A 121,876-nucleotide genomic window follows, 5' to 3' on the forward strand; every position below is an offset into this window, starting at 1 on the left:
CGAGTTAAAGGTACATAGTAATACTGTAATATCTGTATCATTTTCAGAAGCTTTGTAAAACAAAAATGCAGAATGGATGCCAAAATTTCCAGCCAACTATTCGGTTTATTACATAGACAATCATAAATTAGATGCCTATACCAAGGCTACGGTGGAGGGAACAATGGGGTCCCTTTTCAATTATTACCCACCACGATCAATCTCAGGATTTCCTTCTTCCTTAAAGACTCTGGCCGTATCCAAGCAAGTCACTGCAACTGCAGGATAGACAAAAGCCAGCAATTTACAAGGAAGCATGATGAATTTCTTTGCATGGTACAGTGCATTTACACTGCTGCTTGGATAGCAATGGAGGTGGTTGTAAATGTCTAGGCATCTCATCATGGCACCGAAAAAGAATGCTGAGAATTTATTGTAAAAGGGAAAGATCTGCCTCTCAACTTCAACCACCCACCATAGCTATAATTTCCTTTGCTGGGATCCCTTTTCTTTATCAATCTCTCTTTTAAGCGCTCTAATCAACAGGGAGACAGTTGGAGAGCACATATCCTCATTTAAGGCCCCATCTAAATTTGAGTCCAATTAATTAAAGGCTCGGAATTCTTAACCCTGAACATCCAATTCACAGTTTCACACCATTGACACTTCTTATTTGTATGGAACAAGGTTCTTATGATAGAAATAAATAACAGAGCCCCATTCCTTCTGCAGGTGTCTTCTGGCTTCTTGTAATTAAAGGGCACACCACATTTTTGGTATCCATAGAGGCGAAAGGCAATTAATATGTCCACTATTAGGTAGGTAAAGCAAAAGACTACAGAAATCACATGATCCATCTTTAGAGCTTTAAGTGGGTTTAATTTGAAAAATGATAGCATGAGTTGAAAGACACAACTGCCATTCACAAAAAGATCACAAATATATAAGCTGAATCATATACTCGGTCGGTAGAAGCTGCTAAGTGCTAAGTGCTAAGTGCTAAGTGCTAAGGCTGTGAACCTTTGAGAAAATGGTTGCTCCTTCCACATATTTCTGTTTTGTAGTTTTCTTTTTCTGCTCTTCGAATTTTGCTTTGAACTCTGCAGTTCAGACCACTAGTCCCTTCAAGAAAATCTATGCCTTCGGTGATTCCTTTACAGACACCGGCAACACCAGGTCTGCGTCAGGTCCTTCTGGTTTTGGCCATGTCTCAAGCCGTCCATATGGCAGCACCTTCTTTCACCACCCCACCAACCGATACTCTGATGGGCGGCTTGTGATTGACTTTGTGACTGAAACATTGTCCTTACCATACTTGCCACCCTACCAAGGCCACAAGGGCAATGCACCTTATGGGATCAACTTCGCTGTTGCTGGCTCCACAGCAATAAATCATGCTTTCTTTGTGAAGAACAACCTTACCCTTGACATGACTCCTCAATCTATTCAAACTCAAATGATTTGGTTTAACAAGTTCTTGGAGAGTCAGGGCTGTAAAGGGGCCGTGTCATCAAGCCCTGAGTGCAAGGCAGTATTTGATGATGCATTGATCTGGGTTGGTGAAATCGGAGTCAATGACTATGCATATACTGTTGGATCTTCCGTATCGAGTGACACAATTAGGAAGCTTGCGATCAGCAGCGTCACCGGATTCCTACAGGTAATAACTGAATTCTCATTCTTCTACATGGCAACAACTACTCCATTTTAATTACTAACGAGCAAGATCAATTCAGTGATGGTGATATCATTTCTGCAACTCAACTTGATTTATGAAATTGCAGACATTGCTGAAGAAAGGTGTGAAACATGTTGTTGTTCAAGGTTTGCCTCCAACAGGATGCTTGCCATTGGCCATGGTCCTGGCTTCTGAAGACGACAGAGATGATTTAGGCTGCGTGAAGAGCGCAAACAATCAATCCTACACCCATAATGTTGTTTACCAAAAGACAGTGCAGGATCTCAGGAAACAGTTCCCTGATGCTGTAATTGCTTATCTCGACTACTGGAATGCCTACGCCACGGTTATGAAGAATCCGAAGAAGTACGGATTCGAAGAGCCATTCATGGCATGCTGTGGATCAGGAGGTCCACCCTACAATTTTAAAGTGTTTTCAACATGTGGCACATCTCATGCAAGTGCTTGCTCAAACCCTTCTCAGTACATTAACTGGGATGGAGTTCATCTCACCGAAGCCATGTATAAGACGCTCAGTCACATGTTTCTGAGTGGAACATTCAGTCATCCTCCATTTGGTTCCTTGATGGACAGGAAACAGCATGTGTGAATTGTTCTCCTTCTAACCAGCCTCAGTAATGGTGTTTATGAATAATGAGATACTTTTCTGAGTCCTTGATGTTTATTTCAATAATTTTAGACATATATGAACTTGAGTTGCATATGTTATTGTGCAAGTTTTCTTCGAGATTCACAGGGGTAGCCAGACTCTTGACTGGATGGAGATAAAAGAAATAAATGATGATAATTTACGATATTTGAAACTCTTGGGATTGAATTTTCGTGTTTGAAATCCTTTTAAGATATTAATTGGAATTCCAAATATAATTCAGTTCATAAAAAAAAAAAGTAATACTCCAAGAATCTTCTTGATGCATTCAATTTCCCTATTCTATGCGAGCTGTTCAGGCGTGGCTTCTCGCACGTTGAGCAATTTACCTCTCGAAGAAAATACACCGTAAAAATTCCGTTCAGTCCGGGCCAGCCCAACCCCACCAGCTATCGGCATTAATTCACTGCTATAAAAGAAAGTTGAATTGATGTTTGCCACAGAGAACGTTATTGATCATGGAACTTATTGCCAGAGCTTTTGCTGAATCTCCTTCAGTAAATATCAATGTACATTCTTCATAGTACCTCCCTCCAGCCTCGTTAGCATCCTTGAACTTTGGAACATTAACCCTTTGTTGTCTTTATTCTATCAGTTTTCTTAAGTCGCCGCTGATAGACACAGCTAGAATAAATCCAAAAAAAATTCTTAATGGGTTCAAAAAAAAAAAAAAACCCTCATGGCCCATGTCGATTTAATTTATGGATACGGAGACTTTAATTATTTCGGACAAAATAGTTAAGATTATCGATTTCATTTATTATCATATATATTTCAAATAATATAATTAAACATAATTATATGATTTAATATTTTATCACAAACATAAAAATTATAATAAGTTATTGATTCAATTTGGTTTTAAAAATTATTCATCCAAATGCCAACTTGAACGAAGTTGGTTATAGGCTTATAGCATCAGAATACTACTCAATGAAGGCACAGTTGCTACACTATGAATTGGCAACTGATTAAGAAGTAATACTTCCATATTTCATCGGCAGTGAAAATTTGTTTTCTTTTTTTAATTTTAAATTATTTTTTTTTAATAATTTTGGATTGTTTTGATAGGTAGATATTAAAAATGATTTTTAAAAAATATATTATTTTAATATATTTTTAAATAAAAAATATTTTATAAAATAATGTAACGACAATCTCAAACGCAGTATAAAGAAAAGGAGGAACCACTCATTTACTACAAGATTCAGAATAAAACGTGGTAATACGATTAGTTGCTTTCATTAGTCTTAATTTTACCTCCCAACTGATTTTTTAATCTTTAAATTTGAGACTCACATCTCCATGATTTGCCAGTAGATTGTGACCTACAACTTCCCAACTACTTCCTCGATGGGTTGACTTCTGGGCTTAAAGATCATAAAGGATGCACAGCAGCACTGGCTCAACAATTTTTCACATTTTTACCTTTAAACACAACAAAATGAGTCATCTCGACAACAGAGTAAAATATCAGCCAGAATCAGAGTTTTTAAACCAGCTGGTGGCCGGCTCGGTCCAAGGCCCGAGTTCCGGGTTTTGACCGGATAGCCCGGGTCAATTCTGATTTTTTTTAAAAATTAAAATAACGTCGTTTTAGTTAAAAAAAAAAGTCAACAGGTTATAATCGGATCACCAGGTCACCTGGATTTTGATTTTCTTTATTTTTTTTAAACCCGATCCAATTCCAGCTCCAGATCGACCCGTCGGGCCGGACCGGGTTTCAAAACTATGACCAAAATACTACCCTTCTCTATACCTTGCACCGTTTTGCCCTCTCCTCTAGTCCTTGTATCTTCATAGCTTTCCTCTCAGAACATGCTAAGGCAGCACATACACACTTTCTATCTTAACATTGGGTATCTCTGGCATGAATAAAATATCACAAGACACTTCTCCTTATCAACTTCTATGACTTGGAAATTAACGTGGATAACCTGAGGGGTTGACTGTGCAGGACTAAACATTTTCAGCTTTCATCTACAGCTAAACCTTCAGCAATATGCTGCTAAGGAGAAACTCAATGGCTTTAACATTTCGACTAAGAAAAACTCATAAATGGTATTTACAGATAGAGTTCTGGAACTCTGTATGTAAAACAGGTGGAAAAGGAAGAAAAACAAAGCGTGCCTTTCGGTATCTGAAACCGGCATCAGCGCAAGAGTTCTGCTCATATATACCTACCAGATCATAACCATGTTTCCTCTGTTCCAGTGAATAGAGCAGGAAATCATACCATGTGTGAGAATGCCACTAAGCTGTCTGACATTTTCCACACACTATGACCTTCTCTTCCTATAGATTATCTACTAACATAAACTGAAACTTCAAATATCAAGTTGACTTCTAGGAAAGCAATCAATACAAGGCTGATAACAGAGTGGAGATTTTTTTTGGCATACATCTACTGAGAAGATGTAGACTAGCAGCTCCAAAAAACTTGCTCATGATTGCTATTATGCGTGCGATACCAGGAAACCATGGTATTATATTGTTTAACTTGTGCTGGCATCATTTGCATGGAGAAATTTATAAATTCAAGCCTGGCATGGACAACATGAGAGAATGCTACACAATCATCAACTCGATAAGGAAGCACAGAAACAAGTTTCTTCATTTATCTAATGATTCACCTGTCAACTTAACTGTAATAAAGGAATTCTATTTAAATGCAGGTAAAAGAAAACAGTGAACAAGCATGGAATTTACTCCTAACAATTATATTAAAAATTAAAACGTCTATATCGTTTGAAAGATAAAGATCTAAAGATTTCTTGTGGCACAACAAAATGCTGGACTGGCTTTTATTCTTCAGCATATCAATCCCATAAATCAGTCCAAAAATCAAAGTCAACTCATGATCATGATACTGTAAGAAATCTCCCAAGAAATAAGCTCCTCAGAAAAATGGAAGAGGCTGATTTCACAGTTCAAACTATCCCCATGTTCCTTTTGCTTTCCTTCCACATTCTCAACAAGAAAAAAATTGTGCTGGAAAAATTCTAGATTCGATACAATAACTGGGCTTTCTTCCATTGAGCATATTCATTATTCTGAACAATCAATCAGTTAATTTTCAATGCGGAAACCTCACCATAATTTATGTCCATGTGATCGCATGATATTTTTTCTCCAAATTTGACGTCATTCTTCTTGTCTACCATATTAGACTAGGTACTCATAATACATCAGGAACAGATCATCCGGGATATCCTTCGGCAAGTTCTTTATATAAAGATAGAACCCAAATATATTTTCCTTTGACACGGTGTTAGTGTCAACAACATCAATACTGCAAGTGAGAACCCACAAGTCTTCTGAATTCACTCTCTTCAGACTTCCTCGGCAAAATGGGCAAGATGCTGACCTTGTGTTCCTACAAGGAATGGGCGTAAAATGTTAAACCTACGCCCCTTTTCCACTATTACATGTAAATGATGGAAAATATTATAAATTAAGAGATAAAAGTGAAGCTTTAAAAATCACGTACCAGTCACGGTAGCAGTTGATGCACATTGCATGGCAGCAGCTGGGCACAACCATTTTAGTGCAAGGTTCCAAGCAGATCCCACATTCGTCTTCCCTCAGCAATTCCACATCTGAAAGCTTCCTCCTATCTTCCAGTCTATTCTTCACGATCATTTCCAAACAGTGACCTTCTTCCCGAGTCATATCTGGTTCCATTGTATCACCATGAAGACGCTGAAGTGATGGTAATATAACAGCTGCAATTTGAGCGAGCCAGGACTTGAAATTGTTAACTAAGCACAAGAACCAAAATATTCCGCCAACAATAGGATACCATGATACTATATCCTATTCATGATTTGGCATGAAATCTTGGAAGCACAATTCATTACTTAAAAACAGACAATGGTGTTCAAGAATGGATGCCGATACAGTTGTTAACATCCTTAATCATTATAGGAAAAACAAAGAAGAAATACGCTGAATGTTGTGTAAAGCAATATCTGCAAGAAACTCCATCTTTACCATGTCTGTGCATGTTATTGACAGTCATTATATAGATACGAAAACTATAGAGGAATTTTTTTACACACCATAGAATTGCCGGATGGTTGCTATCCGTCTGCATGAAGAAATCTTCTGCTTCCTGTCTGAACATACCTAAAAATGGAATTAATTACTTAGCACACCAAATTTTAAGAACTGTGGTTTGATTCTTCAAAAGAAAACGAAAGAGTTAAACCATCTAATTTGAAAGAGTAAAGCATAACAAGCAGGAAAACAGCCAACCAACCTTGTATACAACAACGTCAAAAAGGTTCAAATAAGTTGAAAGTAGACATGTACATGAGCAATCCATCCATTGAAGTAAAAACAGAAAAATGGGTGTTAAGTGGTTATAAACCAGTTTCATTTGAAGACAGGAACCACATTTGGCTCTTGGAATAGAAGCTGCCCTGCAAATATCAACCCTCAAGTAAATTCACAAACGAATGAACCTCAAAGAAGTAGTATTATAGACTTAGCAGTTCAGAATTCACTTATGCCCTACAATGCTCCAAACTCCATACAAAATATAGCAACTAAACTAAACTGTTTGCATAAACAAGGCTAACTCTGCGAACTGCACCCACAACACAGCAGAAACTCGGGATTTTCTAAAATGAATGAATGCCCTTCAAAATGCAAAATACAGAAAAACAGAGGAGATTGCATCTGTCTGGTATGCAAGCTGGATAAACTTCAAGCACAAACCAGAACTAAGAATGGACTGCGAACAAGCCATAATTGCCCAAATGAGTATTTAGTCAAAAGAAAACCTTAAAATGAATGACTTGCTTATGTGAAGATGAAAATCAAAATGAAAATTAAGCCATGAGAACTAGAGATTAAATTGTTGACCATAAACCAAGGGACTTCCACAAAATCCACATTAGTCATGCAATTTTTCTGGTTCTCCTTCAACAACAAAAGGATAGAGTTATAACACACAGACCAAATTTCGAAACTTTTCACAAAACTTCAACAGCAGCAAAACATAAACAGCAAAGAAAAACAAGAACCCAAAAAAACTAGAAACACAGAGAGAAGACTCACAGCACATTGGCATGCTGAATATCAGCCTCAAGAACCTTAAGGGTGTCTTGGTAAGATGACATAGCAGCAAGCTCATGATAGTCCATCATCTCTCTTACTTGCTTATGGTCTAAATTTACTTAAATAAACTTTTCTAAATTAGAAAAAAAAATATTACAAGAAAGAAATGATCAAAGAAAGGAAAATACAAAAAGTTTTTCTTGCTTGTTGAACAATAATCAATGAAACAAAAGGAAAAGTTCTTTGAAGTCTAAAGTCTAGAAGAAGGGGTGAGAAGGAAAGCGTATTGAGGCAACTCGGTCATGAAAATTACCACATGCCATGCCACCTACTTAACATGAGAGATTTTTTAAATTGTTTTCAAGATTTTCAGTTGATTATTTTATTTTGGTGAACAGTTAAGATTCATGGTTTGACTTTAGTTCTTGGAGTTAGATTGTCTTTTGGGGGTACAGCTATGACCAGGTGATTGCTTCCTCCATTCAAGAACCATCTTTTTTGGTCAAGGATTTGAGATAAAAAATTATGAATCTAATCTTAATTAATTCTTCAGGATCATTGAGCTGGATGGAGCTTAAGCATTTTTGCCAATTTTAAGTTTTGACCCTCGACGGGCTGTGCCATTGCCAAGGCTAATAGCCTGTGTACAGGAATATTTTTATTTTGCTTCTTGGAGGGGAAATATGGATTAGTACTAGTCAAAATTGTTGAACAGAAGAGAAAGAAACAAAAGTCAATCTTCAAATGCACCCAAAACAGAGGGAGGGAGGCGGAGACCTTTTGACTTGTAAACGGATTAACAAAACATAACTACCTTATTTATTAAGGCAGGACTGCAGTCATGGCGTGTTTGGAATACCGATAACAATTGTTTTTATTTAAAAATATATTAAAATAATATTTTTTAAAATTATTTTTAATATAAAAAATAATAATTTTAATCAAAATAAAATTTAGTTCTTGTGAAACTTTGTTTGGGTTGGCCTTAACGTTATAGAACTCGACTTTTCCAAGGTAAAGCAAAAAAAGAAAAGAAAAGTATTTCCTCGTCTCATAAATATAAAATCTGAGAAAACATCAATTAATCCATTAATTAACGTGTGTTTTTCCTTTATTAACTTATTAATTAATATTTTTCCTTTTAAATTTAAATAATCAATATTCATTAAACATTAAAGAATATAATAGGAAATCCAATCCTTATAAAATATCGATTTTCAAATGGCCTGAAAATTAGCAAAAGTTTCATTTTCATATCTTTATGCTCCAAGACAAGATTTATCTATTTGATCATAAATGTTTAAGAAAAGAAAACTGGTGGAAAGTTGGGCCTCCTTTGCCAGCAGCAAGCAAATGAGCTATTGGCTCTCTAGGCCTGTAAACTGCTACCATCCATCATCGGACAGAGTCATTCAAAACTAGAAGATCCATCTTCTAAATAGACATTGACTGGAAACCCACTTCTAGTTCTGATCCCCTTCTTCCTCAATGCAAAAGCTTCTGTACTGTATGGCCATTAGGCTAAACTAAATGGTTCATTTTGTCTGTTACAACTCATGGGTACTGAGTAATAAATATACTAAATAATTCTCCTACTAGGATATGAATAGGATGGCAGGAGGCAGCAGAGCACGTAAAGGGAAGTCCATATCTATGATAAGAGTGCATGTGAAAGGCTGGATTTTTCTGTGAGAAGAAATCAGAAGGAAAGGGCTGAAAATAACACCAAAATTTCACCACTGAAGATGGTCTATTCCTCATAGAAGATAAGGGTTCAACGAGCCAGAATAGTGTCAAGTACCTCTATCTTTGACTGCTGGTGTATATGTTGAAGAATGATGTGGGAAAGCCAAGATGGGCGAAAAAAGTACTTCAACTAACAAAAACGGGAATAGAACAGAGAAGTTTGTTTCTAAAGCAGAATGCATTGAAGAATCAAAGGACATGATCAATGGAGATTTAGTGAAGAAACAGGAAGAATATTGAGGAACTGTAGTTGACTTGTCTAACTTGGAATTGTCAAAAAATAACCAGGGAAATCAAGGAAGCAACAACATTTCATTTCAGCTGCTAACAAGAAGTGTTCTCATCATGCCTGCTAGAGAATTATATAAATGCCTCGCCTAAGAGCTTAAGCTTTACCTCCGTTAAATCCCAAAAAGAAGCTGGCTTCGGTAATAAAGAGTCACTATATGAAAGGTTACAAAGTACACGAGTGCTTTCAGTTGCATCCGATTTTGAAAAGAGCAGGGGGAATAATGATTTTGATAAGAGGATCAAGTTGGTAGCTGTTTCTGATAAAACAATTCTGGTGAGAACCGCTTCATTGGGCTTATATTCTGCTTGGTTAGATCCTTACGAGTAGCCTTTTCATTCTATTTTGCCAGTTTATGGCCATAAAGTAACTACGGGTGGCATCCTGGAGAAAAAAGGAAAAAGAAAACCTATCTCATGAAAATGTCTTTTACAAGACAAGTACAAGAGCAGATATGCAATGTACTTACTTAACTTTTGCTCAAGTGCATGATGACCAGTGATGAAATGCAGGGGATAAGCGAAAGGTAATCAAAATGAAGCAACGTGAGAGTCCTAACTCGCCAACAGGCGGCCGTGATGAAACTTACGGAGTGCTGAAACTTGAAAATCCTGATGTAGATACTCATCCTTGAACAACTGCTGCCAATATCCCCTGCTTGATGGCGGCCAACAGTGAACTTTATCTTGTATGTTATTCATTAGCCTCACGAGTTTGGGTATTGTTTCCCTCATCACAGCTATTTCTTTCTCCAAATCTGATTGTGCACCATAAATTTATTCTCTTTCAGTATTATGATTACATCATATGTTTTGCCTTCTGTATTTTTTCTGAACCCTGCTTGAGTTCCCCACAATTTTTTCTTGGTATTTAGATTCTTGTAGTTGTTGGATTTCAGTTTCTACATGCATGATGTAAAGGGTACTGTCCGATGACAAAGGTTGGATCAATCTAACATTTTCGTCTTCTGAAAGGCGAAGGTGCTAATATTCCTTCGACATCTGTGCAGGGGTTGCCATCATCTCCCGTTGGCACAAGAAGGAAAGGAAGATCGTTGTTCTCAGGTATCCTGATATGAGAGACTGACCAGTAAGAGACCAAGAAACATCTGGATCAAAAACTTTGATGTGTGGATAGGAAGCTTTCAGCAAGTTCAACAACATTCAGCCAGGAGATGAATGTATCTTTGGAGTTGAGGATGTAGAAGAGGCTATATTTGTTTGGAAATTAAATGGAAGTAATTAGGAAAATTAAATGCAATCACGATTTTTTCATTATTAAATCTGCAATTAAAAGCAATAATTAAAAATAAAAATAAATATGAGAAATAGTAAGGTTTTAGAAGAAACATGTAATTTAACACACATTAATGCTATCTTTACAGAGAAAATGCTTTTTATGCACAAAAATAATTTTAAATATAAAACACTATTCTTCTAAAATTTAACAATCCATTAGAATTCTTGAATGCAACAAAAATTCTCCAAACCTTTTAATCATTCTTTTTACTTTTTTTAGTTAATAAAATATAAGAAATGAAGTATAGTGAAACTTGAGATAAATATATAATAATGAAGATCTAGATATAAGGTAGGCTAAGTAAAATGGGAAAATGTTTATTTTTTTTAAAGAATTTCTGATGATGAGATTTACATATTTTCCATCGCACATGCCACGAACATTTATCGATTACCAAATATATTTTAAACAAATAAATATAGTAAATTAATTTAATCATAGATGTTAGCCTACTAAACAATTAAATATTAATTATATTAATATTAACCATTTAAAAATTGTACAACACTGTTAAAATTTTAAATGGATGCATTCAACGATAGAGTTAATAATTATGATTGATAGTGTGAAGTTGGATAATAAAAAATCTTACTCTAAAATTTAAATTTTATCTTACTTGAATCGTATCTTATAATAAATTAATTTGATCATGGACCTTAAATCACTAAAATAATTAAATATTAATTATATTACCGTTAACCATTTAGATTTTATGCAATACCTTAAAATTCTAAACAATTAAATTAAGAAAGCTTATTAAAACTGCTATCATTAATTATAATTTTAAATTAAGATTCTAACAATATTTATTTATTGTATGTTTGGAATCAAATTACATCTGTAATTGAAATTAATTTCACATATAATTTGAATTTAATTGACGACCTATTATAATGTTTATATTTGAAATAAAATATTAAATCATATAATTAAATTCAATTACACTACTTCGAATACATATGAAATTGAATTGCAATCTTAACTGTTTTGTTTTTAATTCAGAAATCATTTTTTTTGTTAAACAAAAAACATTTCTCTTTGTTAATTTGAAAATAGAATCTATAAATTATTTTATGATAAATCATGACACATAATATAATAAAGATAACAGGCAACATTAACATGCATGACATTGAAAACATTAGGAACAAATGATTATTATTATTGACAACATCTTATTTTTTTTTTAGTGATAAAGATATTCTCATTCTAATTTTTACATAATAAAACTATTTCATTTACTCTTAAATAAGCTATTCACCATTAAAAATATATATTTATAAAAAATTATTATATTTCAATACCACTCAAGAAACACATACTTGTAAATCCAAAATTAGTTCTTATCACTATGTATACCTTGATATGTTCACACCGCAACAACATCAATTAAGAAACTATTTTAACTCTGAGGGGTATAGCTTAACTCGTTATGTCCTAAATTTACTTTCTAGAGGTCACCAAATCGAGTCTCACAAACCTTAAGGTCATTAGAGGCTTATATGGTTGTTAACTTCAGGGCTCGTGAGATTAATCGAGGTACGCGCAAGCTGGATTGGACACTCACGTTAATAAAAAAAAAATTGTTTTTTATTTACATGGTTTCTTTCTCTCTTTCTATTTCTTCTTTTTTTCTTTGTTTTTTTCCACCACCTTCACTCTCACTTCGAGACAAATCAGGGAATACCCAACAAAACAATAATGTAATGAAATAATATGATGAAGGCAATTTTATTGAGAAAAAAAACCAAAGCTTTTGTTGAAGAAAAGAAATAGATAGTAAAAAGAAGTTGTAGGGTTTTGAGAGAAAACAAAAAAAGAATATTTTTGGAAGAGTATTTTTTTATTTAGAATTCAAATTAGATATCTCCTCTCTAATTTGTTTTTGCCCATTGTAATTAAATTTAATTCTGAGAGCTACAAATAATATCTTAGGGTATACGTTGTTCGTGGCTAATATGTATAACATTCTCGAAGTTTTTTTTTTTTAGTTTAACGTTAGTATCCAGGCCAGCTTGCGTGTACCTCAACTAATCCCATAAGCTCTGAAGTTAACAACCATATAAGCCTCTGGTGGTCATCATATGAGCAACCACATGCAAGACTTGAATCTAAAACCACATAAAAAGTAAATTTTTTAATTTCAAACTTTTATTATTGGGCTACTATCTAAATGGTTTTCTCAAAGTTTGTTGTTGGATGTAGGTGCCATTTTAGAAATTACAGAACTAAAATGCCCATAATTTATTTATTTATTTTTGTTATGAACTGATTTTCCATGTTTCGAGGCACTAGAGACGTGCATCACGTTTAGCATAGTACTTGATGTTTGGACAAGGGGCCTTGTTCCTCTCTCTTTCTTTGGATGGATTATGATGATTTGTTTGTTCTTCCTTCGAGGCATGATATGTACTGCAAAAGATTAAAAAAAAAAAGAAAAAAGAATTGTTGTCTTTAAACTCTGCTTGTCTACATGCCAAAAAACATTATGCTTGGTTAACACTCTTGAAACTGAAAATCATCGTCAATGTGTCGAGAAGTGGATGAAACATACACACTTAAGAAAACTGGAGACACCATTGCTATAACCTTAAATAACCTCAATTTCAAGATCTGCACCAGCTGTGGCAGACACTTGATTTCGCTCTTTCACTACCATTCCCCTCATCTTGATCAACCACGCCATCAACCCCACAATATAATCATACAAGCTAAGAGCAATGTACATCCCAATGCCACCAACAATCCCATTTGCTATAGAGTAAGTTAGTGGCATCAGAAGCATGGTAATAAAAGCAGGCACTGCTTCCTTAATGTTCTCCCAGTCGATATCCTTCACCACCTTCATCATCATAACTCCGACCATCACCAGTGATGGTCCGATAGCCCAAGGAGGTACGCTAGTTAACAGAGGAGTAAAACACAGTGATACAAGAAAATAAAAGCCAACAGTCACGGCAGTTAGTCCTGTTCTACCCCCTTCTCTGATCCCGGCAGATGACTCGACATATGTTGCAGTTGTTGTGACTCCCAGTGTAGATCCCACAATTGTAGACCCTGCATCTACAAGGAATGCCATGTACTGCCCTTCAAAACTTCCCTTTTCGTTCACAAACCCTCCAATCTCAGCCATTGTGTACAATATGCCAGTGGTGCCTAGCATGTCTACATAGAATAAGGTTAGAAAAGCCAACCAGGCACCACTTGTGTTGAAACTAGTGAAACTTATAGCCCCAGCTGTGGATTGGATTTTGTGAAAATCCACCACTTTCTTGAAGTACTTGTAATTGTTGTCACCAAGTAGGGTTTGTGGAAAGTATGTCACAGCAGTTCCTCTAATCCATGATGTTAATGTGACAAAAAGAATGCCATAAATCATGCTGCCTTTGATTTCCTTCATTAACCCATAACATGTAATTAATAACCCAACTGAACCAAGCCAAAATGTTGGGCTCCGCATTTTGCCGGAAATGCATTCCCCAGTCACCGGATTTGTGCTCGAACATGCTGTCACCGTCACCAACGTGGACTGATCAGGCCCGACAAGGCCCACGCCTTGATGGATTTGCAAGCCGACGAAAGCTATGAAAAGCCCGATACCAGCTGCGCAGGCGAGCCGGATCGGTTTTGGTATGATCCTAGCGAACTTTTCTCTAAGCCCAAGAGCAGAAACTATGAAGAAGGCACAACCCTCAACCAGGACAATTGCCATTGCAGTCTTGTATGAAATAGGCCCGGAACCGTGAAACCCTACCATATTATAAGCCACAAAAGCATTAGGACCCATACCCGGGGCCAAGCCGAAAGGCAAATTTGCTAAAATTCCCATGGCAAATGACCCTATCATGGCTGATAAAACAGTAGCTACAATAAGGTCACTCTTGGTTTTATCAAGACAGCTTTGATACCCTTCATTGGGTTTAAGCATGCAGTCTGGACCAGCCGTTTGGTTCACCGGAGCAGAGCAGTCAGCAACGGAGCAGGTACCACCGGAGTCGGCAAGAATGGTAGCGTTAACAGTGATGATATAAGCCATGGTGAGGAAAGTGGCAGTGCCAGCACGTAGTTCTTTAGTGAAAGTGCTCTTTCTTGCATCTAGCTTGAAGTATTTGCCAACCTTTGTCTTTGAGACTGCATCATTCAGACCTTTCTCCATATTTTTCCATGAACATGGCAGTCGTGGACATAGCCCCTCTCCCATTTTTCTCTCTCCCTCTCTCTAGCGCTCTAGCTAGTGATGTATATGACGAGTACTATATGCGATGTAGGGATGGTGTGTGCTGGTAGTGTGTGTGTGATGGGGTTATATGGAGAACTCAAGGGAATCCGTGTAAGATATTAGAGGACTGATCAGTACTGTGGGTGATGAAAGGGATGATGATTTGCCTGATTCAGGGGATATGCGTTACAAGAAAGAAGTAATAGTTTTAGCCTTTAGGTCTCGCCTAATTAAAGAAATTGTGTAGTTTGGATTAATAATATTAAAGTAGCTTATATATATATATATATATATATATATATATATATATATATATATTTGGGATATGCATGGGGACTACTTTGTCTTGTCATATTATATAGTTGGGATTTGGTTGTAGGAGAACCATATATAGAAATCACAAGCAATATGCAAGCAAGATTCCTTTTTTGACTGATTAATTTTCCTTTTTCTCCCTTAAATATTACATAACAATATACTAAATCCTTTGAATATATATGCATTTCTCGAACATTAAATATCTAGCTATATTTGTTGATTAATAATGTCCAATTATATCTATAATTAAAAAGTAACCTATAGATAGGACAGGTAGATGGATAAGCACTGCTATATATATGCATGCTTTTTTCGCGGAAATAAATATTTTTTTTTTTAATTTTTATCTTTAGAATTTCTTTTGAATTTTTTTATTTAGAATAATTAATGTTTCTAGGGAATAATTTTTCATTTTTCATATATATATATATATATATATATATATATATATATATATATATATATATAAAGGATTGTAATAGCTTTTTAGTAATTGATATTTTGATAAATAAAAATTAAATATTTTAGGTGTTTCTTTATGGTTATAATATTCTTGGTCTTTCAAGGTTTTAACTTGTAACATACTATGTTATAGTTTGCTCCTTTATCTTGGTTGATATCAAAGTTTAACGATTTTGGTGGTTTTTATTTTGTGCTATTGAATTATCATGTTTGGAGATCGTAGAGAACATGCATCAGAGCTCAACAAAAAATTCTGATTGTTTATTATTATTGAAAATATTAGTGGTTGGATCCACAATAGAATAAAAATCTTATAGATTTATGATAGGGTGGTTCATGTATAAAAAGATCATCACGTTAAACGTTTCACAGTGAAAAAAAATTTCTGACTAAGAAGTATCTATCCCATGAATAATTTGAACTCGAAGATAATTTCCTTCTAATCCAAGAAGATTGATGCAAGAGCTTTTTAAGAAAATATTTTTTTTAAATATTTTTATTTTTTTATTTTATTTTTTGAGTTTAAAAATTTTATTTTATTTTTGCATCCAGTATTATTAGGCTTTTCTAATTTACCTATTTGAATATTTTTATTATTAATAATAGAGTTAGTTTTTTAAATATAAAAAATTGTAATTACTATTTGGCATGTAAAACTTGGAAAAACAAAAATTAAATATTTTAATGCCTCTCGATGGATTGATGAGATAAGTCCGAGTATATATTTGGTATGGGTGCAAGCCAGGACTCCACTGCTGACTGCTGCACGCATTCAAGCTTTAATTTAGAGTCGTTCTTAAGATAGTCAAATTATTTTCGGTATCCAATGTTTTAAGACAAAATTTAATGAATTAGACCCACTAGATTCGACAACCACACTATATATATATATATATATATATATATATATATATATATATATATATATATATATATATATATATATATATATATAGAATTCTGGGAAATTAATTATTATTTCTGTAGTTCCAACTTTGAAATCTTTGGAAGATCTATTATAATTTTATAGTCATAGCTGATAGAGATCGGTCTTCCTAAGTTTTTTTAAAAAAATAAATAAATAAAAATAAGACGAAATTCCACCAAAATGGTATCTGGAAACGCTTGGCATCCATGCGTGGTGATCGTTGCTGTGTATTTGGTAATAATATACTTGAGTTTAAAAATACTAAATTGATACCTTTTGTACTTCCGATCGTATTTTACTACAAACACCAAATTAATGAGTCTTTAATCTATTTATAACAATAAGCGTGGGTCCTAAAATATTAATATGTTTTTTTTTTTAAATTATCTTTAATTAGTAGCTACTAGATAGTTGTCCTGTTCTACCACATGGTCAAGCAAAATCTTTTTCTAAAATCAAAAAACAATATTCAAATATGGTTAAAGTGTTTTCAAACCGTAATTATTAATAGAACATTTGATACATAATAAAGTAGATTGAGGATTATATGAGTCAATAACCACTAAAAAAAGATATTAATAATAATTAAAAATTAAATTGTATTGAACTTATATTTTTTATAAGAAGAAAAATAATTTTTGTATATATATTGGCTGCTAGGATGTCAAGGAACCAATTCAATTCAATAATTTAAATTGTTAGATGATATTCTAATATATGATACTTTATTTTTAATTTTTATAAAATAAATAGGAATGGTAAGATTCGAACTCATGATCGCTTGATCTTTAAGACTATGATATTATATTAAATAATTGATTCAATTTAATAGTTTAAACTGTTAGAGTAAGATTTCAAGATATAATTTATATTATTTTTTTCTACAAAAATTAATAAATAAACCATAAGATACCGTGGTCGTCCTCTGATTGATCTGAAGCCTTGCTTAACTATAAAAGAAAAGGAAAGAATAATTCAATTGCTAGGTGCTTGCTCTGCTCGTGTCCCTTTTGCAACCCTAGCTACCGCATAGAAATATGCACGCATGCACAGCTTTGATTTGATCAAAAACTTTGGTTCTTCTTGTTACTTGCAAGATTCCACCTAAACATATTAAATCTCAAGAAATTAGCGAACTAGGGCCTTAAATCTTATTAATTTATACTAAAAGAAGAAGTTGATTAATCTAGCCATGGTGGCCGGTACTTCTTATCAGAATGTTGTAGAGTGACAGGCTCGCCGTCATGAGGGCATTAATTTTCCTTAAAGCAGATTACACTTTAGGTTTAAAAAATCCCATGCTCCTGCTTTCAACCGTGAATCTTGATCACTGTGCTTGTATTATAATATTTTCAGATCAGTAACCTTCAAACCCTAGAGGTGATGTAGAGTTTTTTTGTTCTTTGGAGTTTCAAGCGTGAAGATATTGCAGATTCTTTAATGGAACCTCAAGGGCTGCAGTGGGTTCTTCTTTTTAGAGACGAGCGGGTACTAAAAGTAAGTATATTAAAAGAGGAAATTAACAAAAACAAAAGAAAACTGAATGTTAGTGTTAAATTTTGTCAGTACTTAGAGAGAGTTAAAAAGACGAACTATGACGCAGCAGCAGTGACACCACTGTTTTGTTAATTTTTTTATTTTGAATTAATTTTATTGAATTTTTAGATTATTTTAATGTATTAACATTAATAATAAATTTAAAAATATTATTTTAATATATTTTTAAACAAATTATATTAGACACCGAAAGGGGACGAACGTGGCATTGCCAGCACTGGGAGGCAAAAGCGGTAGAAGAGAGGCTCTTCTTTTAAGGGCTGTAATTGTAGTTTTCCCATCCATCATTTCACCCACTGCTGTGATTGTGGTGGTGCACATGCTATAGCTAATAGCCTCCCGTATTTTCCAGTCAAAAGAGCAAATGAGGAATTGCTACTGCTAGGAAGCCCTTTGGCTTGACGCCGGTTTTGTGCCCGAGTAGACTATCTAAATATTCACCTCTAGGCTCGCGGCACAGAAGTTAATGCTAGGAAATGAGTTCCATTCCATCGTAGCCTCGTTCAAAATGCACGCATTCCTCATAATTAGGTCATTGTTGGCCGTTTCTGACTTGAAAAAGAGAGGCTTTGGTGTCAGGAAGGAGCAGGGAGGTTGCAGTTTTCGTTTGATTCAAGTGGCAATTGATATATCATGATTAAAGATTTGGAGTAGATTCTATGATGCATCACATGATTGGATTCTAGCCTAGGAGAATACCCAAGCTCCATAATTCGCGTAATTCCAGACTGACGCAAATTTAATCAATTCATTAGGTGAGTGTCCTTGACTGATAAAGACAAACCATTCAAGTTTCCTCATGGTTTCCAAGCATTGCCGGTGTTCTGCTACATGACAAGGCAGAATCCGATCTACAACAACACTGGAATTGCTGTGAAGTGGCCAGCTCAGAGCATCCAGATAGGTTTGAGTTTCGCGAACTCCTCCCCCAAGAACACAGGAGAAAAAATGGCAGCTTCTTTCAAGTTGATTTTTTTTTATGCAAGAGAATAAACTAAAATAAATCAGAAGCAGGTGGCGGTAAAAATCATAACTGAAATTTGAGTTCTCGTAGAATGTAGAATTATACAATATACTAAATAGCAGTACCTCTTCATTTACCTAGACAAAATTACTATAGATTAGAGCAGAGTTGTTCTTATTAAAAAACACTTGTTAAACATGCGGTGGGGAAAAGATTATTTTTTTTATTAGATATATTTGATATTAAAAAAATAATTAAAGATAAAATTATCAGTTCAGATTTTACTGAGACATAAGAAGGTTGTTTGTCCTAGGAGTTGGGGCATGACATAGTTGTTAGATATCTGACACTGGGATCAGACATGATTATCATACCCTAGGCGCCTGGGTCAGGCAGAGCAGCCAGATCCAAAGCTCTGAGATCCGACATCCAGACCTTGGGCTCTTGGGTTCGGCCCGAACCCAAAGCTGTAGGGTTCGGCGTCCAGACCTAAAGCTTTTAGATCGGGCGTCTCATGAGCCTTAAAATATTATTATTTTTAATAATAATAATAATAATAATATTTGTATTATAAATATTATAATTTTATTATTAATATATTAATTAAAAAATTTTAAAAATATATTATTAGTATTAAAAAGAACCATATATTTGATTTTAAAGGATAAAATTAAAAATTATTATTATTATCATTAATTAATTTGAAAAAAAAATATTATTGCTATTAAAGAAAAATCATAAATTTAATTTGAAGAAACTATAAGAACTTGAATAATGTGAGTTTATTATTATTATTAAATTTTAAAAAAATATTATTATTATCAAAGAAAAACCATAAATTTTATATTTGAAAAGATTAAAAACTATATAAACATAAATCAAATAAGTTTAATATTATTATTAAATTTTAAAAAAATATTATTACAAAAATAATATTGATTTAAATAGTAAAATCAATTGTTATTATTATTTTTATTATTAAGATCAGGTCCAAGTCATTTGAATTTTGCAACCCAGTCAGATCCAAAGCTTTTGTATTCGGTGGTGCAATCAAACCGAAATCTGAAGCTTTTGGATCTGATATTACATTCAAAACTCTTGAATTTTATTTTTTTTTAATATTTTTTATGTTAAAAAATAATTAACAGGTGACATGGCGCAACCACCTAACTAGTAACTCACTAATCATCACACAACAGAGCCTGCATGCAAAGAAATTCAATATCACTGCGGTTTGTTTGAATTCGAGCACAAGCGCGGTGCAAGTAGGAATGATGAATGCATTCTTAAGTGCAATTTAATCACTGTGACAGCATTTTACAAAAAAAAATTATAGCTGAAATTCATCTACTGAAAAGCTGTATATTATTTATTTTTCTTCTTGCCTCTCTTTCTTGAACTAGTTTCAGCCTCTTCTGCTTCTTCAGCTTTCTGCTCCGCCTCTAATATAGCCAACTGAGCGCACACAAAAGAAAAATACAACATCATGTAGGCCGTAAATGTGAATAGATCTTATATCTTTTGGCAGACTCCAATGTAAACCCTGGGATATAAAGGTGGAAGGATTACCTCATCAAGAATTGGTTTAAGTTCCTTGTATCGTGCTTCAGCAAGATCAAAACCATCCTTGCGAAGCTCCTGCAACGCAAATGACAATTTATGTTGCACATACTTAAGAACCTCCAGATGTCACATATGTGAATGCAAGTGTATACGAGCATGGAAGAGTCTAAAGAAGCATGGTTCATGGTTTGCAGGAGAGGAATCCTCTTCTAATTTTGGTAGCAGGACTCGATCACTATTTGTCTTTTTCCATCTTTGTTTTTCATTTTAATGAAACTATTTTCCCTCCAGCCACTTCATTCGAGATCTTAACAAATTCCATTCTTTTAACAGAAAAGGCCCGGTATTTGTTATGAGAAGACATGGAGCCAGAGACATACCTACGTGCTCACACTCCACGGTTCTCAGGAACTAGAAACAAATAAAAACTAATCGGCACCTACTTGAACAAGTGGATCAAAGTGTCTAATATGCCTCCCTGTTTCAATCCTAACCAACCAAAGACAACATAAACTATTATATCTATATTATTTACAAGTGAACAAGAGTATGGTTTGGTCACTGAAACTTGGTACTTGTCTTTAAAGAACCAAGCAAGCCAACTATGGATTATCGAATCACAGAACAAGTCATTGATGGGTAGAAGAACCAGCAAATCCAACATCAACAGATTAAACAAAAATCCACCTAAACTGGCTAGAAATTTATAAGGTAAGGGAACAGACCTTTCCAGTGTGTTGGGTATGTTCATGTGCTGCCATTTGCCAGTAAAGGTTTGTACGTTTATAGAAATCCTTCAAAGATTCTCCAGGCTTCAAAAACAAATGACAGTTATTAAAAAAAAAAAGGAGCGGACAAAAAAAAAAAGAAAAACAGCAAGTACCGTTGGTGTTCTTTGTGCATCTGAAAGACCAAGATTGGCTCTGATCTGCTCTATCCTGGCCCGTTTCTCCTTCCTCCGTAGATTTTTCTTTTCACCTTTTATTATAGCAACAGCATCTCCCACTTGAAGTGATCCAGAACCATTATTTCTAGCCTTTTTGACAGTGAAGGAGAGTTGAACGAGTGAGCAACAACATAAAATTAAATTCAAAAGGATATTTTCATAGCAAATATCTTCAGCTCTCTTCTTCACTTGCACAACACACACACATGCATATGCACACATTTACATGTTATTGCATGGATGTCTCAAACAAAGGCAAACACCTGCATACACACAAGCATGATACGTAGAACCAAATTTTTTAATGAAAACATATTAGATTGCAATAGATTTTGTATCTCTTTAGATATAGTTTACAGCATACAGGGAAAAAAGGGGGAAGATATTAACTTAAATTCGAAGATGAAGTATAATTTTAGGATAGTTTGCAGTTCATGTCAAATGTCAAATTCATCATTAAATCAGCGTCTTCTAATTTAAGTTGGATGGAAGCGAACAGAGGAGAGGCAATAGGGAGTGTAGAGACAAAATAGGACAAAAAATTGCACAGGCTGAACAAGGTTAGAATTCAATCCTCCTGTCATTCATAAAACGAGGTGAAGAAGGATGGAAGGAAGAGCAGTTGCTCATTTGATTTTGCTGCATGAGAAAGCTAAGTACCTCTACATCATTATCATCGTCATCATCCTCGCCATCATCAGTCTCATCATTGCTATCGCTCCCACCCTCGCCATCACTTGCATCTTCATCTTCGTCATCATCTTCATCCTCTGATGCTTCAACCCATTCTGATTCAGATGCCTGTAAAAAGAAACAATAGCTTAGTAGAGCCAAATTCAACCAAGGTGAGGTGCTCACTACAAGGATCAATAACTAATCCAGCATGCAAATGGCATGAAACACTGAATTCCAGAAAGCAAAAGGATATCATCTGAAGTCTGAACAAATTGAACTAGGGGAAGAAATTTCACAAACCGGTATAATGCACTTCCACTCATCAAGTTTGCTGAGATTGAGAGAATACAAATCATCGAGTGTAATTTCCTGGTCTCTAATCTCCATCATGCCACCATATATGTACAACATATCTCTCCCCACAACCATACAAGAATTTATACGTCCGCATGGCTTCACTGTCTAAAAGTTCAAACTAGATTAATAAATCAACAATTGGACATGAATAGGTGCATAAGTGGACCAACTCTATCCATGACAAACCTCTGATAAAACAGAATTTTGCAGAATTTGTTTAGCTTCAGATGTTCCAGGTTTCCCATCTAATTTGGCAGCCGACAAACTGCCATCAATTACGGTAATTTTTCTGGTCAAATTGTGAGATATTTCATCAATGCTGCTTTCTATATTTTCTGCTTCTTCATGGTACTCTAGGTTCTCATCTGGATCATTTGGGGTAGGCTCCTCCCCTATATCATTTGAATATTTCTTATTATCAAAACTAGTAGTCCTTTGTTCGGAACTCTTTTTTGACTGCAAAGAACCAATGCAAAGCAGATTACAACAGAAGTCATCTAAAATTGACAAATTATAAGTTATTAATTCACAGGTAACATAAAAACATGATTATAATAAGCAGAAATAAGGAGGATCACTTCAGCAAATAGGAAGCAGCAAAAATTGAATAGATTCATGGATTTTTGCAGTGTGATATTAGCTGACAAGTATTTTGGATTAGAGTTGAAGGACAGCGAACAACCAATACTTGAAGAGTTCAAACATTTTGGCAGTTGAGGATATACTTGTGGCGAATCAGAGTATTGTGAATTAGTTGGTGAGTACAATGCCCAGAGCAATAGTTGTGATATTAGCTAACAAATATTTTGGAAATTAGAATTGAAGGACAGGGAACAACCAATACCTGAAGAGTTCAAAATTTTGGCAGTTGAGGATATACTTGTTGCAAATCAGAGTATTGTGAATTAGTAGGTGAGCACAATGCCCAGAGCAATAGTGACTGCTAGCTAAGTGTATTATTGATGTTGTGGATGGCTTGAGAGTTCGGGGGGCTGTAAGAAAAGTATAGCGAGAAAAAGACTGGAATGAGCCAAAAGCCCATCATAGAGAAGCAAGGGATTATTTGTAGCGGAAAGGATTTAGCCATCAATAAGGAAGATTGGTGGTTGTCCAACAATTAAGTGACAAGTGGCATTGGTTTGTGATTGCAGAGAAAAGGACAAGTGTCAAGATTTGAGCATCCTATGTAAAGGTCAAAAAAGGGCTATTTATTCACTAAGCCTGATCCAAGCCACCAAACAAATTCCCTCTAAGATATCACATAAAGCTTTCATTAATTTCACGATCCTACTGCAAATCCTTGATTAATCTTATTCATTTATGACAACAAAAATAATATCACCAACAGTTATTTGAGAACAAGCATGAACATAATGATTTTTATATGCAGTTATGTTGTCAACAGCATCATTTACAGTTATGAGTGTGAACGTACCCTATCTTTTGTAGACTTCTCCTTCCGCAGCTCCAATGGATACCTATATGCAAATGCAGCATCTGATTATAAGAAAATACACTGCACTACATGATGTATTTGTTTCCATATGCCACACAAGCTAATTTTGTTTCCTAATTTTATTTCAGAATAATCAAATATACATATATACAGAGTAGGGAGGACAGTCTCATGGCAAGAGGTGGGGGGATGGATCTTGCAACCCTCCACGTTATTATGATATTATGATGTGAGCACATAATTTGTTATTCTGATTGAGCCTGTGCATTGTGGTGACTGAGTTCTTGTCAAATAAGCAAGATATATCCTGCAAAAAATTTCAAGTGCATATGTCCAAAAGGACATTGCAAACAACTAATACAACCAATTGAAAATAACTTAAGATGGAGATTACCAGCGACGGTTGTCTAATTGGAAGCCATAAAGTTCATTTAAGAATAAGCTCATCATTACATCACCTGCAATGATAAAAAAAAAAATTACAAGAAAACAATGACTAATATGGGAAAAGCAAAAGTATGAAGAGGGGCTAGCGAGTATAGATTGAAATCTAAATGTTTTAAAACAGGATAACTGCAGATGCTGAACAAGCAGATTTCATTCATTTCATTGTAAGTGGTTGTTTCAATTAAGCAAGAAATATCGAATGACATTTACTTAAACAGCATATCAATAGCTTGTATCTAGGTATACTGCTAGATGGCCCCTTGCCTCTCTTCAAGCATAAATAGGGGTGGAGGTCATCACCCTGCTTAGTTAACTCAGCTTCACAAAAGGGAATGAGAATGGCAAAGAAAGAACATTCCAGAAAAAGGTGTCAAATTAATGACAGAAAAGATAGTATTTGTTTTCCAGGATACATGCATTTTTGCTGCCCGAAAACATTCACAACATGTTTGGAGGTTGGACCGTGTCTATGACAAAAAAATCATGGAAAAACATAAAAGTTTGGATTTAGAGTTACTCAAATTGTAGACAAACGTTGCACGGATGATTCAAAGATGGTGAAGAATTTCAGAAAAATAAATAATGGAAAGGAAGAAGATAGACCAAACTGAGCTTGATAAAAAGGTAGAAGGAGTGCCAATTCAAATAGTAGCTTACTTACAAGCACGTGCACAAAGAAAGAAATTTACCTTCCATTTCCATATCCACTACACCTCCAAATAACATTGCACGCTTTTTATGAACACACATGGAAAATCCAGCACGAGGACCAGGAGGCATCCCACTTTTCTTTACCTATCACCAGGAAAAAAAAAGGTATAAAAGGACAACAATATACATTCACCATAAAGGGAAACTTTGATCTATTGGAGAAAAGGAAAAGGAAAAAAAATCAACCTTGTTCCATTCCCAGGTCCTAGGATCAAGGGACCACATATCTGAATGAACAATTCCTTTCTCTGAGATGCTCTTATCAGATGAAACTTCTTTGGAATAACCACCATATAAAAAAACCTGCAATGAAAAGTATTCAGCAAAATGTATTCAGCTCTACCCCTCAACCTTGTAACTGGGAAAGTAACAATAGCCCCAAATTCATACAAGGACAAATATCAAGGAAAAAGCACCCAATATAACACATCGTGCATGATGTGTTAATAGAAAATCCATGATAACATAACAAGGATATATGAAATCAAGCAGTCAATAGATTCTTGTTTTCAAGGCTATCAGTCTTCAGTGCTAGCAAAACACATTATAAGTATCAACAGATCAACAACCAATTAACAACAGTTAAACAAAGAAACTATATGAGAAATTTTTAATCATTTCCAGCAATTATAGATATGGAAGGGGGTGAATGGGAAAAAATCTATACTAAAAGAACCTGGCATTGATCTTTATACTCATCTCAACTTGTATTTAAAATCCTACTCATGAAAATGAGGTAGCAAACATCTTTAATTTACTTTCTTAGGACTTACATACATTAATTGTCTTTATTCTGCAATTTAAATCTTTTTCTTTCTGCATATTTTCTCAACATTAGTTTCAGAATTATGCACTGTACTTCATTTTTTTCTCAAATGCCAGTAGGTGCTACTCAATACAACCAACTATTGCATCTTTATCCCAACACATTCACACAAAGCACATTTTCTTCCAAATTTCTTCATTTATATAATAAATCAAGAAACTTTTTCAATATTTTCATTTTATGTAAAGCTCAAGACATTTCACATTATGCTTGTCTTCTAAGATAAATATCACCTTGAAAGCAAATTAAATATGATGAAAAGCATGTCCCAGTAGCATTTGGAATTACCTCATCTTGATAAACAAAAAACTGGAAACCACTCCGTGCACTTGGCCACATGGCTCCAAGCTTTGGTTTTATTTCTTGCCACTACAATGCACCAATACACATTACTTTTAGCATAAAAACAAAAGAATATAAACAAAAAAATCAAAAGCATGATATGAACAATTTTTTTAATTATATTTTAGATACAATAGGTGTCCAGCAAATGAGGAGCCAAATATATTCACCTTGAATTGATCCAAGTCAAAGATGTGTAGATCATTATAATACCTGCAGATATGGAAAGAAAAGCTCCATCAACCATCAAATTATGGATCAATTGACAGATTTGAAGAAATTGTTATTACATTTCAGATGGAAAATTAAACCCGACCAAAGAACATGAAACTGATCAGTTTTCAATTTCATATTAACGTCATCGATAGCGCACTGCAAACAACAATCAGAACCACAATAATTTTATAATAATAAAAAAAAAAAGACTACAAAGAGCCTGGGGATCTTGATCTGGCCACTTTCTGTCAAAATCTTGAGGTCAAGTGAAACATGCACGATCCTCTACAGTTGGAATTATGAAATTTTCATGGGGAAAAAAAGATGAGCACTTAACAGTGTGGCCAATAAGATAGATGATAGTAACAGGACTTTAAATGGGAGTCACCTATCATATTGAGATCTATAAGTTACAAACAATCAAGTTATCTTGCGAATTGTTTATAATTAGAGCATGTGCCATATCAAATTATGATAGATACATATAGAATCCTGTACAGTGAGTTGTTATATAGAATACTTCATTCTCATAAATGAAGAATCTGCAATATATGGCTTAATTGTTAATGGTATCAACAAGATGCCCCTTCAACTAAAGAAGATTTCTAGATAACTTCTGTTGAAACTTTTTCAACGACCATTGAAACTCCAAACACGCCAACCTATTTCTCTTCAACCCAACTTAAGCAGCATGTAGAACAAAAGCCACTTTTCTAACTTAATTCAGCTATCACGTACTTGATTCTTTATAGATTCTGCAGTTACATTGACCCTGCCTGCACGCATCCTTTAAAATAATCGCAATGGAGGCTAGCAGCATGACGGCAGATCATGCAATGTAAGTTGCTAAAAGTTTATGAAGCTATTTCGCTTATTTCCGTTGCAAGGTAACCATGCAAAATAATCATAAACAGACTAAACAATAAACAGGTTACAAGCACTTAAAGGAACAGAAATATGTCAAAAGAAACCAGGCCTCTGCAGAGAATTCCTCACAATGATGTGCAGAAGAGTGTATTAATTCAAGCTGACAGATAGCACAGATAGCATGAGCTAATAATTAACTGACAAGAAAATTGTTCAATGAAGCAAAAACAAATCACAACCTCACTTCTCTGAGAGTGTCATAGAAGCCACCAAAAAGAATAATTTTGTGCTTGTGTAAAACCTGCAGCAGAACCCCAAAGTGGGAAAACACACATGAGATGCAGACTATACTAAGATTTGTTTATTAAGATAATCCGGTAGCAACAAGATGAATAGTGAGATAGTTCTTAAAAGAAGAGAGGGCTTTTGTATCAGCACAGTGACAACCATATTTAGCACCTGATGTCATTTCAAGATCTTTAGCTATCATAAATAATGCATGATCCAAAATCAAAACCTCATTAATATGTTCAATCAGCATTGCTCTAGATACAAATAACATTACATTAATAACAGACAAAGTAAATGTATGATAAGAAATTAACCAAAACTCAATTTCATACCCAGTTTCTGGCCAAGTCAAAATCCAAGGAGTTTCATACATCCTTGATTATAAGGAAAATGAAAAGGACAAAAAAAAGAGCTAACCTACAAATAAAAGTTAAAGATGATGCCCCTACTACTGAAATAAGTAGTGCACGAATTTAAGTAGAGCTGAACCAACCATTCGATGACCTGAACGTGGACTTGGAGAGCCTTTGAAATTTAGCTGTTCCCATTGATTTGTTTTCAAGTCCAACATCCAGAAGTCCTACAACAATAAATATAACCAAATCAGAATTCAAGGTGAGCTATTAACAAAACAGATTTGCCAATATATATAATGGAAAACAGATGACCAAAGCTTCACCTTGTAGTGATGAAAGCGCTCCTGGTTCGGGGAAGTGAATTCACCACCTAACAACAAATAAATTCAGTTAAACATGCATAATGAACAAAAGCAATCAAGCTTAAATATTTTCATATAAATAAAATCAAGCTTTCAGACTTCATCACTTACCAAATATGTAAAGATAATTCTTCCAAGCAACCGCCTGGTGAGCACTCCGTGGAGGCGGACTATTAGGGCTCGATACCAACTTCCATTCTTGCTTCTCCACGTCATAACGATAAAGATCACCATACACAAATGTCTACATCAATCCACAATCACATCATGTTATCCTTGCCGAAATTTTAAAAAAAGAAAAAGAAAGGAAAAAAAAAGTTAAGTTAAAAGATCTAACCTTGCTACCATTGTAGAATTCACCTCCATAGAGTATCAATTCCGTGTCTTTCAAGGGATTAATGTTTAACTACGCACACCAATCAATAAACACAAAATATAAACATTTCAACATAGAAAGGCAAGATTGATTGCTGAAGAAAAGAGTCACTACCGTGCAATTGGATCGAGGAGACGGTGCTGCTACATTCTCCTCCACATGGACTTCCTTCTTCTTAGCTTCTTCTTTTTGTATACTCAACTGTCAAAACACGAAAGATATCATCTCTTCTAATAATAATTGACGCTTGAGCTATAAATAAAATCATCAATATTTTTTTAGCGAAATAAGATAAATTTGATGATGATGGTTATTAAAATAAAATAATTGAAGGAGAATGAACTACCAAAATGGCGTCGATGTCATCTTCAGGAGAGAGTTTTTTGGTTTCTCTGCGAGCTTTTTTTTCTTCGGCTTTTGCTGTTTTTTTCTCTGTTTTCTCTTTACCTTTGCCTACTTTCTTCGTTTTCTTTCCCATTCCTTTCTTATTAAATCTTCGCTCCTCTTTGCTGTAGCCTTGAAGGCTTTGCTTCGATGGCTGCTGCGGCTGCTTCTTTTCGGTGCTCACTGATGTTATTGTGCTGAAGCAGGCATGAGTTGTAAACTGTTGAGAGAGAGGAGATTATTTGTTTCAACTTTTAAATCAATTATAACGGTGTCGTTTTACTTGGAATAAACAAAACAAGTGAGAGACATCACAAGAAGAGAGACTTTCCCAACGACTTGTCGTTTACTTTGCACCTGCCAAAGAGTGTGTGTGGTTGTGGTTTGAAAAAAGTTATTTTATAAAAAGTACTTTTAGTTGTGGTTGGTTTGAAAAAATAGGTGTTTGGTTAAAACTGTGGTTGAAATTGAGGTTGAAGAAAAAGTAGTTTAATGTGTTTGGTTAAGAATGTTTTTGAAATTGAGGTTATAAAATAATTTTTAAAAATATATATTAATATTGATGGTTTTTAATTTAAATACTGTGGATTTAACTATTGCGGTAACATCATGAAATAAATCATACTTTATATATAAAAAAATTTATTGTTCTATTAAACTATCTACAATTCCATTACGTACAAAATTCATCCGACAAGAACTACAGTTTTCATAATTTTTTAGCGTGTAATAAAATTAGATAAAATATTATCATGTATAAAATTCACTCCAAACTAGTTTTTTTTAAATGTTAAAAAAAAACTTAACACACTAATAATAAAAAAAGAAAAAAGAAAAAAGAAAGTGTCCACGCAGTGCAAGTGAACAGTGCAAGAGAATTGCATTGTTCACTATTTTAAGTGAACAGTGCAATTCTCTTGCACTGTTCACATGAACAGTGCATCACTGCACTGTTCACGTTAATTGCACTGTTCAATGAACAGTGCAATTAACGTGAACAGCGGAAAAAAAAGTAAGAAATGGCTGCTTCTCCTTTCGTGCGTTGCTAACGCAGAAATTCAGTGGGGCCCAGTGAACAATAAACCAATTTTTTCCTTAATCAAACAGCTGCGAACTGCGTTTTAAATAAAACGCAGCCTCAGCCACAGAGCCAAACGGGCTCAAAAGCAGAACGCAGACTGCAGAATGCGAGCCAGCTCTCGTGGTTTTTGGACGACATGTCTTGATGGATTTGCGACTTGTCATTAATGAACTAGGCAACTTGTCGGTACAAATTCAATGTCACATGGTCCCCCCCCCCTTTTTTTTTCCGGCGAAGCCCCTTTTTTTTCCGGCGAAGGAAGACCATAAATTAATTGGACATATTAGAAGTTATGGGTTTACATATTAGCACCCTAAAAGAACACACCAATCCTAATTCTGCCACATCATACAAACAATAAACGACACCCAATCTATTTTGCCAAACGTCTCTGCATGAATGAATTTTTAATTTTCCCCGAAACAACATTGAAGTTATATTAGTATCGTTTTATATGTTGATTTTTTTTTTTACTTTACATGCTCTCGTATATATGAAGTGTCCAATGATTTGATGTTAAATTAAAGTTTAATGTTGTAAAATAAAATTTTTGGATGTAATTAAAAAACAACCTTTTTTCACTTTCATTGTAAAAAAAAAGTGTAGAAAACTATTTTTTAGTCTTTGAGTTTTCATTTTATGTATATTTTTTCCCTGCTATTTTAGATTTTTATATTTTGATCATAAATTTTATTTTTTCATGTTTAAGTCCATAGATGTCAAGAGATAAAAAAGAAGGTAGTGGAAAAAATATTAAGAAGATAAAAAGCATTCAACTATTGACATTCCAACAATAAAAAGATCAATGTTGATATCAATGAGTTCTTTTTAAATAAAAGAGTTCAGGAAAGTTAGTATGCTAGGAAAAATAGATCAAAATTCATGAATTTTATTTTGATTCAATTTAAATTATGACTTTTAAGCGGAATAAATAGTGTTTTAATTTTGAAAATGGCTTTATAGATATTTCTACGGTATTTTAGATTAAAATAAGTTAAATTTTAGATTTTTTGAATATGAAAATTCAAATTCCGACTTCTAATGCACTAGAAGCGGCACGTCATCCTTTCTATAAAAACATTAGTTTGGATAATGTGTCCTCTACCCATTAAAAAAGTAAAGTGTGTTAGCCCAAACTCTTTCTTTTATGTCATATGTGCAAATCGATCCTTCTAGACCTAAGTGTGTTTGCCATATTTATCTTTATCTTTAACTTTTTTATTTTAATTTTAGAATAAAATTAGATTTGTGAGGCCTCGCTACGCTGAAGATCAAAATATTTTTTATTGCTAAAAATAAAAAGGCTCAGGCGACTCAAGTTTTTTTTATATATAAAAAAAAGAATCATGGAAACTTATAAAAAAAGAAAGGTTAAAACAATAAGAAAGGTGATGAAGCTAAGATTCCAATCAATCAAATATGAAAGAACAAAAGTAAAAACTAAAAAAACCTGAGATAACCCGAGTTATTTTGAAAATAAATAAAAAATCCAACATAAAAAAAAAACAATAGAGCTTGGTCTTCAAATGAATAGATTTTGAATGGTGAAACTTAAAACACATGAGCTAAAAGAAAGAAAGAAAATCAAACAAGCCCAAAGGAACATCCTAAATTTAGGTTAATTTCTAAAACCCGCAACCTGTAAAATCCAAGATCTGGACTCGGTTAAAAAACTCAATTTCAAATCAATCTAATGTTGAAAGATGTAATTGAAAAGAACATTAATCTAAAAACTTTTTCAAAGTAAAAACAAAACACCAATAAAAAAAATAAGGATCAAATCTAACGTAAAAAAATTAAAGAAAGTTGAAATTGTATAAAAAATATATATGAAATAAAAAATAGCAAAAAAAAACAACAGGGACTAAATCTGGAAAATTAAAAAAATTAAAGGGGGTGAAATTGAAAAGGAATTTTAATTATATGAATTGTAAAAAACAATTCCAAAGGTTGGAATTAGGAAAAAAAATTAATAATTTAGTCAAAGAAAACTCAACATAGAATGAAAAATAAAAAGATCTGTGATAGCCAGGGTCATTTTAAAAATCAATAAAAAATTATATAGAAAGCAAGTAAATAAAAATAAAATAAACTCAGGCGAACCTTTTAAACTTAGGTTAACCTTTAAAACTTACAACTCGTGAAATCTTAGACCCGAGCGCAACCAAGCAGATCAATTCCTAATCAATTTAATGTTAAATGATGAAACCGAAAAATAACATAATGTGAAAAAAAATTCAAAGTAAAAAAAATAACAATTAAGAGAAAAGGGATAAAATCTGAAAAAAAAAATGGTGAAATCATAAAAACAATCAATTTAAAAAATGATCTCAAACAAAACAAACAGCAATAAAAAAATAAGGATCAAACCTTAAAGATAAAAAGAATAAAAGGGGAAGAAATGGAAAAATAATTCCAATTTTATAAATTACTCAAGATAAAATAATTATAATCAAAAGAAAATGAATCAAATACAAATGATTAACAAATTAAAGGGTCTTAGGATTTTTAAGGGGTAGATACAAAAACTTAGAAGGAGAGAGAGAAAAAATAATTGTTGACATTAAACCTATTCTTGAAATACGCGTTGCTCCATCATAGAAGGGACATTGAGAATATTCAAACACTGACATGAAAGATAATTTTTTATGATCAATAATATATTTTAAAATACAATATGCTAAAGATAATTTTATTAAGATAAAAAAAACACATTGTCCCAATGTCTAGTCCAAAAATTTTACGATTCAATGGTAATCTTCTACATACACTGTAATAATGAATAGTTTTTAGTGTTTTATATCTTATTACATGCTTGGTAATTTCTCTTTTCTCTTTAGGTTTTTGTTAATTATCTTTAAATAAATTTATTTAAATAATTTTTTTTATTATGCCATAGTTTTTTACGATAATATTATCAATTATTTTATAATTAATTTTATTTCTTATTTTCTTATAAACAAGTTGCAAGTTGTAACGGGCCTGATAATTCAGCTCAAATTTTGTTTCTGAAAAAATAAAGAAATGAAGGGAGGCACTTTATCCCTGTCAATATTTACAAAGCAGCGACATGTCATTCAGAATCTAAGCCCAAGCCTGCCTCCGACACTTGGAAAAACGAGAGGAGAGAAGCAAGAGGGCAAGGGTTTAAGCAGCGACATGTCATCCAAAATCTAAGCCCGAGCCTGCTTCCAACACTTAGAAAAACGAGAGGAGAGAAGCAAGCAAGGGTTTGTTTGCCTATCCCTCCCTCTAAGCAACATTTTCTTTTCCAGTAGCTTCGATTCCTAAATTGATTCATCCAGTAGAACAAAATCGAAATAGCAGAAGCATTAATCTGAAAGCAACAGGGAAAGGAGAAGAGCAGTAATTTAATCAGGTTTTTAAAGAGAAGACAGGTGAAGAAGATGAAGACGACAAAAGGAGGCAAAGTTATGAACCCTACGGATGCTTACCGTAAGGAGCTTCGTAAGAAGGAATTAAAACGGGTAATTTATTATTTTCACTTCAAATTCTATTATTATTATTATTATTTAAATTTAGGCTTCTATTTGTTTTCTATCGGTACGGTTATTTGTAAAATTTTCAAAAATCCACACAGTTTTTGAAATTTTTTATTCCATGAGAGTGTCAAATAAGGCTGATTTTTCCTGTTTGATGTAATAATTTTTCTGTTAATGGATTTGATATATTATTTTATTTGCTTATTATGTTATGGAAATTTAATAAAAAATATATTACAGAATTGCTGCCATTTTAGGTTGTGATTTAGTGATTTTTAAAATTTTCTGCCCTTGTGTTTGATTAACAGAACAAGAAGGAAAGAAAGAAGGTGAGAGAGGTGGGGATTTTGAAGAAGGATCCTGATGTGATCAAGGAGCAAATAGAGAAGTTGGATTTGATGAGTAAGTTTTTGTCTACTAATTATTTGAAAATCTATCTCATTTGATTACCTGCTGTAGCGCAATTTATTAGCCGTGTTGAATGAAACTTTGTTTCCTTTATTTTTTTGGGGTGAAATTGACTATAGTAGAGTGTATACATGTTATGCTGTATTTAGCTAATATGAATGTTTAAATATAGGTCTTATTTATAAATTGTATAGGCCATAAAATATTAAGATACAACAGCATAGAGAGAAGATGCTACCTTCAGTTTGATCTTGAATGCTAGACTCCTCCAAAGCTATGCTTTGATCTTATCTTATGCTAAATGCACATCATTGCTGCGTAGCCAATTTAATATTTCCCCTTCCTGCTGTTCTCTCTGACATTCCATAAACTCAAGTGCTGTTTTGGGCTGTTTAGCATCAGCTGCATGACCCTTGCAATGATAAGCATTGTGTAGTTTGTGAGAGTTTTGTACAATCATTTCTGCCTGTGTGTTCTTCTGTGTATAATCAAATGCACTGAACATAGAAAATCTATCTGTTATGGTTTATAATCAAATGCACTGAACGTAGAACATCTATCTGTTATGGTGTATAATCGACTCTAAATGTAGAACATTGATCTGTTATGGATTCTCTTTTTTCATGAAAGACAGTTTTTGGTTATTATGAAACATTGAAGCTTCTAGTTTGTCATTTTCTAAAAGTGAGCATGAAAGAAGATTTTCTTACAGTATATAGTTCTGAGCCACTCTGGTTGTTGTGGTAGCTTCCCTTTGGTATGCATCAGTTTCAACAACTGCTCTTCTTTTTGCTGCCTAGATGGTGTGCTCTAGACTATGCCTTTTCTACATCTAATTTGAAAATAAAGCTTGGTTTGGCAGCCTTTTCGATCTAAACTTGTTTGTATGCTGTTGATTGTTGCAGAGGCTGATGGTGCTTTAGACAAAGCAAGAAAACACAAAAAGAGACAACTTGAGGATACTCTTAGCCTTGTTATAAAGAAGAGAAGGGTAATGGTTATAATGCCATTTTTTCTGCTCCTCCTCCATTTGTTTTAGCTGTTCAAAAAATTAAAAGAGCAGTCAAGTAATTCAAGTTTGAAATGTTCAAGAATCTGGGAAATAACCTGCATTTCATGCATGGTATGCATATGCAATCATTGCACCTTTCATAATAGGTCAATGAATAGTTGAGAGCTTTAACATTTCTATATATATATGCATTTTTCAAATAACATCAGTTGTACTGCTGTGATAACCAGTTTTCTGTACTCTCTTGGACAGGAATATGAAGATAAAATGAAGGAGAAGGGTGAAACCCCTGTGATGTTCAGGTGAAGTAGCTTCTCTTATCCTATCCATTTCTGTTCTTGTCCATTAATCATTAGGGTTTACACGTCTTCCACCCATTGACAAACTGCATTTTTGTCCTCTGCTGCAGTCATTTGGGCCCTCTTCGAAGAAGGACATCTGCAGAAGAAGAAGAAAGAGCCAGGCATCCAAAGCCTGAAGTATGTCTGGCTGCCTTTAGTTTTACTTTTGTGAATTAGTTCTATTTGGTCTCTTATAATCACTCACCAAAAATTTATTATTGCAGGACTCTGTGTACTATCACCCTACTATGAATCCTACTGGAGCCCCACCACCTGGAAAGCCTCCCATGTATAAATCATCCATAGGTCCACCTCCTCTCATTTTTCAGCTTTATGATGTGTTGTTGGAATTATGTGGAATGTGCCTTTTCTAACTTGACTGTTGACTTTGGCCTGCAGGACCCCGGATTCCTTTATCTGGTGCTTCATCCTCCACAGCTGAACCAGAGGATGCTGCTTTAGTGGTACCTCCTCCCTTGCCAGAGAGCGGGGAATTAGGCCCTGGTGATGGCTCTGCTATACCTGCTTTGTTGCCCCTACCTCCTCCACCTCCATTGCCACCAATGCCTGCAGCTCCAAGTTTGGGCATGTCATTACCCCCACCCCCTTTACCCCCACCTCCTCCAGGTCCTCCTCCAAAGGATCAAGTTTCAAGTCACATCTCTCTTCCCCCACCTCCACCCCTCCAACAGTCTGCTCAACCGCCACCGCCACCTGGCACAAATGAAAGTGGGAGTGAGACCAATATATCTGCATTGTTAGATGAATCATCCTCCAAGGATAATGCTCAGGTGGGTTCTTTTACTTTCTTTATGCATGCTGTTAGAAGCGGCATAAACCTGTTAGAGACTTTACACTGCATGGATCTCCTGAAGCACAAGTTTTCAGAAGTTAATGGACAAAAAAGAAATGATTTGTACTTGGTGGACGGAAAAAACATTTGCATGTACTTGGTTGGCTAGCACCAACAAAAGGTGTATATACCCGGTTCAAATCTCAAACCAATCTAAAGATATGAAATGGATCTTCTTGTACTAATTTTAGTGTGGAATCAACTGTTTGTTTAATTGCAAACTAGTTACAATCAGAGAACTTCTAAAATTCCTTAACTGTTCAGAACTGCCAGTGCTCTGATTTCTCAAATGCTTTTCTAGAAGCCTTTTTTTTTTTAATCTTTTGCATAGGAAAAATTGTTCTAGGATTTTATTATGAAAGATCATTCTGGCTAATAGGACATCTTATTTCTCTCATATAGGTACCTGCTTCACTCCCTCCACCTCCTCCAATTGCAATGCAGCTGAAGTCTGCTAATAGTCTTTCTGAAGGCACTTCATCCGAAGCTGATGCCAATACTGCAGCAACTATGGATAACCCTAAAATGGTTCCTCCCCCACCTCCTCCTAGACAACAACCTCTAGCACCCGGACAAGCCTTGACTCCAAATTTACAGCCTGAAGTTTTACCCCCAGGCATATCACGTTTCCCCCCACCTCCACCTCCGCCAAATGTGCGGCCACCATTATCTTCTCCTGGAATTCCTGGACAAGTGGCTCCTCCAGGGGTGATGCTCCCATTAATTCCCAGACCTCCATATGGTCCTCCACCTGGACCTCCTCCAATGATGAGACCACCTCTACCACCTGGTCCTCCTCCATTCTTTCAAGAAGATGCTGCAAATAGGCCACATGTTCCTCAGAAACCATCTTATGTAAAATCTGCTGCATCCACTGTTGTTAAACGGCCGCTAGCGCAGCACACTCCAGAACTTACTGCTATGGTGAGTTTGATTTTTCCTTGTCAGTTCTCTTTTCCTTGTTCAAATTAAAAATTATGCTGCTCTGCCTGATCAGTGTACACTATAGAAGGAAAACATGTGTAGTTGCAATTTCTTTTCCTGCAAAAGTGCAACCACAATGCAGCACACTCCAGAATATATGGCTATAGTGAGTTTGATTCTCCCATCAGTTGTCTACTGTTAGAGTATCAATTGTTATTAATTTTCAATCCTTGGACAACTTCCTGATGTGACTGCTGACTAGTAACTATGATACGTGGACCCTGTCCTCGATTACACAAGGACAATTTTCATACTCCTTGTCCGTATAATCTTGTAGCACCAAGTTAGAATTAGCTAGAATATTGCCACATCCCTCACTTGTCTTTCTGCTTTGAAGCAACTTTATATTTCTCTGGAAGGGTAAACCTCGTTGTCTGTTCTAATCTAATTTCACCAAATTTCTTAAAAACTCAAGCCTAACTTTTGGTCTGCATTCAGGTTCCTGCCTCAGTTCGAGTGAGGAGAGAGGCTGCTATCCCTAAACCAAAACCAAAGGCTGTAACCTCGACAACAGCAGTAGCCACCAGGCCAGCAGCTCCAACCACTGTGAAGCCAGATTCAACCAACTCATCATCAGCTCCAAAGTCTAAGAGCATTGATGACTCATATACGGCCTTTTTAGAGGACATGAAAGCACTAGGTGCACTTGATAGTTAAGATCATTATATCCGGTGAGAGCATCAAAGGCAGGGGGCAGGGAACAAACGTGTACAGGCTACTGTGGTTGATCTGGGGCTTGAGCAGAAATATTTGGTGTTGCCATTGGCCTTGGTTCCGACACAACTGTTCTGTTCCGGAACATCTCATTGTATCATCAATGCTTCATTTTACTATTTCTGAAAATATTAAAACATCTTGATTACTGAGGTGGGTAACTCAGGCCAATTTTTCTTGAGCGACAATGGATATGTTAGCTTGGAGGATGGTGGAAGCTGTACTAGTTTTAAGATTAGTATTTGCTTAATCATTTCATTTGCTGTTCCTTTTCTAGTTTGGTCTCCGTTTACTCTTCATTTTCAACATTTGACAGAGGTGTATTTAAATTGTATGATGCCTCATTGATAAATCAGTTGCAGCAAGGACCTTGGTAACTGCCTGTTCTGCTCCTTTGTTGTTCTTTTGTCCCATTTCGCAAAGAAATCGCCTATATTTTGACTTCTAGTTTTGTCTCTCTTTTTTAAATTAAAATAATATTTATTTTATTTTATTTTTAACATTAATATATTAAAAAAATAAAAATAAAACATTAAAAAAATTAATTAAAAAAAAATCTCAAAATTTCATGAAACTCTGGTTACCCCCATAAAGGGTGAATAATTTTGGTCAAGAATAGAGATTAATTTTCATGTCGGCATATCTAACTACATGTTTTGAGTCGATTATCAATTATCTTTTAAAGAAGGCTAGTTCCTTATAGGTTCATCTTTCTTAGGCATATGTTCGCCTTTAGCTGAAATGAAGACACACACACATATATATATAGATGCACCCGGCATAATCACTGCCTGGGCCTTGATTACGTATTGGTTTCAAAAGAGAGGTCCTTCGCATGGGCTGGCCTGTAAAACAAACACACCACTATCTACTATTGGTGCTAGGGATAGTTATAATCACAACCTGTGGCATGCTTCCTCCACTAGCCAAACAGACGGGGCAGAAATTTTTGCAGAGATTGCCTTTTCTGCGTATAGAAAAGAGAGGGAAAAAAAGAAGGAATTAGGGAGCGATGGGGAAAGCTACAAGAATTACTCAGATTCTTTTCTTGATTTCACTTTTATCTAAGCAAATACTATCCCAGGTATACTAATCCTTAATTAATCTCATAGTACTTGTGTCTCTTCTGTGTCGTTTTGGCTGTGGAAAAAGTGATTTGATGACTTATTGAGATGTGATTGTTTCTGTATATTTGACAGCAGAGTTGTATTAGATATGATCTTGTAATGGGTTTTTGCTTCTTTTGATTTTAACCAGGTTTAGTCTTGAATTATTATCGAGTCAATTTTTTTCAGGCAATGTTTTTTTTAACTTATTTGATGGGAAATTGAAATTTTCGAGTTATGGATAGGCCCATTTGGACTATGAAATGATTGAGTTAAGTTAATTGTTTTTTGATTCTGTGTATGGTCTGTGGAGATCGTTTGTGTTAGTTGGTACTGTTTTTTAATGCACTGATTAAAAGTTGTGTTAATGATTTTAAAAATTGTTTGCTCGTGTTGGGTTTGTTTTTATCTCTGGCAGGATGTTGGAGAACATGTGGCTGCGAGGTTAGTGGATTGTTATTATTTATATAAGAGACATTGCTGTGATTTTGTTTTGAAGTTGCACGTCTAATGTTTGTTATTATGCTTGTGTTTAGAACTGTTAAGCAAGAAGAAGGGCATGCACACAAAGTACATTGCTCTAGAGAAAGAAGTAGGGCTGCCTGGCAAGCTATAGAGGAGGTAACAGGGATTATTTTGGTCTTGTGCGTGCTTTTTGAGATCAACACCTTGTGGAGATATCATTTGCGTAGCATATGTGATGTTGTTTATCCCTCCTTGTGGTGTAGTATCTGATGCCATTTGTGGAACGCGAGCAGTATCAGATTTTGAGTAAGTGTAGGCTTCATCCGAGCAATGATCTATTTAGGGACCAAGAGGAACACAAAATTCATGTGGACATAAATGAATGGAAGTGTGGATACTGTAAAAAACATTTCCGTGCTGAGAAGTATCTCGATCAACATTTTGACAACAGGCATTACAATCTCCTTAATATTGTATGTGGATTCTGGTCCCTTGTCTTCTTAAAGTGACTTTGATGCTTATTTTGCATGATGCTTCTTGTCTTCCTCTTTTTATTGTAAAGAATATTATATTGTGGATGATATTTGTTGGGGTGGGGGGTTGTAGAGGAAGGGTCATGGTGAAAGAAACGCTACAGATCTTAACAGAACTTTTAATGAACTCAGAGTGATGGCAAGTGCTTGGCTGATTTATGTGGAGCTTTGCATTGTGATTTCATGATGGATTCCAAGTCAACTAAGACCAAGTGCAATCCTGCTGCTGTTGCAAAGAATCGCCATCTTTGTGAGGTTGCTTCTGACTGCTGTCGTTTTCATCATGGACTCTGATTCTTTGCACTAATATCCATTGTACTTTGTACAGAGTCTTGCAGATAGCTGCTTTCCTCTCAATCAGGGCCCTTCAGCAAGTCGCCTGCATGGTAATGAAGATGCTATATAGTCTTTGTGCTTAATTTTTGTGACATCTTTTGTTATTGCGGACTGAATTCTTTTGTTCGTTCAAGAACCATGTCAGATGTCTAATACATGCACTTACGTTATTGCGGACTGAATTCTTTTATTTGTTCAAGAACCATGTCTGATGTCTAATACATGCACTGATTTCTCTTACTTTACAATGTTGTTCTCACTTGCAGAATTATTTTTGCACCAATTTTGTGATGCTCACACTTGCTCAGGGAACAAAAAACTTTTTCCTAAGGGTGGCAAGGTAATGCTTTTTTCTGCACAATAAGTTTAAACTAGACGGGCCACCTCAAAACTTAAAATTTTTTTGAAATGCATCCATGTTTCTAGCTGTTTTGTTCTTTCAGGCTTTATAAAAACTCTGAACCTACAAGTGAAGAGACCTAACCATAATTTGTGAGTCCTCTTTTGGATGCCAGAAGATTATAAACTATTGTACAATTGGTTTATGTTATATATCCACCAGAAAATTAATGTATCCTACATTCATGCTAGCCTGTCTTGTATTTTCTCCAGAAAAATAACCTGTAAATTATCTTTTGGATGTCAGAGGTAGAAGTTTTTTATGCTGAGCTTTTTGCTTACTTTCCTCCTCTTCTTATTTGTGCAGAAGAAAACAAGCGTATTCTACCTGGCTATTTCAATTCTGACTATGATGATGATCCCCCTATTCTATCTCATTGTTTATTTGCATCAAAGGTACCATTCTTAATTTGAGTATTTTTTTTTTCACTATTTTCTGACTTTAAGAAACAATTTCATAAACTTTTTATTCCTCTGCAGTGAAATGAGGAAAGGAACCCAAGAGCTAAGGAGAATCTCAAAAAGGAAGACAAAGCCGTCGTAGTTAGTGGTAATGTCTTTTTTGTCTTTTAGAGCTTTGCTGAGTAGAATTTAAGGTTTATCTTTGATAGTTAAATCATCATTAAGGTAATGACATTATTGATTGTCAATCAGTGGATCAAGCAGCTACTACGGAGTTTTTTTATTCATAGGAGTTATATTTGAAAACTCCCTACAGTTGACTACATAGTTACATTTGTGCTGATGTTTTGCCTTTTTGTTTTGGTCATGACACCGGTCATTGTTTTTGTTACATTGCTGCCATTAAGTTTAGCAGCCTGTTTTAACAACAGGTGGTGACTGTACTGTCTAACCTCTCTCCTCTTTGCCTCCCAATAGCAGGTTAGGCTCCTGGAATCACTATCTGATGAAGAAATGGAAGATGAGGATACGAAGATGAATGATTGTAAACAATTGTTGACTCTCCCCTTGAAGGGCCCTGTCCCCTGTGTAAATTTACAAGTCCTCTGAAGGTCTAAACCGATGGAGAAATGAATTGCATAAGAATATCTGCAGAGAGCTAAAACTCGGATGAATTTCCATCAAAATTATTGATGGCACCCATTACTCATGATAGGGGCATCAGTTGACAAAAACATGAATTGTATACAACTTGCTATTCAAATTGATCAACCATACTTTCAGTACTTTCGAATTGCATCCAATACAGAATGCCAGAAATTTGGACATGCTTGTATCATAAACCACCCCGCCCAAAAAAAAAAATTTATGTTTCTACGGTTTAAAATAATCGTTAGATGGGGGATCAGATATATTATTTTGCATATCAACTAAAAAGTTAGAAACTGTAGCTTGAAGCAAGCACAAAACTTGATTGCAAAACTCTTTAAGCTCCTGTGTAAACAGCTGCTTTTGTGCAACTATTAGCAGCAAGTGCTAAATTAGAGTTTTAGCTTATCTCGGGCAGTTTTCTTCTAAAGCTTCTATCCCTAACAACCTCCATGTTTCTTTCTTGCTTTTTCTGGCGTGGTAAGGAAATGTCAAATCATGAATATCCTTGATGGTCTAATTGCCCCTTTCTCCCATATAACTCGAAACAGTATTCTCTGCTTCTATCTCACCACCGTGTTTTATCTACTTCTGCCATATACAGAAGTCGAAACGTCATTCTCGATGCCATGTGTGCCCGAGACTCAAAGCAACATGGCATATCCCACAAGGGTTTTGCACCTCATTTACCTTTTGCCCACCACACAAGATTGCCAGAGAGAATGATGAACTGTTTTTGGTTTAAAAAAAAAATGCCATCCAGCCTCTGAGATCATCTGCAATGGATTCACTGTCAACAAGTTCCATGTTCTGCATAGGACTGCAGTTCCAGGGATCTATGACCCTAAATGCAAGTGATATCAATTCATTTTATAAAAGAAAACCGTCTGGATCCCTGAGCCGGATAAGCTAACCCCTTTGCAATCTCATCTTCATTCAGAACCAAGGTGTTGAATTCATCTGCAGTCATGGCTCTTCGCTCCTCATCCAACATGCTCTATGTAAGGTTGATAGACCTTGCAGAGAGAGTAAACAAGTGAGCCACCAAATACTTCTGCAAAAGACATCAAATCGAGGCCTCTTGCAGTTCTACGCTCCAATTCTCAAATCCACATGATCCCAAAATCTCAATTCCATCATAAACCTCCTTAACCCCATGCGCTTTCCCACAAGCTTTTAGCTACTCACAAGCCTGAACTCCTAAAGACACTCTATTCACACCCAACCCCATCAAATCCTCAACTTTCCTATCATCAAAAGTCCCAGGATCCATTTCCATAGATATCTCAGCACCCTCACAAGCCCCAAACTTCACTCTTAACGTATCCAAAATCGATGAAACCATCCTTGGAGACACCAGAGGAGTCCCACCACCAAAAAATACACAGTTTCAAGAGGCGGGCTGGTATCAAAACTCGACCTCGTCGAGCCTATTTCACGTTGAAGTAATTCAATATAGTTAGAAATTCGCAGGTCGGTTTCAGTTGGGTTTGTGGAGCCCAGAGCAACAATTGGGAAGTCACAGTAGTGGCAACGTTTGCGGCGGAAAGGGATTGTTGGGCTTGTCTGCATGTGTTGGAGGAGGGTAATATTGGTGAAATGTTGGTGGTGTGGTCAATGAGGCATTTTTGTAAACAGATTGTTGGGCTTGTCTGCATGTGTTGGTGATGATTGTCAGCCATGGAAGTTTTTTGGGCATGGTGGGAGCATTGGAGTAGTTTGATTGGGTTTCGATCAGTGGTGCTTGCTGACCAGCGCAAGAAAATCAGAGTTGAGAAATAGATTATCAATATTGGTAAAACTATTAAAAAGCAAATTATAAATCCTTCAAAAATTATTTGAAAATCAAACATGTTTGTTTAAGAATTCAATTTAATTTTTTGGGTTAAAAACCGAAGGGCTAAGACTTGGGAACTATCATAATTTTGATTGAGCATTTACTATAACTATTAAAATTGAATACAATAGCTGCATGCCAAAACTCAAAAGTAGTGTCAATGTATCCGATTCAGATCACCCGGTTTGTTTTATAATCCGGTGACCAAATATCTAATTCATTCGAGTTGATTTCAAAAACTGAATAGACAAGGATCCCGCTAACATTTTGAAATAACCAACAAGCACGCACACTTCTTTCCTGCAACTTTTGAAAACCATCTTCTTCCGTTTAAAGAATTTGGGCTTTTCTCAGGATATGTAACAAACTCAACTTAAGATCAAGGGAAGCAAGAAATTCTACGCCAGTACCTAGAATAACGTTACAAAATTTTAATGCATCACACGTTTAGGTTAAGAAAGGGATTTCACCATGTATGGCCCTTCAAGCTCGTAGCCCAATTTTCTATAGTAATGGCGGGTTCCTACTCCTGAAATAACAGCTATTTTGGTCGATCTATGCTCCTTGCGAGCAATCTGTTCTGCCTCTTCCATCAAAAGTGTACCATAACCCTGCCGGAGATACAAGTCAAAGTGGAAAATAATCCTGTAAGCAACTATTTTCCATGCTGAAGCATTTACACTACAGATTTAAGTAGTAACCCGGCAAATTGTTCCAAGAATCCTTGTTTCACCAATTGTTAATATAACGGCATTATTATGTTACCTGGTGTTGCAGCTTCTCTGCATCACGCCCATGAACAGGAACTGCAGTTCCATAAACATGAAGTTCACGAACAATAGAGCAATTCCCCGTAAGCTCAGGGCAAGTAACGTTGCGGCCACATTTTCGTAAGCGCAGTAACCCAACAAGAATATCCTGTGAGAAAAGGAGTTTCAGGAAAGTTCATACCAAGCAAAACTTCACCAATAAATTAAATTAACAATTAATCAGAACAAACTCTCTCGATTATTATCAACAAAAACTCCTTCAAGACATTCCAACAGATACTGCAAAATCCTATAAAGACTTCACTTCCCTCTCAATTACAGACAACAAAAACCCCTTTCAACATGCCAATCAATATTGCAGTCCTCAAGGGATTAAAGACCAATGATATATATAATAGAAAAAGAAAAAGGACCATTTTGGCAACAAACCATCCAATTCTCATCTACGCATAGATATGAGGATTTGCAGATAATAAAATATGCGGAGCGCTACACACGCAAGCCTGCCAACCGACCTGAACAGGCATGCACTCATGTATGCATAACATGTCCCAAAATACCTGGCGTGTATCCTCGTAGGAAAGAAATGTTTCCCAGCCTTCATTGGCAGTATAATCACGGCGAACGAGTTGAACTTCTTCTGGCTTAATCTTGTGATGAATATCCTATGGGCATAAAGAGGCGCTTGTTAGAATCTCAAAGTATCACAGCCAGTAGTAACAAACCTGACTTGATGGTAAATAACCTCTTCATTTACCTGGATTCCAGCCTCACGTGTACGGACATCACGGCATTTCAGGCCCAAGTCATCCATCCGAGCTAAGGCTAACTCCCTAAGATTTCCTTTCTCAACTCCAGATGTAACCAAAGGCATAGGAATATCCCTTTGAACTCTATAAACTCGCGTCCAAGGGGGTACCATGGCTAGGATCCTTGCTACAATATCTACAAGTTGCTCAGGTGGATAATTTCTGTACCTGCAAAATTGAATCAATTATAATCAGTCACTCTGCTTGAATCACATGCGAGCGCACAAAGAACAACAATGCTCTACCTGCCAGTTTTCCATAGCTCATAAAGCCCAGTTCCACGAATTACAAGTGTAGGATAAATTTTGAGCCCGTCAGCTCTAAAACAAGGACTCTCAAAGAACTCTCGAAAACTTTCCAAGTCCCTCTCAACCCCTACATTTGGAAGATCAGGCATCATATGAGCAACAACCTACAGTGGAGAAATATAGTGGAGACAAATAAGCAGAGGAAAAACATAACTAGATCACTAAGCAAAATACATAAAAGACACAAACATTTGTTGCATTGAGCATAAGCTTAAGGAAACAACCTGATATAAAAACAAATCCATGTTACAGTTAAAAAATGGCAGGTTTTTGAGTGAGAGCATGATGCATTTTCAAAACTGTTCACTGTTATCCAACTCAAAGAGAAACTAATCATGGAGGTAAAAGATGAGCATCATGTTACATGCCGTCTCAAATTCATTAAGATTACTTGCATTATATTACAGGGCACTGCACAGTCCACACCTTAAAACCAGCATCCTTTGCCAAGCAAAAACAATCAGCCACAGCAGCTACCGTGTGTCCTCTATTAGTGTCTCGAGCAACATCCTCATATGTACTTTGAACTCCAATCTCCAATCGTGTGCACCCATATGAAAGCATTTGGCGTAGATGAGGACCAAGACAATAATCTGGCCTCCTGATATATTAACAAGATAAACAACTTATTCTAGGAAAAACAAAATATAATGTTATTTGTGCACATTAAACCATCAGTACCAAGTAGAGTTTCCAAACACATTCTGACAATTGCTACTTGGAACCAGTTAGATTAAAGTGTAGGTTCAACTGTATAACATCGCAATTAATCACCTAAAACCATCACCCTTTTAATGTTCTCACATGTTCAGTACAACAGAGTAACGAAGACACCAGATGATATCTTCCAAACCAGGCAACACCCTAAGCCCTCGCACACCCCAAGAATCAGCATGTAGTTATTGAAACATTCTAGCTTCAGAACTTGAAGAAACAAGAAAACAATTTGGACAGTCATAATCATCTTAGATTTTTTTTGGGATTTAGTATATCAGTAAGAAAACTTATGCAAAGTCCAATTCACATCCAGCAATGTTCACATGGGAATGGGATTTTCCATTTTTTAAAAAAATCAGATGATGACTCACGTTTCAATCGTCATGCCAATGCACTTGGTTGCACCATGCTCAGAGTAGGCAACTGCCTCTTCAACATTGGCAGAAGTGTGCCCTGATAAAGCATCGTGAAGGTTCCTTATAAAGTAATCACGGTAATCTGCTGGCAATGACATGAAAGTACCACCCATTAATATGAACTCAACCTGAAAACATATAACACATTAATCAGAAGTTGGCTGTGGGTGCTTATGAACAAATCCGACCACTTAAAACAACAAAACCAAACACTTAATATAAAAGCAGAGAGCACTCAAACCTTATCCACGCTATGACCCAGTCTCTTAAGCTGATCAATCCTGCTTCTAGCCTGGACATATGGGTTATATCTGAAACCAAAAATAAAGCATGTAAATAAATGCTTTAATTATCATAAGAAAAGTTAAGTGTCAGATATCATGAAAAACATTAACCCCTTTATGATTGGCGAAAACAGAAATCAGTTAGTTAATGGCCCAGGCAATCTGCGAAGCTAATACTTCTAACCAGTCAACCTCACATGTATAACACAGAAATATACAACTACTCGTGTTCAAGTATCAAATTTTAAAAATCAAAATGGTCATATAGTAATTTCTTGATTTTGAAACTCAATGAAGACTGTATAAGAAATGACAAGGAAACATTTCCTTTTGCCTTTCATATTCACGGTTTTGGATAGATTGAAAAACATGTTGGTTGAAACCAGACGGTTGAACCTAAAGCGAGGCATCAGACATCGACATGTTAACCATCAAATCCAATTTCAATGCACTCTACCAAGCTACCTTCGTTCTTTATCACCAAGCACAGATAATTAAGCTATAATCTAGTTGCTTTGTGCAAAAACTGCACTTATGTGGAAAACAAAATAAAAAGGCACCATTTTAATCAATATGGTCGACTAAAACCCCAGAGAAGCTTCGAAGAACAAGCACATAAAATATGATACTTGTGCGAAAATCTCAATTCGAATCAAGCTCAGTGCAGTCTATTTATTGCACTATCTCGCATCAAGTTCTAAAATCAACAGAGAGACATTTACTGCACACAGCAAAAATTAAAGGCATTAAAAATTTAACCATACAGAAACTAATAAAAGATTAACTTCCTAATACTATATTTGCACCAGTTAATCAAAATAAGCTACAGAATAAATAAACTATCTTCTTCGACTAATCTACTATAATGACACTAAAAGTAATACAACTTCTCGAAAAGTCGAAGCATAGATAAATTACAATTCTGCTGCTGAAACCCTACCTAGCTCGAATCGCACGCATACTGGTAGGTTCATAACCAGTATACGACTGCGTACTGTACTCAAAATCTGAGTCCGGTCCACCAGGACAATACACACAAATATTCCCCGTCGTCGCGATATGCGGGCACCGGTGAGGCTTCGACATGACAGCAACAACTGCAATTCCTGATGCCGTGCGTACCGGTTTGGCTCGGAGTTTCGGTAGCAGTGACTCGCGGTCAGAATCCGGCAACGCTGCGATCATCTCGACGAGTTTTGGAGCACGTGCGAGGCCGTATTTGCGACATGCGGCAGATTTTAGTGCGTTAAGATCGACGGTTTGGTTTTTTCGTGAAAGGTCTACCATGGAATTGACGATTTCGGCTATGGCTCGGACTCTAGCTTCTTCTTCGGTTAGTCCGTGAGGTTGGTAACCGCCGCGACCAGGTCGCGGGAGTTTTCTGGTCTCGGTAATTACTGCAGTTGCCATTGGAGAGAAGGGGAGGAAGGGGAGAGGTGGGATGCGCGCTGAGAGGAAAGGGAAAAGAAGCACTCGATTCTGTTTAAGCCCGTTTGGTTGTGAGGAATAAGCTCCCCGTGTTTGGTAACCAGTAATTAAAATGGGAATGATAGGTTAGGCTCTGGTGTTGTTTCAGGAGGTGTTCGGCTTCCGCTGGAGTTTTTAAAAATTTTAAATTTTTTTATTTTAAATTAATTCTATTATTATTTTTATATGTTAATGTTAAAAATTAAAAAAAAATATTTGATGTATTTTTAAATAAAAAATATTTTTTTAAAAAAAATATATCACTGTTTTAGACACCTTTTACTGGCAATATTTTCATGTGGAGTAAATTAAATTGCTTTTTATGTATCATCAATATTAATTATATCTTTTTTAAAAAATGGTGATCCTAAGTGTTGAAATAAATTATGATGTTTTTCAAAACTTGATATGGAAGGCGGGCAAAACACAAGCTACACAACATGGAGCCGGGTGTTTTATTGAGCATGTATTGTGCACCCAGAGTCCCGAACTCATTTGACCGTTCACAACCTTCTTTTTCATTCCAGATTCCTGAAGGTTTTTTTTATTACTAAGTTGACATGATTTTATGTATTGATTTTTATACTTTTGATTATCCAGCATGTCATAAAAATATTATGATAATAAATTAAAAATCAGAATTTTAGGTTACTATTCGAGAATTGAAAGATGAATGACGAAGATTGACGTAAAAATTAATATATTTTTATTTAAAGCATAGGTTTAAAACCTTCAATTTGCTCCCTCGAGTTTTATTTTTGTGTATTTTATCCCTATTCTTCTAGTTTTTTTACATTTTGGATATAGATTTTATTTTTTGTTGTGTTTTGTCCCTGAAAGTTTAGAAATACAAGAGAAAGTTGCTGGAGAGTAAAGAGAAGATATAAAATGTTCAATCAGCCACGTCCTAGATATAAAAGTATTGATTTTGGTGATAATTGTTATAGGAGTGATCATTTTCGGTTCGGTTCGGTTTTTATCAAAAAAAAGTAACCAAACCGAAATTATTGTTTTTGAAAAAAAAACCGAAACCGGGTCAAACCGACCTGTTTCAGTTCGGTTCAGTTTTTTAAGGCAAAAACCGGTTCAAACCCGGTTTGGCTCAGTTTTTCCGGTTTTGGCTCAGTTTTTTTGTTTTGGCTCGGTTTTTTTGTTTTGGCTTGGTTTTTCTGATTTGGCTCGGTTTTTTTCTCATTTTTTCGGTTTCGGTTAGGTTTTTTGCTTATAAAACCGAACCGGCTGGTTTTTTCAAAATTTTAATTGGTTTTTTTCGGTTCGGTTATTTTTTTCCGGTTTTTTTGGTTTAATCAGTTTTTCAGTTTTTTTACTCACCCCTAATTGTTTCATTTTTAAAGAAGACTTCAATGAAAATTATGCTGAGAAAAGTAAGTTGGGACTCGTAAAGTTTTTTTTTATTCAGTTTAATTTTAGATTTTTAAAACGTTTAGATGACATTTTGAGGTCGAAAATAGATTTATTACGAGTCTTGCAGGGTTTTTTAAGAGGTTTTAATGCGAAAACAAATTAAAATTTAGGTTTTTATAGGTTTAAAAACTTGAACCCTGATTTTCTAATTATTAAATATAACTATAAATTAAAATAATAAACAAAACATCGTTTACTCATACAAACAACATGTAGTCTACTTTATTATATATAAAAAAAAACAATTTTTGATTTGTTTTGGATTTTTTAATTTAATTTTGAATTAATATTCTCCTCTTATTTTTTTTAATTATCTTGTTTAACTATTGTTTTCATAGTAATTAGTCTTTCAAAGGTTTCTAGAGTTTCACAATACCTTAAAAAGGTTACTGAGATTTACCTTGAAGTTTTTTTTTTAAAAAAAATTAAATAGATCAATGGTGTTTGTATAATGCATTTATAAGATCGAGAATTATATATTCTTAGCAACCAGACTAAACCTCAAAGATAAATACATGGTATATAAAATGAAAAGGATAGCGTATTTTTTTATTTTTTTTATGAAGATCAACTTCATGCTATAATTTTTAATTAACTTCTACAGATTTTTTAAATTATTATTTAATATATTTTAATTAATTGTATTAGACGCATACATTATCTTCCATTTTTTAATTAATAAATTTTATAATGCTAGAAAACGGATTCACAAAACCAGCACTTTATTCTCTTACATTATAGATTAGCCTGAATATTACCCACGACGTAGCACGTATACACAGGCTAGTTACTATAGAGAAAAAAAAGAAAGAATAATGTCTAGAAACCATTCACTTGATTTTGAAAAATTCAATTTCAAAAGAAATTTACATGTTATCACTTTTGCATAAGTTTTTTGGCGACGTAGATGAAAGAGTTTCTTTTCCTGAAAATGAGGCAGTAAATATTTTTAGTAGGGATGAGAAAAAAATTAAAAAATTGATCAAATTAAGAAAACTAAAAAAATTAAACTGTGAAAAAAATTAATTAAATCGATTAGAATTTTAAAAAAACCAACCGATTCGATTCGGTTTTAGTTTTATAAACCTGGAACCAAAAAAACTTGAAAAAAAACCAAATCAAACCGGAAAAAACCGAACCTAATTGGAAAAAACCGAACAACACTTAACAAAACTGAGCAAAACAAAAATAACTGAGGAAAATCGGAAAAACTAAGCCAAATCGGTTTGAATCAGTTTTTTCCTAAAATAACTGAACTGAAACCGGTCGGTTTGAACTAATTTCAATTTTTTTTCAAAAAAACTGATTTTAATTATTATTTTTTTATAAAAATCAAACCATAAATAGTTACTTCTAATTTTTAATCACCTTCTAGTGGAGCCTACTACTCTATAATCACCATCCTCGTCGGGGAGTGGCCCAAAAAAGAATTTGATTTATAAGATTGCTCGCTCAACTCATAGACTATTACATCAATTTTGATCAATTATTTTGTTTTATTAAAATAATATTATTTTATTTTAAAAAAACTTTCAATGTTGACCAAATATTATTCAACTCAAGTTTTATTAAGTCAACAGAGTCTTTAATTAACAAAATCATAATTTTTTAAAAAAAGATTAATTGAAACCATACTTAAATTAGACTCTGTATCACAAATAAACTAAATCAATTTGTTAGGTTAAAAGCTTGATTGGTATTATAGCAACAGTTGCTTTTTAAATTTTTTTGTTTTGTTTAGAAAGACATAAAAATTATGTTTTTATTTTTATTTTTAATATCAGTATATTAAAACAATCTAAATATATATATATAAATAATTTAAGATAAAGAAAATAATAAATTTTAATTTATTTTAAATTATTTTTAAAATATACAAATAAACAACTTCAAATGAAGGACAATAATTATATTTTATCGGTACTAAATATTATTTAAGAGGTGGAGTATCGCGTAAATGTTAATAATGATATATCATTATACTCCATGAGTGAATGGTAGTTTGAGAATATTGTAATAATTAGTTTTTAAAGTGTTTTTTATTTAAAAATATATTTAAATAATTTTTTTATTTTTTAAAAATTATTTTTGATCTTAGTATGTCAAAAATATAAAAAAATTTTAAAAAAATTAATTTAAAACAAATAAAAAAAATAAAAAAATAAATTTTATTTCAATTTTTTTAAAAAAAATACAAAAGCAAATATTAATTTTAAATGTCTGGTAAAGGCAAGGTGATGGCCGAATAACAGATATGTCGGGTCCTGCGAGAATTGTGGAAGTTAATAAGGATTCTCTCATGACATCTCTTGTCTTGATGAGTTGACGTTAACACGGATTCTTTGAGTGCCTTGGAAGTTGGAAGTTGATAAAATACATGCAATGGAGTCGGTGAATACTAGTCACGTATAATAAACTTTTTTAAAGCAAAAAAATAATATACATGCATATTTAACGTCTTTTCTTTTACATCAAAAATTAGCTATGAGTTAAAAAATATGTATATATTTAATTAAAAAATAAATAATTATATGTGGTAACAAGTGCAAAAAAAATATTGATACTAAATTAAAAAATAAATGTAAATTAAGATATATGATCTCACACCAAATTTTATTGAATTTAATAATTTTATTTCTATAAAATTAATTATATATTTAATTAAAAGATAAGGAAAATAAACAATCACATGGAAGTGATTGAATAAAAATCAAGGAAAAACACACTATACATGACTGCACAAAAATAACAAGAGCTAGTATTAAAAAATATTATAATTTTATTTGAAAATTAAATAAAACCAAATGATATTTTATTAAAAAAGTACACCTAATTTTTTTAATTAATCTCGGTTAAAATTAAAAACTTATCAGGCCAAGCATTTTGTGCATATATTTAACTAATCTATTTTAATTAATATAAATTTAAACCAAAAGAGTAAAAAATACCTAAGTCCAGGTGGCCAAGTAAACCTGACCCAAAAAAGAAATTGCCACGCTCGTGGACCTACAAGGTTAGGCTCTTGCACCTGGTTTTGTAATATTTTTTTTGTTATGATAAGGAGTGGATAAAAAAAAAAGCAACAAAGTGTCGCCTACTTGCCCAACTTTTTATCACCGAGAAAGGGTTAGAAAATTGAGCATGTGTGTTTTTTTTTGCTGAAAATTTATTTATTTGAATTTAATTTTACATAAAAATATATAATAAACACCTTTATAACATTAAATAAATCAATATATCAATTCAAAACACTTATAAACTTGTCAAGAAGCAAAACATTAAACCAATAAATAAAATTCACTTGACCTTAATCTAGTTTATCTAGTAGGATAAAATAAAGAAATATCTCGATGAAACTTTTCTCACTAAATAATATATGTTGAAATCAAAAACCAATATTTTTCATAGTTCGAATGTGACTAGTGACTTTTTTTATTATTTTTAAATGATTTTCTCTTCTCTTTACTATTTATCAAATAAAAAAACCAAAATAATAAATAAAATGAAATTTTGAACCAAAACATTATAGAAAATACTCCCCCTCCCCAAATTTACCCTCTTTTTTATAATTAAGATTTTTTTTTAATACCACGATAATCAAGTAAAAAAATTTACTAGGCTCAATTTTGAAATAATGAACTGCCCAAAAATAAAATATGAAAAAAGGGTTCAAGGAATAAAAATAAAAAACATAAAGTTCTATATATATAAAAAATACTTTGTTATGATCTGCAATGTCGTGTAAAGGAAGACACAATTAAAATACGCATGCCTTTTAGTTTTTTTTTTCATAATTTTAATGAGAGAAATAAGCATGTTATTTTGGTGGATGTTGATAAAAAGTAATATATATATAAAAACTAAAACCCGAAGGCAAATTCATTATAGCCCCTCTTATATTATCTTGTTTACTATTATTATAGTGTAATGATCCTTTTGTAATTCTAAAAAAAATATTTGTCTTTGAATTTGAGATATTTTTATCTTTTCCACACAGTAAATTAGTTATTATTAATTTATTTGGGTTATTACTGACTTTTTCATGCATTGATAAATAGTTAAATAATAAATAAAAAACCCCAAACCAAAAATACTAACACTGTCTGTCGGGCACGGGTAATTTTGCCTTCTCCTTCTGCCAATGCTGGCTATTGAAAAAAAGAGAGAGGGGGTATTCTGGTCACTAGAAGTTATAAAAAGAAGGTCGGTAGATCTGATCTCACCAACACGAATATAAAACCCGAGAGCGCCAAGAGTTGGCGGCCGCTTAAAAAATTCAAATTTCACGGAGGCCTCCCTCCATTCAAAGACACCGAAAAACTCAAAATTCCTCAAACCCCTCTTTTCCTCTCCCATCCGCTCTCCTCTCCCTCTCCCTCTCCCTCTCCCATCCTCTCTCTCTCTCTCTCCCTCTCCCTCTCCCTCTCCCCCTTGTGTGTGTGTGTGTCTAGATCTGGGGATGTTAGGATCGAACCAGTGAAGAGGAGGGTTTCTCACTTTCGTCAGGTAAGACTCTACTTAATTGAAAATCACCCCTCTCATTTTCCAGGTATTTCCAGAACAAATCTCGTCCCTTTCTGTTTTCTTCCACTTGTTTGATGCATTGAAATTGCTGACTAAGTATTTTCCCCCCCTTTAACCTGATGCCCAATTCGAAGTAGTTAATCTCAAATCTGTGTCTAACCAATTTACCTAAAAATCATGAACTATTATTGCTTCTGGGATTTTTAATTTCAAATCTTTATTAGACCTGGAATAATAATAATAATAGTTATGGTTAGAGAGCAAAGGGTAGAGTCCTTTTACACCCGCCTCCGCGAATGTGTTTCAACTTCGTCCCTCTCTCCTCTACTTATATTTCCCTCAACTTCTGATGCAGACTCCCTCTGTGCTCTTAAAATTATTTTCCACATTCTTGAATCTGATTCTGTCCGTTACGCTTGCTATCCTGTTTCTTCCTTCCAAGAAATCCACAAATATGCTGATTTGACTTCACTTTCTAGTGAACCCATTTCAATTCTGTTAGTAAATTGGGGTTGTCAGCGTGATTTGAGGCTGTTGCTCAATTTAGGCCCTGCTGCACGTGTTTTCGTGGTTGATAGTCACCGCCCCATCCATTTGCATAACTTGAATGACCAGAATGAGAGTGTGGTTGTTCTTTACACGGGCGATGACGAGCAACAAGCTGATTTGGCTTATGATTTTAAAGTTTCGGAGTTGGCTAATGCGAGTGAGTTGAATAGTGATGACGAGGGGGAAGAGAACTCTGACAGTGAAGACGAGGAAGATAGTGAAAGCGAGGGAGATGAGGATGATGGGTCATCAAGGAAGCGGAGGAGGGTTTCTAATGAGGATGAAGCTGACCCAGTTCAGCTTTTTAGGAAATTGAAGAGGGAGTATTATCGCAGGGGTACTTTTCATGGAAAGCCCTCAGGGTGTTTGATGTATGATCTATCGCATTTGCTAAGGAAGAACACGAATGAGCTGCTTTGGTTGGCTTGCGTTTCGCTGACTGATCAATTTGTTCATGAGAGGTTGACGGATGAGAGGTACCTAGCTGGGGTCATGGAGCTGGAGCAACATATTAACAGTTCAGGGAATTTGGAGGCAGTCACTGTTGTGACCCTCAAAGATGGAACAAAGATTCGAGCACCTGAGTCTTCAAGGATTGCCTATGAAGATGAACCTAGACTTATGTTGTTGAGGGAGTGGAATTTGTTCGATTCAATGCTGTGTTCTTCATATATTGCTACAAAATTGAAGACATGGAATGACAATGGAATGAAGAAGCTTAAGCTTCTTCTTGCTAGAATGGGATTTGCCCTAGTGGATTGCCAACAAAAGTTTCAGTATATGAATCTTGAAGTGAAGAGAAAGATGAAAGACGAGTTTGAACGATTTTTACCCGAATATGGGCTTTCTGATTTTTACTACAGGAGCTTTCTGAGGCTACATGGGTACAGCTCGAGGGTGTCTGCAGCAGATGTTGTGTATGGTGTCACTGCTTTGCTCGAGTCATTTGTGAGTTCTGATGGGTCTTGTGCTTCTAAGCAGTTTGGGGTAGCTTATGATGCTCTGTCCTTGAACAATCTTGACAAGTTGAAAGCTGGAATGCAACAAGCGATCAAGGTCCAGAGGGCAATTCTTAGACAAGGAAGTGCAGCAATAACCAAGAGTGGTTCTATCAGAAGTGGAAGAAAGTTCAGGTGGGTGAAGCTTGAGGATTCAGTGGATACAAAACTGTTGGGATACCCCCAGGCTTTGACTAAATTCTGCTATTTTCTGATGGATGCTTTGAGAGAGAAAGGTGCCAGGGCAAAGCCTTTGATTGGTGCCTGCTTGTCGCAAGAGCCAAACAAGATGTTGATTGTTGGAGTTTGTGGGAAGCCTCGTCTTGGGGCAGTTCAAGGAAATGCATTTGGGATTGCATTCAGAAATGCAGCTGAAGAGATTGGAGCTGAGTTCTTTCATGAGTTGTTTGAATCTTCATGGATTGTTTTAGACAAAGGTGTAGTTAATAACTTTATGATCAGATTAACTGAGAAACTGTGATATAAAACTGTCAGAAAAACTTTTGTTGTACTGTTCTCAGGAGAGGACCTATGTTTCTCTTAGTTTTTTTTTTTCCTAGTGTGTTTCAAATAATTAGTAAATGAGAAAAGAAAATTTATTTTATTCTGCCAAGAATAGTTTCTTTCTTCTTCAAAAGCTGTTGTATTGTCATTTAAGTATTGCATTGACTATAGTAATTGCTAAAGGTAAAATCTGTTGGCGAAATATATTTTGCATTAGGTAAATGCAATGATGTAGCAAATTATCCTTGTGCCATCATAGCTGTTAATCGTAAAGATTTGGAGATGTTCAAGTTAGTGTTCATTGTTCAAGCACTATGCTTTCGCTTTGACTTCCTTCTATAAGTTGCTTTTGAGTAACGGGAGTCTGATATAATGATAATGTTCATATATTGTGGAATGTTATTCAGTGATATTATATTGCTCTGCATGTTGCTAGCACAATGTACTCAACAGGGTACACTGGTTCTAGTGCAAGATCCATTGGTGGTGGTGGTTGGAGGGTGTTCTAGCAAGAGCTTTTGAGGTAGACAGGACAATAAGGCCTTGTCACAGGTGATGATCTTAATTGTTCTTTTATGAGGGAGGCAATATGGACCCCATGATGGCCTTTTTCCTTTTGCACCTTGCTTTGGTTACTAGCCTGTCAAACCAAGTGCTTAGCATCCTTTCTTTGATTTTGTTTGAAGCCTCTTATCTGACTCTTTGAATATTGGGAGTACTCTTTTACCTGATGATTAACATGGGCTTAGTGTTAGCAACATCTTGATGTTTTCTTCAATTATCTCATTGACAATTAATCTTTTGATCAGTATAAGGTTTTTCGATCCTTAAGATATCAGAATGGCATATTAGTGTATTTATCCCAGATGTAGAACTGTAGAAGTGATCCAACTTGAATTAAATGTGCATATTTTTAATAACAGCTTGAAGAAATCTACCACTTATTATTTTGAGAAGTGCTCTTCGAGTGGTGACCAGTATTTTTCTCACTGAGAAGTACAAAAGCACAGTCTGCACACTTTTGTTTCTTAAGCTTAATGCCGCATGGAAAATAAGGAGATGTTGCTGCTCACTTTAGATCTAGAGAATGAAGAGAGGGAAATCTGCTTAAGCAAATTCTCACCGGATTCCCACACCCAGTGCGACCTTTTCTTTTGCATTTATATATATTTCACTCGTTCTTCTAGCTTTTCTACGTGATTATTGATTGTTCTTCATCATCAAATTGCATCTATATATTGATTGCTAAGTTTTCTTAAACAGTCTCTTCATAAGAGCTTAGTTGTAAGCATAGAATGAGTCCTGGAATGAAGCCGTAGCAGCATCCCTATGGTAATACCTGCAACTCTAAAGCAACACGTGCCTTCTTAGCTGCTCTTATGGTTCCCAGTTACCATTTCTTTTATGTATCTTGTCATACTGGCATTAATGACTTGAGCTTCATTAAAGTTATTGCAAGTAAGATGTAATTTTGCGAACTCAAAGCCCTTTTCAAATAATTTTAAGTACCCTGTGATGACTTGCTATGTCTGCATGACTGGAATTTGATCTGTGAATGTTATCCTTGGGCCCTTCTTCACTGCTTTTAGGAATTATCCCCTTTATTGATACTATTTTTTATTTCTTTATTAAAAATTGATTCACGGATCATGATAAGATTTATATGAAAAACCATGCTTCTAATAGAAAAAAATATTTTTTTTAATCAAAATAAATAAGTGAATAATGAAAAGGGAGTTTTGGCCAAAGGAATGCTTTTTTTTCCTCCTAATTTAAAGCATTTGAATTTTTATGAATTTTTTATTCAAAAAAATCATGTTGTTGATAAAAAAATAAAAAAAATAAAAAAATAACATCTTGACTAAAGAAATATATTATTTTGCTCTATAATTTAAATCATTGTAAATGTTTCGAGGATTTTTTAAAATTACCATTAAATTAAATTAAATTTTACTTTGAAAATGGCCCCACAAAATCACATAAACAAAAATACTTGTTTTGCAATCTATTGAATAAATAGCATATGCATTGAGTCCCTGTTGTCAAGATATAAATTAAAGAAAAAAAAACATTAATATAAAGTTGAAGAGAAAAAATGAGATGTTTTTGAGAAAAGTAAAATAAGTTCATTTTTTAAATAAATCATCAATGATCTATCTTTTTTCTTGTATTAGAAAAACCTTTACAACAATTTTTAGGGTTAATATTGGCTTGATCTATTTTTATATAATAGGGTAATTCCTAATCTATACCCATATGCCTAATTAAATCAATTTTATCCTTAAATATATTTTAAGTTTTTAATCTATCTTTATAGCATGATTTTTAGACTAAACCAACAGAATTTATCACTTGATTTGCACATAAAGTACTTCTATATGTCTAACTTGCAAGGGTATTTTGGAATTGAAAAATAATGTGCAAAACACATAAGTAATTCTAAGTTGTTGGGTCTGAGAATTTTACCACGATGATAAGTTATAAACATAACATAGGATAAAATCGACACAATTAAATATAAAAATATATTAAAAAATTAATTATAATTGCTGGAAGATTCTTGCAAAGTTTTAAAGTAAATGATTGATTGTACCATGAGCAATTAAATTAAGAAAATTAAAAGAAAAATAACTAAAAAAAATTGATTAAATTGAAAAAATTGAAAAAAAAAACTAAAAAAACTAAACAGTGAAAAAAAACCGATTAAAATTTTGAAAAAACCGACCAGTTCGGTTTCGGTTTTATAAGCCTGAAACTGAAAAAATCAAACTAAACCCAAACCGAAAAAAACCGAGTCAGACAAGAAAAAACCGAGCCAAACTGAAAAAACTGAGTCAAATCAGTTTGAACCGGTTTTTGTCCTAAAAAACCGAACCGAAACCAGTCTGTTTGAACCGGTTTGGGTTCAGCTTTTTTTCAAATTCGGTTTAATTATTTTTTTTTAATAAAAACCAAACCAAACCAAAAATAATAACACTAAATTATATTATAGGTAATGTACTTATCACCTTTATTGAAAAATTTGGCCCGTAAAAATTGGCTTAGTATATGCACCTTTATTTATTTTTTAATTAAATATTTTCTCAATAGCTAATAATTTAAACTAAATACGTATAAAAATGTAAAACATATTATTTACCTTTTGAAATCTTTTTATTATTTTTAATTTTTTAAAAATGAAAAATACTTTAAACTAGCTATCACTGATATGTTATAAAAAGCGTGGCTGAATTAAATTGATATTTCCACTTCCACAGCGAGAAAGCATCGAGCGAGAGAGAGCTTGCAAAATTGCAGAAGTGAAGATGGAAGCGGAGGGAGATGCAAAGAGAAGGAGAGAAGTGGAGAGCGGGATTCTCGAGAAAGTTGGACAAATTATTTCAGAAATAAAATCTGCCAAACACGTAGACCAACTCATTTGCTCTCTCCACTCCCTCGCTCTCCTTCTCTTCCCTCTAGATTCATCCCTCATTTTACCTACTATTGATAAAAGTTCCAGAGAACAGGTTACTGTCCATTGATTTTCTCTTTTTTTTTTAACTTTATTTTATCAATAAATAATATTTTTTTTCAGATTCTTAGTGCTAAAATTCCTTCAGCAAACGAGAGGAGCGAGTGGTGGCAAGCATTTTACCGAGGCAGAGGAGCTGCGTTTCCAACATTTGCTAGGGTTTTATTACTTGGTAATTAATAATAAACAGTATTAATCTGGAACTTTCAATTAATTATTTGTGATTGCTGATGATGTATGTATACTGCCGTTTGCACTTCGATGTAGATGTTGTGTCCGACTGGTTAGCTTGTTTTCCAGTTTCGGCGAAAAAGCATGTTTATGATGTTTTCTTTGTCAATGGATTCGCCACGGAGGTTGTTCAGACTTTAGTTCCTTACCTACAGTACAAGGGAAATGGAAGTGCTGTTGATGTTAACGCTGTTCAATCCAATACTGAAAGGTATAAATTTAGTTTGTGTGGAAGAATAATTGTTGATTTTATCCATTCAGGGATGATGATGATGCTTTGTGTTATTTTAAAAGCAATGCTGTGATGAATGCATTTAACTGATTATAATTGTGGTTTCATTTGAAATATTGTTGAAAGATTTTATTCTACTTGTTGACATCTTTTTAACAATTCTGTCAGGTTACTTGTATTGTGCTTGCTTGAAAATGATGGCGTGCTACAAATTGCTAGAGAGTTCGGCAGTTCTCAACTTTATGAGGATTTTACAAATGTACAGCTCCAACCATTGGCGTCTAGGGTGGCTCAAATTGTTGCATCTATTCCTGACAAAGCACAACCAAGAGCCCCAACTTCACTTTCATCACAGTATCCTTGCTCTCTTATTTGGTAGTTACTTTGTGGATTTGAGTATTTGTGCATATGGACGAGTATTAGTTCCCAAATCTTGGTAAGGATGACTAAGACACTAAGCCCCAGTTCCAATGCCCTTATTCTCTGATGTGATATTCGACATCATGCATGCTCATGTGTTCCATGGTTCCATGAATCCCTGTTTTAACTTTGATGTTGTATACTTGTTCCATGGTTCCATGAATCCCTGTTTTTACTTTGATGTTGTATACTTGTTTTATCACTCTCTCTTTATTATTCTCTCATGGTTTGCAAATGTAATATCAATACTTGATCAGACAGCAACTTCTTCACCGAAACTCCAGTATATTGTTTTGCTTTACAAGAGTTATATAGTTCGTTCTTCAGGCAGATCACCTTTCAGCTTCTCCATGGAGCACAAGAGAGGGATAAGAATCTATCTGATGAAGAAGCTACCCCACATAATTTTGAACTGGATGGTATACTGCTATTTATCGGGGAAACATTGTCTCGTATTTGTCGACGTGGGGCTTCAGGTAATTGAAATATTTCTAGCACTACAGTTCCAAATTCATGTTTTTGCTAGATGTGAATGGTTAGCTTATAACTTCCCTTTAGAAGGAATCCTGTATTAAGTTATATTTAGCTTGCATCAAGTGAAATAGAAGCTGTCTACTATAAATCACAGAAAAAAAAATCTGAATGGAAATTTCTTATTTAACTGCAACTAATTCGAACATAAGTTCATATTTTACAGGGCTTAAAATGTGATCTACTTTCGTTACCCAGTATCAGGCCCCTGGCAATGGTTACAAAGAATGTAATAGAGTCTGGCCCTGTGGTTGTTACATTCAATTTTCAAGCAGGCTCTACATTCTATCTCCCCTGATTTAATTTTGTTTGCACTTGATTAGGAGTCTTTGATGAACACATTGCCTACAAGATTCCTATTCAAGCTTACTTTGACTTTATTAGGAGTTTCCTGTAGAAGTGGTTTATCACTAAGCCACTCTGAGATGTTTCATTGATAGGATTTTGTACTAGAATTGATGCAACTGGAATTTATTGTCATGTTTGCAGATGTGCTACTAGGAGAATTAGTCTCTCATGTTCTTGGACACATCCGGAGCTTCTTATCATCAAGTATTGATTCAGTTATGGCAGATCTGCTTGAGTCAGATGCTGGATCTCAATTTTGGTTAAAGATAATGGGAGCAATTAAAGACCCCTATGCTGTTGAAAGAATCTCTGAGCAGCTCCTGCGTCAACTGTCAATTGAACACGCAACTGATACTGAAGCTTACTGGATTCTTTGGATATTGTTTAATCGGATCTTTAATAACCAGCCAGCTGTCAGGTCAGCAAACATGATTTATTTTCCCCAATAAAAATGGAGATGATACTGTTAGGGCTTTAGCCTCCACCCATTCCACCTTCCCCCCCCAAAAATTCTCTCTATGGTTTCATGGATGACAATTAAGCTCTGATGATGTTATATTCCTACTGCTGAGCTCATTTTGAATGACCAATCATGTTCTGCACAGGAATTTAAAAAACAAACAAGAATGTTCTGGCATACAAGGACATTGAGACAAATTTAGAATGCTATGTTTATTGTTCTTATGGAACAGCTTTACTGTAATACTGGTTGTCATTTTTTGTTTATTATATTTGCAGGTCCCTGTTTTTGGACAAATTTTTACTATGGAAAATATTTCCCTTCTGTTGCCTACGATGGATCATTCAATTTGCTGTTTTTGAATGTCCACCTGTCTCTAATTCACTTACTAAAGGGTGTGAAACCCGTGGTCTCTTAGACACAATGCAGCATCTGATGGCAGTATGGTCTAGACGGGAGTTCGTGCAATCAACCCCAATGGAGCAGCAAGCTTGTATCCTTTCTCACTTATTTTTAGAGTTATTCATAAAATTGATCTCTTTAACATAAAGTTGTGAAAGGTTACTTATTAATGAGAAGGATTCATTCATGAAGTCTTATATTACATAATGGGGTTTGATGCATTAAAAGAAACCCTGGATTGTTCAAGTGTGCACATCCCTGAGATATCAGGACCATGCTATTAATCTTATTAGTCTCTTTTGCAATTTTTGTTACCCTTCCATCTACAATACAGATGTAACTGCTGCTATAGGTCTTTGCATGGAGAGGATTTCTAAAGAGGAGCTAGACAATTCCAAGGATTTGATGCACTCAATTCTTCAAGGAGTTAGCTGTATATTTCTGTTCTGCTTCAATTCCCTAAGAATTCTGCAATGAGCTCTGCTATACTTTTTCCCTAATATCTAATCTTTATTGCTGTCAGTTAGACTGGAGAGCCCTACCTATTTGATTCGGAAAATGGCTAGCAATATTGCTTTGGTGTTCTCTCAAGTAATTGACCCCAAAAATCCTCTATACCTTGATGATAACTGCTTTGGGGAGACGATTGACTGGGAGTTTGGATTTACTAAACCTGAGAAAGATACCCCGTCTAACCATAATCACACAGAGAAGCACACTGATGAAACCAAAAGATTATCCACCTCACAGACAGAAAAGGACCTGAACTATTCTACAAATCAAGGAAGGGGCAAGAGTGAGAAATCTGAAAGTAAGAAATTGTCTCAATTTAAGCTGCTTGATCCTGATGAGATTATCGATCTAGCTACTCTGAATTATGGATCAGCCTCTGATGAAGATGAGGATGAAGCTGCAAGTGAGAATTCTGATTCCTCCAGTGATTCATCTTTACAGCCATATGATTTGACAGATGATGACACAGACTTGAAGAGAAAACTTACACAGTTGGTTGATGTAGTTGGAGCCCTACGTAAATCTGATGACGCTGATGGGGTAAGTCAATGGAGTTCATTGGTTGATTTTACGCCTTAAAGGTTCCACCAAGAGTGATCTCCAATTAGTTATTCTTTATCCATAAGATTCACATGTCATGTGAGACGTGAGATCTCATTTGGTGAAATTTGTCTATAAATGATCTGCTGTCATCTATTCTATGAAACTACGATTTTGAACTGTAATGATTTACTCTTTATCTGTAGTTTTCCAAGGAAATGTAATGACATCTGTAATTAGATTTTCTGTGAGCCCCTTAAATCGTTTTATGAATAATTGATGGGAAATATTTTTTTTTTGTAATTAGTGACCTTATTTTATGTTACAGGTAGAGCGGGCTCTTGATGTTGCTGAAAAGCTTGTGCGAGCATCACCTGATGAACTTACACACATAGCAGGGGATCTTGTTAGAACTCTTGTACAGGTTCGTTGCTCTGATTTGGCTGTAGAAGGTGAGGAAGAAACAGCTGAAGAAAAAAGGCAGAGAGCCTTGGTCGCCTTGCTTGTCTCTTGTCCTTTCCAGTCTCTCGAAAGTCTAAACAAACTTCTATATTCACCAAATGTAGACACAAGCCAACGCATAATGATTCTTGATGTAATGACTGAAGCAGCGCAGGAGCTTGCAGATTCTAAGATTATGAAACCAAAACATCAATCAAGGGCCCTCATATCAACTATATCAGAGAGCCAAGCCTGGTTCTTACCTAGCAGCATGGGGCCTCTTGGAGCTGGTTTTTGGAAAGAGGTCTCAGAAACAGGAACCCTGCTGAACTATTCTAATCGATATGAGAGAGAACTTCCACTCAAACCAGGTCAGATCAGAAAAGGGAAGATTCGTAGATGGAGTGTCAGATCAGCAAATGTACCAGAAAATCAGTCGGGTTGGACCCAAAATAAATTTCCTGTTTATTCAGCAGCGTTTATGCTTCCAGCGATGGAGGGTTTTGATAAGAAAAGGCATGGTGTGGACTTACTTGGTAGAGATTTTATTGTCCTGGGGAAACTCATCTACATGCTTGGTGTTTGTATGAGATGTGTTTCCATGCATCCTGAAGCATCTGCATTGGCTCCTTCTCTTCTAGATATGTTAAGATCCAGGTAAATGAATAAAAACTTGTAATTGTGTTATTAAGTGATGGAAATGGCATCTTGGGATCAATGTTCCATAACCTGGTCCAAATTACGTTTACGTGCATATTTAGTGGATTATAGTTCACCTTACATCAGTTTGTTATGTGCTTGCTTAGAGGTGGATAACGTATGTTAGTGGCAAGTTAATGATGCATGCTTTATGCAGAGAGATATGCCATCACAAAGAAGCTTATGTCAGAAGAGCTGTCCTTTTTGCTGCTTCAAGCGTGATGGTGTCACTTCATCCATCTTTTGTGGCATCAACCCTAACCGAAGGAAATCTTGAAGTTTCCAAGGGGCTTGAGTGGGTTCGCACTTGGGCCCTTGATGTAGCTGAGTCAGATACAGATAGAGAGTGCTATACAGTAAGCAAGGAACTCTGGTGCTCCATATGTGAATTTCTGTGTTGCTTTATTATTTTGATTGTTTATTATTATTATTATTATTTTTTGTATGAACTCTATCTAGACATTCATATCTAGAAGTTGCACGACTCTATGGGCCATCAATTCATATAGTTCCTAGGTTGCACTTTTGTTTCTGAATGTTCTTCTATGTGAATCTAATTATTTTCTTCCTCTTCAAATAATAACCATGTCCTAAACATATTGAATTCTTGAAAATATTAGCTGTCAAAAAGGGTCATAGGTAACAAGGAACATTCCTCCATACGGGCTGAGCTTGACTATACTAGGATGATGCAAGAGCGAGCATGGTAATACTGAAAGAACTTTTGTCTACTGTAGAGAAATGCATGCTTTGCACAATCATGGTAGCATGTGTGCCATACTGAAAAAGGCATGTTGTCTTGTTTCTTAATGGCAGCGATGTCTGGATATCAACGCATGTAGTTTGTGCTTTTGTGGGTAATTGCATACACATACTAGATGGGATAATCTCTGACCCATTTTTTTCGTTCTTGCTTCAGTAGTTGTAATGTGTACTAGTTGAAAATTGCTCGCGAATAAGCATACTATTGAAATACTTGTAAGTTCATGCCATATGAAAAATACCCTGGAATATGCATTTTGGCCTATTATCTCAATTCATATTTGAAATACTTGATTTCGTTTCAGATTTCATGTTATCCGAATCATTTCTAAATCTAACACTGTTAAATTTTATCTTAGATGGCCGTGTCATGCCTCCAAATTCATGCTGAGATGGCCCTCCAAGCTTCCAGGGTACTAGAGTCCGCAGAAAGTACATTGAAGCCAAGGAGCATCGGTGTTTCTTCCAACCTATCTATGGCGAAAATCAAAATCCCCTTCTCAAATGTAGAATACTAGATCTTTGATCTTTTTTAATTATACACCATTTTTGTACAGTTTCTAGGTTGATTCTATGTTCTTTGTAAAGTCATCACTCGTTTATCGGAGTAGAATTAGGACAGAGATCAATAACGAACACGCACGCGGGACACCGTGTCTAATTTCTCCGAGGCATTTTGTGAAATCCCATGCCAACCATGCTGGTTTTTTGAAACCAGGCAGCACAGATTAGAGTAACACAATAAAAAACAATCATGTAGAGTTTGGTGTTCAATGCTGGAACCTTGTTTCCAACTTTCCGTTGTATTCATTACTGCCGGCGGGCAGGCCTGTCTAACTGGCACGCCCAGCCCCCACGAGCCATGGTCGTAATGGATTTACTAGGTAGTGCAAAGCTTTTCTGCAAGTTAAGTTTAGATCAATTTAGGTTTCTTCTCTCAAAACTACGCGTTATGTTTCTGATGGCCTGGATGGGAAAATTAATTATGCGTGCGAGAACACCTTGATTGAATCAGAATTTTGAACCAGTTCTTAGTCTTTTGCTGCTTTGAAATTAGAAGGTTGGTGATAACTTTTGTATTTGTTGTTTTTTTGTAAATGGTCTTTTATTTTCACAGCAGAAAATATTAAATATAAAAAATTTAAATTGATATTTTTTCAAGTTAATGCAAAAACACAGTACTGTGTGAAGTGAAAGAATAACATGAAACCCTAAAGAATTGTCTGAAATATTCAAAACCAAATTGATAAAACTTGAAGGTTTGGGACTTAAATTGAGAATGTGCATATATCGGTCAGGGAACTGCATTGAGCCGCCCCTCCCCCCCCAATAAAAATAAAAATAAAAAAGAAGGAATGGGGAGCAGCAAATCTCACAGCCTAAAAAGATAGCAGCGCTTGTCTTGTCTTTAACATTTCTTTTGTTTTTGCTTCATGATCATGCCCATTGACACTTGTGTAAAGATGTAGAAACTTGGAACTGTGGAATCTCGTAGAATCTGGCCTTTGGATAAAAACCAAATTTATAGAATGAAAAGTTCGGTGTTTATAATACCTAACTAGACAAGGTTGCTTAAAAGGTTGGAAGGAAAGAGAATGACTGGGAACCAGCACTCACAATCAGATTGCCAAAATGCCAGCAAGGTCGCTTGAAAGTGGGCAAACTACCATGCATCACACCTAAAAAATATTCACATCCCGTAAAAATTGATGAGATTACATTTCAATTGGTTCCAGTTTCTCAAAAAATGCCTCCAAGCATCCAGGACTGAACCAGTTTTGTTTCATCTGCATTGCATCAAAGAAAGGGTGTCCCAATCCATTAATGTGGTATATAGATTATGCTTCACGGAAACACGATGCAACGGCAAGAACTTACAAAGTAGGGGTAGCCATCCATGCAGAAATTCTCTGGAGCACCCTGAACAAACAAATTTATATAGTACAGAACATAATTGCCACATTCTTCACCACCTCTTTGTTGTGGCACCTGGAAAGATTTCAGCAAGGAAGGTTTAATTTAAGGGAACATCCTCGGATTCTAGATGCAGAAAGTGATGGACGGATTATGGTCACCTTGGGCACCAACAATGGAATTTTAGAAATAAGCTCTTTATTTTCAGCCCTGCCTTCTGATTTATAAATATCCAATACAAACCTGAAAAAAAAACACCCATGTTAAGTACCCCATTAGAAATATTTACTAGAAAAAAAAATCAATTGCAGAAGGATCTTGTACTTTCGTATATCTGGTTCGAGGCACCTGGGTCCTGCCTTTTCAAGTGAATCCAGCAACAGCATGCACGGTGTCCTGAGTTTTGACTGGAGACTCTCACCAAGATGACAGAAGATCAAGAGGCTCCAATGACTCCTGGAAAGAAAGAAAAATCCAAAAGTTTGAAAATTACGCATTGACAATAGAATAGACATCAAGTAGCTTTGTTACGCAGAGCCTTACCAGTGGACGATGGGAACAAGAACATATTTCTTCGAAAAAATTTGCTTCTTCTTGATCCATGTCAGGACCTTTCCTTTAAAGGATGCTTTAGTGTACAGGTTAAACCATAAGCAATCAAAGTAAGTAATGAAAGTCCTCTTATCTTCCGAGAAGTTCCTCCACATGTGTCTGCATTTATTCAGACATATTTTCAGACACAGTCGACATATTAAACAATTTAAGGCTTGTATAGTTCTAGGGGTGACCGCTTACTCGAAGTAGCAGTCAAATGCTCCGCTATCTAGCTTTATCTTTTCTCTTATCTCTTTTACAATTGCTTTCTTGTGCTTAATTCTCCTCTTTGATCGGGCACTGCAAGGGAATGTGCCCAAATAACACTGAGATGTTAACTTGAAGCTCCTTAATTCTTCAGCTTCTTGTTTAGTTATTTTCTTTCCACGAGCATACATGTGTGCTAGCATATGTATCCAACATGAACGATGTTTCGCCATCCGCTCATAAGTCTCTGCCAAAGTATGATAAGAGCTCAAATTCAACTAAACAATACCTCAGTCTTGAATCAGCTGGGAACATTTATGTAAATCTCTTCCATAAAATTGCTCCATTCAGCACCCAATATAGGCTGTTCCACTAGATGCTTTCAATTATTTAAACTACCAAACATATATCTAATATTGTAAATGAACAATCATTGCCCTAGAGAAACAAGTCAAACAACAATCCAGACACACTATTAAGCTTCCTGACTAATTATTTATTTTTGACAATCACTCTTAATCTTTTCATTGGTAATTCTAACACTTGTACATTGTGTTACCTAAAAGAAATTCCCTCTATGAATATTTTGATAGGATCCAACAAGTATTGTTTACCCAAGGGAAAAGAATGACATATAACTGTTAATTTAGAGTCTTTTGGCATGACTTTTGATTTGTAATTTTTGAATTTGTGTCAAGATCCAAGAATTGTTTCCATAAACAACTTAAAGCAAAAATCAGTTAAAAAGACTTTAAATCAGAAGCATGTTTGGTAAAAATGACTTCAAACAATTTTTTTGAAGAGGGAATATAGTATTAAGCTAGAAGTTAAAAATTTAAACTTTTGATTAAATCAAAATTTTGAATTATTACAAATTTTTTATCTAAGTTAAAAAATATTTCTAATCAAACATACTTATGACTATTATTTGAGTTAAAAGTTAAAAAAAAAAACAACTTAAATTAATTACAAAAGTCGTACCAAACATAACCTAAATACATCATGAAGCAAGTTAACATGGATCAAAACACCACCAGTCAATAAGACTAGACAACAATTGGAATTTATGAGACCAAAGAGTCCAAGAAAGATCAGAACGATAAGAAAGACGAAACTTATTCAAGTAAAACCATTCAAGATTACTCATCAAGAAATGAATAGAAACCTAGACAACAATCACCTTCTCTATACTAGAACTCGACAAAGAAAGCGAAATGGAAAAGGGTTTCAAGGTTTTAAGGAAAACATTGATCAATTGAATGACAATTGTACTTAGGTTGGGTTACTACTGAGAAAAATTCCACTATTAATGATTAAGCTCACAAACAACACCGGGACACTTCGACTTCTCTGATCTTTTTCGAGTATACAAAAATTAACAACATTGGTCATTGCCAATACATGAGAAGGGTTTTCAAAAGAGGAGACAAAATCGATTATGTTTTTACCTGAAATGGGAGATTTGGTGTCAGCAGAACTTGTTCCATCTTCACGTTTTCTCTTTGCCATTGTTGTTCCCGGAAAAAGAAAACAAATGAAGTTTCTCTCTTTGGAGCTTGTCTTGTCGATTATGAAGAGAGCGCCAAGACCCAGTCACGCAGTGGTATCTATTCAAATGGTCATGCAGCGTTGCTGTCCGTAGGTGGATGGTTTCTTTTCTTTCTGACGCAGGAAAATAATACATTAAAGAGGAGACAGAGAATAGAAGAAGAAGAAGAAGTGGGAGGGAAAGAGGAAGACACGTGTTTTGCAAAGATGCAATTTTGTTTCTTTAATCCATCATCAAAATTGTCAATTTCATATTTAATAGTCACAAACCCTAAATATTTTCAATGCCCTTTGCACTTGTACTTATATAGCGAAGGTATCCTAATATCTCTAGTAACTATATATATATATATATATTAGAATCAAAAGTGTTAAAAGTATAGGGTTGAATCGAGTGATCCTAATCAACAAATTAGGAATCAATGAATCTTGCAAACCTACCAATTCATCCAAAATAACATTAATATATATTAATAATGATAGGATTAGTGTCTCGTTAACGAGGATCATTATATTACTAATGATAGAATTAGTATATAATTATTTTTTTGTTTTAAAATAGAGTTGATATTAAAGTTAAGTGATGAATATCATAAACATTTGATCTATACCTTTTTAATATTTTGAATGGTTTAGCGCCATGCATCCACAATTTTTTATTGGTTTTAGAATATTGTTTAAGTCTCTAACATTAAAAGCATTATGATGTTTATATAAATCAACCAAAGTTATATTGGACATTATTTACTTGAATTTATTTTGTAATCCCAACATGCAAATCATGAATTCAATGTGTAAAATACTAAGCTAACTCATGTATTTTTGCTTTTTCTTACTGTTGTTTTTCTCCACGAGAGAGAGATAATGATGTTCGACTATCAGTTTAGATCAATTTTAGGTGGGTTTGAAGCATTAATGAATTGAGTTTCATAATTTGTTTGAATTTATTTTTTATAGGGTTATCTCGATCCCATAACCCGTATTTGATAAGTTAACACGGGTTGACTCAATTCATTTTTTTAGTTGAATTTTATTTTCAATTTCATCCTTCAACACTTAATTGATTGAAAACTGGATTTAATTAATTAATTTTTTTTGTTTTTTGTAGGATTATCAGGATCTCGTAACTTGGGCATCAAATTTGGTAGGTTAACTTGAGTTGATCTAGTATATTTTCATTTAAATGTTTTAAAAAAATGGTTATCATCGAGTCAAACTATATTTTTTCTGGTTGTCCCGGTTGTCTTTAAACTTACAAAATCGATCAGGTCGTACTAGGTTAATCTCCATGTAGTTAAAAAAAACTTTTATGCTATAAAACATATTAACAACACTTGAATATTTTTTACGTCTAAAATAAAATTTGATTTGACCCACAATGTAGCGCAGACAATAATCAAACATAGGTAATTCATTATGATCATGCATAAGATGGTTATTGTTGAAATTCTTATCATCATTAGGTTACCTTATGTGGAAAATATCTATAGACTCGACTACATTAGAAATGTTGGTCATCTAAACTTGCATAAGTAGTAGATGCTCTTGAATAGTTCCAAGAGCATCATTTAAGATCAAGTCTATGATAGATATAAACCCAGAATTAGATAGTAACTATTATGCAAATGTATGAAACACTAACTTTAGAATATAATTGAGATCATAATAATTCTTGCAAGTAAAACCTAATAACAAGATAAAGCCAATTCTATTTTTTTTTTTAAGATTAATCAATACCAAAATTGACCAAGAAGGTTATAAGTACATAATGTTTAACATTTAAGTGCAAATGATTAATTAAGCAAAAAGTCATAATTTCTTACAAGTTTAGACAAGCTTCATAATTAATAAAAAAAAGCCAATTATTAAATATAAATGACAAGGTTGAGTGATGAGGAAAAAAAACAACGAGCAAAAAGAAATGTAAGATTTTTTTAAAAAAATATATGTAAAAAAGTAATATTAATGACAATATTGAATAACAAGTGTAATACTAGAAAAATAATAATCAAATTTCTGAGCAATTTATCAACTGAAATGCTTAAGGTGAAGATGAGACCATGGATCATGAAATTTAGGTTATTCATTATTGTTGCTATTTTATTATTATTGGTGTTGTTGTGTTTGTTGTTTTAGCTATTATTGCCAATGCTATTTTTGAAGTTGTTATTTACATTTATTTTAATTGTTATTTTTGCTATATTTTACTATTATTTTTCCAGGAGAGAGAGACAATAATGTTCAACTATTGGTATAAATTAATTTTGGGTGGTTTTGAAGCATGAGTGAATTGAATTTTATAATTTATTTTAACTTGTTTTTTTTAGAGTTATTCTGATCCCATAACTCAGGTTTGATAAGTTAACACAGGTTGATTCGACTTATTTTTTTAGTTGATTTTTGTTTTAATTTTATCTTTCAACAATGGATTGATTGAGAATCGAGTTTAATTTTTTTTATTTGTTTTCTATAGAGTTATCAGGATTTTATAACTCGGACATCATATTTGACAAGGTAACTTGAGTTGATCTAATATGTTTTCATTTAAATATTTTTTTAAAAGTAGTCATCATTGAGTTGAGCTACATTTTTATCGGTATTTCAGGTTGTCTTTGAATCTGCAAAGTCATTTAGGTCATATTAGATCAATCTTCAAGTAGTTAAGAAAAAACTTTTATGCTAAAAAACAAATTAACAATATTTAAATATTTTTTTATATCCAAAATAAAATTTAATTTGACCCACAATGTAGAATGATCTAATATATAGGTAATCCGTTATTATAAGTGTAGGTTTCGGGACTATTTAAGTGCAAGGAACCTTACTCATGAGACATGACAAAAATCAAACTAATATGAGGTGATCTAGACCTAACTAGATCATTGGTTCACATTGTACTTTGGGTAAAATTAATTTTTTTTAATGTAAAAAAAATCTAAGTAATGTTTTTTCTAGTATAATTTTTTATTAAATTGTGTTGGGATTGACTCGATATGACCCGATCAACTTGACAGGTTTAAAGATAATTTAGATGATTGGTAAAAATGTAATATGACTCAAAATAAATATTCAATACGAGATTGTTTTTTTTATATATATATAAATATAAAGACAATAACATATTGGATCGATTCGGGTCAACCTGAGTCAATAAATCAATTCTCATGTTGGGTTTTAAGACTATGATAACCTTATAAAAATCAAATTAAAATAAATTATGAACCGTAAATTCCAATAAACCCAATGTTAAATAATTAAATTGAAAAAAATATAAATTAAAAGAAAAAATAAAAAAATGATATAAGTCAACCCGAATTAACCTGTCAAACTCGTGGTCCGGGTTATAAGATTAGGATAAACCAATAGAAAGCAAATTGTAACAAATTGTTAAGTAAAATTCTCAACTAACCAAGTGCTGAAAGGTAAAATTGAAAAAAAATTGATTAAAAAAAGAACACAAAAAACAACTTGAGTCAGCCCAATTAACTTGCTAAATCCATGACCTGTGTCATGAAATAAGAATAATATCATAAAAAATTCAACAAATTAAGAAGTTTAATTCTCAATCAACCCAATATTGAAGGATAAAATTGAAAGAAAGAAAATAACTCGAGCTATTACACATCAAACTTGCAATTTGGATCATGAGACTATAATAACCTCTCAATAAACTTAATGTTAAGGGATATAATTAAAAAAATAAAAAACAAACAAACAAAATATTATTTAAGTAAATAATATTTTGTGAGAAGATGTACAACAAATTCCCCTCTCTTTTTAGTATTTCTTTTGTTAATAATTGTTAATTAATAAATTTCTAAATCCATTGTGACAAATTAAGACATCACTGTTTTTATATATATTAATTTTATTTTAACTATAACATTAAAATTTTACATTCAATAAAAAAAATTATTTTTCACATACACCTTTCAAATTCCAACCCTAAATAGTAATTAATTATCCCACTAATTAATTTTTTTAATGTAATAAAAAATATTTAGATTAGAGAAAATTATCTGGTTTTATTATTAAAACAAAGATAATTCAACAAACTGATAGAAAAACTTCTTTAAAAAACACTTAAATAATACAATACCATAGAAATAAAAGATTTATTGTATGCTTTATATCAAAATTTGGATTAGAATTGGAGAAGCAAATGATTTTTAATTAAGTTGGCATTTGACTATAGAACTAGACTACTTAATAACACTTCTGAGTGCATCCATTCCTATCTTCATTTTTTTTCAAAAAATAATATGTAATTGTAATGTGAGTGAATGTTTGACAATATTTTATTGGGAGTTTTTAAAATATTATTTTTTTGTTTTAAATTATTAGCATTTATTTTAGATTTTTTAATATATTAATATCATTTTTTTAAAAATAAAAAAATATTATTTTAATATATTAAAATTAATAACAACTTTTCCACACACCAGCGAGACAAATTTCATGCTTCTATTCAACAAAAATAAAAATAAAATGTAAAGAGCCATGGTCCCACGTATCGCCATCAGGACCATTGTTACAACATGCTCCAAGTAGCACCCAATCACACCCCTTTATTTTAGAAATGGAAAATTCTCAATTTTATTTCCTATTTCTCGCTTTCTCCTTTCTCAAACAAACCCTTCCTTTCGTGTAAAATCTCTAGAAACCCAACTCACCGATTCACAACCGATCCAACTCACAATGGAAAACCAAGGGGAAACTCAGCAACCGCATCTTGTCCTCTCTCACAAGCTATTCCTCTTGACTCACCCAGACGTCCAAGACATCGAGAAGGTCCGCTTGAAGGAGGAGGTTTTGACCACTATCAAATCCGACGGTAATTACTCGCCGAGTCTCAGACCAGTGATTAATTACTGTGCTGAATATAACCTAAATCGTTTAATTTCTTGTTTTTCGTTTTGTAGATATGGTTCCGTTGTATGAAACCCTAGTGGCGGAGTCATTGCTGGAGAAAGATCAGAGTCTTTTGGATTTGATGCGAGCTAAGAATGAAGACGAGCTTAAGAAGCTCGATGAGAAGTGAGTTTTAAGGGGTTTGTTTTTTTTGGAACTGTTTCCAGCTTTATAGAGGTTCAATATATTTTAATTTTGAATCCTAGTAGTTCAGTGTGCTCTTTTTTAATTATTTGGATTAAGGTGAAATCAGTGGAGCTCATTATTAAATAGAAAAAATCCGGGAACCAATTTCACAAGCTTAACTGTTTTTTTTTGGTGGTGCTAAACTATTTTTTTTTATTCATTATTATCAATTATTTAAAATTTGTTCTCTTATTGAACTGTTGATTGATGTGGAGATCGAAGTGAGGTATATTTTTGTGTTTTGCTTTTGAATATGAGTAAAAATGAGTATAGGGAAACATGAATTTGCATTGTAACATGGATGTTCTATGATTATGTCCTGTTTTGATTTAATGTTTCCTTCTTTTTTGTTGAATCATTTTTGGGGCTTATCAAACTTACTGATATCACTAGCTAGTATTGTTCTTAGGTTTAGGAAACATCCACAATTGAGGAGTACGTGATGTTGCTGGAAGTTGCTAGCTTAAGAAAAGTAATTGGTTTTAGATTCATAGCTGTATTTGCGAGGCAATAATGTTGTTTAAAAGTTTGGTTGGGGTGGATTGGCTGGCTTGTTGTGAAAGGGTTAATGAAAGAGGCATGCAAAAATGGCGGAGCATGTATGTGGGAGTTTTGGTGAGTGTGGGTTGAAAATTCAAGAGGTTAGATAAACTCTTGTAGATATCAGGAACTTGTTGCTGTGATGGGATTTGTTGGTTCAAAGCCTTCTGATTGTTTTATGTTAATATTTGCACTGTACATCTCAGTTTGTGATTAAATGATGTATGCTCAACCAAGGGGAAAATAAACTTGATTTTGAGATTTAGAAGATGCTTTAAAGGGAGCCATATCAATGATTACGTGATACCCTTTAACCATTAAGAAGGTATGCCTTTTATTGTAAGAGGTTGACTTAGGCTTAGACATGCATAGGATGTAGCTCTCAGCCTGATTGTGCATAGCAAGGGATGCCAGATGGAAAAAAAAGAATGAATGAAATGAACAAGCAGATAAACAAATAAAATATTTATAAATGTTTTTGGTTTGGGATTTAGAAAATCTTTTTGAGGTAAGCATGTCACCTGTTGTGTGTTGTGAGTTCATTAAATACATGTTTCTCCTGGAAGATTTATTTATTCAAACAATGCGAAATCAGATTTATGCTTATTTTGCAAGAGTTTCTTTTTAACTTCTATTCCACTCTCGGTATGGGGTTTCTAAGTAAATGTAGGAGTGTTATGCTTTCTTAATTGCTTAAACCAGAAGCAAGTTTATAAACACATATGCGCTCCCTTTTGTCTACTACTAGTTTGGCAGCTGAATACATCTTTGTATATGCGAGGAATAAACATGACATGGTTTAAATACTAGCTTGGGGATGACAAATTTAAATATAATTCTGACTATTTTAGACTGGCTCAAAATTGGTGGAATTTTTTTATTAAATCAAAACACAGAGGGAATTGAATGAATACGAATAGTTGTTTTTTGGCTCAACTATTTAACTTTTTTTTCCCAACTAATTTAGATCTTGGTCCCTAATCTGACTGTTGATGGACGTGGAGATTAAAGTAAACTGTATTTTTCTCTGAAATGATGAATATGAGCAGAAATGGATATGGGAAAACTTGAATTTGAATTCTAATATGTTTCTCTTAATTTTCCTAGTTATATTATGCATGTATAATTTGTGTTCATTACAACACCTATCACCTGTTACAGTTTGTTCTTAATTTAGCATTTGTTTCACAGTCGAGGAGAATATATATATGTAACTTTAATTTGGTGAGCTGAAAAAGAGTTAATTACTCTTGATTTGGTGGGTGCATTTGGGATGTAAATGTACTGTTTTCAGAAGCTTGGTCTGAATGAATTGGGTGGCTTATCATGGATGGGCTTATGAAATAGGTGTGCAAATTGGAGTTTGGAAAGGATTTGGCATCTTTAGCATGCAATTTTGCTGAGGGATAAAAATCCAAGAGGTGAAACTAAAGATAGGATTGCAACTTGATAATGTGATGGGATTAGTTGGTTGTTTTTGTATTTTATATGTTTGTTGTGCAATTCAATTAGGTTTGAAGTTGGTTAGGATGTAATCACTTGATTTAGTGTGCATAATTTTCTTATCTTTCTGCTCAAGTAAATCATGTCTAGAAACTTGAAAGGGGAAAAAAGACTTGAGTATTAGATTTTGAAGTTGCTCTTAAGGGAATCATGATTGTGAGAGATCCTGCAGCCAATGGAGGCATGCTTTATGAGGTTTACTTTGATTTAGACTTGATTAAGATTGTAAGTTCCCTGCTTTATTTTTATTTTTTATTTATTTTTATCTTGAGCCGACTCAACTTGATGGTGCGTGTATATTTCTGTTTATCACAGATGAAATGATGAGAAAAAATATATGGAATACTACATGTATTTGAAAAGTAATGGAGTTTGATTATTTGAACATTGTCTAGAGATGAAGGCAAAAATGATTGTAAGGTAGCTACAACCTTGGGCTCCTCCACTACCTGTAAGCTTATGGCTCCTCCACTACTTGTAAGCTTATGGTTTCATATTCTATTACGACGGGTAGTGGGGTCTTGAGCGAAGCCTTGGAAATCTTAATGCCGTAATGCCTTTCAAATCTTCCTAGCCATTAGCTTACTTGATGCGGCACATAGTGTGGATAAAAACTAGGGTTCTTAAGCTCTAAGGTTACAATCCTAACATGATAGAGGAATAAAGAAAATCTCTGATATTTTATAAAAAGTATGAATAATCTGAATCCGAATGTTCTCAAAATAAACTAGATATCCCTATTTATATTAGTTTAAGACCTAAAATCTTTTATAAGAAAAAGGATTTCTAATTAAAACTTACTTAACTTACATAATCCATCTAACACTATGATTCCTAACTAGAAATATATTAATTAAATTAAAAGTCCTAATCTAAATAAGACTTGGAAGTCACTGTACGGGATTGTCTTTATTTACTGCCTTCCTGATCTGTGATCATCATGAAATTTTTTCCCAGTAGAAAACAAGGCTTTCAGAATCTTTTGCTCGATTCAATGGCTGAATTAAAAATTATGCTTGATTTACCAAACTGCATCTTAGACTTTTCTTAAACTCTAAACCTAAAAATCTTTTGATGAAATAATGCAATAAACATTATTAGGCCAAGAATATTGAAGAATGTCCCCACATCACTGCTAAAGTGTTGGTTAGGATTTAGAAGATGCTTGTGAAGAGGTCATTATTGTCTTCTATCTGTTAATTAGATACGGTAAAGTTTTGAAATATTTATTTAGTCAAATGATCAATTGCTTTAGTGCCGGTGATGGATCTTATTACAGAAGGATTTGGGACCTTTTCTGTAGAATCTAAGCCATAGAGTCTCAAAGATGGGACACCCTCATGGTTCAGTTGGTCAGGTTGAACTACAAGTACTGTCTTCTACTTTATGGAGATTATTCAGATTTGAAATGTGTAGAGTGCTTGGTTACTGGTTTTCTTCTAATATGGTCAGTTCTGGTTGTTTTATAGGATTGCTGACGCTGAAGAAAATTTAGGTGAAAGTGAAGTTCGAGAAGCTCATTTAGCTAAATCCTTGTTCTACATTCGGATTGGTGACAAGGTGATTAATGGTTACTTCTTATGATATTGTAATGGTTGTTTGCTTCATATATTTCCTTTTCGGTGATATCTTACTCACAAACTATCCCCCTTTGAACCAGGAGAAAGCATTGGAACAACTCAAGGTGACAGAAGGCAAAACAGTTGCTGTTGGGCAAAGGATGGACTTGGTGTTCTATACTTTACAGCTTGCATTTTTCTACATGGATTTTGATCTCATTTCCAAGAGCATTGACAAAGCAAAGAAGTAAGTAAAGACATTAATTCTTTAATTGCATTTTGCTTTGATTCTGCTTTCTCAAAATCATTGAAGATGTGTTTTTCATTAACGAGTGCTTGTGTTTTAATGGCAGCTTGTTTGAAGAGGGAGGTGACTGGGAAAGGAAGAACCGCTTAAAGGTTTATGAAGGCTTGTATTGCATGTCCTCTCGAAATTTCAAGAAGGCAGCTGACTTATTTTTAGATTCTATCTCAACCTTCACTACATATGAACTTTTCCCATATGATACCTTCATATTTTATACTGTCCTTACAAGCATCATATCGCTGGATAGAGTTTCTTTGAAGCAAAAGGTATCTATGGTTATGATTTGGTTTTCTGTCGTATAATTTCCTATCTGATTATGCCTCAGCGTTTCTAATTCCATTTGAATTTTGGCAGGTGGTAGATGCTCCTGAGATCTTGACAGTGATTGGGAAAATCCCATATCTTTCAGAGTTTTTGAACTCTTTGTATGATTGTCAATATAAATCATTTTTCTCAGCATTTGGTAAGTAGATATCCGCATGCATCACAACATGTATGAGTATATTTTTACACACATTTCTTGTTTCTGTCACTGTCACTCCCTCTGCAAATAAGTATGTCTATCATGTAGCCCCCCCCCCCCCCCCCCCCATTATGTCATATGAGGTAAGAGTGTCCCCTGGTAATGGAAACAGTCTGTCCCTTGGTAATGGAAACAGTTTTATTCCTTTTTCTTCAATTTTATTTGCAGCTGGCCTGACTGAGCAAATTAAACTGGACCGTTATTTGCATCCACACTTCCGATATTACATGAGGGAGGTCAGAACTGTTGTCTATTCCCAGTTCTTGGAATCCTACAAGAGTGTTACCATTGAAGCAATGGCTAAGGCTTTCGGGGTGACAGTGGATTTTATTGATCTGTGAGTGGCTGAATTTCATGCTCCTTAACTAGAGTTTTCCAGTTGTGTTACATGGAAGTTTTTATTGAATTAAACTTTTCTGTGCCTGCAGGGAACTATCACGTTTCATTGCCGCAGGGAAGCTTCACTGCAAGATTGACAAGGTTGCAGGTGTTCTTGAAACCAACCGCCCTGATGCAAAGAACGCTCTCTATCAAGCAACTATCAAGCAAGGAGACTTCTTATTAAACCGGATCCAGAAGCTGTCTCGTGTGATTGATCTTTGAAGTAGGTAGACATTTTGTTGTGATTCAGAAATGATTCTAAAACTTGAGAATCCCAGAGAAAGATGGAGCATGTTGATTTTTTTTTCTTCATTTGATCAGTGTGATACTAGTTAAAATGCTCTTTATTTGTTTATTTGCCCAGGTATTGTTAAGAATCTGAGCATACTGATCACGGGTGTCAGTTTTTAGTTTCTGAATTGAATTCCTTTTCAGATGCTTATTTTGACCGTCGGAGTTATCAATCCAAGCGGCCTGAGCTGCCGCCGCCTCTAATAATGAATACCAGCGAATCTTTTTCCAAAGTGGGCCTATAAGTAGCTTGGCATGAAAGTTGATGGTCATTGTCAATGGAACATGATGCCATCGATGAAGACACTTGAATTAACTAGGGTGCTCCTGTTTGTGTGTTCAAGTCATCGACTAAACAGTTTTCTTTGGCGTATGGACCTAAACTTGAGGCTAAATCAAGCTTCTTATTGCTTGCAAAAGGATGAGTGTCGGGAGATATGTTTCTTTAAGAACACTCATCACTCAACTTCACCAGCATGCATTGGTTTCGGAAGGGTTAGATGGTCGTTGCCGATCCTCTGTCGCTGCTCGCTCAATAAAGAAAGTGGTCAGAGCACTTTCAAACATGGATGTAAGCTTTGGCTTTCAATCTCCGGGAACGGAACGAGACGAGGACACTTTTTCTAACCAAATCAACTGATGGCCACAAATACTAGGGAGTTCATGGTCCATTTAGGACGAGCATGTCGTCTGCTGTATATTCGGATAGCTCTCCGAAGGACAATGGTCCCCGAGCATATGTATAAAAATGGACGTATCACCATGGCGTGGATTGTAACAGGCTATCAGCATAGCAAAAGGGCATTACAGGCATCATCAAGTGCTAATATTGTACAGCGGGGACCGAAACAATTAGAAAACGAATAACTAACCTTATAGATGGTGGCCTAATGGTAAGAGCTTGGAACTAAGAGGTTTGCTCTCTCTTAGATCTCAGGTTCAAATCCTATGGCTGCTCATATGATGACCACTGGAGGCTTACATGGTCGTTAACTTTAGGACCCGTGGGATTAGTCGAGATGCGCGCAAGCTGACTCGGACACCCACGATAATAAAAAAAAAAAAAAAAAGAAGAAAACGAATAACTAATTTTTCGGGGAGACATCTAACAACTTAAAAAGAAAGAGAAGTGGCTTTGCTTGCTAGATGTGCTGCTGTAGGAGCAACTTTGCTTTTAATTTATAACCAAAATTTCAGTCCTTTTGTTTTGAAAAGCATGGATGTGATTACATTTCTTAGAGAGTTAATTAAAATGATTTTTTTAACTAAAATTTAAAAAAAAAATAAGAAGCTTGGTTGTGCATGCTCTTGTTAGTTTAGTGGTTACAAACATTTATTTTAATTTTTAATTTTATGAATTTATTATATCATGTTTGGAACCAAATGATAAATAATTTGAACTCATGTATTTGAAAGAGATTGAATTGAATTCATTTTAGTTTTTATATTAACCTCTTCATTTTTATTTTATTTTCTTGAAAACAGAGATAAGGGGATAGATATTAAAAAAAAAACTAGTTTAAATATTAATTTTTTATTCATAATTCACCTGTTATTTATTTTTATACTATTTTTAAAAATAAAATCTTATTTAAAATTTAACTATTGATTGCAAGTTAGGAACAAAATCTAAATAATCAAACCCAACAAAAATATTACCCAGAGTCGCCAATAATAACAAAGATACAGTTGTCTTTTTGTTTTCCATATCCCCCACACGAAAGACAACACAATTCACAAGCGTAGTCATAGAACGTTCCTTCCGTTAAATCACCTCTTCTCTCTCTGTCTCTCTGCACCATCACTCTTTGGTTCCTCAGCTACAACCTTAAATACACGTCACGTTCTCTAATAGCTTAGTATCACATCCATTCTTGTAACCACTTAACCCGGGAAAACTCAGGCTCAGGAATCTGCCTTTTTTTCCACTCAGACAGTAAAATTGAAAGACATTGTTGTTGCTCCATGCCACTATGCCTCCTCTTATCGATTTTAAAGACATTCAAGATAAGCTCTCTACTCATTTCAGACCATGGCAACGCTCTTTTCAGTTCTGGGTTCGTGCTGCTGATATCTACACTGGCTATAAGGTTCCTCTCTCGTCTTTATCTTGATATTATTGCATGCATGTGGATTTAAGTGGGTTAATCTGAACGTTTAATTGGATTTGGTCGATGGGCTTTGTGTAGGTGTTTCAACTGAGAGTGAGTTTGGTGAAGGATGTGGAAAAGCAGGAGGCAATGTGGGAAAGACAGCATGAGTTTGCTGCTGACAAGATTTATGCTATGTGTTCTGATCTTGGTGGGTTCTTTCTCAAGGTAATTTTCCTTCTTGTAACTCTACTGTGTAGGGTTCTTTTGCTTTTGAGGACCTTTTGAACTTGAATCATGTGCTGGAATTAGTCTAATTCCAATTAATTTTTGACCTTTTTGCTTCCTTTCGATACAATTATCTTATCACTTGTCTACTCATTATGTTTTGTCTTGCTTTTTTATTAGTTTTGTTATTTTTGGATCAGGGGTTTGATAGTTTCCTTTTTCTGCTGTAGAAATTGTTTTAGGAACTGTTGGACTCAATCCGTTATGTTCTTCTTTATCTTTTCCTTGTTAGTAAGCCTTTTTCCTTTTCGGTTTATTTTTGTAGTCCATTTTGATTATTGGGTGTTAATGATGTTTTATGCTGTTTTGGTTTGAGATAAAGCTGCTCTTTACTATAAGCCTTTTCAAATTAATTTACTGGACTTGAATTAGGTTGCCCAAGTCATTGGGAAGCCTGACTTGGCTCCAGCAGCATGGGTGAGAAGGCTTGTAACTTTGTGTGATAGAGCTCCGGCTACTCCATTTGATACTGTTAAGCTTGTGCTGGAGAAAGAGTTAGGTCGAAGCATCGAGGATATTTTTGAAAGATTTGATGTGGAACCTCTTGGTTCTGCTTCAATTGCACAGGTAATGCATTTCATATAAAATCTCGCCTGGCTAGAAGTGTAGATGTTTCATGCTACTCATTGTTTTATTCATCAAGGCATTACCTGGAATCTTGAAGTTGCTGTTAATAAACATTGGGATATAAGTTGCTTTTGAGCATCAACTGTGGTTTTGAAGTTGAAGGGTTGGTTGCTTCAGAATGGATGACAGCTTACTGTATCATGTGTATCTGACATGTTTTCCCTGCCAAATCAGGTTCATCGGGCAAGATTGAAAGGTGGCAAGAGTGATATTGTTGTCAAGGTATGGATTCTTGGATGCTAACTTCTAATCTCTGTAATGCCTGCAAGATTATAACTTCAAGTGTATTATAGGTCCAACATCCTGGAGTTCAGGATCTGATGATGACAGACATCTATAACCTTCAAGCGTTTGCTTTATACATGCAAAAGACAGATATCAAATTTGATCTGTACTCTGTGACAAAGGAAATGGAGAAACAGGTGCCCATTATTTTTGTATTACAATTCTTGTAGATTATGGTAGTACTCTTACCTTTCTGTTTTTTATGGTTAGATATTATTTCAATTCGTAAAGTTGAAGGTTTTGGATTCCAAGTTAAGATTCTGGATTAGTACTAGTAGCACGAGAAAAATGCCCATCACTGTCAATGAAACATATTGTATAACAGATCAAGTATCTAGCAAATTAGAGTGAAATATTTATTCTTCAACCACCAAGCATTAGTTATCTTAATCAACATTCTGTGAACAATTAATATCAGACTATTAAGCCCAAGGAGATGGAGTTTCTCAAATTCATATTTTGTGTGTTTTATCTAATTCTTCACTATCTACATTCTTCCAAAACAAAGAATCACCCAAGTTGATCAAGTCCGTATCAAAATCTGCTCATTTTACAGCTATCTTAATCTTTTGACTCAGTCAACTAATCATCTTCACTGTTCTTCATAGCTTGCTGAAATGGTATTTAAAGGTTGTAATGCCGATGAAATCTTTCATTTTTAATGAGTCATCTGATTTTTCCTGTTTTGGTTGGGCCTATGCAAATTTTTTTTCTTGCTAGATTTTTTTTTGAGTCTTTCTTTGAAGAGTTGGTAACAATATAATTATTTTACCTTTAAGAACAAGCAGATTACTTTCAAATTTTGAAATGAATTATGTTTCATTTTTATTTTGTGAATTGTGGGTTTGTATTTTAACCAAGAGACTGTTGGTTTTTCTTGCTTCTTAACATTTTTAAGTTAAATGTTGTTTCTTGATTTGTTTGTTTGACTTTCATAAACCGAGGTTTGTAGCTGCCTCTGCAGTTATACGATTTAAACCTTGTGCTGATGGAATTTACTCCAGAAACTGTGAAGTGCTTAAATATTTAGATTCTTTCTGCATGGCTACAATTCTAATAAAATACTCCCAGTAATATTTCTTTGTTCATCTATCCCATTCAAGATTGGATATGAATTTGATTTCAAGAGGGAGGCTGATGCTATGGAAAGAATCCGGCAATTTCTGTATGAGAATAATAAAGCAAGTCCAGTTATAGTGCCACGAGTGCTGAAGGATATGGTCAGCAGGTATGTCTGTCCTACAAAATTTATGAGGTGCTTTGCTTCATTGGTTACCCCGTGTCAAGTTGCATAAAAAAATTAAAGCAGTGAGATGCATTCTTTCTATTTCATTTATATTGGCTACATTGTAAACAGTTTTATTTTGGACACACGAACTATTTAAATGTGCTCTTCTTGTAGCAGTTGCAGAATTCCCTCCTACTTATTTTTTCATTAAGGGATGGAACTGGTGGTTTAGTCAAAGGTCCCAAACTGAGAGCAATATCCTGGCGGGTCAGAGATACTAGGAACATAGATAAATTGTCATGCTGTAGTCGGAGTAGAGAAAATGAGATTGAACACAATGAACAAGGAGAATAGACTTATGGTGTCAAAGTTAGATACCACATAAGTTGTGGGACCGCTTCATGTGATGAGAAGAAATTACAGTGATCACATTTTTACTGATTGGATGACAATCTCTCTGTAGATTGACCCAATTAGCAACAGCACTAATCTAATGATCTTTGTGGTTCATGCTTGGGCCATTCAAATAGTTACTCCACTTTACTCGATCATATGCTGTACCTCCTCATTTTGCCCTAAACACTGAAAATTGTCAGGCTGCTTGTTTTGTGGTGTTTGTTTGTTACTTTTTTGCTCTATTTCATTGCTCATATAACATCAGGCAGGAACCTTTCGGTGATCAATGTCTTTCTATTTATGCAGGAGGGCCTTAATGATGGAATACATTGATGGGACCCCGATTTTGAATCTTGGTGATGAAATAGCCAAAAGAGGAATTAATCCTGGTGGTAAGATTGCAGCGGCAGCAAAGCAGTAAGCCCCTAGATCATCCCAGAGAGTATGGAGTCCTTCTGCACAAATTTTTTGTTTCTGGTTTTATTTTAAAGGGGCTTCTCGCCTGAAATTATGACTTAAGCTTTCTTGAAATCATTTTGTTGGCACACAATTTGTCATTGTACTTCCTAACAAATCAATGTGTATTTTTTTTGTCGCTTTACAATTTCATAAATTGCAGTCTTCCCCTAACAAATAAGAAAAGCATGACACACCTTTTATAATTTTTGTAAGTGCAGGAACATACTTAAAAGTTTGACACTAGCATATGGACAAATGATACTGAAGAGTGGTTTCTTCCACGCAGATCCCCATCCAGGAAATATATTGATTTGTAAAGGTTCCAAGGCAAGTAGGCAACTAGCTTTTGTTTCTTTGTGTTCTGCTTTATATTCCTTGAATTTTGGGGTGCGATCTTTTATATTATATGCTATTGATTGGTATGCTATTAATTGGTTGTAATGGTGCTTATAGTTCTCTTTCCTGTAGTTACCTAAAGTTGTTCATGAAATGATCTAAACAAGATGTAGACTATCTGTGAAATAATTGATTTCTGTGAATTTAATGTTCAACTCTGAACCTTATTGGTTTGCCACTTTCACCTCAAGCTAGGTTGCCTTGCTAGACTACGGGCAGGTGAAGGATCTCCCGGATAAGTTGAGGCTTGGATATGCAAATTTGGTACTTGCCATTGCTGATTGTGACCCAATCAGAGCAGCAGAAAGCTACAGGTATGCTTGTAATTACTATCTATTTGAAAATTATCAATTATTTTCCAAGATATGAGGAGAAACTAGGGTCAGAATTGATGTGCTACTGGGTGCATATTAGTATATGGATTAGTAATGGGTTCTAAAGGACTGATGATGAGCAGGGGATATTATTTGGTGATTCTAATGCTTGCCTAGTTGTTTTCTATATTTCATTCATCCATTGTTGGTAGCATTTTAGAAGTTCATTTTGCGATCAATTCAGTTCACACGATCTAGGATACAATTAAAAAGTTTAGCAAATACCTTAGGATTGATTTTATGTTTCAACCATAGTAAATTCTTGTACTGCTATGTATATTTTGTTCATATTTTGTTGTTTATCCTGTTCTAGGGACCTTGGCATAGATACCTCAAGCAAATGCGAGAATGAACTGCCGGAATTGTTTAGGTTGGCAGAAACAATGTTTGACACAAAACTACCACCTGGAGTGGCAATGTTGCAACCTTTCGCAGAGGATTCTTCCATCAAAAAGGTCTCTGTTGAGGTAAGTGGTAGTTATAATAGAAGATGAATTAATCTATGCAGTGCCGTGCTGGTAGTTGGATGGTATCCAAATTTTTCACTGAAGAACAGAATAAAAAACTACTGTCAGTTTCATTTCCTCGTTGTTTCTCAAGGTTTTTTTGTTCCATTTGATTGTCAGTTGTTTCTTAGCAATATGGTGTCTGGTGCTGTTGTTCCAGTAATGAACAACATAAAGTTTTAATTAGCATCATGAACTTGAAGAGTGCGATTGAACCTGGAACTGTAGTTATCATTCGGTTTCCAGGGTGGTCTGGACCAGTGAACCTGTCACATGGCCCCTTTGGTCGTTCAGTATTTTATTGAACCACCTGAGGAAAGGAATTAGGCTGTAAACAAGCTGAATTTAATTTGAACCCGTGAAATTGGTGATTCTGCTTCATTGCTGGATGTGTTCTCTGTGTCTTATAACCAATCTTGGGAAATTAGAAAAAGATAAGGATTGAATTTGATAACCTTGCTTGGGAACTTGAGCAAGAAAATGAACAAGGACAATCATGCTACTGCAATTTTTATTCATCATAAGATTCTGTGTTTTGGATATGTAGGCTTTCCCAGAGGAACTATTTTCTGTTCTTCGCACAGTGCATCTTTTGAGAGGTCTTAGTGTGGGTCTTGGTATCAACTACTCGTGTGCAGAACAATGGAGACCCATTGCAGAAGAAGCATTGTATCTTGCTGGAAGATTAAAAGGTGACTTTCTAAATCGCAGCTGAATTCGTAAACACCATATAACAGAAGTTATTTATCCTTCATTTTATCATTTCAGATACAGATCTCAAGACTAAGCATCGCAAACAACGTTTTTTCAGGAGATTACTTCGAAGTGAGTGACTTGGCTATTGATGAATTAAGCATTTGCATCCATATGAGTTCATTGACAATGAATGGTTAGGTTTTCTGATTGCTTATCACACGCCATTGTTCTTTTGTAGTTGTTATTCACAAGTCCTTATATGGCACTTGTTTCCACCATGTACAATTTATAGAAATTTTATAATGATTTCATGTCAGACGTGTTCTTTAATGAATATCAGTGCACAACAGTTCTCTTCCGCGCATCATTGATCCCTATAGTTGTTTGGGTTTGGCATAAGTTGAACTTGCGACCCCCATGACAGTTTGTATCTCATTTTTTTTTTTTTTTTTTTTGAAGTTGTCTTTCATCTTTTCAGTCAAGTTATTTCCAAAATATGCTCAAAGATCCCGAATTACAAATGCTGGGATTGGTACCGAATGTATGAATGGTTGCCTCATGTCATGGTAACTGTTCATAGCAAGTTCATGACTGGTTCAATTTGATTCCCCCCCCTAACAGCAGGGTATTTCAACTTCCTCTATCCTTTTAGTTTGTAGATTCCTTGTTGATTTTTTCATGACAAGATTCTCAAAATTTCCCCAAAATTATCTCTCAAACTCCATCCAAAACTTCTTCACACCTAATTGAAAAACCTGAAACTGAATCAAGAGATCTTTGAGATGGATGTGAAAGTATTTCTTCAAATCCCCTGATTCCCATTACAACTCTTTCAAGAGGAAACCACTTAATGAAACAATGCCAACATGAGAAGTCTCTTCTACTTTCATCCTAAACTGCTCTAAACTGGAGAGTAAAATCTACGGTTCATATGCACTGATTCAGGGAGACATGAAAGAAAAAGTAGATTGATGTTATAAAACTACGGTAGGAGAGAGTTCAGAGCATGATAAGGAAATTATGTATGGATCACTGGCTTTGGGAATTAACCAGTAAACCATTCTATTTATTCTTGGGGTTGATCCAGTGATAATTATTTAGATTACCTCGATCTTGTGTCCATAGATAATTCTGAACTAGTCCCGAACATTTCAAATGACTGTCGAAAAAAGCCCCGAATCGCACATGTTTTAGTGGCTAAACATCAAATATGAGCAAGTTGACATAGCAGATCTGAGTAGGCCAGCAGCCAGCAAGATTTTATGCCTATTACTGTTAACGGCGTTGTTATTTATTTATCAGTCTGGGAAGCCATGGTTAAGAATATCAGTCTCCCTCTCCTATTGCTAAACTCTTGATAAGGTATGGTTTGGTAGCCCTCTTGATTATTCTAATTTGAGAGTTTTTTTTTATTATTATTATTGTCCTGTATATTTCCATATAAATGATGAAAAATTGGATTTGAGAGCATAAAAATAATTTATGTGGGTTATGCATTTGGAGTGAAAGAATATAGGCTTTGGTATCTTGATCCTATAGAACCAAAGTTGCTTATTAGCAAATACTTAATGAGGCAAAAATACTAAACTTAAAAGAAGTCTTTGGTATCTATTGTCTGTTGTTGCTATTTGACACTTAGAGTTAGAAAAACTTGATGTCAAGATTGCATTCTACATAAAGAATTGGATGATTACGAGGATGAATAGCAAAAAAGATGAATCTAGATGATGTTTGTACTTAACTGAAAAAAAACACTAAAAGGGCATATGAACATTTTAGCATGTAGAATGCTAAACCTGTTGGTACTCTCTTTGCTGCTCATTTCAAGCTGCATGTCATCTACTATATGTAATCAGATGAGGATATGTAATACATGTCTTGTGTTCTATATTCTAATATATTGGATGTCTACCATGGAGGCAAAGTACTTAGCAGTGATTGAAGCAATCAAATAAACTATTTGGTTAGGGATCATATGTTTCATGAAAGGATGAAGCACATTCATATCAAGTATCATTTCATTCATGATAGTGTTAATTTGGGTGATATTATTGTGAAGAGAATCGGTACTGGAATTATCCATCTAATACATTGATCGACCTATTTGAGAGTGTGGTTACGGTTGATTTTCAAAGTGTTTTTCGTGCTGAAATATATCAAAATGATATATTTTTTTTATTTTTTAAAAAATTATTTTTAAAATTAATACATCAAAACGATTCAAAATATAAAAAAAATTTAATTTTAACAAAAAAATTTATTTTTTCAAAAAACACGGTGCATTTCTAAACACAACTATATTACTTTCATTATACAAGCTCAAACATTGTTTGGACTTGATTTCTATAACCATCAACAATATGACTTCGTCGTAAAGGGCTTGATGGAAAAGCTGCAAAGTTTTGGATATTAAAAGAATTTTAGTCAAAGCGGAGATTTGTTATGATATGATGTGAATTTTAATTATAATTGTAGAAGGACTTGATATAATTATTATCTGGCTTAGGATTGGTTTTGGGTAGCAATGGAAACCTTGTAGGATTAGGATCGTGACAAATCCCTTACCCATCAAGGCGATTTTCTTTACTGTTTCAAAAATTGTTTCCTCTTATGAGTTATTGTGTGTTACGAGCATAATTTTGAAACCTGAATCGATCTGGGATTTGATCGATCTGAGACTGAAACCGAATCGAATTGAAAAAAAAATAGAAAAAAAAAACCCAGTATAACTTAGTTGATCTAGTGACCTGGTTAAAAATTCAGTTACAACTTGTTAACTTTTGATTTTTTTTTTATTAAACGACATTGTTTTGATTTAAAAAATTGAATTGACTCAGACGATTTGATCAAAATTTAAAATTCAAACCTTAAACTGGATTGATTATTGAACCGAGTCTGAAAATTATGGTTACGAGGAATGAGTGTACTTTGAATTCAGGTTTGAGAATCATAGTTAAATATCTTATCTTTATAAGTGAATGTAAACATAACTGAACCACATAAAATCATTGTGTTGTGTGATTATTTCTTTCTATTTAATGTGATATTATGTGTGTGTGTGTGGTCCCCAGCAACAATATTATAGAATTCATATCCAATAAATCTCGACTTCACAGTTCACTATGTTTTCAAATTCTCGATTTGATAAAAATTGATTTAAGGTAAATTTAAAATGGGTTGAACTGGATTAACCTAGTTTTTTATTTTATAAATAATAAAAATAATATTATTTTTTTGTAGCTTACATTTATACAAATTATTTTTTAAGTTTTCAAGTAAGATAATTATACTACATTTTATATTATTTTTTTATATCTTAAATCTACATGGATTGCTTTTTAAGTTTTTAAGTGTGGAATAAGTATACTGCATACCTTATATTTATTTTTTATAATTTATATTTTTATGCATTGTTTCAAAAAAATTTAAATTGATGCATATGACTCAGGATCCAACTCCTAGATTATGTTAAATCCATTCCAGATTTAATAACTATGTTTTTTTTTTTTTTTCAGTAAAAGAAGAAAAAGGAAGATATGGGCCGGCCTATCTAAAACAATAATGTTATTTATTTCAAAATATCAATTTCTCTGGTCAAACAAACGAAGCTAGTTGGGTTAATAATGTGGAACAAAACTCTCTCCGAAGGGAGCCCGGACAGGCCCAGACCAGACCAGCCCAGCCCAAGAGTATATTCAATAAGCAGAAGAGCGTCAAGTACGGTTCCCGCCCTTATGGAATGAATTAAGGCGCCAAATGTCAAAGAAGGGGTCCACCCACGAAGAAGCCACTTATCTTTCATTTCGTCTTTTCTCAAAACCAGATCCTATCTTTATTTTCACTCTCTAAAAGAGATTGTGGTTTTGAGACAGTGTGTGCGTGTGTGTTAAAGCAAAGGAGGATGTTTGGGAGAGTAAGGGCTTCTTCTTCTTCACCAGACTGCTTGGAGAGACCGTCTTCCAAGATCCTCAAAGACGACACTCTCTCTATCTACGGTACTCTCTCTCTTGGATAAAATCATGTGCTCTTTTATTTTGTTTTAATTAGGTTTAAGCCCTGAACTTGAGAAGCAAATTATGGGTTTTGCAGATTATGATAAATGAGGATGTGGGTCAAATGAATTTCTTAAGATTTTTTTTCATAATTAACAGTGCAGTGCCCAAAACCTTCAGTCTTTAATTAAATGTTTGATAATCAGCCTTTATACAAGTAGCCTTGTAAACGAGCAAGGCGGCCCTTCCCTTTTCGATCCAATAACTGGCTTGACCTGGCACGGTTATTCCCAAATGGTGAAGATATCCCACTGCTTGTAGAAATATGAAATGGAGTAGCCCTGCAAGTTGTAATTGTGGGAACCGCTTCTCGTAATTGGTCAAATAAGTGATTGTGAGATGATTATTTTTTAGTCATTTATAGGATAAAATTTGGGTCTTTATTTTTTGTTTAAGATTTAACTTTCATGCTAGTACCGTGGGCTAGGGAGGATCGTTTTTGTTCTTTGCAGACAATAATGGGCACACTTTGTGAATTTTGCTGTATAATAAGGCTCTTTGATTGGGCTGTTTGTTGCCTTCATAGGAGGTAATAGAATTCGTTGTGGCAACTGCTTTGCGCTAATTCTCCTTTAGTTGAAAAATGAATTTTAGGAATATGTATGTATGTATGTATGCATGCATGCATGCAGTAGTGCTTTATAAGGTTAGTGTTCCATCCAAGGTCCTTTCCTCTTCGGCGTCTTTGTGTTTACAAGATGACATGATGTTGAATAAAATGCCGAGGTTGCTGAATTATCTGTTTTTTTGATGCAGAGGCTACATTAATGAAGCTTAAACTAGGTTCTCAGCGTGATCAAAGCTCACCCTTTGAGGAGACTGTGGAAATGGAAAGTGAGAGTAGCACTACAAGTGCTTCAAGTTTCGTGGAGTCCAATAATACCTCAACAACTGCCTTGAAAAGCTTACAGCATGTTATAACCTCACCCGATGAGGAGGTGATGACAATAGATTCAGATAGTTCTTCTGCCAGTGATCAGTTAAGTTTTAGTGCTATGCAATCTACAGGTGACTCAAAAGATCAGCGGGGTAGGAATGTTTCAGTGCTTTATCTTTTTTCCAAATATAATTATTCTCGACAAGCATTAACTCCTTTTGGAGAGGCAATGCTGATAGCAAGCAATTGTTCTGCGAGTACTTATGCTAGTTCTAGCAACTCTCAATCTCTGGGCATCTCAAAAGAGCAATATTCTGAACATGAACATCTTAGTTCCTCTTCTGCTTGTCAGATGTAGGATTTGTATTCACATCTATGCCTTTCTTTCCTTATTTTATCTTTCATTGGGAGATCCCTAGACGGGTATAAACAAGGGGTTGCAACCTGATTGATCACTCAACTGTATCTTGATTTGATTCTTTTTTGTTTCACCAAGTTTTTTCAGTGTTTATGGAATTAGTGTATCATTCTTGGAAGACAGTGGCAGCTTATCAAGTTTTTCTTCATTTAAATGCAATAAAAATTTCCATAGAACTAGTTTGCTGCAGGGGTTGGATTCACTTCCTTACAACAATTTACATTTTGTGGCAGCTTTCAAAAATGGATGGACATTATGCTACTCTTAAGATTCTCTTCCTGGAAACATTAGGATGACATTGTTATTGGTGGATGTAAAAAAAATGGAGAATTTTCAATCATAAATCTACGTTGATTATACGAAGAGCAGATATCAGAATTCCATTATCAATATTACTGGCACTGAAAGTAATATAAATTGGAACATAAAAAACTTGATGAAATTGGAGAGTGAAGCGCTGCATGCTTACCCTGAGGCCGATACTTGTGCAGGTAGATTGGTAATTTTGGTGTCTGTGTAGGTGCACATGTGATTTAGTTTATAGAGGTTCGTGAATTTTGGTTGGTGTCTTTGTTAAATAATCAAAAGGGTAAAGGGGAGTTGAAGGCAGGTAAATTTTTTTTACCTCGAGGCCAATACTTGTGCAAATAGATTGGTAATTTTGGCTTATTAGAAGTAACAAAGAAAGAAACACGAGAGGAGATAAACTACAAAAGCACTCCACGCTGATTACATACACTACTTGGTAAACAATTAATAAACCGATCAATGAAATTATTATAAATAGAAATCCCTCATTGGATCATGCGCTATGAGGCTAGAAAACCTACTAGGATGAGATGACTTTCTAAAGGTTGAATTGAGGTGGTTGGTGGTGGAGAAGGGTGGTCGGGTTAGCTAGAAAAATTGCAATAAAAGTCTCTTTGGCGGGATGAGTGATCATACAAAAACTAAGTCAATAGATGAGGAATATGAGTCTAAAAAGGCCGATGGTGTTAGCTTATAAAGGCGCCTGAGTTTTAGTTGGTGACTATTGGATTGCCATATCAATTTATGGTGTTATAATGCTTTCAGGAGGTGAAGATAATTACGATGTTGTTTACTTTAGGCCATTGTTGCAATTCATTTTGATAATAAAGAAAGAACTTAAAATTATTCTAAAAATAAATTGGAACAAGAAGAACAAGAATATAGGAGAAAAAGCAAAGGAAAAAATGGTTATTCCCAATTGGCCATGTGTGGCGAGGTTGGAAAACCTAACATGATGAGATGCTTTTTACGAGACTGGATTGAGGTTGTTGATGGTGGAGAACGGCGGCCGGGATCATTGAAAAACCTGCAAACAAGACTCTCTAGTGAGATTGAAGACCCTTCGATGACCAATAACCTTAGAAACTAATCAAGGGATAAATGTCTTTGATCGATGTTGATAAGTCACCATTAGTAGTTTCTGAATAATTACCATTGTATGCGAAGTTTCTTAGATGAAAGGGGTAGGGCCGGTAGGCATCTCCTCTAGGGCTTGTGAGGGGGAGCATGTGGTTGGAGACGGCAGGGTTAAAAAAGGGTGATAAGGAAGGTCATCATAATAGTTTATTAGGATATTTTTTGCAATTTTGTTTTTCAATTTTACACTTGGTGATGTATGAATACTTGTTGCTAAGTAAAAAGTTTTTTTTTTTAATGATATATGATATTTCTCATAAATGTTGCAATTTGATTCATTATATATTTAATCTTTTCGAGATTCCATGTTCTTAGTAGGCCTCATATAGAAGCAGCTAGATTTTCTACCGTACAAATATCAGAATTAAAGAATCAAGGAATATTGATATGTACAATTTTAATACAACAGATATGCACACCAAACCAACAATACAATTTCTTTATTTCATCTGTGCAGTCACCTGAACAGTTTCAAATTCAAACTGAAAATCATCTGTACTTATTTTCAGTGCAAAGCCTGTGCTTGCACATTACTGATGATAGACATTACTACGTACATGGACATGTCGTAGGAGATCAAACACACCATGCGATTACACAGCAACCAATTATGGCCTCATGAAACCTCGACCAATTTATTCAAGAACTGCAAATTTATTGGCTGCTATTTATTTAGCATTTCCAGCAAGAAGCTGCAATTATAGGCTTCGATTTCCAGCCAAGAACCAAGCACCCTTTCTCTTCAACAACTGTGTATCCATCACAAACCTTATTCTTCACCAGCCATTGCTTTGCCTGAGCCATCATCTTAATGGGGGCAGCCTGAAATCCTGCTCGGCTCATCCTCCTGCGCCACTGATACACCCTCTCATGCCGCTCTACCCTTGCTGGCCCCTCACAGCTCACAATGTTCTTTATCTCCTCTGCGAAATAAAACTGCTCCATCTTGGCTCTCCTGGTGTCGTATTTGGGCAGCATGGCGTCCAAGGAGTCAAAAATCGCGGAATAGTAATGCAGTGCCTCCATGAATCTTCCTAGAAAAAATGGACCGTTGTGGCTTGAATCTTGTTCAACTAGAACAAGAACCTTTGGCGAGAGCTCATGAACAATCTGCAGGACAGAATTCAGAGCTCCCCTACTTTCTTTAACCACGCAATGGAGTTGAAGAATGCTGTTGACTACTAGAACTTCACCTTCATTGATTTTGATGTCTTCAGGCCTTAAGTTTTCCAAGTTGCTTTCCACAGCTGAGAACTCTAAATTGATTCCCATGTCTTTTGCATATTCCTTGAGTTCATCACCGATGATCCGGAATCTATCAACGCAAAGGCCAACACCAGTTATTCGAAGGCGGCTGGGTGCTTTTCCAGCACGTTCGGCGAGGCTTTCAATAAGCCGGCGCCATTGGTGACCGTGTGATAATCCAAGTGTCATTCCTAGGTCCACCACATGAACAAAACTCTCTCCCTCAAAGGCTTCCAAAATAGCATTATTGGCAACAAAGTGACCGAACCGAATATGTGGGCAAATTTCATAAACAAGGCGTAAAGCTTCTTCCTTCTTATCCGAGGCAATGTCCATTATGTTCATCGTGGGAACAAAACCAACCGCCCCTAGTGGTTGAACAAGAGAGAGCCTGTCGGTAAGGCCTTGGACGAAGCAAGAAGCCACGCGTTGGAAAGAAGAGCCAAATACCAAAGCATTAGATCGGAGCTCAGATAACAAGGCTGAGGCATGTGACTTGTCACGACATGCCACAGCTTCAGCACAAGCAATTAGAAGCTGAACAAGTCTCATTCCATCAGCATTCCCTTCTTCTTCATTTCCACCTTCATCAGCATTGATCATCGCTTCTGATGCTGCCTCCTCGACAGCCTCAGCTGCAAGATATCTTTGCGTATAAGTCCATATGTGATCTCTGAAATGAAGCTTAGGGATGCTATTCAAGATATTAGTGCTAATGCTGCGGCAAATGCTGCTTCCACCACTATAAAGGCTGCTATTATTACTTCTTATGGATTCAACCAGACTCGAGGATCGTCTCATCCTCTTAGCATCTCTGGTGTCATCCGAAAAAGGAAGGATCCATGAAACGGCATTGCTATCAAATGTTGGCAAATAAGGGGGGCGCGGGTAGCAAGCCATAGCTGAAAGACTGAGATCAAGGCCACTCGTTTCACTTATGTTTTCATCATTGAACTCCCCTGACAAGAAACTATGAGCCATCTCTCTCTCTTCCCCCTCACACACACACACACGCGCGCGCGCGGGCGCACAAAATTCTTCTCTGTTTCTATAGATATATCACTAATGCCCTGAAAGAACCTTCACCAAGCAAAGGCATGATATAGAGCTAGCGGCTACGCTATCGATATCCTTGTCGAGAATCACTAGGCCGATGCATATTTTCGTATGAAACCAAGCAAGTAAAAACAAATTTATTAATCTGTCCGCATTGATGTCTGCCTGATCTGTGGCATAAGATAAATGCAAACGCATAGAGCAATCGTTGCCCATTACTTTCTCCAAGATTTTTGGACCAGCTCAGGTGGCCTCTTTATTTATTCCTAATTCTAACTATTGACAAATATGAAAACGGCCATGTACGTCTTCGGATTCAAGCCGAAAATTAATCCCAACAAAAATATTTGAAAAAAAAAAACAAAATATAACTATCTTGAAAGAACAATAATTTCCTCAATTCCGGATCGGAGAAAACTTCCTTATATACCCACTGGTATCATGCCCTTCTACTATCTTGATAAATCTTTCCTTTTTTTCTCTAATACTTTGCTTTCTGTATACATGTTACCATAGTTATAAAATATAGGTCACCCGTTAAATTTAAAATTACTTTGTTTTAAGTTTTTTTTTATTTTAAAATAAAATATCGAATCAGGTTTAATATAGGTTTTAATCAAGTTATAGTTTACATACTAAATGGAATAAATTTTAATTATTAATCAACTCTCAATTAATTTAACATAAATCTAATCCAAGCAAGAACTTAAATTAACAAATTAATAGATTGACGACAGACCAAACAAGGTCTAATGACACTATAACCTATATTCTATTACAGGAGAGAATTTCCTCGGGAGGAAATTATTGTTCATTCTATATCATAATCTATATATATATATATATATAAGTTTAAACTCAAAACTTATTTATCTAGGGTTGTTTTTGTCTAAAAACCTTGATGATTTATACGTTAATTAGCTCTTTAATTTTCACTATATAAGTAAGAAGAATGTCACGTAATTCTTCAACATGGGATGAATGGTTCTTACATTTATAAAACATGTCTACTAAAAAAAATTTAGATTAATTTTTCTTTCACCCATAATATATTTTAATCAAGTTAATGTTTTATGTTAAAGTATTTTTGTTAAAAAATAATTTTTAATAAGGTTTGATCAATCTAAGAATGATTGGATTTCATTTTTTAATTTAACCAATAAACTATAATTTTAAAAATATTTTTTAAAAAAAGAACTTTAAATTCAATTTGGAATGATTCGCCGGCTCATATGATGGAGAACACCATAAAGTAATGTGAACACACATCCAGATGGCATGGAGTAGTTCCAGTAGAGGATTAAGAATACAAACACCATATACAAATAAAATAGGTATATGCCATCCTAACTCTAATGCATGGATCATTCAAAGTTACAAGACTACTCATATGATATTCTGAAATTCAACAATATCATAGTAACAAGAAATTAACGTTAATAAACAAATATATAGAGACATTCATGCCACTGTCGCACAGACTTTGTCAGCGTCACTGTCTACGTCATGATCCTGCATTGGACAGCGGGGATGCTCCCCGGAATATAACTTCTCTGTCCGATTTTCATTCTAGAAGGTAAGAAGGTTCCTTTTTGTAGCCGCATAAGCTAGCTGTATGTGAAATACAGGACACGAAAGAAGAGACAAAGGGGATAACTAGTTAAATGTATCAATAAAGAAGTGAGGAACCTCCTTCTGCCTTGGACAAGGACGGGGGAACACACAGCTGTAAAAGCAATTATTGCTAGAGTGGCGAGGTCACATTTCGAGCTCGACATTACCTATGAACTAAATGTTGCGGCAAACATTAATTGTAGTTTTTTTATAAAATACTTGGATGGATGGATTGTTATAGTATCTCTTTTCATTTTTATTTTTGTTTTTGTTAAATGTGTATTTTTTTTGTTATAATTTTTTTAAAATTATTTTTGTTGATTTTATTTTTTAATATTGTGATGGTTAAAAATTTAGTTTTGTAATTTTTTTTCTTCTTATTTTTTTCTATGAGGTTAACGTAGTTTGTAAATTTATCAAGTTAACTTATGTTGCCTCGGTTTATAGTCTATTTTTTCTCGTATGGTTAAAAGATTAGTTTTAGAGAAAAATCATGCTATCAAACTTTATAAAGTAACAAAAATTAAAGGAAGTGAGGAAACCACTATTCACCCAACAACCATTGCATTGTGAATTATAATAGTAATCTATAGTGTTTTACTTCTTTTTTCTTTTCTTTTTGTTTTTAGATTTTTGTTATGATTTTTTTTCAATTTTTTTGTTTATTTCATCTTTTAATATTGAGATGATTGAGAATTTAACTTTATAATTTGTTTTCTTTTATTTTACCTTTCTACAAGGTTAGCATGGTTTGCGGATTACCCTGGTTTACGCGTTTAGTGGGGTATTTTTTAAAATTTAACTTGATTTTTTTATCGTCTATTTTTTATCATATAGTTAAGAAAATAGTTTAAGAGAAAAGTTATGTTATTAAACTTTATGAAGTCCATAGACCTATTCAGAGGTTTAGTTGGTTGACTTAGCTCGCAGGTTTGACAGTTTAACTTTTTTTAATTAGTTATTTTATTTCATTCTTAGATAATGGGTTAATTGACAATTCAATTTCATAATTGGTTTCATTTTTTATTTTATGAGGTTATTGCGATCTAAAAATAATATCTCAGTATTGGGTTGATATTTGATTAAAAAAAATTGCAATCCTAATGGAGTCCATAATCCAATTCACAGATTTATCGTATTAGTCTGGCTTACGCGATTCACAGATCTGATGAGTTTACTCACTGATAGGATATGCTTTTTTTGTGTCTTTTAATTGTTTTTTTTTTCATTTCATCTTTTAATATTGAATTAGTTGAAAAATATACTGTATTACAGATTTTTGTTTACTTTCTATAAGGATAATTGTTTAAAATAAGTGTTTATTTTTAAGTTAGTGCTCAATTCTGTTAGAATCTATTTTTATTATATAATTAAATATAAAAATATAAAAAAGTTATTTAACTCAATAGAGTACATGACCCGGGTCGTGAGGGGACCTAGGTCGATCCAATTTGTCATTGTCTTAATATTTAAAAACAAATTGTCATCTTAAAGTTTTTTAAAAGTTAAGTCATGTTTTTATTTATCAATAAAATTGCATTTGGACCTATAAAATCGATCGATTTAAGTCGAGCTAACTCCCACGTGGTTTAATTGAAAACTTGAGTTAGGCAAAAAGCTAAGTCGGAAGGTTTCATAATTAACCCACTTGATAAGGTTTAATAATACAGTTAAAAAATTCTTAGTGCTTTTAACATTCTTTTTATATTTTAAAAAAATTGGTCTGATCCGTGGTGGAGTGCATATGAATATACTAGTTCATAGCTATAAGTTGTAAACAATTCCATGTTTTCATCATATTAATTTTGTCTAAAATTTTCCCTTACATAGGCAATGATGCCATTTTTATCAGTGTTTTTTTATTTATAAAAAAAAACAGAGGAAAAGGAAAGAAACTCTATTCTTTGAAAATTAAAGAAGTATAAAGAAAAATAAGACGAAACTGGACAACTAACTGCACTTGCGCGGATTGTTTGTATGTTTAATTATTTGCTTGAATGTTTATAATATTAGAAAAAAAATGTTTTTTTATTATTAATGAGGAAAAAAATAGTGATAGACGTTACATTTATAATTAAAGAGATAATATGCAGTGTGATAGAGTACCAAAATCCAAGATATTTAAAAATAAGGTTGAAGTGTTAGTAATTAGTTACTATCTTATTTCAAACAATCTAATTTGTTCTTTTTAGTTAAGTTGTCTGATTACTTGATATGAAAAAATCAAGTGGTTGGTAGTAGCAGATGATGTCTGGTAAACCAATGTGGCTGGTAACTGTAGTAGTAACAGGTGGTGTCTGGTAAGTTAAAGTGACTGGTAGCTGGTATATGTAAAATATCATCTTCGATGGATGTGGGGACTCTCCGATAATAAAATCAATAACATTGTAAAGAGAGAAAATGTAATTATATTTTATAGGGATTCACTCTGAAAATATGTACGTTGAAAATGTTAAGAATAAAGAGATTGTGAACCTTGAGTTTGAAGTATTCATGGTATATTTATATCTTATGAATCTTGTTTTCTTATAGAGATAAGGAGTTAAAACGTGATTTCACCTCTTGTGATATTTTAAGTTTTATTCTACTTAAAATAATATGTATAGGATTAGTGAAAAATATTGAAGGACCTGTATGGGGTCCCAAAAATAAACTCTGGTGAGGATTGGACTCACGTAAGGCACCGATGTAGAAGTGAAGCTAATGTCATGATGCTTGTCGCCAAATTTGTGACGGTTCAGAGATGATGGAGCCCACCCCACCCCCTCTTTTCTCTCTATTGGGCCTTAGTATTCATGTTGATCCTTTAAAAATTCAATTGTATCCTCCAATTTTTATTTATATTAAGTTTAGTTTTTATTTTTTTTATTTCTATATGTTTTGATTTTGATGCTTTTTTAAAAAATATTAATTTCAACCATCAACATTTTATTTTATTTAACTTTTGTATTCAACTTGGTCTTTATTATTTTGATTGCTATTTTTTTATCTTTTAATTGATTTTTTTAATTTTTTTCCTTCAACATTTTATTTTATTTTTCCTTCTTTCCATTTTCGATCTCCTTTTTTTATTTTTATTTTATCCTTTTATTCATTTTTTTTTTTTAATTTGATCCCTAATTATTGTCGTTTAGTTATTTTTTTACAAGATTTAGTCCTTATTGTTTTGATTTTTATTTTTTATGATTGGAAATTTTGATTTGTTATTCTTTCTTGTCTATCATCTACAACGTGATTTCAGTTCCATGACCCGATCTACCAATTTTAAAGATTAACCCGATTTAAGTTCAATATTTTTAAGTCTTTTTATATAAAAAAAAAATTAATCATTTTTATCATTCAATATTGAGTTATTGGGTTTTAAGCATATTTATTTGTTCTCCTTTCCTTTTTGTGGAGGTTATTTCTATTTCATATCTTGGGTTGCGGGTTAGTTGAGTTAACACGTATTGGCTCAAGGTTTTTTTTTCATTCATTTTTTTATATTTAACTTTGTTTATTTTCTATGTCCGTTTTTAAAAAGATAATTTTTTAATCCTAATTTCATATCATGTTTGGCAGGTTGGTAAAGTTAACTGAAATTGACTCTTTTTTTTCTTTGACGTATCTTTTTTTTAAATTAATTTTTGTTTTATTTTCTTCTTTAACATTTATTTATTGGACCCTGAGCTTTATGTTTTTTTTTTTTACTTTTCTTTTTGCAGTGTTATACCTATGTCATATCTTGGGTTGGTGGTCAAATTAACCTAAATCGACTTTATCATCTTTTAAGCATTTTTATTTATTTTAGAGAAAATTTAACTTGGCCCACGCTGTAGCGCAGACCACTACTCTAGCTAATTTATATTATTAGAGGATGATTATTTAAGCATTTTAATATAATGATCGGATTAAAAATTATAGTTGATTTATCAAATTATATCTTGGATTTTTTTAAAAACTCATCAAAACCTTAATCATTAATGAAATAATGCAATAAACATTTCTATACCAATAATATAAACAAAATTTCCCCGGTTTAGATAATAAATATGTTTTTGTATATGTTTACCTTTCACAGTTCTGATTGATAATGTAACTAAGGACACTTTGAGGTTTTTGTTTTACATGATATATGTGGTTTTTTTTTATCAATATACATTTTTTAAAACTAGAATTAACATACTAGCTTTACAATTGTTTTAATGAATTTTATAAAAAACAATTCGACTTCTTGGTCCTTTGGTTTCAAATCTCACAAGCACGTTTTTAAACTCAAGTTATTAGCTGTATAACATCCCATATTAATTTATAGTTTAGTAATAAAGGCAGAACCGAGATGAATTACTTCAGCAATCTCCATGCCAAGAATAAGATAAATATTTTGAATGAATTTATTTATTTTTTATCAAATTCCACCACCAACCGATAAAGGAGTTTGTAGGATTCCGGCGGCATTCTTTTAACTTAAGGGAAGATGAAAGTTTTGATACCAGTTTGGACCTTTCAATGAGCTAAATAAGATAAAAATATCTTTAATCTTAACGTGATTTTCAGACAGGACACATCATTCTTGATCATAGCCTATGTGAAAATCTCATTTCAATTTGAGCCAGTATATATATATATATATATATATATATATATATATATATATATATATATATATATATATATATCGCTTTCATGCAAAAGAAATATGAACCTTGTGATGGTCTCTCTCGAACAAGAACTTGGTATAATTCTTCAATGATAGAGATATATTAAGCTAATCTACTTAGCTCTCTTTTCTAGGATAATGAAAGGGCTACAATTTTGTTTGATCCGAGGATAAATACCATACCGCCACCTTAAAGTATGCAAATTGCGAGGAGAGATTTGACACTATTATGAGCAACAAGCCATTAATATTGGAAATGGACACACACTCCAACAGCTCAAATTCAAAAGGGATACAGGATATATAGAAGACGTGCAGATTATATTCTTTGATCACAACAAGGAAAGATGAGAAAATTCACCTATCCATTCCCATTATAATTAGATATAGAAGAAGGTGTTTATTAAATGGATCAAGGAATAATCAAGTTTGATTTGAGACAATGACCACAACTTTTTCTGCGACCCAAGGGTAGTTTCTGTTTTTTTTTTTTTTTTCATTAAAAAAATCAAATGAACTAGCCTTAAGAGATGAATGATCAATCTTTTCACGTAAATAAAAATATCAAATTGAAATAATTTTTTATTTGAAAAAATCATTTCAGCAACTTGAGAAACATGGAATTTTCAACTAATGTTTTTTAAATAAAACTATCAAGAACTAGTTTTAACAATTTCTTGTCAAATGATGCCATTTTATCAACATTCATATCAACTATATGTGTAAGTACTGTTGTATTATCAATCTGATATTACGAAATTAGATTTTTCTTCATTTTATGTGGTTATTTCAATAAAATATTATTAAACTTTATGATTCTTTTTTAGTTTATTGCATATCATTAAAAAAATAAGAAAGAAAAAAAGTAATAATGTGATTAGATAATTTATTCATTCTAGAGATGTGAAATGAATTTTATAAATATTATGATAAAATTTCAATTAGTAATTGTAAATATAAAGAACATATAAAATTCAAAGCAATTTAAAATAAGAAAATAAAATGTTCTTATAATAATAATCATGCCAGTCAAAGGATCGCGTTACAGTCCATTAACTGATCTAAATGCACCGAAGTTTTGTTTTCATGTCCCTTTTGAAGAAGAAAAGAATGTTTTTATTATTCATTTTCCAATGATTTTCAAGTGACTCTTATTTATAGAGTTTGTTGTTACATTATTTGTAGATAAGAGCCATTCAACAACAGAAATATGCATAATCTATGAAATGCAGTTGCTGATGACAGATGATCTAACATCAACCTCAGGCTGTCGAGTAGCCAGCTAGGTACTGTCATTAGCTTGTGTGTTCGACATTTATGTTGAGAAATGGACAACTGATCAGCAGCATGTGTTGTTGGGAATTCCGACCGGTGATGTACTGATATTTGCCCATTGGAGGCTAAGCACACTGACACAATATTTAACGTGGTTCGGCAAAACCGCCTACATCCACGGGAGAGGTTCATTTTATTAGAGATAGAGAAAGGATACAATAAATACATGTAGAGGAGGAGGATTACATCCACTCTACTCAACTCATCAACTCTCTTGCTGCATTTGCAGCTGCTGCAATGGCAGCAAGGTTGCTGCCATTGCAGCTCCTCACTTTCTTTCTTCTTCTCTACATTTCTTACAACTCTCACAATTTTGCTCTCTAAAATCATGCCTCTTTTATAGGCATTTCATGGCAACCTTCTTGCTTTGTTGTCAACATTGATGGCTGCCAACTCCTACTCTTCTTCAACAAAGGTGGCTGCCAACTCCTCTTCTTCTTCAACAAATGTGGCTGCCAATAGTCAATGGTTGTTGCACATTAATGGCAACCAACCTAACAATCACCCCCTTTGCCATTCATGTGGGGCAACTGTCCTCTTGCTTCTTCAGCACAGGCTTGCATCTTGCAGCTCTTCCAAGCTTACCATTCTGAGAGCGTCTGTGACCGAGTTTACAGGTACTCGCCAAACCTTTCAATCATCAGAGTTACCAAAGCACACATTTTCTCACACAAAAGGATCACTACAACCAGATGGTCTGCCAATTCACATCTGAAGAGTGTTAACGCTTGTCTCTGGTACACAACATTCCCCTTCGAGCGTATCAACCATGCTCGGTCCGGAATGATTCATCAAGCCTTACACCAAGGCTTACAACACCCCCTCAAACAGAAATTTCTTTTTCCAAGTGCGACAGTCATTATCTGAGTATCTCAATATGATCACGAGCTCACCACTCATCCAGGAGTCTACTCATCCAGGAGTTGCGTCTGCCCTCTGTTCCTCCCTAGGAACCACGCCTTACTTCTCCTTGAGTCTCTCGCTCTTAGTCGTAAGAGTCCAGGTAGCTCTCCACCTTTAACCATGGGGGCAGCCCATTAAAGGTTGATCCGTATCTGTCTTCATACTCTGAGTATTACAATGCCATCACCGAGCTCACCACCTTGACAAGAGTCAACTCGTTCCCGGAACCTGCGCATGCCCTCTGCTCCTTCATAGCAGCCGCGTCTTAATGCTCCACAAGTCACACACTTATTGTCCAAGGCAAATGTCTTCTAGCTCATTGATCTTTAGCATGGGGGCAATATCCATGAAAGTCAATCCTGCATTTGTCTCCATACTTATCATAGCCACTTCATTGGCTATACACCTGTCCACTCATATCTAGCCATCACATTGGCTCTGGGGTTGTTCTGAACTAGGCCTACATCGTGGCCCACACACCTTCTCCTTAGGTGTCTCCGCTCGTCGTCATGCGGCGGTCTAAACTGGGGCTTCTATCACGGCCCTCACACACCTTCCATCTAAGGTGTCTTCACCTTTCATAGGTGGTCGCATCCTCCTTCAGCTGAGATGCTTTAAAGTGGCTCCAGAATTCTCTACCACCATGTGCACTATGGGAGAGATAGCTGCCACTAATCACATAGAAAGAGAAACTTGTGGTATACTCCTCGCAATCCTCCACCTTGATTTCTATGTTTGGAGCTTCTATGCCTTTCTGCTTGACAGCTCCACCTACACCAACTCTCTCTGGTGTCTTCGCCTTTCGTCATAGGCGGTCGCCTTTTATCACAGGCGTTTGCACCCCCTCAATTAGGTGCCTCTGCAACAGCTCTCTTTCCATCCTTGCATGCATTGGAAAGGTCTTCGCATGTTGTCTTCATCAAGAGCATAAGAGACTTCCTGTTGTACAAACTTTAACAGTCTCTGCTCTAAGCTTTATCTGGGAACACTTCTTCTCCTTGCACCTGTTGTCTTAAAAATAGTACCTCGTTGGATCCTACGGGTACTCGTGCACAATCTCTGCGTGCCCTCGTGCAATTTCTGTTCTCCAGATTTCTCCCTATTCCTTGCTTATGTTTGACAGTAGCTCATCCTGTCACAACACCTGTCCAAGTCAAAATAGGGTGTCAATCTTTATCCCCTTGCTGTATTCCTCTTCCATTATCAGGGTCTTCAATTCTCCCCTCGAGAAATCACAGTCACCGAATCTAACTTCTTTGGAGAAATCACCACTTCATCAGATCCTTGAACCTTCGGAACCCAACTGTTCTCTTGTGCCGTTATCTTGCTAGTCTTCAACCGTTTCATTACAAACTGCTATATATACGAAAATAGTACCGTATGGATAATCCTTCCACCAAGCAAGTTCCCAGGAAAGATTGGAGGGGTCACACTGGTCCCGCTTAAAACCCAATCTCCTAGACAGAACTTCTCAGGCCATATCTATCCATCGTACTGTCTTTCCGTATATACAACCATTTGCTAGCTTTGTCCCGGCTTTCCTTTACAAGTGATCTGGAATATACTGGTTTAATACATGATTTCTCAACATCTGGCGAGACTACCAGTTCTTAGATTCGTCAAGATTGGTCTTCGTCAATTTCCACTCTTCACCTCAAATTATCCACATGACCGGGTGTCCAGAGTGTCCCAATTTTGCCTTCCCTCAAGGCAATTAAAATTCTCCCCACTTAGCAGTTTTAGCACATGTAATTGGGTAAACATGTGCACCTTCTTCTTCTTCTCTTCAACGACCACCATGATGACCTTCAGATGCCTCCTGATCGGGCAATCTCTCTTTAATAATTCACCACCACCACTTTCGGTCTCAAATCTCAACGATCGGACCGTACCATTGCATCCGGAACGATCAAATTAGATGGAAACAAGTTTTAAATCGTCCAAATCGCATTTCAGACGGCTAAGATTTGATCAAAACAATTCTGGCCTGATCAACGGCTCAGATTCAATCTCAGATCCGGTTGCACGTAGGATCAGCTACACTGGATCCTGTCCCTCGGCTCGCGGCTCGGCTCGGCTCCAATTCGGCTCGGCTCACTCGGCTCGCGACTGATGATGTGGCAGGTGGGTCCAACTTTGCTGACGTGTCTGCTGATTGGTCGATGATGTGTCTGTTGACCGTCGCTGAAGTGTCTGCTGACTTTCGCTGACGTGTCTGTTGACTGGCACTGACGTGGCATGCTGACTGGGCAGTCTCTTCGCCGGCCCGTCCGGCCGTTTTCCGACGTCCGATTTTGACGCCGTTTTCACCAGTGGCTTCGTCTCGGCCTCCTCTACACAATGGTATGGTCAAAACACAATTTTGACAACTTTCATTTTTGAGCAAAAATCAAACACCACTTTAAACCATGTGCTCTGATACCAATTGTTGGGAATTCCGACCGGTGATGTACTGATATTTGCCCATTGGAGGCTAAGCACACTGACACAATATTTAACGTGGTTCGGCAAAACCGCTTACATCCACGGGAGAGGTTCATTTTATTAGAGATAGAGAAAGGATACAATAAATACATGTAGAGGAGGAGGATTACATCCACTCTACTCAACTCATCAACTCTCTTGCTGCATTTGCAGCTGCTGCAATGGCAGCAAGGTTGCTGTCATTGCAGCTCCTCACTTTCTCTCTTCTTCTCTACATTTCTTACAACTCTCACAATTTTGCTCTCTAAAATCATGCCTCTTTTATAGGCATTTCATGGCAACCTTCTTGCTTTGTTGTCAACATTGATGGCTGTCAACTCCTACTCTTCTTCAACAAAGGTGGCTGTCAACTCCTCTTCTTCTTCAACAAAGGTGGTTGTCAATAGTCAATGGTTGTTGCACATTAATGGCAACCAACCTAACATGTGTGCTGTTCATTTGATGAGATACGATGAAGGGCAATCTTTTTGTCAAGAACTTGCTCTCGTATAAAATGATAATACACCTTGACGTGTTTTGTACGAGCATGAAAGACTGGATTCAAAGCCAAGGAAATAGAGATTGAGGAGTGGCCATTGGGAACTTTCATATTTGTGAGGAATAACCTTCAGTTGCTACTTGGGAAAGAGCAAGGTACTCTGCCTATATGGAGCTATGAGCAACTATATCTTCTGTTTTTTTACACTTCAAATAACTGGAATAGAACCAATAAAAACACAATAACCACTTACAGGACTTCGATCAAGAGGATCAGTACCTTCCCAGTATGAATCACTGTAAGCAATGATGGTGAGTGGCCTGGGAGAAAATGCTAAACCGTGAGACATTATGCCTTTGATTTAACGTAAAATACGTACGTTTGACATCCAAGGTGGATCATCTTGGACAGTCCTGTTTGGTTTGGTAGAGCAAGGTGGTGGAGTTGGATTGCAATCTTACATTTTTGCTCATACCATAATTAAGTCATGAGCATATTTATACTGATGAAGAATGAGACGATCTCCATCTTTTTGCACCTGGATTGAACCAAAAATATAATTCAAAGAGCCAAGATCTTCAATGCAAAACTTTTATCCAAGAGTACTGATAAGAGAAAAGGCATACTGGGAGTTAGTTCCAGTAATAATGATATCATCTACGTATTCCAGAATATATATATGAGGTGGCCATTGTCTCTCTGATTAAATATAGAAGAATCTGTTGTGCTCATTTTGAATTGAAGATGATGGAGAAACTCTGAAAAACAAGAGTACTACCATGGCCTCGATATGCTTGTTCGAGCCCATAAAGAGAGATATTTGAAGCTTGTAAACATGGTGAGATTTGGATGGAAAACATCATAACCTGGTGGTTGAGTCAACATGGCCATGGAGAAAATCATTTGAGACATCTAATTGATAAATGTTCCATTTATGATGATGTGCAAGCACTCGAAGCATGCCAATGAAAGCATGTTTAGCAACTGGGATGAAGGTTTCATGAAAATTGCCGTGAGAAAACTGATGTCATGTTATTATGCTGTCATATATCAATAACATTAATTGTGTTTTTTAACTGAATAATTTCTCTTTAAAAAAAATGAATGATTTCTCTTATCATTTTTTTTCCTTGATAAATTTGTACGAGAATGAGGAATTTTATACAAATAAAAATAGAGATAATTAATAAATATATTATGAATTTAGATATAATTAAAGCAGTTAGGTATCTTCTAACTTGATGAGCCTCCATATATATATTATAAAGTGTTGTTTTTTATAATATTATTAACTTTGTTTAATGCATGTAAAATAGGTTTTTTTTTTAATTTGTGCTTTATTTGATATTGTTGTGATTGACATTGCAATAATCTTTAAAATTTCTAGTGAAAAGAATAAATATTTAATATCTTGTTTTTAAGAGGAAAAAATATCTTATTTAAAGAGTTGTCATATAGTATTATGGTCACTAAAAATCATAACTAGTCAACAAAAATTTTATGGTACGAGATTGGTTACGTTAAAGAGAAAATATTACCACACCTTAAGCGTCCTACCTGAGATAAGCTGAATTGCTAGTTTATCTTAAATTGCTAAGGATTTGTTGTGTTATGTTTTTCATGGTCTGCCTATAATATTCTTGATTCTGTGGTCAGTGAATATTTGACTATGAATACTTCCAACTTAGACGTTGGCAAATATTATGTAGTCAAAAACAATGTATGGTATTCCTGACTCTGGTACCGGTGAATAAACCAATAAAATTTAAATTAAAAGTAAAAAAAATATTTTTATTATTTTTTTAGAAAAAAAAAACAAATATGTGTTCCATACTATATTTGCATTTCACAGTATATGTCCGCAATCCAAATACTCAGTAAATTCATCAAAAAAAAGTACAAAAAACATACAAATAAATAAAAAAGGGTCCCTTAATTTATTCAGAATTTTCTAATATCTAAAAAATGTATATTTAGCTAGATATCAACATAAAAAAAAAGTGAAATTAAAGGGAAAGAACATAAAACTGTGTTTTGTTAAATGCTCAAAGAAAATTGGATTGATTGGGCTGAGGTCCAGCCCGGCCTCAACAATTCCTTTTTATGGGCTAGATCTAACCTAATTATACAAATTGAGCTTGATCCAGCTAACCTAGCAGATCATTTACCCAAACTAGTATCCGAGACCGTTGCAGGCATGTGTGTAATATATAAATAGAACATGATAAATAAATAAAATATGGACCTCCATTTATTAGAGGTACGTCTCAGTGGAAATTGGTACGAAGAATTGAAAATTAAATCTCTACCAAGCATGGAAGTGGATATGAAATTTGGAGTGTAACACTTCAACAATCCCAGCATCCTATCCCCCCGACTCAAGTGTTGTGCAAACCAAAATAATAATTTATACTTCATTTGTTTGAAATAAGAAGAAAAAAATATATTTCTTCAATCTAAAATCTATTTTTTTTATTGTTTTAGCAAAAACATATTTTTAAATTACGAGCACTATTTTCTAAACAAAAACACATCATGATCTTAAAAATAAATTTAAAAAATATATATTAAAATGATTGAAGATAAAAAAAATTTGATAAATATGAAAAAATATTTTAAGAGTTTTTTTGAAAAATAAATTTTATTTCAATGGAATATTAGTGAGCTTTTTCTCGTGTCAGGCATGTAATAGTTGGAAGAAAAAAAATGTTAACCTTCCCATAAAAACCTATGATATTATATGAGAAATTTGTCTTTACTTTTTAACACAGGACACCCAAAAGAATTCATTTTTTTATTATTTTACTTTTGTTATCTTGCTTACAAGTGGAAGATACATATTCTTCTGCAGATAAATCCCCTTTTACGCTTTGTTTGGTAGTAAGAAATTTGTTTCTTTGGAAACACCTTTCTCACTTTCCGATTGTTTGATAACTCCTGGAAAATAAGTCAATGAAAAGAGTTGTTCAGTCAAAGAAAAATATAAGGTTTAAGAGAGAAAAGTGTTCTTCCAAGCTCAATTTTAGTCCCAAATAGAGGTTTGTAAAATTTAAATTTAAAATTAAAATTAATTTTTTTTAGATATGTTGATATTAAAAATAAATTATAAAAAATATTATTATAATATATTTCTGAGTAAAAATTATTTTGAAAAGTAATCGCTATTACATCTCTAAAATCACATTTAAACTTTTTTTAAAAATAAATCTATTTTATAATTTACAATGTTGTTGTTATTATTCTTATTATTATTTATGTTTACATATTGCTAGTTTAAACTATTTTGAAGTTTCTTGTTCAGTGAAAAATCTTTTTTAATTCCATGCTACTTCTCATTCTCAATTTTATTTTTTTATTTCTCCACATATTTAACTGAATTATAAAACAAACTAAAATAATTTCATTTCAATTATGAATATTACATTTATATTTTAATTTCGTTTGAGGTATGGAAAACACTTTTCGTTTTTCATGTCACAGGTCAATTTTTATAATTAATTCTTTAATGTACATCAACTACAAGTCTTATGAAATATTTTCAACTTGTTTTTTATTGCACAACCAACTACAATAAAGTAATTCGTTTTTTCAAATTTTATTTTCTAATGAATAAATGAGTCACGTGAATAAAGTTAATAATTTAGAAATTCTATTATTTTAAAATATCTAATAACTCAAAAATATTATTACCTTAATTAATGGTTCATATGTTATGAAATATTTAACATAAACCTTTTATTTTCTAGTTTACTTCTTCGTACCAAAGAGGGAATGGTGATGGCAACGAAGTCCAGTATGGAAGACAGAAATTAACAGAAAAAAAGCTTCATAAAATGCATGTTCTAGGAAATATTTAAATCCCAAGAAAATTAAGCAACAAGAAGGGTGGGGGAGAGAAGGTGATTTTGAGACTAGAGAGTGAATAGAGATCTAGAGAGCTTCACCAGTCTAGCTATCTATTACTATATATATATGTATGTATGTATGTATGTATGTATCTAGCTAGCTCTCTTTCGCAGTCAATACGAGGGAGAGCAGGCAATGCAAGCAAGCAAGAGAATAGCTGAGGAAGCACCATCTTCTTCAAGACTGGAGCTGCTTCTTTTGAACTTGCAAGTTTTTCCTTTGTTGCATTTAATCTGCTTCTGCATATGCTGTTGGTGCTGATTGTATTGTTGATAGTTGTAATTCTCCCTCCCCTTGTTCTGTTGTTCTTGTGGTTGTTGCTGCCTCTTCTTCATGACTCGACTTCTTTGCTTACGATCTTCTTCTTCTCAGACCTTGATAGAGGAAACTCGGTTGTCACTACGACTAACAAGTTGCGGAAGAGAGTGAGAGAAAGAAGTCTGTGTAAGGGGAACTGGCACGCATGCCCTCATTTTATAGCCCATAGCTATACCAATATGCCCTTGATTTCCTTCCATAATCACCTTATAGGACTAATATTTGTGGGAACTTGGGAGCTGGGATCTCCAGGTCCCAAGCCCACCCCCACATGTTTTAGAAAGAAAGAAATTTTATACTCCCTGAGCATGTGTTTTGTGTATGCGGTGAGATAAATTGCATGGTGGGGTTGTGGCCTTTTGTGTTTCTTTTTTTTTTTTTGCCACAAATGCTGTCTAGATAGAATACATGATATACAGGCATGTACTTTATAATAAATCCAATGTTACAAAGGACGGTCCAACATCTAATTAACGATCTTCTACTGTATCTAAGTCAACACCTTTAGTTATATTATAGTTATCAATTAAAAATAATCAATTACTTGAAGCAAAATTAAATAGCAAGTCTTGCTTTGAATTACTTGAAATCTCCCATTTAATAAAAATGATAAGTATGAAGATAATTAGTAATTAGCTAGTAATTCAGGTGGAGATGAAAGGAGTAAAACACTCTAAAATTGATGGGCAATAAACTCAAATTTAACAAGCTTAAAAAACTTTAAAGAATCAAAAACTCATGGTCTCAGGCAATGTTCATGGATCTAATGTCATGGGCATGATTAAGGGAAAAGCTCAGCTTCCTATGACACGACCAAGAAAAAAGTTAATCTCCCTTAAACTCAGCTACATTTTATATCCTACTCTTCTTCTACCTCTATGTGTATACAAAAATCTCCCAGTGATATATTATTTTTTCATTGTATTAATGTAATTCAACCCCTCCTCTTCACTAAAAACAAGATTTATGGGCTATAAATATCTCGTGAATTCTTTAAGCTTTAAGTTCACAATCTTTTTATTTTTAATATTTTTATCATACATATTTTAAGAGTCTATCTCTCTAAAATATCATTGCACTCTCTCTCTAAAAAGATACTTATTTAAGCATTTGACAATCCCTAAATCTATAAATAAAGACCTTTTACAGGTACCAGCCACTAGGCACTAGGTACAAACTACTAGTCATCTTAGATAAGGAGAATGAATCAGATTGTTATAACCAAGAGATTAACAAATTATCCAACATATAAATCTTGCTCTTAAGCTACTTGTATATTTTGGGACATCATTAGTGATGCCGTCTATGAAAAACTGATCAAAAAGTCATTGATTTCTTTCTAAAACTTGTTTTTGGGATTTTCAAGTTATTCCATTGCACATAACTAAAACTCGTTACCTAGAGGAGACTAGGTAGAATGACATTTATAAAAGTCCCTCAAAGGGTCACTCACGCCATTATAATACTCATGTACAGAGCCAGTGCTTCAAACGTATTCCCCCTAACTATCGTGGGATGGACACCAATTACCGTAACCGTCGTTCCATGTCAAACTCTCTGAGCTCCTAAGAGTCTAAAATACAAATGACTAAGAGAATGTATGTACATGAGCATACCTAAGAGAATGTTTATATCTATTATTAGTGGAGGGGTTTTCCCTTGTCCAAATAATTATTAAACACTCGACTCTTTAAGGACTATATTTCTATAAAAATGAGTCTGAACAACTATAATGGCCTAACCGACCCGAGAAAGCATGTATAGAATATACACGGTAGCTTAAAATTGGTCATCTAAAACAGTGAATCAATATGTAAAATACTTCATACAACCTTCATAAGGTTGCGCGTGCTTGGTATAACAATTTGGAACCAGACTCTATTGAAGGACTCAGAGATCTCTACGCTAAGTTAGCGGTGTGTTTCAGTACAAGCATAAATATCAATAAAAGCTTTTTAGAGTTATTTGGTGTTACCCAGCAAGAGGGCGAGTTTACATAGATATATTTAAAAAGGTTTGATGAGGAGATGCTCAAGATGGAAAAGTTGCTTGAGCAAGTAGCCTTAGAGGCCTTAATAAGAGGGGTAATGGAACATTTCTTCTAGAAAAAACTTTATGTCTTATTGGACAAAAACTTGCTCAAGGTAAAGCAAGTTATAGAAAATCACATACAGGTGGAAAAGGTCAGTTTGCTATAACGTGAGCCTTTTTGTTTTTACAAGGATAACCAACATAAAAAACCTTCAAGATGAAATAATAAAAACTTAAGAAAAAGCCATGAGGGACCAACCTATAGGCATTTGATGTATCCTAAAAATTCATTACTCCCTTAAATCAAAATAAAATCACCCATATAGGATTGGTAAGAGGTCTTTTTAGTGCAATAACATCACTCTCAAATGAATGGACTTAGTTTTCCTAAGGCAATAGCCCCACAATTCTCTAAGAGATTAGTATGAAGTCTCCCTGGGGCAATAACTTTGCAATTCTGCAAGAAACTAGTATGAGATCTTCCTAGGGAAATAGCTTCACAACCCTTCAAGAGAATGTATTTGGTCTCCCTAATACAATAACATCACTTTTTAAAGAATGGACTTGGTCTCTCTAAATATAGGCTCACCCTCATTGGGTTCCCTCGAGCTACTTGAAAATTTTCTAAGTATAGGCTCACCCTTCATAGGTTTCTTCACCTCTTAAAAAACTTTTCTAAGTATTGTTTCCTCCTTGTTTCCTCTTTACATACTTAGAAATTCTTTTTCAACCATGGTGCATACTCCTACACACGGACTCACTTATGTATTACCTAGGGTTTCAACCCCTCTTTTTTATACGAAGAAAATTGATAAACTCATCATACAAGGTATTTTTACAAGTCTTTACGTATAAATATCATAAAGACTTGGGATGCTACTGACAAATTCAAATTTAACAAGCCTAAGAACTTGAAGATCCAAAAACTCACAGTCTCAAGCAACGTGCCTAGACCTAATGCCGTGGGAACGGCTAAGGGAAGAGCTCAGTTTCCTTGAGTTCAACTACATTTTATATCCTACTTTCCCTGCATCTTTAGGTATATAAAAAATCTTTCAGTGACCTATTATTTTTCCATCGTATTAATGTAATTTAGCCCCTCCTCTCCACTAAAGAACAATACTTATAGGCTATAAATACCTCATGAATCCTTCAAGCTTCAGGTTCACGATTTCTTCATTCTCAATATTTTTAGCATACATATTCTCATAGTCTATATCTCTAAAATATATTTGCACTTTTTTTTATCTAAAAAGATACTTACTTAAGCATCTAATAGTCTCAAATCTATAAAAAAAAAGATCTTTTTCAAGTACTAACCATCGATCATTTTGACCTACTAGGTACAAGCTATCAATCATCTTAGCCAGGGAAAATAGATCAGATTCTTAGAACTAAGAGATTAACCAATTATCCACTACATAAGCATTGTTTTTAAGCTATTTGGATATTTTGAAATATCATCAATAGGATATAGAGTTTATAATTCGGATCAAGAATTTGATAGATCAAATGAGTTAAATTGGACGTAGCAATCATTAGAAGAAATGAACCTATAAATTAATACGCATTGAGCAGAATAAGATAGTCGTCTAAAAAGGTCAATTTCTACAAGCATTTTCATGATTAATTTCCAAATTATCATAGTACTAATAATTAGTTTAGCATGTATTATTGCCATTGTAAATCAAGCTCGTATTATGATCGTTCCAGCTGGAAATGTTCGCAATTTGGCGCATTGGATTCTCTTCGAATGCCCAATGATCATCATCTACTACATGATTAGTAGGGCAATGATTGTTCTTAGCTGCTATGGAATTTAAAGAATTAGTACATGGATTAGAAGTTGGCTCTTAATTAGAACATGCATTAAAAATATAAAAAAAGACATCCGAGTAACCAGCTAATCATAGATCACCCAGAGACAATGTCTTAGAATTGGATTTGTACGCTAAAAGAGAACAGCATGAATCAAATTATGTATACCCATGAAGACGAAAGCAGTGCCTGTAACTGTGTACATGAGAGGTCTGAGTGTAGTATTAGCAACTCTAAGCCCCAGGTCTCAAGCCATTGGAGCTGACCCATATTGCAGTTTGTCGTTACTTTTGAGAGGAAGGAATCTGCATGTGCAAAGCCATGTGATCATGTGTTAATGTTCTTGTCCTAGCTAGACCAGCCCTTTTTCACAGGGCCCAGAGGTTTCTTTTTCCCTGCTCTTCCGCTCACTCATTGTTGTTCTATAATCACAGTTATAATACTATAGTTTAAGTTTCAATCTTACTTGGCGTTTACTCTCGTTGGCTCTTAACTGAGTTACACGACCAATGCTAATTCTCGGTCGCAAACATCTAGGTTCAGACAATTTTTTACATGGTGCATGAACTATACTTTTAACTTGTCCACCGGCGAATGTACATGGAATGAAAATGGGATTGTGTAGCAGTCCCACGATTGCATGTCTCTCGGCATTAATTCAGTCCCTGCAGGCATAGAAAGAAAATGGCAATCTAGCAAAACACTTCTTTTTGTTGATTTGTTTGACTCAAAGCACGGAAATCAATTGATTTGTTAAGGGTGAATCTTCAGTTTTCCATATTGTCACTGCCCCCAAGCCAGCCTTCTAATTAGTTTTAGAGGCTAACTAGTTTCAGAGGGTGTGTGGTATTTTTGCTAAATATAAACACATCAAAACAATTAAAAAATACATTAAAAAATTTTTTAAAAAAAATAAAATATTATTTGAAAGGCAATTTCAAACTGCTCAATTCGTTTCTCAGTTAAATATGTTTAATCATGCAAACTGGACTCAGCTAATGATCACTTTTCACATGGGGATGGTTCACATCACCCTGCTTAGAGGAAGCTGTCTTTTAACTTGTTCATTGTAGAAATAATTAAGAACTAGGTGTAGCATGGGGGATGATTTCATGTAGTTAATTAATTAGCATGCTTGAAATTAACAGGCAGTGCATTATTGTAGCTCCTTTGAACATCAACTCATCAAGGGACCGAGCTTCGTAACTGTATTTGTTGTGATTGAATCAAACAAACAATTAATGGATTGATGGAGGTTGAAGCCAGGAGCCCATAATTCTAAACATGGCAGCGGCAAAATGTGATGTTCGCCATTCTGAGAACAAGTCATTTTCGTTGGTTTGAGCACGGCGGCTCCTCTGACAACTCCATTGATCTTATCTTTTGTGTGTTTTTAATAGTTGAAGTTATTAGATAGATTTTATAATATAATTTATATTATTTTTTAATATATTTTTACAAGTAATAGTTTTTTAAACTTAAAATATATATATATATATATATATATATATATATATATATATATATATATATTTATATTATTTTGTGTTTAATTTTTATCATATAAATAAAAATAATAAGATTTAGACCCGTAAATATTTATTCTTATAAAATTATCTCAATTCAACCATTAAAATTATTAAATAAAATCTTAAAATATAATTTATATTATTTTATATACTTCCCTAATCTAATCTTTGGTAGGACACACAGATACACTTGGCCACTTGGGCTAGCAATACATGCTGCAAACTGGATTTTTGTCGTCCTCTCTGCATACCGTGGACTAACGAGAAAAATAAGTGGTATATGTATGTAGTGGTAGTATTTAAGTGGTGTCCTCGGATTTAATTATTTGATGGATTTATTTTAAAAAAAAAATATTATTCTTTTGGTAGAGGATTTATGCAGTTATCGGCATCCTTAACTTTTCCTTTTGCTGATTGTGTTTATGGATTGGGCTCGGGATAGATGTTGGGGCAGCCATTTTGAGCTTTTGATGGAGGATGCGCCTACTCCTCCTAGTTTCCTTGGGCTGTTTTGCTGGTATATATATAATTAGTGAAAGGTTCGGCTCATCTCAACGGCGCGCATTGCCAGCCCTTCTCCTAACCATGTTCGGAAATTAAATGGAAAGAATAAGGTAAATAAAATGCCACCAAGATTAATTTTTTTTATTAATAAATCAGAAATTTAAATTAATAATTAAAATAATTATAATTAAAAGTAAATCTGAAAAAGAGTAAAGATTTAGAAGAAATTTAGGATTGTAGCATGTAGTGATTGGGCGTGCATTTCTTGTAAGAGTCTGGGACAGCCGGGGTTTTACTCACTCACCTGGATTCATAAAGTGCGCTTTCTGGGAGGTGGGGTTTCCTCAAATTCAAAAAAAAAAAAATGTAGCGATGCCATTGATAAAGAAAAAACACTTCCTCTGCACAAAAATAATTTTAAATATAATACGCTTCATTCTCCAAGTACAGTAATCCATTAGAATTTATGGATATAACAACAAAGTTTTGAACCTTTTAATCATTATTTTCGCTAACTTGAGATAATAAAATACATAAAAAAATATAGTGAAACTTAAGAAAAATATATATAAAAAATCTTTAAATATGTGCAGAGATATATGCAAAATAAAAAAAGTTTTTTTAAAAAAAAAATTTCTTATGGTAAGAATTATATATTTACCATCCTAAATCCCCATACATGCATGCATATTCGATAAAAGTATTAGTTATGAATAAAGATAATCATTTTCTGTTCGGTTTAGTTTTTATCAAAATAAAATAACTAAACTGAATTTAAAAAAAAAACTAAAACCGAATCAAAACCAATTTAAACCGACTAGTTTCGGTTCGGCTTGATTTTTTAGACAAAAATCGATTTAAACCGGTTGGCTCGGTTTTCCTCGGTTTTTTCAGTTTGGCTTGGTTTTTTCGATTTGGGTTCGGTTTGGTTTTTTCGGTTTCAGGCTTATAAAACCAAAAACGAACTAAACCAGTCGGTTTTTTCAAAATTTTAATCGGGTTTTTTTCATGGTTCGGTTTTTTCGGTTATTTTTTTCTGGTTTTCTTGGTTTAATTAGTTTTTTGGTTTTTTTCTCACCCCTAATTACGAAATATATTCATAATATTGATATATTTTCCTCTTATATTATAAATTAATTTTGGCATTGTGTTAGACTATCGAACCATTGGATATGGGTATTTGGAAACTGCAAGAGTGAGATAATCCAAATAGGACCATTTTTTGTAAGAGGGAAAAATCAGTTTACGTCTGGAAAAAAGAAATCTATGTTCCTGGTTGTTATTAAACTAAGACTTCAGATTTTATGTTCGGTAAGACTTTTAGTTTCTCTTTACCTTGTTTTCAAGAGGATGTCTGGTACAGGGAAATTTCTCTCACCTTGACTCCTTAAATGCCAAAGATATTTACGTTTGTTTTGCTAAGAAATAGCCTCTATTTATCATTTTTAAGTGGACTAATATAACCTTGCTTTTACCAATAATAATGCAATTGATATAGGCTTTTTGAACAGTGAAAATGGGTTTTAATGAATTTAATAAATTACCAAAATTATTAATAATTAATGTTCATTACGTAATTTGTTGGTAGATTTATCTTGCCAATTGTAGTTTTAATTTTTTTTTATAAAGTTGTATTTACTATTGAATCTTCTAGACTTTAAATTATAAAGGAACAGTAGTACATTTGTTTAAATCTCTTATGAATTCCCTGCATAAATCAAATAAAATAAAACATATTACGCAGACTTATACCATATTTATTTTGAATTAATGGAATTACATTGACGGATTGTATGCTTCAAAATTAGTCTTAGGTGATTATTACATGTGACTAAAGTCTTTTTAGAGACTAATTTAACTTTGAAACTAACTTCCTCTACCCAAAGACAACCTTGAAAAGTTGACACCAAATCCCTAGAACACCTTGTGTTCACACCTAAAAAGCTCGAAGACCTCTTCACATTAAATGCCTATACTAGACACGTTTTGAAGATCCTGGTGAAATAGATTACATGTGATAATATTTCAAAGACACCCATGCTAGATATATTTTTTCTTAAGACCTCTAGTATATTAGGTGATATATATTAGTACATTCTCATGTATTTTGCTGTGGGTTAGAGTACTTTTTTAAAATTTTAAAAAAATTAAGAGTATAGAGATTTATTAACAATATCATTAAATTTAATCAAACTATTTGATTTTTAAACCGTATAAAAACTAACTCGAAGTGAATTAATCAATTTAATGGGTTCAAGAACAACTTGGATGACTAATAAAAACATGATATAATTTTAAAAAAACTATAAGTCAACAATTTTTTTTAAAATATCAAGACGATGCCAGATTGGATCGACCTCGGTCATCTTGTGACCTGGGTCATGGACTTCAATGGGTTTAATATCTTTGTTGTTTTTGTAAGTTATTTTATTTAATTTTATGATAAAAAACAATTCTTGCAAAATCGAGCATCAGCCCTGAAAAAATATTTATTTAATGTTGTGATAATCTTATAGAAAGTAGACAAAAATAAACTGTGAATTCCATTTCTCAATCAATGAAGAAGAGTGAAATTAAAAATAAATCTAGGACAAAAAACTAAAAAAAAAAACAAATTAGATTTGATGGGTAAACCCATCAAACCCGTGAATCGGGTAACTCGGCTCAACATGTCAAACCTGCAAACTGTGTAATGGACTCCATTGGGATTAATAACTTGTTTTTTTTCTAAATTATTGTTTATTTAATTATATGATAACAAAATAGACGGATGCAAAATCAAATATCAAACCATATAAAGCGAAACAAAATAAATTATGAAACTCAATTCTCAATCAGCCCAATATCGAATGATGAAATAAAAAAAAATGATTTTTTTTTTAAAAGTTAAATTCTTCAAACTCGCAAACTGGCCCATAAACTTTCTAAGATTTAATAATATGTTTTTTTCTGAAACTATATTTTTAATTATATGATAAAAAAAATAGATTATCACGTAAACAAAGTTTGATTAGAAAAAAAAAAGATACCCTACTAAACCAATGAACCAGGACAACCAGGGTTACCTCGCCAAACTCGCAAACCGAGTCACTAAATTCACAAAGTTTAATAACATAGTTTTTTTAATTATTTTTATATTTAACTAAACTTTTTTTTAAAACTATAATGATGAGATATTTTTTTGATATCATGATAACTATATAAAAAAAATTAAAATAAATTATCAACTCTAAATCTCAATAACCACGTAATATACGGACTAAATTAAAAAAAAAAACAGAGAGGCAAAGAAACTCGAACGCATCTTCCTCTTCAATGACCTATATCACTATCACCATCTTCTCCCTTCTTTTTATTGACAACTCTATAATCTTCAAGTGTGATTTTAAAAGCAAAATCAGTACGAATCAATGGTGTGATTTTAGAAACAAATGGGCATTCAGTTTAACTACTTCAAGTGTGAAATCGAAGGCGAATTACAAGTAATTAAGAAAAGGATCGCTATTTACCTGACTTGGGCTATAATTTATTTTTGAAACAGCGTCAACAATCGAATGATTGAGATTAGAGGAAGTGAGACTTT

At 34.2% G+C, this 121,876-nt stretch overlaps 14 protein-coding genes and 1 pseudogene across 18 annotated transcripts; 8 read left to right on the plus strand and 7 right to left on the minus strand.

The window, feature by feature from the left end:
* The first annotated feature begins 640 nt into the window (after positions 1–640).
* LOC133675236 (GDSL esterase/lipase At3g48460) lies at positions 641–2,474 on the plus strand. Its single transcript, XM_062096552.1, has 2 exons — positions 641–1,639; positions 1,764–2,474. Exons 1-2 carry the CDS (start codon positions 1,010–1,012, stop codon positions 2,265–2,267), a joined length of 1,134 nt encoding a protein of 377 aa, XP_061952536.1. The 5' UTR covers positions 641–1,009; the 3' UTR covers positions 2,268–2,474.
* A 2,548-nt stretch (positions 2,475–5,022) lies between these two features.
* On the minus strand, positions 5,023–7,665 carry LOC133675153 (E3 ubiquitin-protein ligase AIRP2-like). Its single transcript, XM_062096440.1, has 5 exons — positions 7,392–7,665; positions 6,589–6,751; positions 6,389–6,455; positions 5,818–6,052; positions 5,023–5,703 (listed from the first exon to the last, which is right to left on the minus strand). Exons 1-5 carry the CDS (start codon positions 7,478–7,480, stop codon positions 5,493–5,495), a joined length of 765 nt encoding a protein of 254 aa, XP_061952424.1. The 5' UTR covers positions 7,481–7,665; the 3' UTR covers positions 5,023–5,492.
* A 5,484-nt stretch (positions 7,666–13,149) lies between these two features.
* LOC133675584 (adenine/guanine permease AZG2) lies at positions 13,150–15,151 on the minus strand. Its single transcript, XM_062097010.1, has one exon. It carries the CDS (start codon positions 14,924–14,926, stop codon positions 13,316–13,318), a length of 1,611 nt encoding a protein of 536 aa, XP_061952994.1. The 5' UTR covers positions 14,927–15,151; the 3' UTR covers positions 13,150–13,315.
* Positions 15,152–20,376: 5,225 nt separating this feature from the next.
* LOC133676352 (uncharacterized) lies at positions 20,377–29,586 on the minus strand. The gene is made up of 20 exons (XM_062098018.1): positions 29,311–29,586; positions 29,079–29,165; positions 28,926–28,994; positions 28,700–28,832; positions 28,550–28,596; positions 28,364–28,450; positions 27,819–27,880; positions 26,667–26,709; positions 26,443–26,523; positions 25,515–25,631; positions 25,307–25,412; positions 24,565–24,628; positions 24,150–24,192; positions 22,901–23,170; positions 22,658–22,819; positions 22,343–22,483; positions 21,620–21,772; positions 21,462–21,548; positions 20,743–20,811; positions 20,377–20,628 (listed from the first exon to the last, which is right to left on the minus strand). Exons 1-20 carry the CDS (start codon positions 29,440–29,442, stop codon positions 20,539–20,541), a joined length of 2,043 nt encoding a protein of 680 aa, XP_061954002.1. The 5' UTR covers positions 29,443–29,586; the 3' UTR covers positions 20,377–20,538.
* Positions 29,587–33,540: 3,954 nt separating this feature from the next.
* LOC133676175 (protein EARLY FLOWERING 5-like) lies at positions 33,541–38,621 on the plus strand. 2 transcript variants are annotated; one of them, XM_062097784.1, is made up of 9 exons: positions 33,541–33,917; positions 34,241–34,334; positions 35,246–35,331; positions 35,605–35,654; positions 35,762–35,831; positions 35,918–35,999; positions 36,093–36,484; positions 36,949–37,470; positions 37,969–38,621. In XM_062097784.1, the coding sequence occupies exons 1-9, from the start codon at positions 33,837–33,839 to the stop codon at positions 38,185–38,187; spliced, it is 1,596 nt and encodes a 531-aa protein (XP_061953768.1). In that variant the 5' UTR covers positions 33,541–33,836; the 3' UTR covers positions 38,188–38,621. The 2 variants fall into 2 exon arrangements, with proteins under 2 accessions (XP_061953768.1, XP_061953769.1); XM_062097785.1 differs by lacking the exons at positions 33,541–33,917; positions 34,241–34,334; positions 35,246–35,331 and adding an exon at positions 35,377–35,463.
* A 451-nt stretch (positions 38,622–39,072) lies between these two features.
* On the plus strand, positions 39,073–42,270 carry LOC133676181 (uncharacterized). 3 transcript variants are annotated; one of them, XM_062097792.1, is made up of 10 exons: positions 39,076–39,328; positions 39,769–39,794; positions 39,887–39,971; positions 40,079–40,288; positions 40,481–40,603; positions 40,677–40,734; positions 40,951–41,024; positions 41,391–41,479; positions 41,564–41,633; positions 41,963–42,270. In XM_062097792.1, the coding sequence occupies exons 1-9, from the start codon at positions 39,257–39,259 to the stop codon at positions 41,625–41,627; spliced, it is 801 nt and encodes a 266-aa protein (XP_061953776.1). In that variant the 5' UTR covers positions 39,076–39,256; the 3' UTR covers positions 41,628–41,633; positions 41,963–42,270. The 3 variants fall into 3 exon arrangements, with proteins under 3 accessions (XP_061953777.1, XP_061953776.1, XP_061953775.1); XM_062097791.1 differs by having other exon boundaries at positions 39,077–39,328; positions 41,966–42,270; XM_062097793.1 differs by lacking the exons at positions 41,391–41,479; positions 41,564–41,633; positions 41,963–42,270 and adding an exon at positions 41,128–41,176 and having other exon boundaries at positions 39,073–39,328.
* Positions 42,151–44,019, minus strand: LOC133676182 (uncharacterized; annotated as a pseudogene).
* Positions 44,020–44,122: 103 nt separating this feature from the next.
* Positions 44,123–48,825, minus strand: LOC133676180 (elongator complex protein 3-like). Its single transcript, XM_062097790.1, has 9 exons — positions 48,215–48,825; positions 47,232–47,301; positions 46,946–47,118; positions 46,284–46,458; positions 45,795–45,961; positions 45,498–45,717; positions 45,301–45,405; positions 44,736–44,888; positions 44,123–44,581 (listed from the first exon to the last, which is right to left on the minus strand). The coding sequence occupies exons 1-9, from the start codon at positions 48,682–48,684 to the stop codon at positions 44,423–44,425; spliced, it is 1,692 nt and encodes a 563-aa protein (XP_061953774.1). The 5' UTR covers positions 48,685–48,825; the 3' UTR covers positions 44,123–44,422.
* A 5,625-nt stretch (positions 48,826–54,450) lies between these two features.
* Positions 54,451–56,841, plus strand: LOC133675544 (uncharacterized). Its single transcript, XM_062096958.1, has one exon. It carries the CDS (start codon positions 54,940–54,942, stop codon positions 56,716–56,718), a length of 1,779 nt encoding a protein of 592 aa, XP_061952942.1. The 5' UTR covers positions 54,451–54,939; the 3' UTR covers positions 56,719–56,841.
* A 3,160-nt stretch (positions 56,842–60,001) lies between these two features.
* On the plus strand, positions 60,002–66,422 carry LOC133676367 (uncharacterized). The gene is made up of 12 exons (XM_062098038.1): positions 60,002–60,247; positions 60,316–60,424; positions 60,520–60,694; positions 60,884–61,069; positions 61,451–61,611; positions 62,156–62,432; positions 62,753–62,967; positions 63,211–63,309; positions 63,400–63,929; positions 64,258–65,027; positions 65,227–65,425; positions 66,191–66,422. Exons 1-12 carry the CDS (start codon positions 60,047–60,049, stop codon positions 66,347–66,349), a joined length of 3,081 nt encoding a protein of 1,026 aa, XP_061954022.1. The 5' UTR covers positions 60,002–60,046; the 3' UTR covers positions 66,350–66,422.
* Positions 66,423–67,411: 989 nt separating this feature from the next.
* LOC133675612 (probable ubiquitin-like-specific protease 2A) lies at positions 67,412–70,351 on the minus strand. Its single transcript, XM_062097040.1, has 7 exons — positions 69,995–70,351; positions 68,541–68,793; positions 68,289–68,456; positions 68,070–68,201; positions 67,907–67,988; positions 67,710–67,820; positions 67,412–67,618 (listed from the first exon to the last, which is right to left on the minus strand). The coding sequence occupies exons 1-7, from the start codon at positions 70,053–70,055 to the stop codon at positions 67,547–67,549; spliced, it is 879 nt and encodes a 292-aa protein (XP_061953024.1). The 5' UTR covers positions 70,056–70,351; the 3' UTR covers positions 67,412–67,546.
* A 4,330-nt stretch (positions 70,352–74,681) lies between these two features.
* LOC133675906 (26S proteasome non-ATPase regulatory subunit 6 homolog) lies at positions 74,682–80,452 on the plus strand. Of its 2 annotated transcripts, XM_062097457.1 has the most exons (8): positions 74,682–74,928; positions 75,017–75,131; positions 78,704–78,794; positions 78,895–79,040; positions 79,147–79,366; positions 79,455–79,563; positions 79,792–79,960; positions 80,052–80,452. In XM_062097457.1, exons 1-8 carry the CDS (start codon positions 74,793–74,795, stop codon positions 80,224–80,226), a joined length of 1,161 nt encoding a protein of 386 aa, XP_061953441.1. In that variant the 5' UTR covers positions 74,682–74,792; the 3' UTR covers positions 80,227–80,452. The 2 variants fall into 2 exon arrangements, with proteins under 2 accessions (XP_061953441.1, XP_061953442.1); XM_062097458.1 differs by lacking the exons at positions 74,682–74,928; positions 75,017–75,131 and adding an exon at positions 77,736–78,603.
* A 1,548-nt stretch (positions 80,453–82,000) lies between these two features.
* On the plus strand, positions 82,001–88,004 carry LOC133675413 (uncharacterized). Its single transcript, XM_062096781.1, has 12 exons — positions 82,001–82,385; positions 82,485–82,613; positions 83,046–83,240; positions 83,475–83,522; positions 83,594–83,722; positions 84,689–84,813; positions 85,516–85,626; positions 85,887–85,995; positions 86,260–86,378; positions 86,752–86,905; positions 87,492–87,636; positions 87,713–88,004. The coding sequence occupies exons 1-12, from the start codon at positions 82,269–82,271 to the stop codon at positions 87,775–87,777; spliced, it is 1,446 nt and encodes a 481-aa protein (XP_061952765.1). The 5' UTR covers positions 82,001–82,268; the 3' UTR covers positions 87,778–88,004.
* Positions 88,005–91,412: 3,408 nt separating this feature from the next.
* On the plus strand, positions 91,413–93,105 carry LOC133675656 (uncharacterized). The gene is made up of 2 exons (XM_062097106.1): positions 91,413–91,635; positions 92,449–93,105. Exons 1-2 carry the CDS (start codon positions 91,542–91,544, stop codon positions 92,925–92,927), a joined length of 573 nt encoding a protein of 190 aa, XP_061953090.1. The 5' UTR covers positions 91,413–91,541; the 3' UTR covers positions 92,928–93,105.
* Positions 93,106–95,105: 2,000 nt separating this feature from the next.
* On the minus strand, positions 95,106–96,659 carry LOC133676082 (GRAS family protein RAD1-like). Its single transcript, XM_062097654.1, has one exon. It carries the CDS (start codon positions 96,657–96,659, stop codon positions 95,106–95,108), a length of 1,554 nt encoding a protein of 517 aa, XP_061953638.1.
* Between the last annotated feature and the right edge of the window lie 25,217 nt (positions 96,660–121,876).

Source organism: Populus nigra, chromosome 16, assembly GCF_951802175.1.
Source record: "Populus nigra chromosome 16, ddPopNigr1.1, whole genome shotgun sequence".
Classification (NCBI taxonomy): Eukaryota; Viridiplantae; Streptophyta; class Magnoliopsida; order Malpighiales; family Salicaceae; genus Populus; species Populus nigra.

What these genes read in the sequence shown, in the direction of transcription:
- LOC133676175 (XM_062097784.1), top strand. Translation starts at nt 33,837, where the DNA reads ATGAAGACGACAAAAGGAGGCAAAGTTATGAACCCTACGGATGCTTAC. An exon ending in GTAAGAAGGAATTAAAACGG is followed by an intron (nt 33,918 to 34,240) that starts GTAATTTATTAT and finishes TTTGATTAACAG; the next exon opens with AACAAGAAGGAAAGAAAGAA. An exon ending in CCAGGCATCCAAAGCCTGAA is followed by an intron (nt 35,832 to 35,917) that starts GTATGTCTGGCT and finishes TTATTATTGCAG; the next exon opens with GACTCTGTGTACTATCACCC.
- LOC133675153 (XM_062096440.1), bottom strand. Translation starts at nt 7,480, where the DNA reads ATGATGGACTATCATGAGCTTGCTGCTATGTCATCTTACCAAGACACC. An exon ending in ATTCAGCATGCCAATGTGCT is followed by an intron (nt 6,752 to 7,391) that starts GTGAGTCTTCTC and finishes TGATATTTGCAG; the next exon opens with GGCAGCTTCTATTCCAAGAG. An exon ending in AACCATCCGGCAATTCTATG is followed by an intron (nt 6,053 to 6,388) that starts GTGTGTAAAAAA and finishes CTCAAATTGCAG; the next exon opens with CTGTTATATTACCATCACTT.
- LOC133675236 (XM_062096552.1), top strand. Translation starts at nt 1,010, where the DNA reads ATGGTTGCTCCTTCCACATATTTCTGTTTTGTAGTTTTCTTTTTCTGC. An exon ending in GCGTCACCGGATTCCTACAG is followed by an intron (nt 1,640 to 1,763) that starts GTAATAACTGAA and finishes ATGAAATTGCAG; the next exon opens with ACATTGCTGAAGAAAGGTGT.
- LOC133676181 (XM_062097792.1), top strand. Translation starts at nt 39,257, where the DNA reads ATGGGGAAAGCTACAAGAATTACTCAGATTCTTTTCTTGATTTCACTT. An exon ending in CTAAGCAAATACTATCCCAG is followed by an intron (nt 39,329 to 39,768) that starts GTATACTAATCC and finishes TATCTCTGGCAG; the next exon opens with GATGTTGGAGAACATGTGGC. An exon ending in AGAATCGCCATCTTTGTGAG is followed by an intron (nt 40,604 to 40,676) that starts GTTGCTTCTGAC and finishes TACTTTGTACAG; the next exon opens with AGTCTTGCAGATAGCTGCTT.
- LOC133676352 (XM_062098018.1), bottom strand. Translation starts at nt 29,442, where the DNA reads ATGGGAAAGAAAACGAAGAAAGTAGGCAAAGGTAAAGAGAAAACAGAG. An exon ending in GAATTATCTTTACATATTTG is followed by an intron (nt 28,597 to 28,699) that starts GTAAGTGATGAA and finishes ATTTGTTGTTAG; the next exon opens with GTGGTGAATTCACTTCCCCG. An exon ending in CAATTAGACAACCGTCGCTG is followed by an intron (nt 24,193 to 24,564) that starts GTAATCTCCATC and finishes ATTTGCATATAG; the next exon opens with GTATCCATTGGAGCTGCGGA.
- LOC133676082 (XM_062097654.1), bottom strand. Translation starts at nt 96,659, where the DNA reads ATGGCTCATAGTTTCTTGTCAGGGGAGTTCAATGATGAAAACATAAGT.
- LOC133675584 (XM_062097010.1), bottom strand. Translation starts at nt 14,926, where the DNA reads ATGGGAGAGGGGCTATGTCCACGACTGCCATGTTCATGGAAAAATATG.
- LOC133675612 (XM_062097040.1), bottom strand. Translation starts at nt 70,055, where the DNA reads ATGGCAAAGAGAAAACGTGAAGATGGAACAAGTTCTGCTGACACCAAA. An exon ending in TTCCATTGTTGGTGCCCAAG is followed by an intron (nt 67,821 to 67,906) that starts GTGACCATAATC and finishes AAATCTTTCCAG; the next exon opens with GTGCCACAACAAAGAGGTGG. An exon ending in TGGATGGCTACCCCTACTTT is followed by an intron (nt 67,619 to 67,709) that starts GTAAGTTCTTGC and finishes GATGCAATGCAG; the next exon opens with ATGAAACAAAACTGGTTCAG.
- LOC133675544 (XM_062096958.1), top strand. Translation starts at nt 54,940, where the DNA reads ATGGTTAGAGAGCAAAGGGTAGAGTCCTTTTACACCCGCCTCCGCGAA.
- LOC133675413 (XM_062096781.1), top strand. Translation starts at nt 82,269, where the DNA reads ATGCCTCCTCTTATCGATTTTAAAGACATTCAAGATAAGCTCTCTACT. An exon ending in AGAGCAGCAGAAAGCTACAG is followed by an intron (nt 86,379 to 86,751) that starts GTATGCTTGTAA and finishes ATCCTGTTCTAG; the next exon opens with GGACCTTGGCATAGATACCT. An exon ending in TCTTGCTGGAAGATTAAAAG is followed by an intron (nt 87,637 to 87,712) that starts GTGACTTTCTAA and finishes TTATCATTTCAG; the next exon opens with ATACAGATCTCAAGACTAAG.
- LOC133676367 (XM_062098038.1), top strand. Translation starts at nt 60,047, where the DNA reads ATGGAAGCGGAGGGAGATGCAAAGAGAAGGAGAGAAGTGGAGAGCGGG. An exon ending in CCAACTTCACTTTCATCACA is followed by an intron (nt 61,070 to 61,450) that starts GTATCCTTGCTC and finishes AGAGTTATATAG; the next exon opens with TTCGTTCTTCAGGCAGATCA. An exon ending in AATAACCAGCCAGCTGTCAG is followed by an intron (nt 62,433 to 62,752) that starts GTCAGCAAACAT and finishes TTATATTTGCAG; the next exon opens with GTCCCTGTTTTTGGACAAAT.
- LOC133675656 (XM_062097106.1), top strand. Translation starts at nt 91,542, where the DNA reads ATGTTTGGGAGAGTAAGGGCTTCTTCTTCTTCACCAGACTGCTTGGAG. An exon ending in CGACACTCTCTCTATCTACG is followed by an intron (nt 91,636 to 92,448) that starts GTACTCTCTCTC and finishes TTTTTGATGCAG; the next exon opens with AGGCTACATTAATGAAGCTT.
- LOC133675906 (XM_062097457.1), top strand. Translation starts at nt 74,793, where the DNA reads ATGGAAAACCAAGGGGAAACTCAGCAACCGCATCTTGTCCTCTCTCAC. An exon ending in ACATTCGGATTGGTGACAAG is followed by an intron (nt 78,795 to 78,894) that starts GTGATTAATGGT and finishes CCTTTGAACCAG; the next exon opens with GAGAAAGCATTGGAACAACT. An exon ending in ATCATTTTTCTCAGCATTTG is followed by an intron (nt 79,564 to 79,791) that starts GTAAGTAGATAT and finishes TTTTATTTGCAG; the next exon opens with CTGGCCTGACTGAGCAAATT.
- LOC133676180 (XM_062097790.1), bottom strand. Translation starts at nt 48,684, where the DNA reads ATGGCAACTGCAGTAATTACCGAGACCAGAAAACTCCCGCGACCTGGT. An exon ending in TGGGTCATAGCGTGGATAAG is followed by an intron (nt 47,119 to 47,231) that starts GTTTGAGTGCTC and finishes ATATGTTTTCAG; the next exon opens with GTTGAGTTCATATTAATGGG. An exon ending in CACGTGAGGCTGGAATCCAG is followed by an intron (nt 45,406 to 45,497) that starts GTAAATGAAGAG and finishes TTATGCCCATAG; the next exon opens with GATATTCATCACAAGATTAA.